This window comes from Pempheris klunzingeri, chromosome 1 (assembly GCF_042242105.1).
Source record: "Pempheris klunzingeri isolate RE-2024b chromosome 1, fPemKlu1.hap1, whole genome shotgun sequence".
NCBI classification, from domain to species: Eukaryota; Metazoa; Chordata; class Actinopteri; order Acropomatiformes; family Pempheridae; genus Pempheris; species Pempheris klunzingeri.
In genome coordinates, this window is record NC_092012.1 from 4,248,826 (window position 1) to 4,393,004 (window position 144,179).

A 144,179-nucleotide genomic window follows, 5' to 3' on the forward strand; every position below is an offset into this window, starting at 1 on the left:
GTGTGGATGTATGGATTTGATAATGAGCTGCGTATTCTCATGTGGATACACAGCTCAGGGAGAAACATGTCGGAGAAACAGGGAGTATTTTTTGTACATGCAAGTGCGTTCTGGGTGTCTCCTAGTCACTACTGTTTCTGTCTAATAACAGAGAAACTATCAGACTATTATCAGCGTAGGTGACTCCAGACACGGTGGTTCTGTCAAGATGATTTTAAACCGTTTTTCTTTTGTACAACCTGAATCGGTGGTTTGTTTTAATGAAAGCAAATCAGAACAACTAGAACGAGCAGCTGTACATTAGTCTGACTTTGAGCCCATTGTTGTCTTTCTTCCATGTTGCAGTTTTTCTGACTTAAAAAGTACATTTACATCAATCTGCCTTCATGCACACTTTGTATTTGTGCATCAGACATTTGAAAGAAAGCTGAAATCTGGCCAGAAAAAGAAGTTTGCTCTAATGAGGTAGAAACATTTGGAGTTTAATCTGGTTGTTTTTGCACGACTCATGGGGAGTTTCAACCGGCTTGAATCATTACAATGTTGGTAATATATGCAAATGAACGATGTTTACTGGCTCGGGGGCTGTTGTTCAATTGAATAACTGACTTTACAGTGAAATCACAGTAATAATTTTATTGTTAAATCAGTTATTCAGTCGAACAACAGCCCTGGAGCTGGTAAATGTCTGCCAGATGACGCGTGCCGCATCATCCGAGCGTGGGGAACTCCAGGCACCGGCAACATGGAGGACAGATGAACATCTTTCATTTGCATCATACACTTCCAACATTGTAATGATACAAAGCCAGTTGAAAATCAGCAAAGTGTGTGGTAGGAAGCAGCAATGACATTTTGATGCTTTTGAAGCTGAAACCTTCACGATGGACCAGACTGACAGATGCTCTGTGTAAACCTGTTACATGTATTCTTAGTCTTTGCTTAAAAAACCAGAACTAATGCCCAGATTTTCTTAAAGGGACAGATAACACTGACCATGTGTTCTGTACATGTGTTTAGCATAAAGCTAAATCTGAGCATGTGGGATTCTGTGTACGTCTGCGTCTAGATTTTGTTTCCAGTGTCCAGTCTGTCATCCTGTGGCACCTTCCATCTTTACTTCCAGTTTTCATGCTTGTGATATCCATTATTTTACTGACTGTTGCGTCTTATAGGGATTTTGCAGCCAGAAGAAAACACATTTATTAAACCCGGACAGATACAGACTACAAGGACTTGCCATCTTTTCTGCGTCTCCCTCTATTCTATCCTCCCCTTCTACTGTTATTTGACCCCTCCTCAAGCTGTCCTGATCTACATCTCTATTTCTGTTTCCTCTCATGCCGTCTCTTTCTCTCTGTTTCTAAGAACCATATCTGCCCTCATCTGTCTCCCTTTTCTGACCTATTTCGTCAGAAAGACAAAAAAAACAGTGAGTGTTTTTGTGTCACAGCAGTTGGGGGGTAATTGCTATTTAAGCCCCGGGGCTCAAATTACACCGGCTGGTATATTACAGCTCTGTTACGTGATGCCATTTTTAAATCTTACTCATATTGATTATTCTCCTTCTCCACGAGGAAATAGAGTCTGATGTAGTTGAATGTCACTTGCCGAGGGCGGGGGCTGATGCTTTGGATATTTAGGCCAAGCTCTGGCTTCTCAGCAGGACTAAACTAAACACTGAAAAGCATAAATGAGGTCATATTAGCTAATATTGACTCATGAACATTAAATATATCATTTGTAACATTTTCTAACATCAGCTGGGCTTTGAGGCTCTAATTTATGCTCTCAGACATCAGTTGTCCTCTGCTTCACCCTCATTCATAAAATATTCACAACTGTCTCCTTTGGCTAAAACAGTCCTTAATGTTTCAAAATGTTAACATCAAATAGAGGATTCCTCAAAGTCGTAGCTTTAATAATTACCGGGTTAAAGGAAAACATGTCCAGCTTAATATGTTCACATGTAATTCCACCATCAGCTAATGAGTATTAAATGAGCTATTAACGCCTGATTAGTCGTGGTTAATTATGCAGACTTCATTAAGAAGTGAGTGACGAGACTCTTTTCTGTGTCTCTGCTTCATTTTCTCTACCACGGACACAAACGTCCATCTTCTGTATAAGGCTGAAGTAAGGCTTTAGATCACATGGAAAGATTTCCTCCCTGTGTCCTCACACACACACACACACACACACACACACACACACACACACACCTCGGAGCTGTGGCAGTGCTGACTTCTCCCTGGTTTCCTTATCTGTCAACCCAGTTTATTGCTGGGAGACTGTTGTTTGGGTGCTGCTGTCTCCTCTGTCTCGTTTTACTCTGGGTGCCGGGGTTTCTGTCTGGCTGTGTGCGTGTGTGTGTGTGTGTGTGTGTGTGTGTGTTTAATGTGTGTAATATTGTGATTTTCCTTTAGTTTAGTGTGCAGGAGTAGAGATGTGCATGTGTGTGTCTGTGTTTGCTCTCGTACTTCTGTCTTTGTGAGGACCAATTTGAGTTGTTGCCCTCGAGAAGTGAGGACATTGTTGGAATTTGAGGACATTTCGCCGGCACTTCAGGCCATTTGAGGGATAAGTCTTGGTTTTACGGTTAAGTTTAGAATTGGGTTTAGGCCGAGGTTAGGTTAAGATTAGAGACTAGGGAATACATCATGTATCACATGGACGTGTATGTCGGTAACTAATATTGACTCTAACAAGTAATTTAGTGTATTTTTAGATCCTAATATCTTATTTAGCAGGATCCACTGTCATCTTTCTAATACTGGTCCAGGGATCTGTGTTATTCAGTCCTGATATTCAAATGTAATGATAGTTTTGGTGGACAAGGACCGGGGACCTTTGTTAAATCCTCTCAGTGCTAATATAACACTGCGCTCACCATTGGAGATCTGGAAATAAGGCAACATCGCTGAAAAGGTGTCAGATTATCTGACCGATGGGGTTTGACAGGTTGGAGTCAAACCCCTCAGGTTATCCAGACTTATTTGGATGAAGAAACGGGGGCAGACAGTAAAGAAATTACCTAAACATCCATCACAGTTAAAGTGCCAACTTCCTGCTTCAGCTCTGACCTGCTGTGCTCTCTGTGGTTGTGCACACACAGCTTTCCACCACAATGAGGGATTATCTCTGACATTTCAGATGCGCTCACTTTCTCTTGAACTCCAAATGAAGTGGTTCAGATAATCTGTCTGAACTGTTGTTTACAACCTGTCTGATTGTGTGACTGCTGGTGTTCCTTGTCACTTTTGTGATGTCCCAGATCTCAGCAGACACTCTGATGACTGCAGCGTTATCTTGATGACCAAAACTATGCAAAAATAAGATCTAAGTCATAATAAACTGTAATTTCGTTGGATAGACTAAACTTGAGACTGAAGGACTTTCAGTGTGTGTGTGTGTGTGTGTGTGTGTGTGTGTGTGTGTGTTAGATGTTCAGGTCCCTCTGAACAGACATAACTTCACTCATAGTGATGACCTGTAGGTGACATGTGACAGGAAAGGGACAGGAAGCATCCCCCCCCCCCCCACACTGCCCCAAAGACCCATTTAGATCTCACATGCACACACACACACACACGCTCGCACAGGCAATACACACGTGTCGCAGCTGGAACTGGGCAAAGGAACAAGCACACTCACCAGGATCCAAAACGACACACACACACACACACACACACACACACACACACACACACACACACTCTCTCTCCTGTCAGTTGACCCTTCTTATTTTCTCGCCCATGTATGTCAGTCTCGGTTCGCGTTTCATAAGCAAACAGGATTTGTTTCTCCTCCTCCAGCTCATTCTCCTCAGCTGATTTGTGCTGAATATGTAGTGGCTGTGTTCTTTCTGTTTATTTGTGTGTGTGTTTGTCCTGACACTGTGCTGTGTGTGTGTGTGTGTGTGTGTGTTGTGTTACCCAGTTTCACTTGAGCCATGCCAGAGCCCTGCTGGGCTTCATGGACTCTGCTCCTTTCCCCCCGCGATCCGGCCTTACAGCACTGCCACTGTTCATTATCGTAAATAACTTTGTGTGTGCGTGTGTGTGTGTGTGTGTGTGTATGTGCTTGTAAGGACATAGACCAGTGTGTGTAGGTCAAGTTGTAGATCCTGTGCTGTCACGGTGGAAATGTCAGGCCGTTGCTCCAGTTAGTGCAGCTCTCGTCAGTGAGAGCCCACTCGTTCTGCTCTGCTAACTCTGCTAATGAAAACAAGAGCAGTTTCATTTCATTTGTGATGCATAAATATTGAAGTATGGGGTAGAATTTCTTGGATGGAGGCTGTAGAAATAGATCACCGACTGTTTCAGTACATACATTTTAATTTCATACTCATACGAACAATGGGATAAGAAAAGTGTGATTTCATAAATAATAAATCGTGGCCTTTGAAACACAGTAATTATAGATTTTTTACTCTTATTAAATATATACTTTCTCAGTTCAATTAAAATTAAAAATACTATTACAAGTTTTAATCTGTTTCTGAACTTTCACTAGTTTCGTACATCACTGCCAAGGCTGCTCAATATTCTACATTTGATTTGCAAATAATATCTAATTTTAAGAGATATTTAGGTTAATGAATGGCCGATGATTTAGAGAATACCTGAATCTAAAAGGCTTTATTCGGGTAAGACTTGTGCCTCTTATGAAGTGATCCAGAATCATGATCAATGAGTTATGACCATTTTATCATGACGCTCTAGCGCCACCTGTAGGTGCAGTACCACCTACCAAACTCATTGCAGTACATATACACATCATCATCTCAGAGCTCTACAAGACAAATCTAATATCGCCCCTCAGTACAGTTTAACCTGACCCAGCTTCTGCTGCAGCACGGTGTCATGTTCTCGGCCAGGCGTGTTGCTAGTACATCACTTACTGTCGGCATATTTCTACTGTTTACGTGGCGATCACCCATTCACAAAATGAAAGGTGGAATTATCGCCACACTGACTTTCCACAGTTGTAATATCCTGCCTCACATATTGTAAGCCTCTGTGGAATGTTTTGGCCCCTGATAAACCTTCAATTTCATGGATGTTTTACTCAAACCGGACCTCCTGGATTATATTTTATCATCTCGCCGACACCTGAAGCAACACGTGCACCCCTTGGATTTTCTTTAACGCAGTGCTGCTTTCGGCCTGAACACCTGGAAAGACTAAAAGCCATGTCGGAGAGGATTTGTCCAGAGCTGGCCACAGTTCAATTTGCAGTCCAACTATGCTCCCCGATGTTGATAATTCAGTACCTCCGCATCCATGCAGTTCATATATAATCTCTGTTGACATTAATCTCTCTCCATAGCTACAGAGCCCACAGCAAACACCCACCAGCTACCCCACACGAATGTTTATTATTCTTAGGAGAAATACAGTATAAACATACAGAAGGGCAGGCAGTGGGTGTCCTAGTTATTACTGTCAATACCGCCCATTTACAGCCAAACCGGCTCTATTATTAGCCTGCACTGTGCTGTCATCAGGTATCTTCAAAGGTTGCTGCATAAATCACACATGACGTGTTATGTGTTGTGATCTGAGACGGTCTGGCACATGTTTACCATCACAGAGGACAGTAGGAAAATAATGGAAGTTTCCCTTGTTTACGCTACGCTGTGCTGTGCTCTGTATGTTTTTCTTCTTTTCCACTTTCGAAAAGACAGATTGACATCTGAGGCCAGCCGGGTGGAGCTAACGCATTTTCCTATACGTTTCAATCGGCAAGTTTGGTGTGTGTTTTGATGTCAGGATATGGGTGTATGTTCAGGCAGGGAGGCAGCCTGGCTTTTCACTCCTCACCCGTTACAACATTGTCAGTAGTTTACGACAGCGAGGGATATTTGTGTCCTGCAGTTAGTGATATACATACAGTAAACATCTACAATGAAAATTATATCTATTTTACTTCAACGTCCAACAGCTGCATCCTAATTAGTATGATCTACAGCATACCTTGAATTGACCTCGTAAAGAATAATGTCAGGCTAAAAAAGTGGTCTGAAGGAAACATATAATCTACTTTAAGTGGTGCAGACACTGTTTGACTGGTTCGCATCCAGAAGCAACGTGTGAAACGCTTCAAAGTCACCAGCAGTGCTAAAAACATCCATTCTGATCGCTGTCCTACCCGAGCAAATCTGAATTCACATGAGATGTTTGGACCTTCAGCATCTCATGCACACACACACACACACACGCACACACACACACACTAAAACTACACTATATCATAATCAGATATTAGCATTTACATAATTTAGGATTAATATAACTGGATTAAGATTAACATACTAAACACTTCCTCTTCTGGATGAAATCATTGCTCTTATAAGGTCAATGTTGAGAGAGTGTGTGTGTGTGTGTGTGAGAGAGACCATCTGCACTCTCTCAGAGTAAATGACTTGTTTAAATGGAGATTTTTAGCCATGAATCACATTGCACCGTCATTTTCCACAGATGTTCATGGTCCACTGAGGATGCATCCTAATGACTTTACCGATTCCCTGACTTTTAATCCGACGCCAGCAGCAGGTCAAAGTTTTCACCCATCTGGTGAAATATTTCAACACTTCTGGATGGTTAGGGATGAAATTTGAAATGGATAGTCATTCAGTTTCATGTTAGAGCTGCAGTGATTTATTGATTAGTGACGGGAAGTTAATCTCTTAAACTATTTGGCTAATTGATTCAATTCAATTCAAACATTCCCTCACTCTTGCTCTTCTTTGTTGTATCTGATAGTAAACCTGAATATTTTTTTTGATTTTATCCTGTCGGTCAGGCAAAGAAAGGAATTTGAAGACCTCACCTTTGAAAAGAGGAAACTGTACAGGTGTCACCATGTTGTCACATTTCAAGCACGGAATGATTAATCAAGAAAATAATAGTGAGATTAACTGTTAATAAAAATGATTGTTAGCCTTAGTATACAGCTAGATGTATTTTGCTCTTCTCGCTTGATGAGCCTGGTGAGCTACTGACTGCACTCATATCTATATGTCTGTTTGTATTTGCCATCCTAGTTTTAATGCTGTCACTTGGCCAAATGAAGCAACAATAACTTTTCCCTGTGCGTTTGTGTTCGTAGGCTTTAAATGTATCTCGGTTTGGGGAGTTTGCTGGTTACAGATCTTGATTTACATACAAATCTGTATTATATGTAAATTCTCAAATTAACTGGTGGTGGAAGGGAAGAGGAGAAAATGCAAAGCCTTTCCTCCTCCCTTTTTTTGTCTTGTCTTTTTCTTCTCTATTTGCTTTGGTTCTGCAGCAGGATTTGAGTAAACACCTCGGCAGCTTAAGCCTGCTGGGAGTCAGTCTGATCAGGCACCGGTCCACTAATTGGCCATCCTCATATTTAAAATAGGGGAAGCTTAATAGAGCCTGAAGAGGGAGAGAATGCAGAGAAGAGAGTATTAATACAACAACCTCGCTGTCAGTGGCTGTTATACGTACCTCCTGAAAACGAAGCAGCGCTGTCTTGAGGATCTATTGTGTTGCGTATCTTGTAAAACGTCAAGAGTTCTAATACAATATAATTTTTTGGGTGAAAGATGGGGTTAGCAGGCTCAATGTTTACCATGCTCTTATCGTAGCTTAGCATATTAGCATGCTAACTTTTGCTTATTAGCACTGACTACAAAGTGCAGGTGAGGCTGATGGGAATGTTTTGATGGCAGCTTGTTTTGCAGTTATTTGCTCGTAAACCAAATCCAAGTGTTGGACAAAATGAAATTTTGAGCTGGGGGTGGTTATTACAGTTCATCCTGACTGGGCCATGAATGTCTGTACATAGTTTCATAACAATCCATCTAATAGTTGTCAAGATAACACACATGTCAACCTCATGGTGGCGCTAGAGAAAAAACCATGGGATCATCAAAGTCACCAGGATACATAATCTGGGAACCATTAACTTTTTTAGACAATCCATTCAGTAAATGTTGAAATATTTCACTGGGGAAGTGAAAACCTTTGACCTAACAGATTAATCTTGAATTGGTTGATGTGATTTGTTATTTGCATACATGGTTACTAGAAAATTACATCGTTTCATGCAACTCACATAGACAGAGGAGGAGTAATTTGCCTCATTTAAAGACATTTCCACTTATTTCTCATGGGATTCAAGTCAAGTCCTTCATTAGCAAATACAATTGTCACACTGAACTGAAAAACCTGAATAACTCAAGATTAGAGTTAGAGTTAGATGGGCTTTTGTTTTTTTCTAAGTATGAATAGAAAGAAAGACAGAAGGAGAGAGGCAGGCTGGAGGAGCATACTGAGTAGATGTGTTGAGCTCTTCTCCACATATGTCAGTCCTGATCTAAGCCACACCTGCTGCTAACCACGACTTAGCAGCGAGGGAGAGGGAGAGAGGCAGTAGAGTACAGTGTGTTTCAGGCTGCGCTGTCACAGGCTGAGCAGTCGCTGAAGCGAGCGGTCGCTGTGTCGCTGCTGCCTTTTATTTTCTCTCTCCATCTCTCTGCGTCTGTTCCCTTCTCTCCTCTCCTCTCCTCCTCGGCAGAGCTCAGTCTTTCCCTCCCTGTCCTCCTGAAGCTATGACGTAATTAGCAGGGCTGCGTGAGAGAGGAATCGTTCTGCCTCCTATATGGACCTTTTGCCAATCACTGACTCTTGCTCAGTGCTGGAACTAAATGGAAAGGAACTCTCGCTCTGCCACCAGGCAACTGGGGATTCCTCTCAGTCTGAAGTGGGAATTTTGATTTTTCTTTTCCCTGGACTTTGCAGAGTGGATTTTCTCATTTCTATCTGGACAATTTTAAAAGATCACTCTGAGGAGGATTTGATCTTTTCTAAATGATATTTAGAGCTACTTTGTACCAGGAAACAGGTGGCATTGCTAGGTTTTAAACCCCTTCACTGCATGGTGGGGAGCTCAGCTCTCCCCCCTGCTGAGATCCAGCAGGAGCAGCCAAGACCTGGACACCGACAAATTGCACAGATTACTTCAACCAAGTGGCGGATCAGGTGCAAACTGCACGTGTGTATCTTCAGTCTTATAATACCTTCACGTCCACAGAAGTAGCTGGATCATACACGAGTTAATGAGGAATCTTGCTGACTGGTAGCGTTTCCATCTCAGCGTGAGAGGGAGTGCAGGGTACGGTCATAAGGCGGCGTGGGAGAAGATGCCAGCCATCCTCGTGGCCTCAAAGATGAAGTCGGGACTCCCCAAACCCAAACCAGTGCACAGCGCCCTGCCCATCCCCCAGACCCACAGCCGGCCGTCGGCCCTAGCTCTGCCTCCGGCGCCCATCAAGACCCACATCCCCTCGCTGGGCCAGCAAGTGGGCTCAGGACCCCCGAGAAGCATCACGCCAGGGTCTGAAGCAGGAGGAAACCCTCAGGTCAGGATGTAAAAGTCTCACCTCCATCCTCGCCTGCTGTGTGGTTATCCACTGTTGTTTTGGCTGTCTTTTCATTACGTCTGTCCATCAAAGTACTGTTATTAATTACTCAGTAAAGCTACTTTCTAATGAAACACAAACAAACTTTTACAGCTGTGTACAAACGTGGTTTACTTCATTTTGAACACATCTGGATATGATAATTTTCTAAATCTGTACAGAGCTCTGCAGATATCTGAGGCAAATGCTTTAATGATTCGCGCTCTTTGCAACAGTGCCAGTCGTCATCAGTCACTGACACAGTTTGTGTGTCAAACTGTGGCCGTGGTGGCTCTTTGACTGATCATTTCTCATTAATCAATACACACAATTACAATATCACTGAACTCATTTTAGAGTAATGAAGCCAAATTCAGCGAGTTCCTGGACGGAGACGGAGCAGGCTGTGTCTCTGCTGTCCAGGATGGCAGCATAGCAGGATATCAGGGTGGCTGTTTTGCTGTGTTTGTGAAATATTGGCTGTGCCTAGCAACCCCACACAAACGGCTGCAACGGCGTGAGGGATCGCTCTAACGCCATGTAAGGCAGTGAGGGGAAGGAGGTGTCTGTGTGTGTTTGTGTGTCTTAGCGAGCCAAGTGCATGCTTGGCAACCTGTCTTTACAGTAAAGCGTGACTTGGAGCCGCTGAGGCTTTTTTGTTTAGGAGAAAAATTTTGAATCTGATGTGATGACGGTCGCGTGAGGGGAAGATACAGGAGCCCAGCGCCGTCAGGCACGGCACGCGTCCGCTGCTGGTGTCGTTTGTTTTGTGGCTAATCACGTTCTCAGTGACCTACTTTCCATGACTTTCCCTCTCTCTCCTCTGTCCTCCTTTCTCTCCCTCTCTCCATCCCCGCGGTGCTGATGAAGCAGCCTTCTTCACCCTTGGCTGGGTTAACCCCTGACCTTCCGCACCAGCAGCAGTGATGTGAATATGTACTGAAATCTATCTGTGCTGACTGAGTGTGTGTGTGTGTGTGGGGGGGGCACATTAATGTGAGAGGCTTGTGAATGTTTAGGCAAGCGAATCACTTTATTGCTGCTGTTTTTATTGTCAAAATCAACTTTTAACTTGAGCTGACAGTGAAGCCGTCAGTGATCCAGCTGCTGCTGCTGCTGCTGCAAAAATGGTGTTCCGCAGGTATTTGTGCTCATCTGCTTCAGAAATCGCAGACACTCTCAAACAGATGTATAGTCCATCTACATCTTCAGACACTCGTGAACTGTTCTTATAAAGCACATTTGATTTGTGTAGCAGTAAACAAAATCCTTCACAAGAGATGAAAAACACCTATGGACCTTATTGGGCTTCAGTAACGTGTGTCTCAATGTCTATGTTCCTCAGATAACTCACAGGTTCTCTAATAGTTAATGTAAGTATTAGAGTTATATTCATAGATATCCCTGTAATACAGAGCAGCAGAGTTAGTTGGTTAATAGCTCGGTGTTATCGCCCTTATTTCTGGACTGTGTCTGCTGGGCTTCACCCCAAGGACCGGCTGAACCGGAGGAAGGCCTGAGAGGCAGAATTGCTGGTGAGGACTCTGAACCCTCCATAGCTATCAGTGCTGGTCCAACCCTCTGTGGAGTTCATGCACAGACACCATCGGTCCTCAGTGTGAACCCAATCTGCTTTGAGGGCAGAGATGAGTTGAGGCTCTCCAGAGACCCTGAGGCTGCTGTATGTTTTTGATGCTTTCACCCTTTGTTGGCTGTTCTGAGCTTCTTCATGAGGACGGCCGACTTAGGAGACACACTGTACATTGACTCTTTTAGTCTAATGCTCAGGGAAAGCACATTCCCCCGAAACAATCCAGCATTTCACAAATCTTTCAAGTCACGAGGGCTTCTTTCTGGAGCTCCCATTTTCCACCAACCAATCATACAGGGAGAAAAATCCATTATTGGAGAGGTGGAGAGACCAATTTCAGCACCCACAGTAGCAACAAATAGACCTGAATCCAGCACAGGCATAAGAGTGGGTTGAGGTTTGAGTCATATCTCAACTAGGACAACTCGCCCTCCTGCTCTTACTACCTCTGTCACTGTCGGTCTTTATTTTTATTTGACCATTACTGAACCTGGATGGTCTTTTTCAATCTAAATCTGAACCCTAATGCAGAAAGTGAGCCAACACAGGCGACACTTAAGGAACAAAACAAAGGATAAAGCATAAAAAGTACATAAACCATGTTTAAATCCAGGGATGTTTTCAGGCATTCTGTGAAATACAGGACTGAAGTGGAGAGAAAACAAGGTGTGGTTGTACCGAAACACTTCAACACGACAGGCCTTGAGCGTAACTACTAGCAGCACACATTAGCACACGTTACCTGAGGAATTAGTGCAGTCACGGCTGTGTGTGGCTCCTCCAGCTAGATGGCCCAGTTGGCACTGAACACACAAACATGCTGTGGACACCTGTAACAAAGAGTTAATCCATAATGCAACGAGTGCAGCAGGGAACAGAGAGAAACGCCCAGACCGTGTTTACAGACAGGAGAGAGGACAGTACAGTGTGTGTGTGTGTGTGTGTGTGTGTGTGTGTGTGTGTGTGTGAGTGAGAGAGAGAGAGAGAGAGAGAGAGAGAGAGAGGAGAAAGAGAAGTCTGGCACAATCTGCTCAATATGATGTGAAGGTGGTAGTCTGGAAATGTGTGAATGGTATTTGAAGATGTTTGCTCTCTCTGCCTGTGTGTGTGTGTGTGTGTGTGTGTGTGTCGTCCTTCTCGAGTGTGACACCATATGAAATGAAAAGCTGTTCTAACCTTTAACCTTTCACCATATTGTCTGTCATCACCCAGAGCAAAGCCGTGCACAGATGCTCTGCTGCCCTCTTGTGGCTGCTCTTTGCCCTACACCTGATTCCATTCATTAACACCAGCAGGAGTGTGTTTGCATGTGTGTGTGCGAGTCATTCAAGGCCACCGTCTTTGCTTCTCAGTTCATCTTTAATGCCTCAGTTTTATCCCTGACCTTCTCTCTCTCTCTCTCTCTCTGTTTTCTTTCTCCCACACTTTTTCTCGCTTTCATTTTTTTCTCTCTTTGTGATCATTGTTGCCAGCTCATTAATTCTCAGCCACAGCTTTGAAAGAGAAAAGGTTCAAACCAAGAATGTCTGAAAGCCACATTCACAGCAGGAGACCCTGAAAAATAAATTCTGATGGCACGTGGAGCGTGTATAGACCTTATAAGTCACGTGCACACATGAGCACACGGCCACATAGAGAGATTTGTTCGTGTGCTGTTGTGATAAGGAGCTGCTATCTTAATAAGTATCTCTCCACATAAAGGCTTAAGTCGGGCTGCGTGTAAAGGCTGGTTTTATTAGACTCATTATGAAAGCTCATCTCAGCCTGAGAGCTGAATCCTAATCACATAAAAACGCAGTGAAGAGGGTCACGGGCCACCTCGATTAATGTTTACTAAGATGATATTGGTGTAAATAAACCAGGATCCACAGCTTAGACAGACCCCCATCAAGGCTAGAAGAGCTCAGTGAGGATATTAGATCATCACTGTTATATTCTCACTGGTTGACAGATGCATCAGTGATAATCTCATTCATTCAACTTCCTCCTTTCTTGAACATGTGTAATTGCCCAAAATTATAATTTCCCTAATTTGAGTCATTTATTCAAATTAGGTGTATTTCTGTGAACCTACATACCGAGTGATACATGTGAACTCATTTAATTAATGTGGATTCAAAGCTAATTAAATGGCACTACTGGCGGTGGACGGTGGAGATTAGACAGACTCAGACTGATATATAGATTGGGTATATAATTTGTTATGTGGTTGTTCATCCATATATACTGTAGTTCTTAATTTAAATTCAGTGTTTCCCCTCTAATATTGAATACACATGAATAGTTAAGCCTTAGTTGCTCACTTTATAAAGATTATTATAAAGATTTATGTCTCATTATGGTCAAAATGCTATTTTGGAGGACAGATTTTTGATTTAAGAGAGAAAAACCAGGTCGGGTTAAAACAACAGAATGATGCTAATATCAGCATCTTCAGCCTGTAAATGTCAGCATCAACCTTTAAAACCCTTCTCACTTCACCCCTGGAAGAGATCTCTGTTCGAGCCGCTCCCCTCCTCCCCAGCCTCCTGTAAAAGGCAGTAATGACTTTTTTTATGGCTCTCACATCCAGCTCGAGTCTCCTGAAGACCCGGCCCAGCAGGTGAGAGTGAAAGGCAAAGTACCATCATGCTGCATTGGCTTGCTAATGCTCTCCTACCCGCCCTGAAGAGGACAGATTGGATGTGGGGGGGGGTTGAGTGACCATATTGCTGCTTTTTTATTACCACGACAAAGGGCCACATATACACATATGTGTCCTCAGGAGGTGCTGCGAGTTAAAGCCACAATTAATAGATTTTTTAAAGAGTCATTGTTGGAGAGTTCATTATTCAATGGAATAACCACGGTTTTAACAGACTGCCAGACAGAAGGCACAGGAAACATGTCCTGGTTGGTCTTGTGAGTGATCTCATGGATTCAGCTTTTACGCTGCATCATTGACGAGTGGTTGTATCATAATTTCCACTGTCAGAAAAGTCTGGTTATTGTCTACCTGGAATTAAGGCTGTTTTCCTAAGTTGGTGAAAGCTGGCACTCTGGAGATAAGAGGTGTTGTTGATAAGAGTGACAACACACCTCCATGTCCTCTCAGAGAACACTGAGACGGTCTTCCTGCAGATTCGATACGACCAGAGGCTTCACACACACACAGGCGCACTGCGGTCAGATGATGAGGTAGCAGCATGTGGCCTTTATCTGAGGAAGAGGAGGCAGGTCCTCCCCCAGCAGCTACCTGAGCAGCTTTTCAGTGTGAAATGGCTTAAAAGACACAGGCCAATGTTTCCTGTAGGATTTCTAGATCCAATTAACTCCAAGGTGTGTTCAGGGACATCTTTTAGTTTAAGCAATGATTGGATTTGGATTTTAAATTCATAATTTAATGAAATATTAATAAATGTGATCGCTGTTTGTCTTTTCTTAGTGTGGAATGAACTTTCCAGTTCAATCTGGTCTCAACTTGTGGAGCTGCTGAATGTAGCTGAGACACTTCTGCCCATTGAACAAGGCTTTTACTCACTAGAATAAATGTGCTTTATATTTATTTTCATCTAATTAAAAGAATAAAGTACTGCCTCCTTTTGAATGGCCAGATTGCGATATTACATTTTGCCCTTAAAGGTTAAATGGCCGGGAATAAAGGATCATTGTTCTCCTGCATGTTCCCAGAGAACCCGTTCCAGTGAAGTAGAGAGATCTTAATGTGGCTGCACGGCAGAAAACAGTAAAACAAATGTTGTTATCAGTAAATGATTTCAAAAAGGTCCTATACTTTTGTGCTTACCCTCTGAGTTTTTCATATTCTGTCCTATAAATTCACTAACAATGACAAAAATCTATGGTTTTTTGGAGGATATACATGATCATATGGCAGTTGGCTCCAGTTGTAATGACCTCATCTCTGCCTAATGCGTCTCGATCAGATTCCACTTCCTGTGTGGTTGTCCCTTCGCCTTCCTGTGTGAGGTCATGGCTGGGAACATAACCATATTAATTAAGCCCGGGCATCTGCTTCTCCTGAGTCAACGTCCCTCCATTGATCTCCCCCCAAGGTGCCGTCCCCTCTTCAGTTTCTCCTCATCTCTCCTCTCCTTGCGTTAGTCGTCACAGGCAGTCCGTTGGTGCAGACAAACCGGTCATTGTGAGTGGCGCCCCCTGGGGAATCAGCGCTGCAGAGGCGGTTAGACTAACACAATCAGCTCCATCTCTGTCTGGAAACAGAAGGCAGTGTGGAAAAAGGAGGAGAGGCCAGGAGGTAGAGGTCACCAGAGCTGAAGTCACCCCCCCCAGAGGCCCGTGGGGTCAGTGATGACCGAGAGGCAGGCTACTTGATGACCTCTGTGGAGCCAGCAGAGAGCCCATGATGTCTGCTGATCAGAACTACAAAGATCTAAATCCAGTACAGTAACTAAAGAGCCTGTCTCAGTGTAAACAGGCAGCATTGGTAGTGATGATACAGCAAATGACTGAAACAGTGACCAGACTTACTGTTCCCTCATCACTGTCACAGTTCACTGTAAGAAAGAAACTATAGGAGCAAGAAATCTGAGGTAACAGTTTGCACTCTGATCATTTGATTAAAGCTCACACTATGTTTTTAATCAAAGATTACTTGGATATAATAGATATAACACATTTAAAGAAGTTAGGTACATTTCTTTATACATTACACAGCTAATTACATACAAGAAGTGAGTAACTTTCTAATTCAGGACACCTGCTGACAGGTGACTGCACATGCTCCCAATAATTATTAGTAATACTTGATCAATAGGACTTTTTTAAGGAAGTTTACCAGCACGTTTAAGTATCTTCTTCAACTGAACAGTCAACCAAGGGCTCAGCTCGTCAATAGTCCTACAAGTTTTACATTATAGAACATGAGGCGACCATAAATGGACAAGATGAGATTCAGCTAGAACCTCAAAGTGCATCGAAAACATTTTAACAGACTCTCCAAGTTCATCAGTATTTGACAACCTGATGGAATAAGAGCAGTCAGGAATGAAGGCATGCAGCAGAAGGGGTGCGTCCATATGACACACCAAAGGATCCCACGGGTGGCAGATAGACTCGCTAGTGAAAGCAGAGACTAAACACAAACGGTGTTTTTTAACAGCCATTAGCTTCAACATCAACTTTTACTTTATAACGACAATTCAAAGCAAAAAAAAACAGAATTTGGCTCAGCAGCAGCACAAGGGAGCACCTTTGTATGATGCTGAGAACATTTAGTTCACTCCATGAGTTTAGTTTTGAGGCTCTGGGGTCTGTTGAGCAACTTTACTCTTTACAAAAAAAAGTTTCTGGAAAACCTCAAAAGCTTCTTGGGATACTCAAGGCTGAGGGCGTAGATCAGTCCCATCAACAACATACATGGCTCGGCTCCTTGGTTACACACTTTCCAGTACTGTGTCTTCCTGATATCACAAGTGACACTTCACCTGGATTCTGACTCTGATGTGAGTGTTTAAGGTAAACCGGCAGGAATGCAGCTGTGAAAGGTGTCATGGCTTCCTGTCAGCTCTGTCTGGCTGTGAAAAGGTGACAGCTGACTTTTCACTGAGCTGTGTTCTCATGGCGCCTCTGGGAGTTTCTCAAGCTGTTTTTATTCTTCTGATTTCAAACTGGATCTGTGTGTGTTTGTGTGTACGTTCTGCATGTCTGCACTCCCCCAGTTGACACAGACAGGCCCTGAGCTGCCTGAGAAGCGTTGAATCTTAAGACGGGGCTGTAAATCTGCCATTCAAGAAGCTTCTCAGTGACTCTGAACACACAAAGTCTCTCCATCTCCTCCACACATTCACAAACATCCATCCATCCCGTCTTTTTCTGTTTATCCAGATACGTTTAATGACATTGTCTTTGGCCTTTACATTACAGGAACATACATCTAAAATCCATAAATTGTGGTTTTCTAATCTTGATATTGTACCTTTTGATTGAAATTATGATTTATTTTAAATAATGAATTACAATTAAAACATCTAAAAGCATCTTACAGAATGTAATGGAGTAAATTAATAGGTATAGTTTAAAACTTATGGAGTTTAAGCACTCCAGGGATTTGGGGAATATCAGATGAGCAGAACTTTGACTCCAACATCCCGAGCTTCTTCTCTTTCACTAACAAGTTGCCTTTCTTTGAGGGACTCGTAAAAAAAAAACTGCTTTCCTTTCTCTGCTGCTGAAGATTGTGTCTGTCCAGATGACACTGTCAGTACTGCCTAATGTCACTTCAGTAAATAACACATTTGCATTCATTGTCATCTGGTTAGTTGATGACAGTTTTACTGCAGACCGACAGTGAATCTGTCATCTTGGCTGTAGTTTGACCAGTTTTACATGTTCGCACCAAATGTGTCTCTAATTGTTTGATTTAAACTCGGCTTTCTGTGCGTGTGCCAACGTTTGACATCGATGCCATTTCATACCACATTATGCGAATCTGTGTGACGTGAAAGAGGAGAAGTCAATAAAAAGACAAATAAAGAAGTCAGTCTAGCATTACCTCACAGTGGACTCCTGTCCGCTGGCTTTTGTTTATGTCTCTTTATCCTCAGAGAGTCCATATGTCCTTCACCCCCACCTTATCATCCAGAACGGAACAGACAGCAAGCAGGTTCATCCTCCCCCCCCCGTCACCCCAGTCGTCCTCCCCAGACTCAAGAGCTCGGTGGTGGGGGCTCCCCAAAACAAAGGGCCCTCCCTGGCGGGGCTATCCCCCCATTGTCCCTGACACACTGAGGTTTATCTGGGACTGTGAAAGGAACCATACTCAGCCCATTCACTGCGGCTGCGCTTAATGAGCTTGTTCAGGGCCTGTACTAAAACTGTTAAACACAAGCACTAAATGCTGACATCTTCTCCTCTAGTAAAGCCGGTATGTCATTAAATCAATGCTGGTTAGGAGCAAAGGGGGGACTGATTTTTCCGTGGTGTGGGAAGCTGAGTAGATGGGCTTCCTGTTGTGTTGTGCTGATGAAATACTGTACAGTGTTGGTGTTTAAACACTTTGTTTTCCAACTCTGTAATGGTACCATGCCAAACAACTTTTTAAAGTGTTATTTAATGTCCATCTTTGGTTTTTATTGCTTATTGATCAGCTTGTCCACCATTTTGGTTCAGACTGAAATATCTCAATAACTCTGGGCTACCATGACATTGTGTACAGACATTCATGGTCCTGAGAGGATGAATCGCACTGACTTTAATGATTGATGACTTTTCCTGAAGCGCCACGACAGGTTTGGTCTTTTTGTGGAACGTCTCCACAATTAGCAGGTGGTTTGGTGTGACATTTGACGTTCGTGGTGCCAAGAGGATGAATTCTACGTAATTTGGTGATTCCTTGACTTTTTATTTGACACCACCTGCAGGTCGATGTCTTCACCCATCCAGTGAAATATTATATGGCACAAAGTTTTGTACAGAAACCCATGATTCATCTGAAGCCTCTTTGAGGTTGACATTGGCAGTGAACTGTTGACAGCTATTGTGCAGACTGTCATGAAATGTGTTTCGCTCGGGATGATCATCATCTTGTCAAATTAATTTGCCCAATACTTTGGTTTATGAGAAAATACATGCAAAACTAATTACCATTGTGCTTATTGTACCAAGTGCTTATTGTTTAGTGCTAATTATTGTGCTCGTTTAGTGCTGATTAGCAAATGTTAGCATACTAACACCTTGATCACAGATGGTGACCAAAGCAAACGTTAAGTCTGCCCAACTTTAGCATATTTAACATCTTTCTGAACAGGTCAGCATGCCTACATTAGTATTTAGCTTAAACCACTGCAGCTGTACCTCAGCAGAGCCTCAGGGCTTCTAGCTGCTGTCACTCAGTTAGTGCACATTTCATTGTGATGCATTGAGTTTCTTTGAATGGCTTTTGCTCCTGAAATGAAGTACGAGAGTCAAAGCTGTTGTCTTACAAAGCTCCGCTGCTTTGACTCATGTTGTTATTTGGGGATAGAAAATTAACCGGTGCCTCTTCTGTTTTGGTCTGTGTTGTGTTGCAGTCTGTCAGTCTCAGCATGCTGTTAATGAAATTCAGGTGAAATTAGGCAGATTACATCAACTCCACGTCTGTTTTTATTTTTCACAAACTGAAAAACATAAATTGCATAATTTTGCTCCAGATAACGAGTGCAAGAGCTGTCAGGAACCAGTTATGATTTACATCACTGTTGTGTTCTAGTGTTTGGCTGTAGAGGAGCAAAACAGATATTTATTTCTCCAGAGCGATCACAGGTCAGTGATTTATACCGTCAGCATGACTTCAGTATTATTGTGTTTTTGTGAAGCTTAAAGCGTTTTTGTTCAGCCTGCTGGAAGTGATCAGGCATCCCCCTACTGTGGGAACTTTCTGTAAATCTTGGGCCTTTCCCAAAATTCAAATTCGGCTTGTAATTTGTGGTCAGTGGTGGGGTGTGTGTGTGTGCACAGGGGGTTGGAACATACTCAAACAGCCGGCATCCTGTGCTGTGGACTTTCTTACACACACACACACTCACACATGCAGAAATGCCTAGGTTATGAACCCACTGTACACATACACATAAATACACACAGGCAGCTGCTACAATGTGATGTGGGTGACGGCTGATCAGAGACCGGACTTCTCCGTCTCTGGTCGGAGAAAATAAAACGTGGCTTTTTTTAACAGGCAGCAGAGAAGCTGGTTAAAGAAATAATAAATAGAAAACAGGCGGCCAGTGTTGAGTTCTGTGCGGTTTGGCCTCTGAGGTCTGCACTTCCCACTATTTATTCTCTCCACTGCTATCAAGGGTGCACTGATCATCCTTTTATTGTCCTTTTCCCTCACGTTTTTTTTCATGGTGGGGGCTGACTATCGGGGGAGGGGTAGTAGAAGGTTAAGAGGTCTGTCCTTTTCTCTTTCTTTCTCCTCCCCATATGACCGACGGTCCATTGAAGAGCAATAGCACAATGTGTTGCCATAGGCAAGAGAGGAGGGGAAGGGGGGATCTACTCCTCCTCTTGGTGCGTTTGGTTTGGCTGCCTCTCAGAGCAGCAGCAGAGGCCACAGAGCTCCTCTTGCCTTTCGCCTCCTGCGTTTATTTTTCCCTCCTCCGTGTCCCGTAGTGGGTGGAGAGAAGCTGGAGGCGCTGAGCTCTCTTCCCTCAGGCATAGAGAGACCTGCTGGGGCTCAAGCAAGCAGCAGCTCCACTGTTTGGATCTGCATGGTGCACTCATTCAGGGCATTTTTCTCAAACTTGCAGCCTCCTCTTTGGATTCTTTTTTTCCCTGTGGAGTTTTCTTTTATTTGCTGCAGCTCTGTTGGGTCCAGTTTGGTCCAGAGCTGGTTCTGATGGCTTATATTTGGGCCTGGCCGGCCGGCAAAAAGTTTCTCCTGATGCGAGGCAGGTGTCTCTGATGAAGGAAGCTGCAAGAAGCAAGATGAGTTTGATGCTGTGCCGCTGGGAGCAGAAGAATTTCACCATGAAACTGGTAGGCTTAACACTTCCAGGTGAAACACCAGGGGGCAGTTAAAAGAATTATGGCGCCACAGTTATGTTTTTCTGCGTCTATGAAATATGAAATCACAGCCCTATAGGCTTTTTTCTATTGTTGACAGTCCTTTTATCAATATAGTGTTCGCATTTTTATCCTGCTTTTTTTTCTCTTGATGCTGCATCTTCAGGACATGTTTTTTTCCCGCTGTGTATTTATGTATCAGTGAAAATGCTTGTCTCATCAGCCGAAAGCCTTACAGTAGCTGTGGTGTTGGATTGCAGGCATGCAATGGATTAGTGGCGGTCTTTTTAATATCAGAGAAAAGTGCTGAAGGGGTGGATCCTGGTTTTCCCCTCACCTGATACTTGCTTCACTTTGATGTCTGCATGGAAAGTTAAAATAGGCTTAGCAAGGACTTCAACCACAGTTTTGCAGCAATTCGTGTGTGTGTGTGTGTGTGTGTGTGTGTCCTTTCAAGCATTTATAAGAAAATGACAGTCTTTGGTTTCGCTTTGTTGCCCACTGTGATATAAGGCCAAAGAGATGGTAAATATTCAGCAGGATCTGGGCCCCTGTGATAAAGGACAGGGCTGATCAGGTGCTGATAGGTCATGTGGTGCAAACAAATGAGAAAAAAAGATCTTTGTAATAGCTGATGTATGTGATAAAAGTAGGAAACTGCAGATTTAATAAAAGTAATTTTGTAAGACGAGCACCCTGTTGAGTTTACAGACATCACAGGTGGATGGGATACACACTCTCTCTCTCTCTCTCTCTCTCTCTCTCTCTCTGTCTTTCCTTCTCTTTCTTTCAGCCATGGTCCTTATCTGGATCTGCTGGGAGCCCACAGAGGAAGGGGAGATGCAGGCAAAGGAGGTTATTACCAGAGTCTAGAGATGAGCTGATAAGAAGGCTAGTTTAATTACACACTGCTAACCTCCACACAGCGTGACTGGCAGGAGGCCGCTGGGCCACAGGGTCAGTGTGTGTGTGTGTGTGTGTGTGTGTGTGTGTGAAAGAGAATAAGAATGACAAAGAGATCACAGGCGTGCACACTTGAGCATGTGCACACACTCCCAGAAATTAAAACAACCTTCCTTTTTAATATGAAGTGTGGTCGATGTCCATAATCCTCTCAGTTCTAATACAGGTCTATTGATTATTTTATTGTCATGGTCCTTATGTCAACATACGACCTATGCTGCATAAATCAAAACACATGATTTATTTGCTTAATCCTGGTCAGAGACATGCCACTACACACAAAGCAGAGAATGAATAAATTGTAATTTATTATAAGGTATTTGTTGTAGTTGTCATGTGGTGCATTTTTAAAAATGAATTTATTTGACAGAGACAGTGTATAGTAATGAACATTGCTGCCAGAATTACCCAAAAGACTAGTTGACATCTGTAATCCCTGGCCAGATGTTACAATAAACTCCCTAAAGATAAAACAGAATTATTGAAATAGGGTGCAAGCAGCCACTTATGATACAACATTGATAAGATTAACATGTTATATTAGAAATTGTTGCTGTTAATGATAAGGCAGCTAAAAATGACATGACAGCATGAAGCGTAAAACACAAAGCAAGAGGACGACATTAAATATTAGTTAAATCAAGCAGGCAGTACAAGGACACATCTAGTGCACATCTTTGTGTGTAGTACTGATGTGCACACAACAGCCACAACATGCGTTCAAGTTGTTGAAGTCTTTGTTGTCTGTAAAGTTTCATCTCAGCCATCCAGGTGGGACAACACCTGAAGACAGTTTGATTCAATGCCTTGTCTTCACTTGAGTTTCCAAAGTTTTAAAACCTCTAGCCCCGTGAGTTGGATTAAAATTTCTCCAGACAACAGTTGCTATGGGCAATTGAACATTGCTTTTTTAAAATGTTTAACCTATTGGCATTTTATACATGTTTTATAGGCTGTAGTAAAGGGAAAGTCAAAGTCTTAAGCTTGAGTCAAAACCAGGATAACATGAAAAAATGGCATGAACCTTTGGCTTTAGTGCAACTAAAACTTATAGTTTTAAAATAGAGGAGATGAAAAAGGATCTCTGGCGTATTTGAACTTAGTAGATTGCATGATGGATGTGCATTATCTTTAAGGTTTGGAAAGTAATCTTTGGGTGTATTAAACATTTTCTAACCTTGCTGAGTCAGCTCAATGATACTGTAGTGTGCAGACCCTTACTACCACTGCAATGATTTTTAAGGACCATGAGGCAGCTTCTTGCGAATTTCCTCTGTATGGAAATCAGTTCTATCATTGCATATGGCATGCTCACTCATATAGCACGGCTAACAAGCTAAACTCTATTTAATAACACTTGCTGGGCTGCTGTGCCCTCATGTGCATCGGGCTGCATGTGGCAGGATTTGTCCTTATCAGATGCTGCACGGCAGACCCTGCTGTGCTATTTTTTGTACTACCAATTTAGGGGATTTAGAAGTCTATTACTTATGATTCAGCAGTATCATATTCTGGATTAACTGCTGAATATTTGGGAATTGTCAGGGTAAATGGTGTACACAAGCATCCACCAGCATCATTTTCCATCCACCAGCAGTGATGCATCAGTTTATGTATCACATGTACAGATGAGCACACTCTGTCTCTTGGCTTTCTGGTAGATGGCTTTGTATCCCATACTCTAAACTGCAGATTTCTGGCCAAGTCGTTTTGTCTAGCATGTCCCTGGTATGGCCTCCATGCCTCACAAAGCCACATGTCTTTCATGTGCCAAACAGAGAGCAAGCAGAGACATGAGGGCTCTTTTAGAGTGGCCTGTTTCAGCTTTCTGCGGGCTAAAGCCACTTGAGAGGCCTGTGTGAGTACAACAGAGAACCAAGGGGGGGAGGAAGTAGCTGCCAGGGGCCCCACAGACCAAAAACCATTCGTGGTGCATCCTGCAGGGGGTAGAGAAGAAGTAGCAGCTCCAGCTGCAGTGGTGATGGAGAATGTTTGCTAGTTCCAAACGTTTACTGTGTGAAGAACATGCAACTTGTGTACACAATGAATGAATTTCACAGACCACCACTCTCTCTGCTTCTCAATTGGTTTCCGATTTTCTATGTGTCTGTTTACAGTTATCCCCGCTGTGCTGCCAGCACTCCCTTGTTAGTGCTAGTTTTGGTCTAGCAGATGTAATGTCACATTAGAACAAGCATGACATGATGATTTTAGAAAAATGAAGGATCACAGTTGAAGCAGGGGAACAAAACATAAGTGGGTTTGATGTAAACCACTATGGAAAGTCAGACATGTCTAAGTGTGTGTATTATGGCAACCATACCCCTGGCACCTATGAAAGTGAAGTTTAAAGTCAATGTCTCAAACCATTCTAACACTTTGGTGTGCAAAGGTGCTACACCAAATAGCCCAGTACAGCACAATTCTTTCTGGGCTTACCATCATCTCCATTCATCAGACAGTAGAGTTGTAGGAGAGAGGTGGGACAGCATCCATGCACTTAAGACAGTTGAGCCACCAGGTTGCCTCAGTCCAGTTTGTGGTCAAGCCTTGTGTCCTGCATACAGCAGCACAGCAGCTGGCAGAGCAGACTGCCGTCCTCTGTTGTCATATCATGCAGACCAGGGACACTGATTTCTCAGAGGCCATCTGTCTGTGTATGCTAGTGTTCACTGAGAGCTGTGCAGACAAGGATTCCCTTCGGCCAGTGTTGACTTATTTAAGCTGAGTGGGGTTTCTGCAATCACAACTAGTGTCTCGGTTGAGTCTAGATGTTAAGTGTGACAGAAGATAACACACACTTTGGTAAGTGGGAGACTAACACCTGCACCTATCCACCACCCCTTCCCCACCTCACACCCTTCTGTTAGATTATTGTGCAAGTGTATCCATCAGTCCATCCATCATTCTCCCACCAGCCATCTGCTAGCCAGCCCAGACTGGGTCAGAGGGGATGTGTTGCCACATGCCGCCCTCAGCCTGCAGCAGCATGGAGGGTTGCCGAGTTTCTACGATGAGACTCGTCATGGTCAGGCAACACGAGAGGTCGCCGACAAGAATATGTGTGTGCTGCGCTTAACACCCGTGGGCTGTTAAAGAGGTCGCCCTTCACCTTGGAAACAACACTGGTAGTAAAAAAAACATTATGGATTGGCTGAGAAAATTAGAAGATTGTTGTGTGTAATTCCTAAAGGTCAGGAAATCAGGAGTTGATTATGACACACAGTGGGAGGCAGTGCATGAATTGGTTCTGTTTATACTACGGAGCACGAAGCCAATGTCCACTTTCTACAAATGCGTTTTATTCATACAAACCCTTCCAAACTACTTCATACAGACGGTTACAATAATGCAGGCCTTGTCAGCATTAGCCCCTGCCTGTTTTTCTCTGGCTACAAGAGGTCTTTCCTTTTTAAAAGTGTATTTAAACAGGATCTGTCTGCGCTCCAATGTGACACCCTCATGGCTCTTTTTTTGGCCAGATGTCATACTCAAATGGAGGAGGTGCCCCTTTTTTAATTTTCACCCTTGATGTTTTGAAAGTCCGTACACACGACTGCTTGTCCGACTCTGGCATTAAGCAGCAGAGGAAAGTGTGGGGGAGTTGTGACGGGTTTCCACATCTGCCTTCATATTTCTATGTGTTTGTATCAAAGCACAGACATGTGTGTCCTTGAACAAAGCCACCAGTTTCTGAGCTTATTCAGTTAAGCTCATTTCGTGGCCCGCAGCTGAAGTGTGGAGTTGTTCTGGGCAGCTTCTAGGTGTGAATTTAGAGTCAGGAGCATGACGCTGCTGATGGCAGCCACGTAAAATTAAATCAGCAGGAGACATAAGACAATGCCGGGATTCAAACAGTAGTAAAACCCAGAGAGGGAGATCTGAGACCTCCCATGTGAACTCTCGTGTCATGTTTGTCAGTGTGTGTGTGTGTGTGTGTGTGTGTGTGGGCGCCCGCTGTAATGTACAGCACCAGGTGTGTCAGAGGAAGAAGACACCGAAGTGTTCTCACATCGAGGAGAGACATCCATCACATTTACACCATCTGTCCCGCACCAAGGGATCTGGTGTGAACTGTGGGGCACCATGAGCACTGGAAAACTTCTTCAAATTGTGCCCGGATCACCACATATTATGATGAACCGATGTAGCACAAGACACAGCTTGTTTGAGGGAGCAGACCATCATAGGTCATGTGTGCACCCTAGCAGGTAGGCAGTATCGCTAATCAGAGCGGTTATCCCCTGCTGTGAGGCTGTAAGGACAGTGAAGAAGGCTCGATCATTCCATTTCAGTCTGTCCTGAAAACCAAAACTCTGATTTACCTTTGAGCCCGATGGTGGTGGCTGGAAAAAAGCACGTCTGTTGTCTGTTTAGCTGCTTGATTCCAGTTAACCACATTGATATGTATGTGAGATTTAATGAAATTTGCTAAAGCACAGAGTGCCCAAAAATAAAATGTTCAATTTTGGGTTTTCTGTTGCTGGTCTGTCTCTCCACCAGCAGCAGAAGAGGGAACTGAGTCAGGGTGTCTGACTCAGACAGACTGACAGCCAGAGAGGGAGAGAGGGGTTAAAACAGCATCAGAAGGTCTGAGGCTTCACTATGAAGTAGAAGTAAGAGAGAAGTACAGATAAAGAGGAGTAAAGCATGTCCTGTTCATACAGAGGGGAAGCCAGACTCACTCACACAGCTATTACAGAGATGTGAGGGGGACAGGAGAGTCATCAGAGTGGCTATATTTACCCGCTCCAACTCGTCTTTATGAGAGAGCGCTCTCGTCTTCTGTGCTTCTGGAAGTTTATGGAGCTCTGGTTGTTTGCTTTGCCTTGTCAGTTGTCTCTATCAACGTGACAGTCCCACATGGCGCAGTATGGCGGCCTCATGGTGCCGGCCAGGAGCTACAGCCGCTTCTCCTGCGAACACTACAAAGTGGTAAGAAACCCGAGCGAGATCGAAAGGGTTAATGTATCGAAGGCTTTAGAGTTAATGGGCTGTTAGGTTGAATGGGCTATTAGGGTGTTGTGAATAGTTGATAATGAAGTGAATGGACAGAAAAACAAGGGGGAAACCAGCCAAGATTAAATGTTTGCATCTACCACAGACATTAACCGAACGGACTTGGGAGTTATGAGAGAAAGAGACTTAAGTGGAAGCTTGAAATAGAAACGTCAGGAGGAGAGCCAGATCTCCAGGAGCCGCCAGGAATTATTTTAGAAGCCCCGGGACAGAGGCAGGTAACAGACACTGTCAGTTGAACAAATGAATGAAAGCTTACCGTTGGGATTTTGTTCCACCTCATAAACCCCTGGATGTCCTGAACATGGTCAGTGAAAGAGGCCTTCGTCTAAGCTTACTCTGTGCTTGGCGTTCAAAGGTAGATTTCCTTTGAAAAGGTAGAAGAAAGCACTGTTATCGGAGCATGTGTTTTGTAGACTCAGCACTCACTTCAGTGCTATTACCTGAATTATAACGAGAGCTGTTTAAAGCCCTGGCTCCCTATGAAAGCTTCTCGTGAGAGATAGCACTTTATAGCAGCTTTGGTCCTGCTGTGTTCTCTTTATAGTTCTTGCTCATGCCGGTAGATTAGTTCATAATGGCGTGTTAAGTGCAGCTTTTTTTTTTTAGGTTGCTTACTGAACCCTGAAAGTAATAAGGCTAATAGTCCCGAAGTTATCAGCATAATTGTTTCTGGAAAGCCCTGCGTCGTCAACGTATGTGAGGACCGTGCCTTGATGGACAGACCTGAAGTGTTGTGTGTGACTGTTGTCATGTGAAAATGTGTAAAATCTAGCTGCTGGATTGTGATTTTCATGCTTCAACTTCAAAGGAAAGACTCAATGGTCCTTAACAGGGTGAGAAAACTCCCAAGCCTCTCAGTTATGAGTTTCAAAACCCATTGGATACATGCACCACCTCATCATCATCATCATCATCATCATTATCATCCAGCTAAGATCATACAGACCTCAGGCGCTGTGCCAACATATTTAATGATGATGAATAGAATCCTACATAAGAGCAGTCATTTGCAAATCAGGTGTTGTCAGGTGTCCACTTTTCCTTTTGAGTTGATTCTATATATCTAATATGTAATGCTAATGCTCTCCAGCTCTGTGCTGCCAATGACTTCCAGAAACCAAATACTTGTACTTGATAATAGCTTTTAGTATTAGATTAAAAAAAAGGTCTCTTGGAGACGACAGAAAGAGAGAGAAAGAAAAAGTCTCACTCTCTTCATAGTTGGAAGGAGATTCATTTGTGCAGATTGAGGCAGTATATTTGACTGAATGTGATTATAGTTACATGGAAAGCTGTAGGTGATTTGGTAAGATCTGGCAAGTGTTCTACTTGTTTTTTGCAGGAAAAAAATGCAGGGAATTAGAAAAAAAGACAAGATTTACTGAGTGAAAGTATTCCAAAACAGGACAACTAAAACAAATCCAGCAACAGCAACCTAAAAGCTTTAACTATTAAAAGTTTTGACATAGTAATGACACAAGAGTCTTTGTCAACATCACTGCAGTGTTTGATAGGCAGGCAGGTCGTAAGTCAGTGTCAGTCCAAACAACAAAGGAGAGGAAAGAGAGGAATAATGGGACACATAAACACAAACACACATGACCACCAGATGCACAAAAGCACATCTGCTTCGCTCCTCCTCCTCCTCTGTGATCAGTGTCTGTCGTGACATTCGCTAAACTTTCGCCTCTGCACCTGCAGCTGAGCCATCCGAGCAAAACAGAAAAGCTACTTTGCAGTCATCCCTCTGCAGAAAGTCCCACTCAACTCAAGGGCACTGTCCCCGTGTGGTGCCCTGGCTGCCCTCGCCCTCTCCCCGCCCAGGCTGACCCAGCACTGCGGGGATGGCCTGTGTGCGTCATGCCCTTCTGTAGGCATCGCACACCAGCCTGGTGACTCAGCAAGCTGAGACAGCAGGGACGCTGGACGTGAAGCAGATTTGTGTTCGTGCTAGAGAAAAAAAAGACGCAGCTGTTTGAATGAGTGACTCATCACTGCTCCTCACAGGCTTTGAAGAACTGACTCTGTCATTTTTGAAGGCTTAAATTGGGCATTATTATCCGAACATGCACTTGGATCCAGGCTTTCATGCAATGCATGCTTGTGACTTGACAAATGATGCTTGGTTGTGTACAGGTCTTGGTCTTGACTGGAGTTCAGATGAAACATCACAATGTCTCAGAGAGGTTCTGCCACCGATCAAAAAATCGATGCTTCAGCTTTGGTGTGTGAGAGCGTGTGAACGATTAGTTTCCTCCTGATGGCAGGGAAGGTAACCTCCCATCAGTGTGTGGAGATGAATGTAATGTTGCAGCGTTTTCAGTGGCTCCTTTTACCGTTGCCTTAGCCGACTAAGCTTTGATAGAGGATGAGCTTATTCAGGTCCTCATTAGTTTCCACAGAATGTTCGCTTGTCTTCCTGACGTCTGCAAAAACTTAAAAATATGAATGTAAAATAGACAAGCTATATAGAAATCACACCAGTGGATGTCTGTGGTGGACCAAGTTCCACACTGGTCCAATACTGTCGGCGTTAAAGCTAAAAAAGGATGCGACCTGGGTCCAGATTTTCTACATGACAGTGACAAATTCCCAAAGCATCTGATATTTTCCATAAGGCCCTGACTGTGAATGAGTCAGTGTCATGTTGCTTACCCTGGTGACAGGAATGTCCCTGACACTGGCACCAATTTACAGCTCCTATGAAAGACTCTCAATCCCAAGAGGAGGAGGGTCTGGATTACTGGGAGTTTCTGGGAATTATGGGATTTCCCTCTTGGAAAGAGCATCTCTTGAACATGACACATGAGACGCCTTGTGCTTCAGTGTTGACGTGGGGATGTCAGGAGAGATTAGGATTGTAAGGGGATGGTGCACTGTGTAGCAATATTGATAATGACATGATCTGTCATTTTACTGGACCAAGGCCATGTCGTGCTTATTATTTATTTTTACATCCTGTTAAGCACTGTTCAGGCTCATCCATGACTGAAACAGATCCCAGCATGCATTGAGCCAGATGCAGGGAAACACCCTTGCAAGGCTAACTGCGACAGGACAGGAGGCTGCAGTACATTTGAGTGTATCACACAGAAATATATCAGGATATTATTTTTGCTACTTCATCCATTTCTGTATTTTGAGGAATTTCAACATGTTTTTGTACATTTGGCAAAATCAGCCAAACTTAAAGTCATCACAGCAAAGATTATACAGTAAATACATAAATCTAAAAGTATAAGTGACCTGATTTAGATGAGGAAACAACTGATTACAGAATAAGTAAGAATTACTCCAATTTCTAATACTTGACATGGTTTGATACTCAAGGCTTCAGACATATTTCATTTGCTTCAATAAAAGGCAGAGTGTCCCATGAGGCAGTAATGCTAACCACTTAGCCTGCCCTGTATGTCGCACTTTTATCCGTTCAATAAATTAAATTCCTGATATAATGACAGTGTCAATTCATCAGTTGTTTATGACCCTGGAGAGTTTTAATTAAATTTTCTATTCAATATGCAGAGTGGTTCACTGTGATGTAGCAAGTAGTGACTCCTCATTCATGTCTGATAGATACTGAGTCAATATGGAGTCAGTACTCCTCTTCACTAACCATGCAGCTTATTAAAATGCCTCTCAGATCAGATGCCTGCTTCTCATCAGCCCACACATCTCCTCCTCTCTTTCTGTGACCTTTTCAAGCAATTTTCAGATCACAGACGCTACAATAAAGATGTGGTTAAACGCACATAATCCAGATTAATGTATTTGTGAAGGCTTTTTTAGGTTTGAATTACCAACATGCTCTTTGATTTGCAGGAATCTAACTGATGTTGTAACATTTGGTCTGTGATGAGATGGACCTCAGTGCTATTGATGTACTGCAGGGGATGGTTACAAGCAAGTAATTCCTTATGTTTATATTTTGCATCCACATCCGCGGCCTCAAAATGACTTGAGTGATGTTAAATATGACTGTTTGGCCCCTAGGGGGCAGAATAAATCCACAACAGACACACAAACTGGACATATTAAGCCATCTAAGGCTGCCCTGGTTAACATGTTGGCTAACAATTGCACATTAACACATCCATCAAACAGAGCTGCATTCAACAGATGTAAGTCCAATGTTTACTCTCTTTTTATCTCTGTTTTGGTCTCAACCAACTCCTGAAGAATATCTGTCTCTTTAGCTTGGTTAGTTAACCAGCAGCTATAGTCACGAACGTTAGTCGTTAACAGAATGTCTGCTGTTTCAGAGCTTTAAAAAAAAAAACCCAGCTACCTGCTGCTGCTGGAGACGAGGTTGTTGAGAGGCGAGACGTGACCATTCAGTAAGTCTGTCTTAAAGGTGCAGTGTGTTTACGCTAATGTAAACATTATTTATAACAAGTATTAAATTCCATTTGTGCCGAAAGATCCCTCTAAATTCTACACACTGCACCTTTAAAATGAAAACAATGAGCTCCAAGAAGTGAAAAGGCTCAGCAGAGTAGCTAGAAAGTGTAATTACATTTTCTCTATGCGTTAAATATTGTTTTATGTACTTTGAAGAAGTTAGACATGTTAATCTTTCATCACATGCCTCTGGCTGTTGGACAACGTCTCTCCAGATCAGAGTGCTAAGAATGCATCACATCTCCATGTTTCCTCTTCAAACGTGAACTTCTGATACCTGAGACATCACAGTTTGGACCTGGTGTATTTGCCCAGAGGAGGACGTCAGAGACAAAAGATTTGTTTTAAAAAGTTTAAGACGTGAAAGCAACCTGTTGTGGCTCGCTCACTTCCCATTTTCTTTCCTCTCACCACCTCCCTGTGCCCCCCTGCTTGCCCTCAGGTACTTTGACAACCCCCCCCCCTGTGGTTTCCAGCTCTCTAACTGACAGCTAACCATTTCACCTCCATTTTAATTACACTGCAACCCCACAATTTACCTGCCCGAAACCACTTCAAAGAAAACTAACACACACACAAAAGCTCCTGAACATTGCACTTCCTTTCCTCTGTGACCAGCTGAGAGTGTGAATTGAAAGGACAGAGTCTAATCCTGCTGCTTGACGGCTTTTTTAACTCCGTGTGTCACTCAAGAGTCTTTTTATAACCGCGTTTGTGTTTGGGCATGCGATTTAAACGTCGCTCGGAGGGTCTTTGTGTTCAGTGTGTGGTCATGGACTCTCATAAACCTTTCACATTTGAGCTTGTGCGTGAAGATGAGTTACACGTATGTGCGTGTGCGCCTTTGAAGTGCTCACACCTGTTGTAAACCATCACGTGAGCGGTGATTCATCCGATGCGAAAAGCTCCAGGTCTGTTTGCCGTTCAGACACAAAGAAATAAGGGTCACAACTGTGTCGCACACCTCGCCAATCATGTTACGTGCCCAAGCTTTGACTGAAACAATGCTGTGCACTCATTCTGTATTAATACGTGCACTTGAATTTCACTGTAGCGACAAGCTCCATTTCTTGAAAAGGTTTACAAGCACATTAGAAACCAGGTAACTGGGAGACAAAGGATACACAGGAAATGACACAACACTTTCATTCAAGCAAAGTAGAAATGTGGTAAAATGTCTTTTCAATAGGCAGCAGGTTAGTAGTCAGATTCCCCACCTACTCTTGTCCCTTTATTTTTTGCTGACAGTGCATATGTGTGCAAATATTGTTCAGTTATGGAAGCAGACATATTCAGACTATTAGATTCTACTCTCAGTTTGACTCTGGGTCTTGATCTTATCATTTCAAATTGAAGTAACTATGAGCATTGCTGTCACAGCGATACTCTCACTTCATGTCAATGCACACATGTGAAAAACCATGCTTGGGAAATCAGATTTCTCATTAACATGACAGTGAAGAAGTCACATTACTACAGAAGTTTTCACCAGACTGGCACAACAGTTTTGGGGTTTGTGTGAAACAAGAGAGAGACATAACGGGAGAGGTGTCTTTATTTAGCCGAGCTGTCGCACGTCTCAGATCCCTGTGGGAGAAAAGGTGCTCTGAAGTTACACTTGTTAAACACAGTCTCTGCACTTTACAGACAAATCAAGCCGGAGTAATGAGGTATTCGATCCTCAAAAATAACTTCTTCTTTATTAGGAATAATGTTCTATGCAGCTTCTCTTCAACCTTTGTGTGCTTTTTTTTTGTATCTCACCAGAAATAGAAACTCTCTTCTCTTGATGAGAGAGGGAGAAAAAGCGAGAGAGTTTGGCAACTAATTATGAAGGAAGCTATTCAGATTATTCAGATGCTTGCTCTGGCCCCCTCCTTTACTCCCCCCAGGCAGTGAAGGGTCTTTTCTGTCCCCAGAGAGTGATGTCAGCATGGCCCATTGAAAACAGCCGCCGTGCGCTCCGAGATGAATGCCCTGGCTGAGCACAATGGCCCCAATTTGAATACCACGCGGATATATGCCAGATCGGAGCCCCAACAAAAGAAAGAGGGCTACTCTGCTCCCATTCAACCATGTTGTTATTTTATTAGAGTCGTAAATTTGCTTCAACCATTTATACCTTTTGTAGTTTTCAAGTGTTTATGGAGTTTGAAACACGTGGACTACCTGACGGTTTTTGCCCCTGTTTCGGGCTGGATGGTGTTTTTGTTGGCTCATAACTGAACGCCGTGGTTGTGTTTGTGTCTGACCGCAGATCTACACCGACTGGGCCAACCACTACCTTGCCAAGTCAGGACACAAGCGTCTCATCAAGGACCTTCAAACAGACGTCACAGATGGAGTGCTGCTGGCTGAGATCATACAGGTCGTAGGTAAGGGAATCACACATTTGATTGTAAAGTCGACAGCCTGCTTGACTCATGTGGTGGCTAAAAAAAAAATGTGGAACATATCATGAGTTACTTCTAAAGACACAACTCACCTCTCCCAAACAAATAGTTGCAGTTTTTTAGAAAGAGAGACAAAATCATGACATAACAAGCTTTTCTGTCCCAAAATAGAGTTGATTTTACATCATCAGACTCTTTGATCTGATGTGAAAATGCCAATTTCAGTCTAAATCAGCTGCTGCACAATTGAATATATTCAGTAAACACTACTGAAGTACTAATCCATCCTAGCTCACACAGACTCATTCAGAAACAAAGACAAACTTATAGGAATCTGGTGAGTGGTAAACTTGTGAGATACTTGTGAAATACTTCTTACTGACAGTTAGTCCTTTAAACAAACTGCAGACAGGACAGAAACATGTACTATTAACCAAAATAAAGAGCCCATATAAAGTCCATAAAAACAGGACAGATGATAAACTAACACTACTACAGGTTGATAACAGTTGGACTGTAATTAGTTAATCACTGTATAAGCAGTATGGTTTCTACACTGACCCACATGTATTTTGAAAGGGATTTACTTGTGTCCCGTGGCCATAAATAGAAAATGTTAATATAGTACACTAGTACAGAGTTAGCGACAAAGTCCCCTCACATGGCGGCAGGACTATGAAGATACTCAGCCCAGTGCGGGCTCTGAAAGTGGGCTGTTCCTTTTCTGTTTTTGACCCCTCACACTCGCTTGTATCATGATCAGTCTCGTCATTTACTCTGGCTGTCCTCAGCCTGTCACTCCATGTGCCGACAGCCGTGAGGCTGAAGTGGGCCGTCGTCAGCTGACCAGTGACTCAGCATGTCACTGACTCTCTCCGCTCCCAGCTCTGACCCAGATTTGTACTTCCTTTGCTCTGCACAGCTTCATCCTGCACAGAGAAGAGTCTCATTGTTCTCAGACTGGAGCTGTTGCATGTGATCCTTTTTTAGGGTTACATCAGACTTGTGGGCGTCCAAAGGGTATTTTATACTCTGTATGTGAGATGTGCCTACATCACATGCCTGAGGACCTCCTCCTCTCATAGCATTCTTGACTTTGGCTTCAGCTCTGATGTTGATTGTTAGGTTATTCTGCAGCAACAGTCAACCCTGAATGACCCTGAATGACCCTGAATAACCCTGAATGACCCTGGATAAGGAAGGAGACGTAACAGTGTAGATGGGGAGATGAAAAATTGTGCTAATATGGAACCACACAGTCTGTTTTTCTGGCTTCTGTTTGACCAGTCGGCAACGTCCCCTTTTCTCCAGCGCTAAACGTGATTAATCCTGGACCTTCAGAAAGTTCCTCTCCTGAGGGGAGACTTTTTGGGGCACTGGAAGTAAAACTGTAATTAGTTTTTATCAGTCAAAATGCAGGTAAAGTTCTTGAAGGTTCCTGCAGTCCTTTTAGGTGTACCTGAAAAAGTTCCTGACCATCGTGGTCACCTGGTGCCCACTGTGTTCTCACAACATTAATACTGAATATGATATCAATATATATAACAGCTGACCACTGCTCACGTGAAAACGACAGACACCAGAATAACCCATTCACCTGTTCTGCTCTGCCTCTCTGCCTGCTGCCTCCTGCCCCCCCCCCTGGGAAAACCTCACACCACACAATCGCTGGTGAAACTGGAGCAGCCTGCTGGTGTCAGAGCAGCCATACTGGGACCGGATATGGCACCTATTTAGCTATTTTACCAACTCGCTCTCAAGGTCAGGATTATTGAAGAGGGAACCACCACCCCCCCCCGATCAAAGAGATCAAAGTCCCATCGTAATGATAGTTTCTCCAACAAAATTCAGCCAAACCTGCGATCTTTTAAGATATTTTACTTCCTCAGTTCGCACAGTCCTGCTCACTTTTGCTGCACTACCAGGGCAAATGTGTCTGGTTGTTGGTTTTTTTATTTTGGGAACATTTATTTAGTCTGGGGTTTTAAGTGTGCATCTAAAGAGTAGCTGTGTGGGTGTCACCACAGTGTGCAATTTTATTTTTCATACCATAGCCAACCATAACCATAGCCAACAGTAGCTGCGTTAAATCATTAATCATTTCAGTGTTAACTCATTTGTTTAGAGTGTGGAGTGATGTTTGACATCTTTCTACCAATACAGTGTACTCCTCATATTAAGAAAACATACACTCTTAAAGAAAGAACAAAATATTCTATAGAAGAGATAAAAACCAAACTTTGTTCACTTTACCATCAGCTAAATGTACAGCGAGATGTATTTGAAAGCAGTGGCTTCCAATCTTTTAACCCCTCACACCTTTATCATTATTAAATTATTATTAAATCAAAGGAAAATGAAATCAGTACAAGGGTTATTACTGCACATATGCATGTGTAACATGTGATGAGGGGCCACAAGTCGACAATCCAAACAAAAAAACCTATTAGACGGCAGTTTACATTAAATGACACTGCGTTTCTTTACCTGACAGGCTGAAGAGTGTTTTCTCGCAGGGTAGGTGGTGCAGTACTGAGGTGGAGCTGCACGGTGGGCCCCACTGTGCCTCCTGATGCAGGAGGCCATGCTGTTGGCACAGTTGTCAGCTGTGAGCTGATGGCCGTGTCTCAGCTGCTGTGGGCTGGGCTTCTAATAGACGGGAGGAATCCTCGGCACCACACACACGCCCCATTTGAAAAGAAGCACAACACACATCTCGCCGGGGCCCCAGCGGCCCCGTTCCCATTTGCTGTGACCAGCTAGTGTTTCATGTCTCGACGGGGGGGGGGGGGGGGGGGGGGGGGGGTCACAGTCACCGGCATGAACACCTCTGCTCTCCTCACTCAGCCGGCAACTGTCTGGGACACACACACAGGGATCTCCGCTGGAAATAAAAGAGAGGATTACATTAACCAAACACGCCTGAAAAGAGTGTTCAGTCTCTCTTCTTTTCTCTCTCTGTCTCTGCCTCCTCTTTCTGTCTCTCCTCAGCCAATGAGAAGATTGACGATATCAATGGCTGTCCCAAGAGCCGTTCTCAGATGGTGAGTGACCTTCTAAGTTTGTTTTGGCAGGACGCTGTGAAATTTACCTGTGTGTGTGTGTGTGTTTGTGTGAGTGAAGTAACACACCTCTTTGATGTCCCATCTCACCGACTCATGTGGCCCTCGCTGGGAGCTGTGATGGAAAAGTCACTGGTGAATAGTTGTAGATGGTAGTGGTTAGTCCATTTATTTTTACTTTTGTGGTCTTGCGGGCTGCCGTCCGTGAAACCTCTGGCTCGGGCTTCTAGCAGTTGGCGCTCAGTTGAAAGCATCACAGGCTTTGGTTTTGGGGCCAGTTTTGCCTCATCTTACTACACTTGCAGAGGAGAAAACATTCCTCCCATCTCCACTAGAGAAAGCAGGCAGGGCACATCAGCAGCGATGACAAAGAAAATGTTAACAGCCAGTTATGATGTGATTTTGTATACAGTGACATTTAGCAGATATGTAAGTGGGCTTCTCTTTGTGACGATGCTGGTGGGATTTCAGTGTTTTCACAGTTTTGTGTTCTCTGTGGGAAATGAGCCGACGGTGCCCAGGGCAGGGCTGTCCTCCGCTGAATGTGAAGGGTCGTAAATTGGGCCAATGTGCCAGCTGAGGGGGCTATTTTTGGCCACCAGCCAGACTACTGAAGCCTCTCAAAGCACCAGAGAGAGAGAGAGAGAGTCATACACACCCATAGTTAACAACTGAGGAGGAGGTGGAAGCACAGCTGATCCCATAACCCTGCTTCTTCATTGCAAACACAAACGCATGGACCCATATTTATACACTCAGTGGGGCATCTTGTTGTTCAGACTGTTTTCTATGGCTGTTTGTTTTTTATAGTGCTCTATTTTCATTACTTGACGGGGGACTGTTTCTATTTTCTGCCATGTTAGAAGTTATTTGGTGCTCCCTAAAGTATGTCTTGGTGAGAAAAATGTCCTTCTTTGTAAATGATAAAGCCCCATAGTGTATCAGTCAGGATGTATTCAAAATATATAATAACTGAAAATATAAGGCTGGAACATCCACTTCCACAAAGCGAGTCTGACTTTACTGAGCCAAACGCTGGTCATCCTGGAACACCGGTATCAAAACCAGCTTATTTAACTCTAAGTTATCATATCTAACTAGGAGTGCATCCATGTGTACGTGAACTGTTACTTCCATGTCAGAATCATGAATGAAGACGTTAATATAAAATGAGATAACCATTAGAAAATGTGGTTATAGTGACCACAAACTGACTGGAGGTGAAATGTATGTTATGTACCCACACTAATAGAATCAAATAAGAAGTTGTAGACACAGTAGAAACAATTTTCAATTTATCAAAAGATGTGAATATAGTTTAGAGCATGTTTTGCTGTTTTGAGTGATGATATGATGAACATGTAATTAACAGCATGCTGATGCACGCTGTTCTTCTACTAAAACAAAAGAGAGGGCAACGTTTATATTCTCAGTTATCACAAAGTCGCCTCACGTTATTCTGAGCTGCAGTGATGGAAGAAAGGTGCACAGGATTCTTCCCTCTGCATAGAAATCCCTCCAGGAATTACAGGAATTTAAAATCCAGCTGTACTTACCATTATAATGTTTAGTGTGATAAACTATCCGAAGCCGAAGTAATATAATATAATAATCTATTTGCATGTAAACCCAAATCATTTTTACGTTGCTATTTTCTCATCATATATCTCATCAGTTTGACTAATGATTTGCTATGGATTTTTTTTCCTGTAATAATTTTACCAACCCTGGACCACAGAATGCATTTCAAACTGGTCGTCAGCGCTGCAGTACCCTCTGCACACGCAGACACACAAACCCACACAAAACACCACCACCCAACACTTATCAGTTAAATTAAGTTAAGAGACTGAAGCATACGTAGAATTTAAAAAGAAATGTTCTTACGTGTTTCATAGGTAGGAGTGACCCTGCTGGTTCCTTGGTACCAAATCACCCCCCCCCTCCAACCAACCCCCCTGTTCCGCTCACTATCAATAAGGCCTTCCCCATTAGTGCTGATTACACCCCCCCCCAGTCGCCTGTAATTGAGCCTTTTGCGCTCTTTGGTCTCAGTGGTCCGGGTGCCTCTCTGTGGTTTTGTCATTATCAACATCCTGTGTAGCCTCTGTCACATCCAGCCTGCTGGCACCTGCAAACACAGCAGTTTTTTTGTAATGACAAGAAGATTGCAGGACTCTTCAGAGACAAATGAAGTGGTTCCAAATATATAATATGTCTATGATCATGTCCTAAATGTTCATAGATCGTGTCTGTGTGTGTGTGTGTCCGTCAAGAGGGGAACAAACGATGGTTTTTACAGTGTGCATTCAAGCAATGTGCTATTGTTTATTGGATAGTGGCTGTCAAAACCTGCTTTTATTTTGCACGGATAAGTTCAGATGTTGCAGTTTGTGTGCGTTCGTTTGTGTGCGTGTGAGTATTTTTGGATCACTGCGTATAATCTCAGGAGGTTTGTCAGCTTTAAAACACAATCCGAAGCACTGAAGCAGTGCTAAGGGCAGGTGCAACCGCAGTCATTATGCAAATGTCTGCTCTGTGTGTTGTAGTACTGTCAAAATAAACACACACACACAAACAGAGAGTTTAGTTGGCAGCTGATGGGGGGAGCCCACTTTTACTGCTCTTTATTTCATTGCTTTCAAACCCCCAAAAGCTTCCAAAGCTGCTGCCAATTACCACCACTTAACTTAACCTCCGTCTCTAAACGAATAAACATGGAAATAAGCTCCATCAGTGGGATAAACCATGGAACTCTCGCCTCACAGTCACGCTAGCTGATTAGCATGCAGGCTAGCCGGGCTGAAACGAGAGGCTGTTTTTACAATTGTCACATCCTCGTTAAACGGCCCCCCATCGTCGGGTCATTCCTTTGCTGCCCGGTCACGCTCTGTGTGTGTCTGTCTGTCTGTCTGTCTGTCTGTGTGGGTCCAGCCCAGAGCAAGGGTGTTGTGACACCAAGTTGTTAAAACCACACAGGATGCCACACACACACACACACACACACACACACAAACAAACACCCACGGGGGTGTCTTATCCAAACATCTGATGTTGCTAAAGCAGCAGCTTCTGAAGTGAACTAGATTTCACCTGCTAAGGGCTGAGAAATCAAACAAGGCCCAATAAGAAGTGTTTCCATCAGCCAAACATTTCAATATCAGTATTTTAATCAGTGCTATTAAAATCTGCTAATGGATTCCTTTACTTTTTACCTCACCTACTGTGGACAAAGGGACTTTCTCACTGGTACAAAGTCGTTCAAATGAAAAGAGTTGGCAGCATGTCCTGGATTATCCACAGCACCTGGACACTGTTTCCTCAAATGAGAGGCCTGTAATCAACACAGATAAAATGACTTTCTGCTTCTCTGTTTGAGGGCTGAAGTGACTGAAACCTCAAAACGTGTACAAATAAAACTCAGATCATGATCCACATAATGTGAGGAAGAATATATGTTGTTATGATTTTGATGCATTGACCTTTTAACTCATATATGTGCATAGCCCTTAGCAGATGAGAATCTAGACAAATTATACCTGTATTTACATTAAAAATGTGTGGATAATCCATTACATGTATTTACAAATTCACAATAAGCCATGCGGTGCTGTAGACTGCATATTAAGGAAGCAAGAGTGTGTTTGTATGTGTTCAAGTGTTCATTCCTGGACGGATTTAATTATGTGTATTCTTGATACCCTGTTTGTTTGACTGGTTTATCCTCTCCGACCTGCCAGTTTTCTATTGCTGCAAAGGTGAGAGGGAGAGGTGAGCAGATAGACTGACAGACAGCCGCACAAGCAGAAACCAGCAGGACCAGATGTTTTAATGGGCTTGATGAGAAACAGAAGCATCAACGGCAATCGAAAAATGTTCAGTGATGATCGAGCTGTTTGTTGATACTCTGTGTGTCAAACTGAGCTTTTCTTTTCTGTGTTTCACCTTCAGGTGCAGTGTCACTTAGAAGTGCCTCACAGTTTTCACCTGATGAGAACACACCCAGTAGTTAACCTGAGTGTGAGTGTGTCTCAGTGTGGTTTTAGTCAGGTGTCTGTACAGTGGAGATCACACATTCAAACTGGTTTGTAGGTGGTTGCTTCTTTGACACAGATGACGTTGAGTCTTCTTGTAGATGGTGAAGCTTTACACAGCTAAGCAGGACAAGACCCAAAAGATCTTTTATTAATGATTCAACACGCTGGTTAATGTATAATCAGAGGGAGCGGCACTTTCTGTTTGTGTGTGTGTGTGTGTGAGGGAAAGAAATTCCCAACTGCGTCAGCTGGTCAGAACGTAGGTGATCACATGATGGACTGAGAATTACTGAGCAATAACAGATACTGTTTCTAAGCAACCAGATCCAGCACACCCCAAATCTTGATTTCAGAGAGCCTTTATTTATGTCTTTCACATGAAGTTTGCCGAGCCCCGGGCAACAAAGAAACTGCAACTTAAGGGGGGTGGACAGAATAACGGAAACCCTTGACTGAATAATGCAATCCAACACAACAGTCCTGCAACAAAAGCTGCCTCTGTAAATCTGCTCGTGATCGTTTTTTTCATGAGGCCACGATGGTGAGGTGATGGTCATGGCAAGGTGTTTGTATTATTTTGTCCACCCCTTGTACATACAGTACACACACATACACACAAATTGAGCTCATTTGTTGCATAAACAAGTCATCTGTTGCAAACAGTTAGTCTATTCATAGGAGATATGACACAACAGTTTGGAAATTATATAAGAGGGAAAAGCTCCAGAGTCCGTAAAGAATGATCATAAAGATAAATCTTATATTTACATATGAAACGATAAGAGAAAATACACAATGTGAACATAACGTGTTTACGGACACAAATAAACAGCAAGTCTATGAAAATGTATTTGTAGGAGCAGTAAGACAGATTGCTGCCTGAAGTTGATGTGCATCATTTTTTATCAATAAGCTGTGAAAAACAGCACTTCTCTGTGGCCTGGAAGCCTGTAAACAGAGAGAGAGAGAGAGAGAGAGAGAGAGAGAGAGAGAGGGGTATATGTTAGAGTTCAGCAGGTGAGCTGGTAGCTATAATCTGTGAAACCCGCAGAGAGTGAAAGTATGTGTGGACTGACGCTGACGCATTCAACCACACAAACATCCAGACACACACACACACACACACGAGCGCACTGACACAACACACAAATCAAATGACGGAGCGCTCGCGGCGATGAAGCTGGTGCTGTCATACTGTCGACACACAGATAGATCAGAGATGCAACATATTGAGTCAATATTGGGTGTTTGAAGATATCAGTGAAGAGTCGAGCGTGGTGTTTAGAGTCAGTGTGAAGGAGCTTCCCCTCGTATTTTGTGTTTCTGTCAAAGATGATTACGTTGTTAATGTTGAGTGCTGAGATCTGCTGTGACTTTGCTAAAATGAACCCAGACAGACAATCAGACTTATTTGGAAGAGAAAGCAAAAGTGAACCGATTACAGACTCATTTATGATTCCACTTTGACCCTTCATGCCTGCAGGTGCTACAAGGATTGTTAGTGATATTTTACTGTGTTTGCGTCCTGTTTTATCTCCAACTGAAGTGTTGTAGATAATGTTTTTATCTGCTTGTTTACAGCCTGTCTGATTGCTCGTGTTTCCTGTTGTAACACTGTCTCAGGTTTCAGCACTTACTTTAGCGAGTACGGTGTTATCAAAACTAGTAAAGTAAGACTCAAGTTATAATACATCAGAATTATCTTTTAATTGTCACATCCTATAGCTCAAGCTGGGATTGAACTTAAAGTACTTAAAGTATTATATCAGTCAAGTTGTTTTTATAGCTCAATATCACAGACATCGACAGTTTAAGTTGATTCTTTGCGTCTGTTGATGCTCTTAATGTTGTTTCATTCTGACAAGGATGAGTTTCTGAGAAAAACACGAGTGACTTGTAATGTTTAGACTTGAAAACAGTCAAACCTAAATACAGAAAAGCATTGGTTTAAAAATATTTGCCCAGTATCAGTCTTCAAAAGCTCCTATCAGTCAAATCCTGCTTCAGACACGCAACTCTCTTGCTCACACTCCCTCCCTCCCTCCCTTCCTCTCTTAAGCTCGCTCTCTCTTTCTACCCCTCTCTCTCTCTCTCTCTCTCTCTCGCTCTCTCTCTCACACACACATAACACAATAGCATCTGTGTGATGGGAAGAAGTGTTTGTTCAGAGGGCTGTTGGCCAGCCAGCCCCATGCTGCTGCCGGGAGCCGGAGCAGAGCAGGAGGTGACGGCAGCCTGGATGGAGGTGTGAGGTTTGGCAGAGCAGCCACACTGCAAGAACAGATCACACATCCAGGCAGGTAGGGGCTACCAGCGGTGTCACTCAGTCACTGGGAGGCTTCGTTACAGATCTCTCTCTCTGGGCTTGTGTACAGGTATTTTGTTGTGGTGATCGGTGAAGTTTGAGCAGTCGGTATTCTCTTGATTTGGTCGTCTTGCTCTTTTGCGTGGTCGTGTGTCTGCACACTTGTTCTATGTTCTTGAGAATTTAGTCAACTTTGGCATTGGACTTTATTTTGGTATGTTTACAATCATCCATCATCATCATCATCAGTGTTTTGGAGAACAGAAGAGAAATGAGCATAAAAAGCAGTGAACAGCTCAGTGAGTCACATTGTACAGTTTTTCTGGGTTAATGTTGTTTGCTGGTGCAATTTTCTTCCTGCTCATAACTGGTTAAATGTGATGTCACATAGATATGACTTCAGCCTGCAGCTAACAATAGTTTCCTCTGTGTCAATAAATTGATTATTGATCTTGTATGAATTGGCTTAATGATTGATTTACTGTAGGAACCTATTGATAATTCATAAATGATTGACATAAGCCCATCGGATATTTTATTAAAGCAACAGTTCAACAATCCAAAAGTAGTCCACTTAGAAGAATATTATTTATTATTATATGTACATTTGATAAGTTGTAAATGGCAAATAATGTTATTTAACTTGATAATGACTTCGTAGAACATAAAGCCACTTTAAAACCAAAGAGAAAATGTTTTGCTGGTGTCGTTATTCTTGATAGCTCAGAGTAGAGAAGTGACATGATGACAGACAACTAAGGTCCCTCAGTTGGATTCAGACTGGGGATGTTGCATCTATTGCATGAACCTCAAGGCCATCAGGACTTGGAGCTTTTAAAAATAAAGTAACCTGTGATGTGTAACGAACATCACACACTGATCAGTGAAACGCACCCACAGAATAATCCACAAGGGAGAGTTTCTTGAGGGACCGATCACAGATAATCATGATATTCCTATTTAAATCACAGACTGGGTATGATCTCAGGCTCTGTAGCTGATGGGAAATAGTTGAGTTGAATAGCGTTCCTCTGGCTTTTCTGAGCTCTGGTCCCTACAGGTTTTAAATAGCAAGAGGTTTCAGTATTTATACCCCCTGAGAGGCAGGGCTTGGAAGCATCCCAGCAGGACGGGCCTGGCATTTGTGATGGGGTATCTTAATGAAGCATATTTTCTGCAGGCTGCTGCTATTTTAACTTCAGCTGTACCAGGGAATTTGGGGCAGCGGGGGAGTGGTTCACTCACTCAGATGAAGTTAAAGTCTGGGGTATTAAAGAAAGTCTGTGGGTATGTCAGTGGGGTTAGTGGGGTATTTCAGAGTGGTTTATTTTTAAGGAGCCTGTGGTATTCGGAGAAGGCCATAGTCTGCATTCCCACTGTTTCTAAGTTTCTTGCTGTATCACCTTGAAGGACGGCATATGTCAGGCCCTCTAACAGCTGTTCGTGGGATCAGGGGTCACAGAAATGACAGCAGGGGCAGCACTGCTGTTTCAGCTCAATCACTGACCTGAAGTCACAATACTCAGATAGTCATAGCGTAGAATAAGTAGTAGCTGTAATCAAGTCGAGGATTCACTGACAACAATGTGGTACAATAGTGAAGATTATCCCAATCCCATAGATGTATTAGTATTATGGTGCTGAGTGTAACCAATAGTGGGTGTGACTTTGCAATGTGTTTGCTGAAACTAATAGCAATATGATGAGTTTAACTGATTTAATATATTTAATATAAGATATTTATTAACCTTTATTCATCTAGGAAGTCACATTGAGATTAAAACCTCTGAGACTGTTAAAATCACAGCAGCAACAACAAAAAACACCTAACATAATAAAGTGCATAAACAAGGCAGCAATATTTAGCCGTGTGTTTGTTAGTTGAAACAGTTTACTCTCTTATTCTAACAGTAACATGATGGTGGATGTAACTTTTAGTAAAATGCATTGGGATGTAACTAACAGTCGTATGGTAGTGAATCTAGTAGTGATATAGCAGTGGCTGTATCTGGTAGTGATGAGGCAGCTGTTACTGACAGGGATCCTGCAGTTGATGTAACTAAGATGCTCGTTAATGAAAATAAAATAGAGAAGTTTGCTTTGGCTTAGATTGTTAGGATCCATATCCATTAGTAGTGCACATGTGGGTTTAGCTACAGTAGCTGCAGCCAGTAGACATGAACATTTTTAAATAGAGGTTGATGTAAATGAGCTTTTGCTTCAGCTCCTCACCCCACAGCTGGATACTTCCTAACAGGAGAACCACGGAGGGAGCTGTAGGTCAAGCTATATTTAGTCTGTGCATATTAAGTTTAATCATGTCATTAATCTTTAGTGAGCACAACCCTCGCGGTTGCAGCCCACACCCAGCATCGTTTACAAAAGACACAGCTCATATGTATTTTAGTTTAGAAACCACTTGCAGTATCACTGCTCTGCATCTGTACTCCCTTGGCTGTGAGTTTAAATATGAACCATTCTTTCAAAATGTAATGTAAAGTTTGTCGTAGTAGTACTCTGTGGCACATTTGCCTCAGCGTGTCATAAATCTGCTCTCATTTGTAATAAATGCCATGCTGAAAAAGATTTAGCACCTCTTTGACCTTTGTGTGTACTGTAAAATGCTTTAAAATGTCCATTTCACAGTCAGTTCTCTAGCTAATTGTCTTGTCAGAGTACCACCTTCTAGTCTACCCCGGTATGCAATATGATCGAGCAGCGGCTGTGCATGCTGATATCTTGTGAGTTGTACCTACCTGGTTTGTTTGCTCATCGAAAACAACAGTTGGTAAACTTTGATCACGCAATCATTCATCTGCGGTGACTCTGCTTGATGACTCGTTTTATGTGGTTTACTTTGTGATTATGTCGGGCAGCCAGCAGGCTCGGCGCATAATGGGTCACGTGGGCTCTAAACAAAGCCTGTCTGCCTATCAAATCCTCCCGCAGTCCAGTGACAGCACAGCAGTCTGCTCAGGTTGCCAAGGCTGCTGTCATAGCAACTTGGTCAGTATAGATGATTTGCTTCTCTGTTGCTCTGCTGACCAAAGTCTGCTTGGTTTGAATCCAGTTTTGACTATGTGGCCAATATTACTTTTTGAGCATCACACAGGGATATTTACACTTTGTCTGTCAATCAAAACTGTTCCTGAAGACAGGAGATTCATACATTCTCCAAAAAAGCATGGCTACCATCAGTCTATCAGCGTGATGAGTCTGTCGCGTGCATGTTGAAGATCTGGATCCAGATACAGATTAAACATTTGTTAGAATTCAATATTATTAAAGTAATACATTTAGAGAATTGTCAGGCCTTTGCAGATATATTCATTTTCTGGGTACTTTGTAAAATGTCAAACGTATGATGGCATATAGACTGAACACACTGAAGGATATCAGATCTGTAACACATTTTCATCCTTGTCAGTGTTGATGTTTAAGAATAGTTTCTAGACATGTATAGACGTTCACTTTCAGTTTTGCCTTCACACTCTCATATTGTATGCAAATTTGAATGGTAATGTGCAGGGTGCAGCATCTTTACCGCTGTGTGTGTGTGTGTGTGTCTCTCTGTCCAGATTGAGAACATCGATGCCTGCCTCAGTTTCCTGGCAGCTAAAGGAGTCAACATCCAGGGTCTGTCTTCAGAGGGTAAGCTGCGCTCCTGTCCTGCTGTTCTCACCAGAGAGGTAGACCCAAACCTGGGCCCAGCTACTAAACAAATGTCCTTCATGCTATGGAAAAAAGATAAAGCTTGGCAACTTGATACATGGAGGCATTTCTGTTGGCAAGCATTTTTTGTCAGGACACACTACATTAATACCAGACAGCACACATTAAGACATGTAGGCTTGATAGGGGCTCATTACACCATATATACAGTAGAACTAATGTACCAGAAAGCTCTGAAGAGAACAGTGTTTAAATGGAGTCTATTTCCAAAGAAGATTGATGATGGCTCACATTATAACCTAGGAACAACAGTCATGTCGCAAATAGTAAGAGTGTTGTTGACAGTAGGCAGAACAGGGAATCTGTGGACAGCAAGAAAGACATTGGGTCACTTCTCTGTTCTGTAAGGAGGACATGCTCTTCAAGGATTTTCTGGTGACCTTCCTCTTGCAGTCCAACAACATGCAAGTCAAATGGATTGGAGAGCTAAAACCAACAGTAGTCAGCAAATCTGTTTATATTTGTTATTTCTTAAGGCTGATGCTGAATACAGCTTTGCAGGAAAGTCGAGGTGTGTTCACTTGATTGCATCAGTGCCAGATGAAGATGCCAAGATCAGTTAGGTTATGGCATACATGTTCTTCTAAACAATAAGAGAGAGAGAGAGAGAGAGAGAGAGAGAAGGTGAAGTTCTTTTGTGACCGTTAATCAGATGTACAGTTTGATTTTGGCCACAAACACTTCTCTGTCTCATCTGATTTCATTGGGATTACAATGCTGGCTTTACATGTAGAGGGATAAAGGAGGACTTTTTGCCTGAGATACTAAATAGGAGTAAGCCTTGCTAAAAAGCTTTGGTTCTGAGCACAGAACAGCCCTGCAGCGGTCTTTTTTTTACGGTTTAAGTAACAGAATTTCTCTTCAACTTTCATAATCACTTTTGCCTTCATCTACATTTTGCCTCTTTCCTTCTTCACCTCATCTGCCTCTCCATTTTTAATATTCCACACCGTCTTTCTCCCTGTCCCACAGAGATTCGAAATGGTAATCTGAAAGCCATCCTCGGCCTCTTCTTTAGCTTGTCCCGCTACAAACAGCAGCAGCAGCAGGCCCAGCGGCAGAACTCCCAGCCCTCTCTCTCATCCGCCGCTCAGTCCCAGAGCACCCACCCGCCCCTGAGCCAGCAGAGCAGCGCCCCGGCACAGCTCAGCCACTCTCCGCATGGGACTCCTGCCTCTTCAGCCCAGAAAGCAGCACAGGCCGAGATGCAGTCCAGGTGAGGCTCTTTCCTGCAAACACTGCAAACTGGAAATATTAGGAACGTAACCCCGGGTGAATGGGTTTGTGCTGTATTCTTCACTTTCCTGCTGTTTCTGCGGTTCTAATCCATCATTTGTCATCTCGATCTTCCTGTTCGCACTTCCTGTCATTTATAACTATAAGCCTGACCTTTCTGCCTCTGTCCTCTTCCATATCTCTCTTCTCTTCTCCTCTAGGGATGGGTCTCAGAGTAAACTACTCAAGTTTTCCCTTGGTCAGAAAAAGACCTCTAGGTCAGCTTCTCCTGCCTTTCTGTTTTCTAGCTCCTCCCTCTCTTTCCTCCACCACACCTCCTGTCCTGTCCCATTCCTGGAAATAGGAAGGTAGAAATTGCCCCTAATCAAGGATAACATTTCTTTTGTACTTTAATGAGTTTCGTGTTGTTGCTTTGTCTGTGGTTAAGGGCAATCTCTACTACGAGCACTATCTAATATGCATGAGTGGTAGTGTTGAGCAGATAGGAGCTAAAGCTCCAGGCTCCATATTCGGATGTCCCTGTCTGTCTGGCAGCGCGCCTCATTTGGCAAGCCTGCTAAATGGACTGTGAAAGACCTTTAGATAACCCTTAAGTAAGTGTGTGTGTGCTTGTGTGCGTGGGGGTTTGCTTGACAAGCACATCCCCCATATAATGTGACATTAATAATTAACACAGAAGGAATCTGTGTCTCCAGTGTGTCTGTAATATGCCAATATGTTGTTCAAATGTATCTTCTGTTTGGGTTTGCTGTGATCCTCCAAAGTCTTTTTGCGTTCACGTTTGCCTCCTTTTTTAGCATGCAGTACCGTATTATGTGATGATGCACCTTGAAATTGGATTTAGGATGTGGTTTTGCATGCTGCCCATCCCAGATTCTGTTTGCATTGCACCTGCTCCACACCAGCTCCTCTCCACAGCAATGCAATAGCTCCACCTTCTGGTCAGCATGTGTAACTACAGGATGGTGCTCTCCACCCAAACAACACATGGCAACTCTTTTTGAAGGTCCCAGTCAGAAGCTATGAAGATTTCCTCAAACTCACCTGCACGCACGCATGTATCTGACTGTAAATTAAACTTTTAATGGATTTTAAAAAAGTGAAAGGTTTATATAACTTGCCGTTATTTGCAAATATTGCAATGAAAGGCCTGTTTTATATATTTTTTGTTAATGAGCAAAATCACATGAGAAATATCGCCATTTACACCAACAGACAGTCCTTTATTTCATTAAAAATGTTCAAAATAAATGCCCTAAATAAGTAAATTTACCTCAACTTCAGATAATATTTGCACTAGAATTGGGCAAATCCTTTGTGTATCCATATAATTCAGTCAGGTGCTGGTGAAATATTTTATATTCCTGCTATATACGCAGCCAGTCCAGTGTGGGGAAGACTGGTCCTGCCATAATAGAAAGCCAAATGATCTGAGGCCACTCTCGACTAAATGAGGTGGTATGGTTAGATAAACAATGGCCAGCAAAAGTGAATGGCATCCCGGAAATGAGAGTTTCTATAATGTATATGGGAGCTGAGAGAGAGATAGAGCTGTAATCTGCTTATCAGCATCTGCCTTGCAGTCCCAGGATGATGATGTCTGTGATGATGATGTCGCCACCGGTGAATTAGCATTTAATTAGCAGTCTGTGTGGCACTGCCTGGTTAGATTACAGCTTGGCTCGCAGGCCTCACCAAAGGCTACAGATCTGCTCACAATGTGGAGTCAAGGTGTCATAAATTTCACCAAGGCTTATCCGTGGCCAGTATATTTGTCTAATCCATGCAGAGAAATAAAGGAGCAAGACATGTAATCTGAGGCTGCCGATCTCACAGTCCCCCCCCTCCCCCCCCGGGACCTGCACTCTGTCAGCCTGTCGAACCCCATTCAGATGTGTCCACGCTGCTGTGAGCTCATCTGTCTCCATGAGATTACCGTAGGTGTATATAGGGAGGTGGGGCCAAGCAGAGCTGCAAGAAAACCAAACAATTGCTGAATTTACTTCTATTAAACGGTGTTTATCTTGTTAGCCAAGCCACAGGCTTTATGACCATAAACATGTATCTTGGGAACATTCACCAAGACCTGCCTAAAATAGTACAAAGCACGGAGATCTCAGCAGCAGGATGCCTGAGTGGTTAGTCCAGACATCGATTTGTGGTAGACTCGACCTTGCAGCCGAGCAGGAGGGCAAAAGGAGAACTCTTCCCCCAGGAAATCAATAAAAAGCAGGTCAAAAAAAGTGTACATCGTGAATTCAGTAACACTCTGGATGTTGATGATGGGAGGAACATTAACTTCCTTTGCCACAAGCTGAACATTCTCCCACATTTATGCGTGTGTGGGATGATTAAAAGCGGCCATCATCTTTTGCAGGCTCCCTATATCCAGAATATGTTCTAAACCTGTGCTAACTGAATTTGTTCCTTCAGTGTGTGAGACAAAGGCTTTGAGGTCTCACGTAAACTCTTTCCTTCAGCCGCTGTCATAAACAAACTCACTGTCTGCCCTGTTTATGCCCCCTTTCATTCCTGTCTCTTCTTTGCTTCGCTCTCGCTCACTCTCTCTCTCTATCAGACTTCCCGGCCCCTCAGCGAGGGTGTCCACTGCTGGCAGTGACATCCCTCCAAGAGGCTCGGTCAGTGCTGCTGGGAACCGACGCAGCCAGGGCTTCAGTGACAAGACCAAAGCCAACTCACACCTGAACAAAGGTAGGTCACGCACACACACACACACACAAACACACACACACACACACACACAAACTCACACTTTTTAATTCTACAGCAGTGCAGCATTTACTATTTTAAAAGTCAAGGCTATCTCAATGTTACAATAATGGTATTTACAGCCAACCAGGGCCAAAAGTGTGTGTGTGTGTGTGTTTGTGTGTGTGTGTGTGTGTGTGTGTGTTTGTTAGTTCATTCTTGCTACATACTGAGGACCTGAAGACATTTTTAACCAACGGAGTGCCAATATGTTTGTGAAGTGTGGACATTTTGATTGGTCCTCACAACTTCAAAGGACTGTTTAAGGTTATGACTTTTCAAGATTAGTCTTAGTCTTAGAATTAGGATTAGGGAAGGTGGTGGGACTTGGCATTTAGTTGTGATCAAGGTTAAGGTTAGGATGAGAAGCATAGTACTGTGTTATGTCAATCAGGGTCCTCACAAGTGCAGAAATACATGGATTTGTGTGTGTGTGTGTGTGTGTGTAAATGAGAGAGAGTTAAAAAAGAGACATTAACCTTGCAGCTTTTGATGTTAATGTTATTGTGGTGGCTGTTTAAGGTGAATTGTGCCTCCCCAGGGTGCTTTTTGTTATTGTAGTTTAAAATACTAGTGAGCTCTGTTGCTTTGAGGCCAAGAGAAAGTAGGCTGCTAAAAACTGTGCCAGAAAACAATGAGTAGCCGTCAGCGTTCACCGCTGAAACAACAAAGAATACATGAGCATAAAATCAAGTCTTTAAGTGAGTAAATGGTTTTCTTTGATGCTCAGCAAGGTCGTGGGTAATTCAGTTAATTCTCAGCATTTATACTGCACATCACAGGTGGAGAGTGTTCATTATCGATTTGTTTAGAGCCCTGCTTGTTACAGGCTATAACACACATTCAGTTGTTGGATGCTGGAGTAAATGTACTCTCTGACTGCAGCCTCAGTGAAAAGTTCTGCCTTTGAACCTGTGTCCAGTTACTGTTTTAAGGACATTCACAGTAACTGGACACGTCACAGTGTAAAAGGTGAGCTGACAAGCTGTGAGTTATTGGAGTAAGTGTTGAGATGTTATCATGACCTCCACTGGGCTGCTGTACACACACTCTGTTCGTGCCCACAGATGGGGAGGTTACTGTAGCTACAGAGGGAGTTTACCGCACTACTGTTCAGGGCATTTATGGCTCTGTTTGTGAATTTCTTTGAGATTTTGCTCAAAGGTGGCAACAAAGCTCATGTTATTTCCACCAGAAAACAACTTCCTTGTTTTCTTTGTGTTTATTAAGGAGCGAATGTTAATGTCACTATGCCGTCACTAGAAATCCTGTAAACGTAAAATGTATTCTGGAAGAACAGCACCCTCTTCCTGTATGGTGAATTAAAACAATCCACTTGAATTATCCTAAAGAATTATCGTTAAATATTCTAAATATTATTATTATTACATATTATATTATTTCACTTTATTATTTTATTCTGAGAAATTAAGTTTTTTTGGTTTGGTATTGTGAATAAATACTACAATTGTTGCTCTGGAGCCATTCAGAGGCATGAATTGGCTCTAGCACTGTTTTTAAGCACTGCACAGTAGGAATTACATTGGTCAAACAATTGACATAGAATCTGAAAAGGGAAAAATGTAAACTGCTGTGTGAGACTTGTGTTGACTGTAAGCGACATATACACGACTAGAATATCAAGCCTGGTGAATGAAAAAACTGCTCCCGTGGGGATTGTAGTTACGTTAAGTTGTTTTATGTATTTATGATGCGAGAACCTGAAGTTAAATAGCGACTCTCAGCAACTTTAACACAAGGCAGCATCATTTAAACAGAGAGAAGTACGACTAGTGTAGGAGTAAACAGTTCACCAGTTCATTTCCATTTACTGTTTAAGAATCAAGAACAGACCTGCTCGCTGGTGTATGTTTGCATTATAGTCAGAACTGTGCTCTCACACGTTTACTCCAAACTGCTCTGACCCAGTTTAACTTGTGCTACCCAGTGTTAGTGTTCTGCAGCACACAAACTGAGTGTTTGGCAGTGTATTTAGTTAGACCAGTGTTGAAATAGCTTCTGTCACAACTCAGCGGGCCAAGGCTTTATATAGACTATGTTAGTGTTCACAGTCTAAACTCATTACCCTGCATTAGACAGAGAATCCCGACCGCCCATAGAGAGAGAGGCAGAGCGAGAGAGACATCCAGAGAAAGACAGTATGCGTGAGTGTGAGAGAGAGAAAGAGAGAGAGTGTTGTCTATGTTTAAACGGTGACAAATTAACTGGGGCCAACACTGAGCTGCACTGTGGGACACTTTGTCTGATGTGTGGCTCCGATGGAGATGGAGGAGCTTCTAGTGGACAGCAGTGCAGTGGATTCAGGGGGATCTACTGGCAGAAATGGAATATAATTTTCATAATTATGTTTTCAGTAGTGTATAATCACCTGAAACTAAGAACTGTTGTGCTTTTGTTAGCTTAGAATGAGCACTTTATGTCTCCATAGGGAGCAGGTCCTATTCCACTGAGCGTCATGTTTCTACAGTAGCCCAGAATGGACAAACAGGGCCTTTTGCGTTTTTTCATTTAAGAGGCAGCTTGAATTTGGTGGTTGAAGTGATGAGAGGTATTCAGTTGGTTGCAATCTGCACCTTTAAGCTGTAATACTCAGTGAAGGTGTGGCAATTCATTTCACATTAAGTCAGCAAGGTTTCATATAGGAATCAGACCAACTTAGTCAAAAAAAAACAGTTTACACTGACAAAGTTAATAGAGACTTCCTGGCATTGTGTGTGTTTATAAGTTAGAGGGTAGCAGGCCATGTGATTAGCAGCAGGTAGGATGAGAATTGCTTGTCGACCCCCCACCCCCCTCATTTTCCCCAGTTGTTGACATGCTGCCAAACCCCTCCCCTGTGCTATAGCCCTACACCACACTCCTACTCTCTCTCCTGCACTCTCTGGATGGCTGGTCATGGTTTGGGACTCTTCCCTCCTCTCCTGTCCATCTCATCTCATCTCATCCTACCCTTTCCTTCTTTCTCTCCTGGACGTCTGCAGCACCCATGAGGTTTGTCAGCATGCACTTGTAGATCACCTTGAGCTGGGTTATGGAGGTAGATAGGCGGCAGGTTGAATTTGAATTTTGCATTAAACCTTTGAAAGTGTGGTCACATATTTGGTCAGGTTTGCTGGTTTGTTGTTGTATCTGCTAGACGTTTGTGTATTTGTGATGCTGCAGAAAGTAGAAAACAGTCTTTTTTCTGTACTTTTCAGTGAAGAATTTGAATTTAAAAAAGTAATGGGGTTGTAGGGATATTGGTCATCATATTAGCCAACGTGTTGCTATTGACATTGTTTTAGAATTTCCTTTTTTTCCAAGAAGTCATAAAAAAATCTTACAGCATCTGTCAAAAATGCAGATTGGGACTTCTATGCTGCACATTATGTTACACATGCGCGCTCTGAGATGGTGTTGCTGCAGGTTCAGATGGTCAGAGAGACACCTGCAGCTATTGTGAGGGCAGATCTGCTCTGTGTCAATGGCTGTGACACCAGAATAGACTCGTGCTACTGCACGGCTGTACAGTAAGGAAACAGACCTGAATCTTCTCTTCTGCTCTTCGTTAACACAAAGCGACAGCGTCTGGGTGTCCAGAGAGAGACACAGAGCAGAGAGACAGAGAGACATAGAGAGCAGGGGGCACCTGTGGTTGGCTGTGTGTTTGTGTATGTGCACGCATCTGTTGGCGGTGTGTTTCTGTGTGTGTGTGTGTGTGTGTGTGACTGCCCTTGCCGAATGAATAGCCCTCTGATGAGCTGTAGCGTCACTGTTTGAGTGTATTCATGTGGAGAAACTTTAAAAAGTTTCAGTCTCCACACAAAAGCCGGCTGTCCCTCTCACTTTTTGGAGTACAATGACTGAGGAGAGAGAGAGAGAAAGAGAGAGTGAGAGAATGCAGGCTTCTGAAATCAGAACATGATGAGTAAGCAAACACCTGCAGCTTCAAACTTTGTGCCAGTCTGATATAATTTGTGCGGATTTTACAAATTAAATGTCTGTGAAGGTGTGAGTAAATGAAATGGAGCAGACCAATCAGGGAGAGCTGTTGTCACAATGCTTTCTCTGTGCAGCACATGTGAGAAATCTTCTCGGCTCCGTGGGCTTTAAAGCACAAACATGTTTTCAGTCTCGCTATATGTAGGTGACTTGTGTTTAAATAGGGCATTTTCAGGTCAGCAATTTGGTCGTTGACTGACTGAAAAGGTTTAGCTTAATGTCTTGTGACCAGTGCGGCCATGAGAGGGGTTCGGGGGCTTGTGATGTCTAAACAGTGTCAGCCGACTCTGCCTGTAATGCATTTACTGCTTATTTTTCGTGTGCAAGTGGTCACACTGCTCTGCAGAGTGTGCTTGCTCTAGTCGCCGGTCCTTCAACTGCGTAGAGATCAAAGCATTTGAAGTTGCTGAGAAGAACAAACATCCCCCTCTCTCCTAAACTTGACATGCACGCACAGACATGTGCGCCCACAGACAGAGAAATGTTGACACTTGTGTGAAATTTCATGGTTTTCCTCAGCTGTGGACAGGCATTAACACACAGGGGCACATGCACAGACACATGAGTGTGATGATCCATGAACAGAGCTTTGGGTCCACTTCGGCTGATTTCCCAAAATGCCTTGATGCTATCAGAGGGCTCTGAGAGGAGTAGCAAGCTGGACCGTTCCCGAGACAGAGTCAGAGAGGGTGAGACGGGATTTTAATGCAGACAGGAAGCGTGGTGGTGGTCTGTGATCCTTTCCCCTTTGGGTGCTCCACTGTCATTTTCTGCTCTTGATTTTATTCTCTAATGACTGCTATAATTAAGTAGTTGAGCTGTAAACACTTAAATTCTTTCAACATGTTTCCTCGTGCAGATAGCTCAACCAGAGGGGCAGCGTGCAGTTTAATTCCAGGATTTGGCCCAAGGCTGCACAGGGTCATTAGGTCAGTGACCCATTCTTAGGGCATGTTAAGACTACTCTGCGTTTACTTTAAAGGGAAAGTGCTTCCTTAAGCGCGTTTTGTGCTCATAATTAAAGGCTGAAGGCAAGAGAGAATCCAGATTGATCTATAGTGACACTTTATAATCAGAATAGTAATTACCTATTAACTGTGAAACTGTAAGTGTGAACTTTGCTTTTTCTTCCAAAAATGGAATCTTGACCTTATCTTGTGGCCAGTTCGTACTTTAGAAATTAGCAGGTTCAACTTTTTTGGGTTTATGATGCAACCTTGTCCAAGTCCATCCCTCTAGTGTCACTTCTGACCCAACATGTTGAAGATTGACCACTGTCCTTCACCCTTGGCAACCTAACTGGAGCGTGTCAGCCCCGATCACTGGGTCCAGTCATGACAGCGACCAGCTGTCCCAGTGTCAGGGGCCTCTCCATGTCCTGCCTTTTTTTCCTGTTCCTTTCTGACCCGAAATCCAAGCTGACCCCATTCACGGACAGCACAAATCGTCCTGCTGGCCCGCATCAAAGCTTCACTCATCCCAAACCTGCAGTGCCAGTCCGCTTATTCTCTCTGCCTGCTCCATAATCACAGCAGGTCCCCCTCTCATTCAGCCACCTCCAATAGGAAGCCAGCTATTAGCAACCTGACCCACTTTTCTGATTGCTAACTGCTAGCACGGCTAATTGGGCTCTAACCACTTCCTAATGGCTGCATTGTTTCAGGCTGCTCTCACTAAATGCTAAACAGGGGGAGAGAGGAAAGGCGGCGAGTGTCTATTTCCAATTAGGGCGTGAAAGACGCTGTAAAAATGAAATAATGTGGAGAGCCAGATGAGAACGGAGTAAACAAGCAGGTCGAAAGTTTAATACTCCACGTAAATGCTGGCGTAATGAGACCATATGAATAAAATATCAATGTGAAATGCATGTAGGTAGCACGAATTAAACAAAACCTCACGCATAACAAAATGAGTCCTCTGAGAGATGATGATTATTTTCCTAAGTGCACCAATGGAAAGACAGAATGCTTCTATGTGCACCATCTTTAGTCATTTTCAAATACAACTGAGCACCAAAAGTCTTTATTTTCTTCCAAATACTTCAAATGAAGTGAGATTTATTGAAAATTCTTGAAACAGGTTGATATGTATTGGGAAAAAGTTTGAAAGAACCAAAAAACCGTACTCCTGTTTCACTTTAAAGAAATGCTGTAAAGTAAGAATGCTTTCAAAAATATCAAATCTAACTGTTTATTTATTAATTGTTTAAAATGCAAAGTGAGAGAACCGAAGAAACAGCACCAGAACAACAGCATCAATATAAACATATTGGAAACAGTTTGAAACGTGTTGTCACTTGTATAAGATAAGACCAGGAAAAGACTTTTAAGGATCAATAATTAACAAAACAATCGTTTTTTTTTTAGATGAAGCTGTTTTTTTGCGATGTATTGAGAACCTAACGTCTAAGGTGACTACAGCTGTATGAGAAGGCACAGCAGCAGCAGTGACTTGGAATAAATATGAGTCTTTGTGTGTGTGTGTGTGTGTGTGTGTGTGTGTGTAGGATATGTTGCTACAGACCTGTTATGATTAATTCCACCCAGGCCTCCCTGCACAGGCCCTCTCTCTCACTGGCCGTTGGTGTTTGAATATTCAAATGTTACTGGTCTGAGCTCTGTGCTGCCGGTAGCACCACACTGACAACCTCAGCAGCCCAAATCACACTCTAGTCCTCACTGTGACTTACACCAGGGAATTCAGCTCTCTCAGCTCTTGCTCCTTCATTTTGTGGTAAGTTTGCTTGTTGAGATGCTGCTGAGTCACTTGTTGCACACCGATCCAGCCAATTTCTTTTTGGGTGCTAAATCTTTAACAGTGGTTTTCTTGGAGCATGTTTACGCGGCAAAAATTGACTTTCTGTTCTGTTTGTTTCCAAGTTAAACTGTGTTTTTATCCTGTTTATGACTTTACAAGGGAGTACGTGTAACCAGATGCAACCAGACACAGTGTTTCTTTGTAAAGCAAAGGGACGCTGACCAAGAGCAGTCCATATAAGTCCAAGCCTTATAAGTGCAGCAGCAGTGCTTCTTGATTCAGCCTGCTTGGCAACACTTAAAAGCACTTGAGCCTGCTCCTCATTGTTTTTATAAACAGTTTGCGATGGGCTCCTCTCATTGTTAGTGCTAAAGGGTTTTTAACAGTTTTGGTGGCTAGCCCGAAGGAAAGTAATGGCACGTTTGGCTGTATCAACACAGGCCACCTCCCGGCCCTTATATGGCCACTTTGTGTGGGGTCAAAGAAGACTCACCCTCAGCATGTGGTTTCTCCTCCCTCCCCCCTGATCCTCCCTGTGCTTGACTTCTCCTCCTCATCTGTACCTTCCTATCTCATTGTTTAATAAAATGTCTCTTTTCTGGTGCAGATTCCTCAGAGGGCATGACCTCAACGCCTTCGGTGATGACTGAGCATGCTCCGTCATCTGCAGTAACCATCAGCTCCTCCACCAGCATCCCCAGCGCTACCTCCGCCCTGATTCCTCCCACATCTTCATCATCTTCCTCTTCCACAGCCATTCCCCAGCCCAACAGCAACAGCAAACCCTGGAGGAGCAAGTCCATGAGCTCCAAGCACATCTCTCCTTCTCCCTCCTCCACCAGCACCCCCTCGTCTGCCATGCAGTCTACCAAGCAGGAGAAGGATGCCTCCTGCAAGGCTGCCCTGGCGAGTGAAGCTCCTCCTAAGGCTGCCGCTCAGAAGTCAATGCTGGAGAAGCTTAAGCTCTTCAACAGCAAAGGAGGCTCCAAATCATCGGCCTCCTCTAATGGAGTAGGGGCCCAGCCTGACAACGTTGCCCTTTCCAGGCAGCTTGGAGCGGGACAGGTGGAGCGAGCCGAGACTGGATCCAACACTGACCCCCTGGAGGAAGACGATGGCAACGTCCGGCCAGGAATGAACGGGACCAGCAACGGGACAGCCTATGGAGCGGCTCCCTCAGCGGGCACTACCGTCTCCACAACCGCCAGCAGCCCCAAAATCGCCCTGAGGGGCATTGCCCAGCGCACTTTCAGCAGAGCTTTGACTGCCAAGAAGAGCTCTGTCAAAAGCACAGAGAAAGACAAGGACAAGGACAGGGGGAAAGAGAAAGGGAAGGAGGTGGGGAAACGCATCTCCGTCCCTGACAGGTCAGAGCTCAGGGGTGAGGAGCCTAAGGAGGAAGCAGCACCCATCGCTGTGGACACAGACAGCTCAAGTAAAAGGACCTCTAAAATCACCAGCTTCATTCCCAAGGGGGGTAAAGTGGCCAAAAAGGAGAGTTCCACCCCTGCACACAGCGGAATACCAAAGCCAGGAGGCAAAGCCCCAGGAGTTGGGGGGAAAGCCTCCTCAGTGAAGGAGACGGGGGAGAGGCCTCGAAGCATGCGGTTAGGAGGGGGTCTCGCTATGCACCGCGGCCCCCTGGACAGAGACAGAGACAGGGACAGCAGACACTCCAGCTCGACCTCCAGTCTGGCCTCCACAGAGGGAAAGACCAGCGCCGCCCCTGTGGCAGGAGGAGGCACTACACAAAGCACAGCCAGCAACACGGTCAGCGTGCAGCTACCTCAGACTCAACAGCACCACAGCCACCCCAACATGGCCACCGTCGCACCTTTCATGTACAGGTGAGATCACACAGACCGGGGTGTCCAAGCATTTGTTACATATTTAGTATTTCTCTTTCACATTAGTTAGTTGTTGAAGTGTGTTTGCATTTGTGGTAATTGAAGAATGAGGATAAAAAAAGAATCTGGTTAATTCGATATCTCTTTTTTAAAAACTAACCGTTGTGAGTCCGACAGTGTTGAAGGAAGGCAAAGCTGAATCTGTGAACTACTCGATTCAGAATCACTTGAGCTTCATTGATAATTGGTTTAACATAAATATCTGGAAGCTGGCTGCAACACAGCAGTTAAGATCAGGCTTCATAAAACACTGCTAAAACCATCTTGCTCTGACTAAAAGTCATACACAAAGCACATTTTCCAGAGTTGGTACGGTTGAGTTCTTCAGTGACTGCTATTCGAAGTTGACGGATGTTTACTGGAGTGTATTTGTTGAGTCGTGATAACAGTTCTGGGTAAGCTGCTCCTGATTATCTAAGCCTTTAAATAACTACAAATTGGTCTATAACCCTGTGTATATATAACTGCGGTAAGATTGCACAGGCCACATTTTTTAAGTCATCACAGATTTGTCATTTTATTCTCTGACAGCATCTGAAGTGCAAAATGTGAATCTAGCCATCTGTTAACTGTTAACGAGGAATGTCACATCTGTGCGTGTTCATATGTGTGTGCAGACTCTTTTGTCTTCATGTGTGTGCACATCTATCCGGGCAAATATGTGTGGATGTTGTGTCCCTCTGACCTCTGTCCTTGTCCCAGTGTGATAAGGGCGGAGGGCCCTCTCGTTCTCAATGAGGCCTTTCTAACAGCCACTCATTAGCCTCCTGACACTTCCTGTGCTGCTGCCCTTTCTCCCCCTGTACATCCTGACCTGTAGCTAACCAACCCTCCTCTCCAAAACCCCCTCCATCCTCAGCACTCATAAGCTTTCTTTTTTTTGGTGTATACCTGTCAGGTAATATTACCAGCAGGATTATACCACCTCCACCTGTCAGAAAGAGTATGTTTGACAGACAATTAAAGAAATAAATCATCTAAAATCAATGTTCAAATGGACTTTTACCTCACCTGCCGAGGACTTTTAAACTAAAAAGAAAAAAAACTAGCCAGAAATAACAGACACAACATAGTCAGAAAAATTGGCAGTGCATTAAAATAGGTTTTAACTAATATTACATCCGTTAACAAGAAGTTAAAGAGAAGTTTAGATGTTGTTATTTTTTGTGGAGCAGTGAAAGAGTCAGTGGTTTTGATAGGCTCACACTGAGCGAGAGTGTGCTGCAGTCAGCAAGGACAAAGTCTGGGATCAGACAAAGACCAAAGGCTGTATGTGACCGAGGCATTCAAACGTCACCGTCTCTAAAGCACCAGCTAGTCCAGCGGGTGAACTATATTGATTTATCCTTCAAAGACAACCTTTACTGGTATTTGGGGCTTAGCTGGCGTTCATTTTGGACCTCGGTCACAAGACTTGAAACACAGCAGATTTACTTCTTAATCAGGTTTATCCCTCTTTCGTGACAATTTGCTTAATATTAGTTTCCCACTAAATGCACAGTAATTCAGAATCGATGATACACCCTCCTTTGATCCCTCAAACAATTTGTTTTCCCAGATCTCAAACAGACGGCGAGGGAATAGCAAACACTGAGACCGGCTCGGGAGGAACAGGCGGAGACGTTCCCTTCACCAAGTCCAGCCAACTCTCCATCGAGGACCTTTCAGGTGAGCTCTCAGTACAGAGTCTGTCTCTGCTCATTATAGATTAATGTGTTGTTGTGCTGGTAGATATTCCTGAGCTTGTTTCTTTCTTGTCCCACCCAGGTGAAGACCCAGAGACGAGGCGGTTGCGTACCGTCAAAAACATAGCAGACCTTCGGCAAAACCTGGAGGAGACCATGTCCAGCTTGAGAGGAACTCAGGTTTCACACAGGTAAAAATAAAAAATATATATCAGTCTCCCACTTTTTAGCTTTATTATATTATTATTGTTTCCAGCAAACTTTGTAAAATGTCAAAAAGTGTGATCTCATCTCAGGTAAATACATACAGGTACATACTGTGGTTAACAGAAGACATGCAGTGTGATTACACTAGATATTTTAACAAGAATAATCATCAGCACACGTTGTTTTGTTCTCTGTGTGTCTCATGTTTCCTTTTTAACTGGTAAAGCAAAGCTATGTTAGCCGACACACTAAGACAGAGTACAAGGAAAATGAATGGTAGGTCAAATATGAAGCAACAAAATAGCAACTGAAAGTAATTTTTTCTAAAGCACTTTATGTTCAGCTTCTCAGTTCAGCACTGCTGCTGTAAAGACGTTTACAAGTGTGTTGCAGTGGAAAACAGAACTCTACTGTTTGGGGATCATCAAAGTGTAGCGCCTTACAATGGCTGCCACGGCTGAGTGGTAAACAGGTCAAATCAGGCTAACTGTTGGGGATTTGAGTCAGTGACTGAACTGCCTCATGGTCAGCAGACTGTGTCTGTCTAGGCTTACAGGTATTACCTTTTTTTTTTTCCTTGTTGCTGTCTCATCCTCCTTTTGAGGGATTTTTTTTTTTTGTGCTTTGATCGCAGGGCATGTCTTTCATGTCGTCTTTGATTCGGGTTTAACTCTAATCATGTTCCCTCCCACAGAATTTTGACCTCTGCTGTGGCCCTGCCTCTCAGTGCTGACCCAGCTGTCTAGATTCAGTTTAGGCTTTCTTTTCTTATATGCTGCTTTCTCTTTCTTATTTTCTACCTGACTGTCTACCGTGGAGATGATACAGTCTGCCGCCACTAGTTTGTTTGCCTCTACTATACTCTGTCTGCACTATATATATATATATATATATATATATATACCAAAAATACTGTCTGTGTGTATATGTATATATATAAACAATCTTTGACCAGATGTCTGTGAAATTTGGTGGACAGATCAGCCTTGAGCCAACAAAGAAGTGATCTAGTTTTGGAGACAATCCAAAAATGTGTGGTCTCCACTATTAGACAGTTACATACAATCTTTATCTGTGCTGTAACTATGAAACTTCAAGAAGAGAGTCCACTCCCAAGCTAATAAGCCACCCATTGCACCCACGGCTCAGCTTATTCTCTTAGCAGTGCCATGGCTATTTCTACTGCTGCAAATGACGTTTCTTGGATGTTTAATTGTTCAGAACTTACTTGTCAATTAGTTTGACTCTCTGTCTCCTTCTCTTTCTGCTCAGCACCTTGGAAACCACCTTCGATGGCTGCATCACCACAGACATCAGTGGCGGCGGCGGAGGCGGCGGTGGCAGCAGTGGCAGCAACAACAGCGCAGGCGGCCGGAGCATCCTCAGCCTCACTTCTTCCCGCCCCTCCCTGTCGTCATGGCGACTGGGCCAGTCCAGTCCTCGTCTGCAGGCGGGCGATGCCCCCTCTATGGGAAACAGTTACGGCGGACGGGTGGTCGGCGGCCAGGGAGGACGCTACCTGTACCCTGGGAACCTCCGACGGCAGCTGGCTGGCAGGGGAGGAGCCCTCTGCAGCGTGGAGCTGGGAGACAGACCCGGAGAGGACAGCGACCTGGACAGCATCTCCATGGAGGTCACTGGATACATGAGCGATGGAGACGTGCTGAGCAAGAACGCTACGCGCACTGATGACGTCCCAAGCGGGTAAGTGGATTACACTGACAGGGAAATTGCTAATGCTCAACAATCAGTCGATTAACTGATTCGGTGAGTCGATCGGAAAACTCAGTTCTGTTCTACAGCAGTTTTGTTCATTTATAAAGCAAAAATACAAAACATTTGCTGGTTCCAGCTTCTCCAATGTAAGAATTAATGGCTTTTCCATCATGGTAAATATTACGTGTTTCACTTTTGCGTTGTTGGTTGGACAGAACATGCAGTTTGAAGATGTCCCTGTGGGCTCTGGGAACCTGAGACAGGCATTTTCCACTGTTACACTCAATTAAAAAAAAAAAAAAAGGAAATAAATAAATAAGTAGACTAATCAAGTGAAAATAGTCAGCTAATCTGCTGATTGTGGCTCGTTGCTGGCGGTCAGCGAGCTAGGCTATCAAGGAGTGTGCTTCTTCCTCTCTCCCTGCAAAACGGATGATAGATGTCCCCTTGTGAACGGTGGTGTCTGTGCAGCCAAGTCAACTTTTCTTTGTAAAACATCCTATCAATATTAATTAAGCAGTCAAGCTCTACCTGATTCTGTATTCAGTCAAATTTTAGATTTGTAATTATGCCCAGTAAAAATACATTATCTGTACATAATCTACACTACTCACAAAAAGTTAGGGATATTCGGCTTTCAGGTGAAATTTCAGGATGAACCACCACCAATACATTTCCTGCTTCAGTTAGAATTGGTATTTAAACAGTCCTCCTCATCGTGCTGTTCACATTCTGACATCATGAGACCAAGACGACACCTAACTATTGATCAGCAGCACCTCAAAACTGGAGGCTTCAAACAGGTCCTCAGACAGAAGTGTCCACTGAGCTTAGAGGGTCACAGAGTGTCATCAGCATGTTGCAACAGATATACAGAGACTGGAAGAGTCACAGAAAGGAGAGGAGTGGACGTCCTTTGGCCACATCCCAATTTTACGTTTACCCTCGTTTACCCTCCACTGTTGGTAGATTTTCTTTCAATAAATTGTTTAAGATGAATAAAACTACCATTGCATGCTTCTACTTAAATGTCCTACTTTCATGATATAATATCACTGTAGCATTAACTTTTTACATTTTCCATAAATTTCACCTGAAAGTCGAATATCCCTAACTTTTTGTGAACCCTGTATTTATTTTGGTGTCCCTTGGTAGACGAGCCGAAAACTTTATTTCAGACGCAGCCAAAACATTTCTACTGCATGAAGATTTTAAATCTAAGCTTCTAAAATGTTACATATAATTTATTGCTGTCTTAAATATTGATGTACAGAATTTTTCTACCCAATAATCTCTTTAGTGCAGCGATATACTGTGAACAACTGCTGCTGTTAAAACATATTTATATTGGTAATAAAGTTATGAAATGAGTTACTCTGTGCTACTGTCATGAGACCGTGGTGTGTTTATCATCTGGCTGGTTGAAATGACGGTGTTATGGTTGATCGAAACACAGGCAGTGATCATTCAAAGCAAACTGACAGCATAAATCAGTTCTTGGCCAACAGAAAAGGATGAAAAAGAGCCCAGGACTGTATAACTTCCATATGATTCATGTGACCCTGCAGGCTGTGGCTTTTCTCGAGTGTTAGCTTGCCAGAAGAGGGCAGCAGTGCCACTGTTCCTGCCTGTGATCCAAGTGCCAGATGATAGCCCACAGCTTAGCCTCAGTCGCATAAGCAACATTTATTCTGTAACACTAACCTCCCACAAGTATCCCATCTCTCTGTCTGCAGACGCAGTCATGTTGATATGCTTATAGCCTGTTTATTTGCTCTGACAAAGCCAATGTCCATGTTGTAACAGGCTCCCTGCATACCTTGGCTCTCATACTGTGCAATTTAAATCTCTGCTGTCATTATTATCAGATGAAGTTGTAAAAGGCGCCAACTCTTCTTCAGGTGGCATTACAGAAACAGAGACAGAGAGGCCAGGGCCTGTTAATAAAGTTCAGTCCAGTTCAGTTCTGTTAATAAGTGGAGAGGGAATTACTTCCTCTGGCCCCCGTGGATTTGCACTGAATCACCAGCCCTCAGGCTGCTTTAGCATTTGAGGGAACTAAGTGCTCTTGAAGTACTTGATATGTCTGAATCTGTGGCTGAGCAGACAAAGGCCAAGCCACAGCAACACCTGGACAGGTGAGTGATGTGAACAGTCGAGCAGAGCCGTTCGCTCACTCTGAACACTTGATATCCGTGTTGGCTCGTAGCTGCGAGGAAGGCAAGCTGGAATTTTCTGATGATCTAATGTTGTTCTGATCTTCTGATATTGTGACATAAGATCATTTTCAGGATCACTCTTTAATTTTAGTGATTGGTTATTTGATCTTAGCTGTGTAAAATGAAATGAAAACTAAATAGTTAAAAATGGCCATCACAATGTATTACCCATTTAAAGAAGACACGACCTCCCCCCACTCCTCTCCACATCCTCAGGCCATCCACTAACTGGTTCTTCCACACAAGGGTGGGCTGTTTACCCAGAGAGGAGGAGCTGGCATTTAGATTACAGCAGCAGACTATCTAACTTCACCTCTTTACCTCCTCTTAAATGTCAATTAAAGGGTCGGTTCTCAAAAGTCTGAACGTATCTCTTCATCTCTTGTCATGTGTAGCAATGCAGAGTTTTATTTACCCAGGTTTGGAGATAGCTGTGTCTGAAATGCCTGAAATCAATACAATGGAGGAGAATAGAATTTAATTTGTGGTGCCCACAGAATTAAAAAAAAAATCCACCAGCAACATATTTTTCCAGAAGCAACATCTCTGTTACTCCTGTGAGCAATTTCCATCTAAACTACTTTCTAGTAATAGTTCCCATTAATCTTTCAGATGTCCCAGTAGGGATTGTTTTCAATGCTGTTGGCACCACAAATTCTCTTTGTGATTTGGACCGTCGATCGGAAAAAACAAGCAATGTCAAGACTTCACCTTCAGCTCTGGGTGCAAATTTTCCACTATTTTCTGACATTTTATAGACAAAATGATTAATTGGCTGAACAAAAAAACAACTGAACAATGAATCAATATTACCAAGTTGCAGCTTTCGACATCTATAAGCGTTTCTAACTGTGGACTGAAATAACCAGATCAGCATAATCTGTCTTCACTTAATTCATTTGATCTCCTACAACACAGACAACATGACTGATGACATCACATTTAGTATCTACATTGGTTTTCTCCAACCCCCTCCTCTATTTTTCCTTTCGGCTTCTCTGGTCCTTGGAGACAAGGATACCCCCCCTCCCTCTACTACCACCACCCCACGCCACCTCCTCGGCTTGGGGGTATGTTGCCTGATCAACCCCTCTACCCTCCCCCCTTGCCTCCCCTCCCTTCTCCACCTTTCGCAGGCAGACAGACCCAACCTCCAGCCAGGAGGGAAAAGCATGTGAGGCTGAGGATAGAAGCTGCATACCATCACTGAGCTCCCACAGAGCAGCACACACACACACACATCTGAGCTGCACACGGACACATAGTCTTTACATGGAGAGTTCACCGATAGTGTTCACCCACTTCTGATATCACCATGATCAAACACTCTCTCACCTGGTAATCTTATTCACATAGCAGCAGATCTCACACACAGGTTCAGACCTGATAGCAGACAGTAGCCAGGCGGTTGAAAACGGACACCTTTGCTTTGGAGATTTTTATCAACGGGGATCAGCCCTCATCTGGATTTGTTTATTGTGCTTTGGACTAACTGTGTTACCATGTTTGAAGCAGAAAGGTACGTCAAAGTGTTTAAAGCCCTCAACAGAAACCAGGAGCTCTAAAGGCGATTGTTTGTTTTTTTGCAGAGCGTGACATTTTGTGAATTTCCTCCTCGTCAGTGCCACAGTGCCGGCATTCATTCTGACCAAGTTCAGTATTTTCTGCAGTTTCGTTTACTCTACAACTTCTGCTTCTGTTAGCTGCACGGTTGTGTAAACTCTACCTGGCTGCTTAGTTTCAGCCCATAAACTGTCTTGTTTGGACACGTTTCTCCCGCTGCAGAAGGTTACAGGTTAACACGCATCTGAAACAGGAGGACACGGCGGTTTGGTTACTCATTAGTGTGAAGGAGTAATGTGTGTGAGAGAGAGAGAGAGAGAGAGAGAGAGAGAGAGACTGCCAGGCCATCTTCAAGGTGACTTTGCTTTGGGTGGATGATGGATGCCTCCCATGAAGGATGGCTAACCCCCCTCAGACTAGATCCAGCATTCTTCAAGTGTCTTAATTGTCTGTTGTCTCATTATTATGAAAATCAGTGAAGAAAGATTTGTTAATAATCATTCTATTTGATTGTTCGTGGATTATTTGATTTAACTTTAGCATAAGGCAGGTTAATTTATATTGCCCATCGTACCACCGAATACCTAAAAACAATGTCAAATGCTTGAAATATCACCTTAAAGCTTTTATACAGCATTCGTGTTCTGGTGAGAAAGTGCAACATCTGGCACTTTTAGGTTTGCTGCTAAAACAGTGTAGCTGTTGGGTACATCAAATCAGTCCCAGTTTGTTTTCTGTTTTCTATCACCACAATGAATTACAACCCATCACTGCAGTTCCTCTCAGCGCTACAGAGCTTTTTAACCAATTATTTCAGTTTTCCAGCCTGCACACTCAGCAATCATCAGCCTCGTTCCAGCTGTAGCAGGCAGTCGTGTTGAGTAAAAAAAAAAATCTGATGAACCCACAGACCAGATTAACAAGTAGCAGGTGAAGAAATTAAACATCTAGTCAATAAAGAGCCTGATATGTTTTTATCAGGAAGTTGGTAGAGACCAAACCAGAGCTAAAAGGTCAGTTAATATTTGGCATAGATTTATCAGGCAGATGCTAATGCTGCTCTGTGTAAAATCACAAGAGCAACTTTATAAGGGAATAACGTGTCATTGTTGTGGTCTCAGCTTGTTTTAATGCACCAAGTGGCCCGAAAGTCCCCGCAATTATTGCACCTTTGAAAATAGTTAATCCATAACCATAGCTTCAGCTGTAAACATCAGAGAAGCTGCAGTTTGTTCAGCATCTGGGCAGGTTTGCTCTTCACTGAGAGGCTTCTCCCCCCTCAGCTCAGATGCTGATTCTGTTTGACTGCAGGTTACACAAAGGAGCTCTGTCTAAAGGAAATACTGTATATACATGTAGCCATAAATGTTTGTGTGTGTGTGTGTGTGTGTGTGCGCCGGGTTCCCTCTTGCTGAGATCCACTTAGAGATAACACTAAAAGTGTTTTAGTGGTGGAACTCTTGCTGAGCTTATTTTTCTACTCACTTAACTGCAGAAACAGAATCATCACAGTCCCACACAGAAAGCATTCACTAAATGAACGGTGGAGCCTCGGCTTTAAATCAGCAAACATTTCATTGAATTACACCTGGGTTAAATGAGTCAATATTTAGTTCCATTAGGAATCTCCTCCGCTGGTAAATATTTGGGGAATTAGTTCGTGTTGTTTTAGTTTGAATGGGAATGTTTGTGTAAGTGTTCGTGGCCTCGGCATCAGCTTCAGACGCTAACTGCTGCTAACGGTCAGCCTCTGACTCCAACAACCAATACATCAACTCCTGTCAAATGTAATTTTCTGTTATGAAATGAAGTGAATGACCTACTTAGCCTACATTTTACAGTGTATTTTTAGCTTCTCTGTTTAGCTACGCAGTCAGACATAATATCCCAGCCTGGAGGGAGACGATGGACTCAGTCGATGATGAATGGAGATGTCCTTCTTGTGGGAATAAAGAACCGACTCATCCTCTATCCACTGAGCTGCCCCTTCTTTTACAGGCTACTGTTGTTTACCACTGGCCACATGAGAGAAATGTGTCTTCGGCTAGATAGTTTGGGCTCCTCAGAGTATGTGTGGGAGCTCATTGCCAACCGTTTGGCCCTGATTGATGAGAGCTTTGCCTCTGCCGGAAAAACTAGATGAATGTGGGCTCCTCCGGCTCTATATACAACAAAAGCAGCTCTGAGAAGAAGAACAGAGCATTTTAACTCTGGCCAAAGTCTTAGACAAAGTGTGCTACTGCACAGCTTCAACTCATCCTCTCTGAACCCTTTAAGTGTGAGTCTCAGACCTGCTTCATGGTGACTACATGTGACGTGCTTTATTGTGTTTTGCAGCTATATGACTGACGGAGGTTTGGGTCTGTACACGCGGCGTCTGAACCGCCTGCCCGACAGCATGGCCGCCGTCCGAGAGACTCTCCATCGGAACATGTCGTCAGGACAAGGAGATGCTGACAGGTAGGTCTGAAACATCTTAAAGGGAAATTCCACCCGCGTATGAAATGATGCATTAGTGATGTTCAATTAATTTCAGGAGGAAACAGCATGTTTTGTAACGCAGAAGAGTAACAGGCACGAATGTTTTGGTCTTCCTCAACTTTTCGACTGAAAAGTGAGAACCAGTTTACTATCAGTCGATCTTTCAGTGTATCGGACCACTTTTACTAATTACCTACATTTCCCATAATGCTTTTGTAGGGCTTGTATTGAACATGCTGAAATTGATGTGTCTTATTCAATTCATGGCTCTTTGGGCATATACAGTAATATAGTTAACCACTGAGTTAGTTTGTTTCCTGCATCAGTGCGAAGTAGCTTTATCACTCTGTAGGTTCAGTGCAGGTAAGTTGTCTTGTTTCCTAGAAGTTGAAAAGCTGTTGAGTTCTCTTTTGGTATTTCACAGAATGATATTGCACAGGTTTTGCTCAGACTTGCACCACTGCGCGGTGTTTGATGTAACCGAGCTTTGTGCAGTACACCACACTGCTGACGTACCAAGTGACCCCAAATGTTGGAGAGCAGCACCGAGACACATGTAATTCTGCTGGTGTTATCGGGATGTATCGGCCACAGCATGTGGTAAAGTGAGAAGAGTGACTGAGTCTTTGTGTAGCTGCGGGGCTTTCCAGAGCGTCGCATGTCAGCCTGAGCGATTCTGTGTGATGCTGCGGTCTTTGTCCTGTCACAGAGATGGAGAGGGACTCGGTTCCTGGCTAACTGACAGACAGAAATGGATGACGTCCAAGCAGAGCGCCTATCATGCTGCAAGAGAAGCATGGGGGGGAGAGAGAGAGGGAGAGAGAGAGAGAGAGAGAATAAAGGGGGAGGGAATAATCTTGATATGAAGATGAACTGCAGAATTGATGATGATGAGGTGGTTGGAAGAATGAATGAGGGATGAACTGGGTGAGACAAAGGCCTGGCTCACAAGAGGAATGACTGGTCTCTTTAATTCCTAAACTGAACTAAACTGGTATATCAGTATTTTAATACATACACCAGTTCAGTTTCTTCAGTTTTTAAACAAATGCTTTGTGGTTAAGGCTTAAACTGATGTGTTACAGGGACAGATGTGTTGGTTGGTGTGTCTTGCACTAATCTTAAGTGCTTCAAGCTGCCTTTTCCGTAAATCCTCAGGTGTGGCTAATTTCCTGTCTTCCAGACTTTTGACCTTTGCCCTCTCGCTGCCTCTTAGCCTGAACGCATGCACACACACACACACACACTAAACCTTCACATTAAACTCCCCCTGCCCTTAGGTGGGACTTAACACAAACTGTCCCCCTCCTCACCTTTCATCTCTCCCCCCTCGCCTCCTTTCTTTCTCTCCTACCACACAGGGCTCCCGTCTCTCCGCTCACCTTTCATTTTCCTCTTGCTTGTTTCTATTAGAGACTGCAGCGAGTAGAAGAAACCGGAGAGCAATTAAAATGATAAAAGTTTGGGGATTTCTCACTTTTTTCATTTGATTTTGTGCTTTCATGTTTCTCTGTGAGGTTTATTTGACCAAGTAGGCAGATGTTATGTTTGAAATGAAACTTCACATTTCTTTTTTCATGATCTTCTCACAGCATCAGTATCACTTTCATAAAATTAGAGAGAAGGGGAAGGAGAGAGCGGATGATGTGGACCCCCCCCTCCTCCCAACCACAACTCCTCCCCCCTTAAGGAATGTCTGATAAATGTGCTTACTGCTTTTAGTTTTGGATTAATTAGGAGAGGTGGTGAAGCAGCAGATAAAACTCATTAGCATATCAAACGGAAATCAGCAGCGGAGCTGGAGGGTAAAGGAGGGTGACTGGTTTTCTGTTGTAAAAGATGAGACTAATTTAATACACAAGAGGGGGGTAAATGGTGCAGTTTGGGCAGGTGGAGGAGGGTGAGCACCTTTCTCTGCATGTGTTTCCAACATTTTGTGGTTTGTTAGTGTCACAGTTGAAGTTCGGAGCTCAGAGGTGTGTGCGGTCTGTGTTTGCTGACTGGGTGTGTGACCCTTCTATAAACCTGCTGTAGTTTAAGTGCCGTTTTTTTTTTTTTTACGTCGTCTGGTTTGCGATGCGGCTGAGCCTGTCAGAGCTGGTGGAGAAATGTGTTGGGTGTCACCTTGGGACTGGGGCAAAAACCTTGTGACCCCTGGAAAAGGAGGTCACAAGCTTCAAAGGGTGGAGGTTCACCGTTACAAACCTTTTAAAAGAGTCGAGCCTTTACGCTAAAATCCTTCAGATCAGAAAAACCTGCACTAATGAGGAGCGTGAAGGAAACACAGCGCCGAACGGCTCATTCAGATAATATGATACCAATTAAAGGGAGATATCCTCTCATCAGCTGAGCTGGTGACTGATGTGACAGCTGACACTGACCAGAGCTGCTGATCTGCAGCCCTGGTTGGAAGTGCAAAAACTAGTTTAACCAACTGTCGAATGTATGTAAAGCAGTTTGTGGAGCACACTTAGTCATGGGACACCAGAACCTTGCAAGGCTGAGTAAATAGGCAGACACAATAGAGCCTGGAAACTGTGTGTGAGTGTGTGTGAGCATGCTTATCCCTGTCATTTATCTCCGCAGCAGGAGAAAGAGGAAGCAATCCATAACCGTCTGTCTTCTGATTTGAATTCTCTTTGTTAAAGCAGACAAAGGAGAGGTCTTTGTGGTGTGAAACCGCTGTAGCGGTGAATGTTAGAGGAACAACCCCCTCCCTTCTTGCTGAGGCGTTGAAGATATAATTTCTTCTCTCCAAACGAGAATGTGACACAATGAAGAGAGGACAGTGCCACATAAACCACTGGGTTTGAGGCAGATGACAGATGCTTTCACATGAAAAAGTGTATAAATCTGTACAATGAGGTTACAGAGTGATAAACGACCCTGCTAATGTTTTACACATTTGTCTCTCCAGTCTCCTGCCGGTGTCTGTACACGGTCAGTACTGACAGGTCCAGGACTCATTCTTCTCTTTCAGAAGATGCTAATGCTTTTCATTTATATGCTGCATGAAAAAAAGAGCAAGATAATCCATTACAGAAAACAGCAAGTCTTTACTTGGTTTGGTCAATGTGTGGCACTGAAAAACTAGTCAACCAATAATGTAAACACTTCATACAAATACTTTAAAAAAGTACAATTACTGTTCCAAAGGTGGGTCGTATAAGGTACAGGCATCATTATCAAGAGGTCTGACAATAATCACCTCATCATGAGACACCTAATGGAGCAACAATGAGTCCAAATGACCTTTACCAAAGTTGCAGGTACAACGAATTAAAGACACAAGAGCAGAATTATGTTCTAATGAGGTGTTTTTTGTTTGCACTTGCTGCTTCCTACAGTATAAACACCATCCATCAGCAGGTGCCTGTTAAAACACTAAGACAGCCGTCACTCACTTGAATACCATTAATTATCCTACTAGTCACCTTTTAATTGTCGATTTAAAGCCTTTTGTGAAGTACTTTGAATTGCCTTAGTGTTTCAAAGGTACTGTACAAATAAACTGGAATGAACATGCCAGGACTTGTCTTTTTAAAACCTTCAGACCAATGTTAGCACTGTGCGTTATTTCAATGATGCTCTGGAAAGAAAAACCACGATGGAAGTAGTTTACCACAGCACAATGCAAGATCATCCAGCAATCCACTGCACCGGCCAATTAAATAAACACTGTCTGGGTAGATTCCTCAATAATGTGGAGTCCATAATTCTACCGTGACAACTTTAAGTTGTCAAATGTCCTCATATTGTAAACTATTGTGCAATCTTTTGCCATCTGATAAACTCGATCACTGAAACCGAAACTTCCTGGTTTATATTTGATCTTTTCACAGATACCTGAAAGAAAACACTCATCACACGCAAGTGTTTTCTGTTTTAACAACCTGTAAAACAGCAGCACAGCCAAACTGAAGCCTAACCTGAGTAGTTTGTGATTTCTCCACTTCTCCACTGCATTTTATGTAAGTGGTGTGCAGGCTAACTATAGAAGATCTGAGTTAAATGTTTACATTATTATCATACATGTTTGACTTATTTAGTCTGCCCCCATTATGAGGAATCACTACAGAACAGTATAATGGATGTTGATGAAACTTCAAATGATCTCTGATGATGGTTCTTTGTCAGGTTTGTGTGTGTGTGTGTGTGTGTGTGTGTGTGTGTGTGTGTGTGTGTGTGTGTGTGTGTGTGTGTGTGTGTGTGTGTGTGTGTGTGTGTGTGTGTGTGTGTGTGTGTGTGTGTGTGTGTGTGTGTGTGTGTTAGAAGCATCTTTGTTGACTTCCTGTTTCTCTCAGGAGGGTTTTAATCCCACCTGCAACCGAACCTGATAGAGTTGTTTGGAACATGTTATGAACACACACACACACACACACACACACACACACACACACACACACACACACACACACCTCATGTACATTTACTGTTACACAAACATGCCCCGAGCCCCAATATGTTATCTCTCCTGTCTGCACCTGAGACGATTACGGTTGGCCTCAGGTAGAGGAAGAGAGAGGTTCACCCTCCTTGATCAGCTCCTCTCCTCAGCTACCAAAAACACCTGGCACTCCACCTGTCTCACCCTCTACCTGTCTGCGTCTCTGTCTGCCCTCTGTAACCCCACCTCCACCTGCTCTGTTAGTTCAGCAAAGTGAATGTTGTGGTTTGCCTGCAGGCTCTCGCTGTAATAATAATCACCCTCTGTTCCTGTCGTCTCATGAGCCAGCCATCTCGTTCCCCATAGAACCAGGACTCTATTTATATGATAATCCCAGACACACAGGAACACAGCTTCATCTGCACTTTTATCCCCCCCCCCCAAACAAGTTGTGCATGTACCCAGCCCTGACAACACCAACAGTGCTGATCACAGCGAGAGAAGAACATTTAACTTTGCAAGCATGCTTTATCTTCATTGATAAAACGTCTCTTTGAGATGTCCAAACCACTTCCTTTTGACTCTGTGTTACCTGTTTGTCAATACTTTCCTCAACTTTAGAGGGGAATACGTGTTCACTTGCACGTTCATGCCCCTTAGTTCCGCTCACTTTTACTTCGTCCTTTTGTCACAGGTATCTCAAACATTGCTATTCAGGAAGAAATGGATGTATTACAGCAAGTCAAACCCTGCAGACTGACTGCTGTATGATAGGCTCTTAGATTTATCCATATTGAGCAAAAAATGTCCAAAGTTTGCCATTGCAATCAACATAAGTTTATCACAATCCCATATTGAGATATTTAAATCCCCCAGCTCTAGACTGTGTCCATGTCTGGTGTGTATGTGTTGGGCTCCACTCAGGAACACCAGGGGTGGTTGGTTAATGACGGCAGAGGGGAGCCGGGTGAGTCGGTGTTGGGTTACCAGGATCAGTGGCACCAGAGCAAATGAGGAGCACATCTGAAACCATCTGTGGTTGTCAGTGGAGCTGACGGTGATTTTTGCCAATAATTCACTAAGCTTGTTCTTTGTAGGACTTTGTAGAACATGTTTCAATGATGTTGTTTAAAAAAACAAGCTTATGTTCAAGGTGGTGGTGAAAATAACAGACACGTGGACTTATTCAGGTTGTTTTGTGCATAACTGAAGTGGATCATAACATATCGTGTTCAAAATGAGACCACGCCTTTCTACTTTTCTAGTTTTTAGTCTGGCTGATTGGAGTCACATTGGAGATAAAGGTGTGACGTCTTTAGGTCGTAGCAGACTGATGTAATCAACCTCGAGATTTGGTCGTATTTTTGTGAATGTATTTATCAACCTCGCACTCACTGAGAGGAGAATGTGTTAAACGTTTGGTCTCAGATATGCAGCAACCACACCTATCCTTTGTCTGCTCTCCCCTTACAATAGAATATCTTTATTGTCCACCTTCACTCACTTATACACACAACACACACTTAATGCAACCAAATATCCACAGATATCCAGACTCTCATCCAGCCTTTGACTCTCCTCGTGTTCTAAACACTATAAATGCCTCCCAGCCATGTTTCTGCTAAAAGCCGCGTCCCGATGCGTCCCAATGCTGTGTGTGTGCTTGTAATGAAGCCAGTCCAGGGAGGCGTTCTGGGGCACGCTGGAGCAGTCTGACCCACAATCTGTAGCTGTTTGTTTCGAGATGTAAGGTCAAATATGTTCTCAAGTTAATGATCCTCCCACACATGCCCACATACCCCAGCTGCTGCAAAACGCTCCTCCACCCACACTGCAAAAATCTTAATAATGCTCATTTTAATCTTTCTTTTTTTAGAGAAAGTGGAAATAAATGTAACTTTAACCTGTGTTCAATCCATTTTTATTGAGCATCTCGCCTTGAGGGCAGGTCTCACCAGCATGTAAAACCGAGTCACTTGTGGGATTTACATGTGGGGGTCGAGTATATCAGCGCATTCGAACAAAAGTTCAACTTTAACACATTTGCAGCGTTGACTGATAGCAAGACGTCTTCACAGCTCTGGCCTTTGACAAAATGACAAGCCAGAAAGCCAGAGATGGATGAGGCTAGCATAGCTTCCAGCATCCATTCTTATTCAGCCCTCCTTTGTCAGAGCATGTACTGTTCTAAGGATTTAGTGTTAAAAGTCTGTCTTTTGATATATAGAGTTAGCAATTCTGTATTACATGTAGAATTGTTTTGGAATAACGATGAGTGGAGTAATCGTACACAGGCACAGTCAGATTTCTTCATATCAAAAAGCAACAGTTAATAGACAAAACTTACTTAAAGTAAGTTGTAGATAATTTTTTCTAGTGTAACCACTTATAGCAGAAATGTGCTTGCCACATGCATGTGGGTGGAGGAGAAGAAAGGAGACTCCATGGGGGGAAATGAAGAGGGTTGTTATGAGAAGAGAGAAACAGAGACGAGAGTCTAAGAGGAATGATGTCTCAGTTGCCATGGATACTGTATCAGCAGACCAGTCTCCCCCACCTCCCCCCCATGGCTTTTAACAACCACACCTGCCTCACCCTAGGGAACACACACACACACACACACACACACACTAAAGGTTAAGGTAAACAAGGCTTTTTCTCACTGTCATTTTATTTGTTTAAGCTTGTTTGTGTTTTTCTGATTCTCAGTTGAAAGCACTGAGATGTAGTAATGATCCACAGAGAGAAAAAAAGCTCGATATGCAACAAACACTCATTGCGGGCCAGATTCAAAGCCAGGACCTCTTGATTGCAAAGTATATGAGCGGCCAACTGAACTGGCCAGCTGTTTTTGAAGGGAAACACAGAGGTCAGAGGCTCGGTCTCATGTTTTTGGTCCAGTCTGGAATCTGAACCAGACCACCAGGAGGAAACGGTAGATGGAGAAAGTAAAGAAAAGGAGCAGAGCATGTTGGATTTTAATTCCTCCACAGCGAGAGGATTTACGGAGCACTAACCACAGGGTAACTTTTCATCCTCCATACCTTCCCTGACTGATATTTTCCGTGAGACTGGGTGCGGGTTGGGAATTCGGGTCTCAGCAGGTCTGTGCAGGTTGCAGCTTTAAAGTAACTGGATAAAGTTGATTATCCACGTTTCACCATGTGAGCTGCAGGAAAAGCTTGGGGACAGAAGTCTGCATGCAAGAGGTTTCATGTCATGGACTCTGAAACCTTAAATGGGATACAGACCGACATATTGGATAGATTTTGTCCCATGAGCCCCAAATAGTATCATTCACACGGAAAGGTTTCTGTTTAATTCCTGATTTTAGCCCTTTGTTCTCCCTTAAGTAGCTTAAGGTTGGAAAAATCCTCTTATTCCACACTATCTGACATTATCATATGAATATTCAGTATCAGTCCCTTCCAGCTCCTCATTGAAGCTATTTATACTGAATGAAATAGCTCAAACTAAGACCCAATTTTTCTACATTTCTGCAAAATTTAGACTGATATTGATGTCTTTAGGAGTTCCAACGGCAATTATGCAGTTTAACGTTTGCAGTTTTCTACATTTTTAAACTCTTGTTCAATCATGACCTTTTTATTTAATGGGCATTTCTGTGCGCAGTGCCTAAAAATGAAGTTCAGATGGCGAAGTAACTAACGGCCTCTGTGGAAAAAACAGAACAAAGAGCAAAGTGGAAAAAACAAAGTTAAGGAAAGGAAATTTCTGAAAACGTTTTATTTCCTTAAAAAGGATCATCAGTTCATCATCTGTCATCTGGAGACACTTTTAAAGAAGATTTCAAACCAGATGAGCATAAATTAGCATAACTGGTAATTTTTTTTAGTATTTGGCCCCCGGGGATCCCATGATCCCAGTTTCTAGACTGCAGGTGTAAAGGCAGAGTTACAGCCTTGTGTTTCATTCTAGCAATGAGGCGACAATAGGTTGGTTTGTATGCGGTGTGTGTTTAAGTAGTGTGTCCACACGCATGTGACAAATTCCACATGTTCATCCTAGTAGTCTTTTACATTTCATTTTTTGTTGCATGACCGGATGCAGCATGGTTGAAGCGTGTGTCTGCGTTCAGTGGTGCGTGTCACATGTGCAAGGAGTTTTGGTGTGTATTCACCGTGGATCCGGGTCAGTCGGTCGATTCTAAGGGAGTGTGTGTTGACACATCAAACAGAGGGAGAGAAAAGAGAAGAGTCAGAGGAAATCTCTGTGAACGAGAGGCAGCCAGAGGGATCTAAATGCTTTGATAAATTCTCTGAGTGCAGATAGCAAATGTTTTCCTAAGACAGGAGACAATGGGACCAGACACGAGAGAGAGAGAGAGAGAGAGAGAGGCATTCCTGAGTGTGTTGTCCGGTCCTGTCCTGTCATTTCTCGTCAGTGCAGGGACAGCTGTGTCATTTTCGCACCACACGGCTCCTGGGCTCCAGCCTGGAATGTGTTGGGCCCCGTCCCATCGGCCCCTTCACAATATTCCCATCGAGTCCGAACTATTTTTACTTTTGACAAAATGTTACAAAAAAAAACAAACAAACAAACACAAAAACATACATTTGTTGTATTTTGTTTAGGAAAGAAAAAACCTTGAGCTGATCAGGTGTAAGGTGTTTTTTGGCTATAATAATTAACAAGTGTTGATTAGCTGCATTTTCTGTTGTGGGAAATAAGCACTTTATGAATCAAAAATCAAAATATTTCACTCCAGTACATGTAATAAAGACACCTGTGATCATATCTTACCTCAAGCCCTAATAGCCAAGAGCTTACCTGTATTCATAAATCTTTTTTCTAAACCTTAAGGCAAAGAGCAGCTGCTAGTAGAAAGAAATGCCTGCGTGAGAAATCTCAATGTTTCTCTGTGATAAAAAGTCAAAACCAAGTTTGCAAATTTTGCACGTGACTTTTGTGTGTAGCATTTCTCTCTGTACGTATTGTTCACATGATCGCATTACATATTCAAAACTGTGAAAATGTTTGAGTGGTTATGCTGCCTGCTGGGAGTTACTGCCAAACATAGGATATGCTGCAATGAGACAGCAAAAGTTATGTAAGTTTATGAAAAACACAAGATAAATATAAAAATAAATATAAATTTGAAAGATATCTTATGACCCGTTATGATCATCACTTGAAGTGGACAACCAATGTCAGGTTTTTTACTAAAATGTGCTCCAAGCACCTCAGCATCAAAACCCGGCATCACCTGTCTTGTCTCCACATTGTTTGATTAGAAAGTTCTTGATTTATTTCAAAGCGTTGCCAGTTTTAGACCTGAAGAGTGGAGTTTAGTGTAGGAAGATCTGTTGTACAGCTGCTTGTGTTTACACATTTAGACCGAAGGAATTTGGCTTCTCTTATTAATTTAGATAAAAGTTTTATTCAAATATCTCAAAATAAGGCATCAAAAACATCATTGGATATTGGGACTGAAAATCTAGTTCTGTATCAACACTGTGCTATTTTCAGACCCTAATCTTCACGATCTGACTCCACTTGAAACTGCTGAATAATCATGTTGTGTTTTGGTATCAGAGAGTTTCTCATGTTGTTCCATTACACAAAACATATTTCCTGATGGGAATAAAGTGATTTGCATGTCGGATGCATATGTGATGAAGTCATGACATCACCTCCACTGATGCTGTGGCAAACTGGTCCATGTCTTCTGCACCTCCCACCCTGAGGGCAAGTCAGGTAGACAGTCTGTCAAAATCCTCCCCTCTTCCTTCCCGTCTGTCTGTCTGTGTGGACAGAGACAGACATTCGGGGTTATATGATCCAGCTGCAGTGTGAGGACCAGTAGTCGCCCCTCTAACACAGGAAATCCCCTTACTTCTGCTTCACAGCTCTGTTGTGGCCGCATGTCTGTGTGTATATTTCTGCGGCACAGATCCTGTGTGCATGTGCCAGTGGGTTTTCCAGGAGGGGGGTTACAGTACTGCGGGGCCAACCAACCCATCGACCGACCACAGTCCCAAGGGACACACACAAGAAAAGTTAAACAAACACAACGCGGCCTTTTTCTCAGGACACTTTTAGACACTCCTATTGGCTGACCCACAAGGCTGCCTCTTTTTTTTTTGTTTCCATCGGCCCCCTTGCCTCCCCCACTCTGCTCTTCTCTTTAAGGAAGCTTTGGAGGTTTGGCCTCTGAACTCTGACCCCTTTGGGAAAGCAGAAAGCCGTCTAAAGGGACCCGACGAAAGGCGAGGTCCCTCTCTGGAATGTCTTGATTTGGGTCACTTTTCCTTTTCCACTGCTCTCCGCTCTGACTGGTTTACAGGCTGTTTAGTGAGGGAGAGAATTAACTGTTATGTCATCCTGGTTAGTGAAAAGCTTGCTCACAAAGATTTAACTGCACACTCCAGCTGATTTAAAGGGTCAGTACACCCAAAATCCAATCATTTATTTAATCTGTGAAAGCCAATCACCTTCATTTTATCATGGTGGAGGCAGGAATCTGAATCCAGACCATCATGGTTAGATACTGTAAGAGATTAGTGAGAAAGTCTCTTTGTTTTTGTGTGATTTGGGTCAACTGACCTGTTAAGAAGCACTTCACCTCTTCCCCTCAGTGTGATGATCTATTAGTCGTCGGCCTTGTCAGCCTGCGTTTGGCACCGCTTCCTCTCGGGGGCAGCCCACAGTTAAGGTCTCCTTCTCCTGTGATTGGCTGTAAAGGGCTCGGTGGTTGTTAACTGGCGGGTTGCTTTGCCAGCAGGAGGCTGTGGGCTGGGCCACGCCGCTTGGCCTGATCTCTAATTAGCACTGGCTTGTCAGCTAGTCGGGGTGGATCTGTCTGGGAAATTGCAGCCCTGTACACACAGACACACATACACATAAACCATAGCTGGGAAACACACAAGAAAGCAGCAGTGGGGTGAAGATTGTCCCTCAGTTTTGGAGAGGTCGTCTGTGATCATGTGGCTTTGACTTGTGTTGCTGTTTGATTCTTGTTAGGCTGAAGTGGCTTTTTTAGGGCTCGGGGTGTGCTTGAGTGTGTCTGACAGTGCTCTATTAGTGGCGCGGCTTCAGCAGTGAAGTGGTTAACAGTCCCGGGGGAGGCTCATGTTACCAGCGGCGGGGCAGGTCCTCCCCTCTTCTCCCCCCCAAGTCTCTCTCTCTCTGTAAGTCCAGAGAGAGACGAGCAGTGCCCGAGGGATGAAGCATCAGTGCAACGAGCGACAAAGGAGCTCAATCTAGGAACACAGCCAGGGAGAGAGAGAGAGAGAGAGAGAGAGAGAGAGGGCGAGAGGCATTGAGAAAGATCTGAGAGAGAGAGAGAGAGAGAGAGAGAGAGAGAGAGGCAGACAGAGTGTGAGAGGGAGTGATATTTGGCTGTGTGAACTCTCTCAGCGGCATGAAGTCATGAAGCTCTCAGTCCAGCTTGGCATTTTCCCGCAGCGCTCTGGTTCCCACAGCAACCCAGGCACCCTGACCAGGTAGATGCATATGTGTGCATTTGTGTGTGTGTGTGTGTGTGTGTGTGCGTGTGTGTGTGCGCACAAGTGTGTCAGTGATCTGTTGTCCTTCTGGTAATGATGACTCTGGTTTAGTCCGTGTTCAGGAAGCTGTCTGTTTTTTGGGGGGTTTTTGTAAGTCTTTTTCTTCATGCTTTTCCACATATCTTTATTTTCATTCTGTGTGTGTGTGTGTGTGTGTGTGTGTGTGTGTGGGACTTTCCCCCTGTGGCTGTACGGACAAGTTGAGACGGCTGTGGTCACTCTAAATCTCTCAGCACCTCTGAACCCGTCTGCTCCAGGGATGCTTTCAACTGTGAGCCCCAGCGTCTGCACTCTTCCTGCCGTTTGATTTATTCTGCTGGTAACTTCAGGAGGAAGTGTGTGTGTGTGTGTGTGTGTGTGTGTGTGTGTGTGTGTGTGTGTTTGTCAGGTTGTTAGCAAGGTTGCTGAAAAAGCAGCAGATGTATGTTGCTTTAAATCTGCCAAGGTCCCACTGATTAGATTTTGTTGGTAATCTGAATCTGGGATTTCAGCCACTGGACATTTTTTTGTTTTTGTTTAGTTTTTTAAAAGCTATAATTATGATGTTGTGTTTATGTGCTGGTGGGAAACATTCAGGACTTCCAAGTTGGCTACTGAACATTGCTGCTTGTCCCAAAATCTGATGTGCACTCTGTATGGAACTTGAATACTTTTTCTAGCACAGAGTGAAGTGTTTCTGCATCATCTGGTCATTCGCTGCTTCGAGCTGCTCGAGCACGAAGGATTTCATCCGTTGTTTGTCACTGATGGTGAAACAGCGTCGCAGACTGCTGGTAACTTCATCTTCCCCGTCATCTTCAGCGATTTGAAGACGTCATCTTTGGCTCCAAGAAACCTACGATGGGTGGATTTTATAGACTGAACTCTTTATCGGTTTGTCGGCAAAAATAAGCAACAGATAGAAGAATAATGAAAATAGTGAGAAGTCAGCACGCTGACTAAAGAGACCAGAAGGTGTGAGACTGTCTAACATGTATATCCTTTAAGCCCCGTGTTTATACGCTGTGTGTTGTTAGTGATTATTGTATGTGGGTGTGTTTCACTGGATCGTTGGTCTTAACTGAAAAAATACAGATAGATAGACAGCTCTGTGTGTGTGTGTGTGTGTGTGTGTGTGTGCTGTTTGTTTGTGTGTGTGTGTGTGTGTGTGTGTGTGTGTGTGTGTGTGTGTCTTCTGGTGCAGCCAACCCTGCACTGGACATCACCATCAGCCTCCCTCTGGTCCTTTCAGAGTGATGTTTGCCAACTGGCCGGGTTTCCTGTCCCCCACAGACTCCCAGCGGATGCACACGCACACGCACACGCACACACACGCACACACATACACAAACACACACACACACACACACACACGTACATATTTACAAATATCCTGCATTAAGTCCCGCCATGTTTGCTCTGTTCAGACGGGTTTGTTTGAGCAACACACACACTCACACACACACAAACACACCATGATGTCACTTCTCTCCAACAAGCCTTTGTTCATATGATAGACAACCCCATTCAGCCTGTTTGTGTTTGTGTGTGTGTGTGTGTGTGTGTGTGTGTGTGTGTGTGTGCGTACCCAAGCTGAAGCCAGTTTTAGAGGAAGAATAAAGGAGGAGAGTCACCAGGCAGTCCAAGATGCCGGATCCATCTCTTTTCTGCAGTTTTATTTCCGTTGAGCACTGTATTTAATAGATAATGTTTCTTTCAGAGGTTTCATACAAAGGCTGACATTTATCAGAAATACAAGTATACAGAGAACTTGCTGTCCTTGCAAAATGAAGTATACAGAATATTGATTTTAGAATCTTTAACAACCACACTCAGACACCCAGAGTCGGTATATTGTAACTGTAAATGTCTACACAGCAATGCTTAATAGTGAAGAGGAACAAGGAAAACCAGGACAAACTCTGACGTATTAGACTGAATTTGCAAGAACAAAAGTCTCCCAGCAGCTGACTCACACAGCACAGTGCTGTGTTCACATGCTAAGAAGCACCACACCTCACTGCTGTGCCTTTAGGCTCCGCTGACTGTCTGCTGATTGAATTTATTGTCATCTTTTCAAAGCGGAACGGTGTCCCCAAAGAGCCGTAGTCTAACAAGAGCCAAGTGGACACCCCCATCCTGTCCACCCAGGAAGATTTAGTGTTTAAACAGGACTAAACTGTGCCTCTGTCTGTCCTCTGCTGTGTGTCTGTGTCTGTGTGTCCAGCTGGGATGACAGCAGCTCTGTGAGCAGCGGCGTTAGCGACAATATCGACACAGATGATATCAACACCAGCTCCTCCATCTCCTCCTACGCCAACACACCCGCTGCACAGCGCAAAGGCCTCAACACACAGGTAAGACCACACACATGAAACCAAATGTGCTTCATGACCGTCATGGTTTTGTACAGTTCCATTTAGGATCTGGACTCAAATTGGTAAATTATCTGGATTAATTAAGCTCCAAGTGAAACAGATCTTATCATATCTTTCTATGCCGTCTCCCTTTTTAAATAGAAACTCAAGATTTTGACTTTTGATACTTAAATAAGACGTTTTGTAATAAAGCCTGAAAAGGATTTCAGTGCAATAATCACATTCAATACTTGATTTGGATTTGATGAAATCCCATTAAACTCTAGTTGAGCCAGTGGTCCACGTTCACCTCTCCTCTGTCTGCAAGCAGTCATGATAGTTGGACATTTCAGGAGTCGGCTTTCTTATTAAGAAGAAGCAAAACATGATGATTGTAGTTTATTGTGGTATCGACACAATCTGCTCTCGGTTTTTAGACTGGAAGTTTCCTCTGGCAAACGATCCCTTAAGCATGTTGCCTTATTAGCATCAGTGTCTTTATTTAGGGAATATTTTAGTGCCTTCAAGTGGGGACTTGGTTATAGCGCTCAGGAGAGGAGATGATGCTGAGACTTTAGCAACATTTAGGAAGTTTTCTGATATTCAGAGTTCAACCGTCATAATGTACAGTGATGTTTTTAAAAACACTGAAGCCTATGGTTTCTAAACATCACACTGAAATGCAAAAATCATTAAATTATTCACCTTTTTTTTTTTGAAAGGCAACACACATCTTTTGTTGTCTGTCGCCTAGCAACGGTGTTGTCACCACACACAACAAAATCAACTTTCCGTGTCCAAAATATGACCACAGGTTCCATCTGAAGGCAGCGTGAGTTTTAGGGGAAACTATTCATTTCACATTAGGTTTGCAAATTAACTTAAGAGGAAAAGTCTACAAGTGTGAAGTCGCCTAATATCATATGTGGTTGGAAGAAATGTAAACTTGATGTGTAAAGTGGGTTGACTGATGCAACTGTATTCTCCCACTTGGCCTCATTTCCCTAAACCCGCTCTGACCCAGCATTCCTCTGCATTCAGAGAAGAATGTGAGACTCCGTCTGAGTGGCACAGCTGTGAACTCGCAGAGCTACAAGCTGATGTTGACACTGGCCTCAAACCATTACACGCTGATTAGGAGCCACTCCGGGTCAGGAAAGTGATCAGTGTTAGGGTAGTACGGTCAGCTGACTCACGAGTACGTCGCACACGCCGTTACTGGTGCTGATGTGGAGCCAGTCACCATGTGACGTGTGTCCATTATTACTGCAGAGTTCGAGGTGATGAAGAAAAAACAAAGGAGAGCACAAAGGAGCCTTTCTCTCAGTACGGCAGGCGACAGAGTGCAGGTTGATGAAATCTGCCTCAGCTGTCCTCTGATTTGTTATTCATCCCTCATTCCTCAAACAGCTGGGATTTACCGTAAAAGCTTTGATGAACCAGCTAAGTTATACTTTTGTTTAATGTCATAAATATTCTGCAAAAACCTTAAAACAAATTTAAAGTTTAAGTTGCCTTCAGTATGTTTCAGATTTTGAACAAATAAATGTGTTGCGCTGAGCCTAATCAGCAACAGCAACAGTCTCCACACTTTTTAATAATAATCTTCACAGTCTCCATAGGAGACTTAACACGTGAGACATGCACATGGATTCAAGTGGACTTGTCTGCTGTGTGGGCCGATGTACAGGAGGTGTGACTCTCAAAGCTCCAAAGGTGCAATGCAGGTTTATTTGTGGAGTACATTTTATCACCAAGGCTTCACATAAAACACTCAAAAGCTTTGTGACAAAAGAGCATTTAAATCCAATAAAGAGCTGAGATAATAGAGAATAAATGCAAACTAAAATAGAACAAGCTTTAAAATGACAAGACGCTACAGTGCAGTGCAAGGAATGAATATATTTGATTTAATGAAAGGCAATGGCAAAAGGTCTTTGAATTAAAAGAGCAGAGGCGCAGCAGACCTGCAGGTGTCCATGTTTAGTTGTGTATGGAAAGAAAGCAGACGTGGCCCAGATGATCTGAGAGGTCTGGAAAATCTAAAGTGTTAAAGTTTTAAATCTGAACCTGGTAGAGAAAACAGATAAGACAGCACCATGTAAGCTGCTTAAATATTTATTAGGAACTTGCATCATCTTAACTTGCGATTCACTCATGAAGACTTTTGCCAACAGACTTGAGACTTGACTTTCAAGTTCAAGTCTCTCTCAAAAATGTCAAAACTGCTTCTCTCACATTTAAAATAAGGATAACTCCCCCCCCCGCTCCCCGACAAGCTGCTCAGGTGATGGTGGGCTGGATGCCTGCAGGACTGCACAGTATGTTTGTGGTCATAAAGAGTGTGCTTTTAAAAGGCACTTGACAACGTCTCATGAAAGACGCTTTCTTCAGCAGTCATAAATCTAATTTGGGTGTGTGTGTGTGTGTGTGTGTGTGTTCACAGCCTGTGACGGATGCAGAGAAGCACTCGGCCTCCACAGCAGTGCACCAGGCCTGGTCAGGAGACGAGGTGAAGAGGCCAGACGGCGGGTCAGATAGCGGGGTCAGGATGGAGACGGGCTCCAAGTGGAGCCGCCGGAACCCCTCCGACGTCTCTGACGAGTCCGACAAGGGCAGCTCGGGGAGGAAGACCCCCTCCGTGTCCCACACGGGCTCTTGGAGGAGAGGCATGAGCGCTCAGGTGGGGGTGACGTCCCCTCGGACTAAAAGCAGCAGCAGCACAGGCTCCTCGGGCTCCGTTGGCCTCAAGACCCACAGCTCAGGTAACCCAGGTTTTGTGAGAGTAAAATGAAGCATTTTCTCTTAATTTGTTAACATTTTGTAGCAGCAGCTCCCTCAGCGTTCAGAGCAGCAGCTCAAACGTGTTTGCACTCAGATCTGCTGTGTCCTTAATGCAGCATTTGTTTCCAAAAAGGCAACTTTACCAAATAAATTATTGATAAATAAACTGAAAGAATGAAAAATGAAATAATGAAGGAGGTAGTCAGTACTCAGTTAGCTGATTATGTGTGATGGTAAAGAGATCAATCTCAACAGTCAGTAGTTCACAACATTTAGTGGGCATCCTGCCACAACTTCACCAGTTTTCCACAGTTTTGAAAGGGTCATTGTTTTCACTTCAGTAACAGACAGTCAGACAGTTTTTTTAGGTTGAGATGTCGCCATTTTTGTGCCTCTGAATTGGCAGATGGCCAAATAACAATCAAGGCTGTTTCCACCAGCTGCTAAAACACTGACAGCTTGAAACTTCTTCACCTGCAGCTGTCAGTAATCTGAGCGGTAAGTCATGTAGCAGCAGCACCCTCGCTCCCTGCTGATGTCTTGTTTGTGTGTCCTGCAGGTAAGACTGACGACGTCAAGGTGTCAGAAAAGGGTCGTCTCTCTCCTCGTGCTAACGGCCTTCACCGTTCGCCTTCAGACGCAGGACGCAGCAGCGGCGACGAGGCAAAGAAACACTCGGCCCCCACCAGCCGCACGGCCACGACAAACGCCCTCACACACACTGTTTCGGACCCCCACTCCCAGACACACGCGCTCACCTCGCGCACCCCTACCAGCACCTTTGGCTTCAAGAAACAGGGCCATGGGATGGTAACCATGGTTACTGCCAGTGGTGCTACCATCACCAGTGGCTCAGCCACGCTGGGGAAAATGCCCAAATCTGGTGCTCGCTCACTGGCAGGAGGGTTGAAGGCTAGTGGGCAGGATGGCGGCTCGGCGCTGGGTCACCACGATGATGGCTTCCTGCCCATGAGCGCCCGCTCTACGCTGCAGTACCGCAGTCTGCCGAGACCCAGCCGCTCAGGAGCAGCCGCACGCAACGGAAACCGCTCCTCCACCAGCAGCATCGAAGCAGCCGTGCTCTCTGTCACGTCTCACGGGAAAAACTCAATAAGCGTGACCAAGGCCAACGGCTCTGGTGGCCTGCAGGCCAATCAGACTGATCGGGAGAAGGGCGTCTCTGAGATCGACACCCTCAGGAGTGGAGTAGTGATGCAGAGTGGAGGAGCAGCGACTGTCCCTCTGACAGGAAGACAGCAGGTTTCTTCACCCACTCTACGCAGGTGAGCACACACACATACCTGCTGAACATCATTTGTATTGTCAGTAGTCCTGCAGACACTGATGAGCCAAACCTAGTGGGGCCCTCTTGTATGGCCTTGAAGCTAACAGCACACACACACACACACACACACACACCAGACTATTTTAAAAGGCAGTAATCATGTAGTCACAGTAAATAATAAACAGTGGTGAGTAAGAATCACACGTGTGGGCTTGTTTCACACACACACACACCTTCACATACGTACAGACACACACACACAGGCTGAGTGAGGTTAAATCAGGCCATTGTGAAAGGCAGGCCTTGAGCTGGGCTGATCAGCTGCCAAGCCTCAGCCTTGGTGGTGCGGGGGGGGGGAGGGTGGAGGTGGAGGGTGTGGTGCGGGGTAATGGGAGCTGAGTCTTACCTCAGCGCTCTGCTCTCATTAATGTGAGGGAGTGATAACTCTTCAAAGAGCTGTGTGCTGCCATTATCGCCCACCGCGGCTCCAGTCATCACAGCCTGCCATTTAACTCTAACCCAGGATTAGAACCAGGAGAGAGTTCTCTGTGTGTGTGTCTGTGTGTGTGTGTGTGTGTGTGTGTGTGTGTGTTGGCCTTGACTCAGATCTGAGCACTGACTCTACCTTTCCTGGCTGCAGGCCTGCCTTCTGCTGTTATTCTTGTTTCACGAAGAGTTCAGTGAATATTACTGTTGTTTTTGTCCTGTTAGCAACAGGACCGTAAGGATGGAAAACTCTGTCGGCCTGCTTCTCCATTCGACACTTCAGCATCCGGAGCAGCCATGAATATTTAAAAGAAATTTGTTGTTACATTTTCTGTTAATATTCATAGTTCCTGGAGGATGAATGCTAATGATTTTGCCAACCCCTTAATAATTGTTTTTGAACCAGCATCAGGTTCAAATCTACAGTTATGCACAAATAAAGATGCTTTCAAGTAATTTCAACATCTGCAAAAATTATTAAAATATGTAATTATGTACAACACCTTTAAGGTCACATATTAACAGGATATGCATCTTTCTAATAATAATAATAATCATTATATTCTGTTTCTTCTCCTGGCACAGTGCTGCCTTTATTAATTGATTATGTGATGGCAGAAGTTTTCATAAAAAGGATATTAGGAAATGATTCCTGCTCTTTTACAGTTCCTGCAGCCCCAGCTCTTACCCCTCCTCTCCTCCCTGATTTTCCACAGGTTGTTTGGTGGGAAGCCCAGTAAACAAGCACCCGTCACCACAGCCGAAAACATGAAGAACTCCACTGTTATCTCCAACCCCCACGCCACCATGAACCATGTGGCCACGGTGCTCGAGTCCCCAGACGGAGGGCTGGCAGGCGGGGAAAGCGAGACCAGCAGCCCGCTGTTTGGAGGCAGACTGCAGGGATCAGGAATGGGGACGCTGGGCAGCGAGCCGGTGAGCACGAACATCTAAACGTAACAGAACAATAGATTGATCTGTCTGAACTTACTCTGTAAACGATGAGAGCTTATTGGCTGTGATGCTCAATGACAACCGTATACTCAAGTGAATGACAGCAACTGTACGATAAAGCTTTGGCAAACACGATGTGCAAAAGGCAAAGAAAGGTGTTTTTGTTCATTCTTGGGCTTTTAGATTCTTAAGTCTTGAAAATTAATTATCTTCCCTTTAAAATGACTTAAATACTGTGGCTTACTGTGGAGCTGTGTCACAGGAACAGCCACTTATTGATCGGTTACGCTGCTATTTTTAGCTGCACAAACTCCCCAACTGCCCACCACCCATTACTGACCATGGAAAGAGAGAAAGCTCTTTTTCTTAAGTTACATTTGAGTTATTTTTATCTATTCTAATCACGGCAATGTCAACCAGTCGGTCAGTCCAGATATCTCAACAACTTGAAGGGATTGCCATGGAATTTTGTCCAAGCATTGATTCCCTCCTCGGTGGAGCTCATTGGTTCACTCTCATTCTCTGCCACAGCAGGCAGCTGATTCCAGCCAAAAGGGTCTAACAACCCATTGCACACTATCTGCTCAGCACCATCTGATGAACACAGTGGAATATTTAGCTGCTAAAGACTTGGATATTTCCAGGAGTTGATGGAGTTGATATCACACACACGATGTGGCTACAACGTGACTCCAAATGAATAATAGTGTTGCTCCATAGCGACCGGATGTGTAAAGAAGAAACTGTTGGCCAACAGGTTCAACATATCAACATAAAAAGTGATGATAAGTCAGCAGTGTTGTCACAACCTGTTCCTGCTTTACAGTCCTACACAGAACTGTGTGACTAACCACATATACAATAAAATGTCATTCTGCCGTTGTTTCCTCTCCTGCGTGGGGTTAACTGTCAAACCAGGTTAACTGAAGATGATCGTGTACCTTTGAGCTCAGAGGTGATTAAGAGGGAGGTGTTTGTGAGTTAATGACTTTGGTGGAGAACAAAAGATTTTGTTCTCACCTGACTAATAACACAACCCAGGTGTCTTCAGTGGAAGCACAGTCGAGCAGTGTAGGCACTTTCCTGACTTACTGTAGGTTACATGTTGTGGCTGAGCACAACACAGTGAGCACGCTCAGACACGACCTGTGCCATGATTCATAAGGTTTGATCGGACTAACTCTTAATCATAAAGTGACGCATACAGTAAGGCATTGTTTTTAAGCTGCACGGGTTCAATAGTTTAGTCAGTTATCTCAGAGCACATCAGGACTGCAACAAATGATTGTTGATGATTCATTAATTAAACTAACAATAATATAAAACAGAGAAAACTGCAAATTCTTTCATTTAAGAGAATCTCTGCCTCATTGTTTCAGCACCATGATAGACAGACTGGCACTGATTTTGAAAACATTATCTTCTCCACACCTCCACAGGCCTCCAGTCCCGGCTCAGTCTACTCCTCCACCGGCCCCTCCAACAGTCTGACGTGGGGCACCACCTTCAGCAGCTCCTCCGCCCAGAGCAGAGAGAGCACGCTGGGCGGGCACGGCGGGACAGGCAGCATGGGATACCCGTCCGTCAGCAGCATGCACACCAGCAGCGAGTCCATCGACATGAGCCTGGGCAGCGCCGGAGGAGGCACCCATGGGACCCACAGGGAGGACACCCTGTCTGCTCTGGGCCGCACCGGCAGCGTCAAGACCGGCATGTCTGAGAGGTGAGGACATACAAAAGCATCTTCCATTACCAAGAAAAAAACCCATCAAGATTAAAATTTGTCAGTTTTTCCACAGTATAGCATTTGCAACATTGCATATTGCTTCTAAGTTCAACTTTTTATATAGAAATGACTGATTGCTATGCTTCTGCTTGCCATAGATAGGTTATAAAATATAATTCCTTTATAAAAGTAGTTAAAATTAAAACAGGAAAAACATTAAAATGCTGCTTAGCTGTTCATGCATCAGTCATTCATTGTTGTGGAACATGTGGGTATTATAATGCTTTCAAAGAGGTCATCCTGCAAAATAACTATACACATAACTACACTGTGCTGATAAAACTTATGTGCTTTTAGTTCTTTGATACTTTCTCTGAGGTAAAGGATCTAAATACCAAATACTAAAATCCTGCCCAGTCCTGACATTAACTCCTTTTAAAGAATTCGGAGTGGAGATGATGCACAAAGCATCCACAGTGATGAGGTGTCGCTTCTTGTTTGCCGTTCTGTCGGCGTTCGAGCACAGAAACAAAATCCCATGGCGTCCTCAGTCGATTATACAGTAATTGTGGTCATTGTAGCGGATTCCATCCTGACAGGTTGACTGTGTAATGTGGCAGGAATGTCTCAGAGGAAACTTAATAGCATCTGGAGTCGAAGCTTTTAGGCTGCTGTGACGTCACCCTCCTCACCGAGTTTTCTTATTAACTTCACTGGTGAAGAATCTGGCTGTTGACCTCTGTTCTGAAGGTTTTCCTCATCTACTTCATTCTCTAAAACTTTCTCTCTCTGTGTCTGTTGTGCGTTTCCCTTCCCGTCCTCCATCAGCCCCCTCTCCTCCCCCTCCGCTAGCCCTATATTCAGCCGAAACACGCTACCTCGGAAGCAGGACAGGTAAATGTACCTGTGTGCAGTGTTAGGCTTCTGGTGAGACAGCTGTGGAGGTTCCTACTAAACCACCACCTGCTGCCACACAGAGAGCATCACAAAGCAGCACAGAGAGAAGTTCTGTGTGGTAGCGCGCTGTGTTTTATAGTTTCTGTGTGGAAGTGTGTCGCTCTGTGTGGTAGTTTGTGGTTATTTTTAGGACCTCTAGCTCCAGTATGAATGGGCATTTATGAGAGAGTGTAAATGTGAGGTTGTCTGTGTGGATGTTGGCAGCTTCAGTGTTTTTGTTTAGTGGTCAGCTGTAGTCTGTTATGACTGTTCACATACTGCCACCTTGTGGTAGACTTTGTATGTGCAGGTTTAACCAGTAGCTCACGCACAGGCTGTTGATTTTACACTGAAAAAAATCTCAATCCCAAGAAGTGTTTTACTGTTTCTGAGCTCTATAAGTAATGAGACAACGAATAATCAGCCAGTTAATGAAACAAATAAGTTGTCAAATAAGAATTTCCTTTAAATAATGTCTTTATTCCAGAGTAGCGATCTGCCTTCGTCTGCTTTCTTTCAAGAAAATTCATCTAATAAGATGAGAGAGGCAGAGTTTTTTCTGATGCTTATGATCAGAGTAAAAGTCTAAAATTTACTTGGCAAGATAGAGATTTTTTTTTTGACAGTGTTTAAGATGTAGTCGTGTCAATAAGAAATATTTTGCTAGGTAGTCCATTAGAGATGCAGCCACATGTTTCCTTGCCTCCTTGCTTTCTTTGCTTTCCACCTCTGAAGTGTTTCTCTCCCACAGCGGGCCACACTGTGGTAGAAACACTCTGCCTAAGAAGGGACTCAGGTACTGACCTCACTTCCTGCTGGACATTCTGCGCTTTTTTTTTTTTGTACACTGGTTCACCAAATTGTCGTCTGTCTTTCTTTTTTTTATTTCTTCTGCGTCTACATTCACTCTTCGAGGCTTGCGCTCACGCTTTTGAAAATGCTTATGAAGTTTTTATTGTTGGCACCTGGCGAATGCGTTGTTGTGTTGTGCTCCTGTGAGGAGGCATGTCACCTTGTCGTCCAGCTGTCACTGTATTATGCTGTTGCAGGCTTAATTTTTTTTTTTTTTTTTGGGTCAAATTTTCTTTGGCTTCTGTTCTTCTTTTTTCACCAGTTCCGTTGCTCATGACTGAGAATCAGTCTATGTTCACGCTGTTGTAATTTCTTGTTTCAGTGTCTGATTCATCCAGTGTTACAGCCCGGCTACTAATCTGGCTGCTTAAGAGAAAAATCCACCTCATTGATTGTAAAAAGAAAAAAGAAAAAAAAAAAAACAGAACTCAGATCAACTCATCCTGAAAAAAACCCACAGAATTCACACTGACCCTCGTCTTTGACTTCCTGTAGGTATGGGCCGTCCCCACAGCTACGGAGCCATGAGGAGTCACGTGATTGGCTGCGCTCCCACTCCACCAGCGGGCTACAGGAGTCAGCCAGTAACTCCCCGTTCTCCCCCGGCTCCAGCCTCACCTCCCCCTCTGGCACCCGCTTCAACTTTGGACAGCTCGGTACGCCGCACACGCCACCCAAGGCTGAGCAATTCATCTGCTCTCTGGCGGTTAAGACAAATCTAAGCCAATGAAGCAAGTTCAGAGCTGAGTGCATAAACTCAAAACAGATAACCATCTAGCTAAAGGTTCCTGTGTATAGTGAGAGACATGAGAGAAACTCCCATTGCTCTTAGTCTACATTAAACTTGATTTAGCCAGTACATACAACTAGAGTCATGTTATACTGTCCTGTATATTATCAGTGGGTGGGCAGAAAATTGGTTGATTTATCACTGAAGACATTTATCAACCAAACATCCTCCAGTTTCTGCCTTTTAAATGTGAGGAGTTGCTTTATAGCATAGCGGATTTGATTTAATAGACCAAAACAATAAACCAAAAACAATCCTTACTGTTTTTTTTAATCATTTTCACAGCTTCCAGTCCGACCTCTGCTGCTCAGATCAACCTCGCCAGTCTGCGCACCAACAGCCTGACCAATCAGGACGTCTCTTATGACCCCTGCAGCGACAACCGACTGAGAAACTCGTGCATGTCGCTTGACGAGAAGACTCGCACCATGAGCAGGTCGGGCTCCTTTAGGGACGGCTTTGAGGAAGGTAAGAGGACAGATATGAGACAGGTGCAGTGAATATTCAGGGACTGTTAGTGTGAGTCATGGCCATGCTTCCCTCAGATGTTTGCTGAAATCTGTAATTAGGTGTAATCCTTTTCCAAGACCTGCATGCCTCCATCTCTCTATGACTCTGAAGCCTTCCCTTCCTTGTTCCACATCCCTGTGCCAAAAGAATTATTATTCCATTTGTTTTTAGAACATTAAGACGGATTACAACCGCTCCTCTAAGAAAAGCCCTCTATCCCCTTAGAAATCCATAATCAGCTTTGGTGTGGCTTTGTTTTTTCATAAGCTTGTTTATTGGGAAAAGTATCCTGCTGTGCTTTTCCCACCAGCGGGCAGACTCCACGCTCAGGCAAATTTGCTCCACTGGAGTCGGCCCAATCCTCCAGGCCATAGAAACACAGCGCTTTGATTTAGAGGAACAAACTAAGACTGGCAGTGAGGAAGGAGAGGTGTTGTGTTTAAAATGGCTCTCTTGAAAGAAATATCCAGCCTTAAACACTTAAATTATGTCAAAAAGCAGCAGTTGGAAGTAAACTTTCATTTTAGCAAACAGCAATATAGACAGTAAACTACTTATGTAACCAGTTAACCACCATGTAGAGCAGCCACAAAACACTGTTTGCAAAGAAAGTGAACAAGACACACTTTCTCACGACATCAGCTTTTTCTATCTCAGCTTGTAGAATCAACAAGTTCTTTTAAAAAGTTTACACACCTGCTTTCAAGGTTGTCTAAAGGTATTCTGGGAAATGCAGTTGATTGGTGTCATGTACTTATATACATCTGCCAGATTAAAGAGATCCAAAGGCAGGTTTTGTCCTGCAGAGTGAAGGGTAGATGAATGAGAGAGCAAATCCAGTGACACTAAAACACTGAGCAGCTAGTTTGACTGATCTTCTATATGAGGAGACAGCTGTCAATCATCTTATTGTCCAGCCTCCTTTTAAAAGAAATGTGTGTCAAGCAAATGCCTGTTCAGGTTTTCCTGGTATTGTGAAGCTATCATACAAATGTAGATGTAGCTCACACTTAATGTGCACATGCTCAGTAACACAGAAGCAAACGTATTATTAGTGCACCCCCCAGTCTTTTTCCCACCTCTGTGAGTCTGTTTTCCCTTTCAGAAGAAGGGATAATTACAGGGATCACAGTGAGAGGCGTAACAGAGACGTGATGACATACAACAAAACCTTCAACATAACTTTCTCTGTGTGTGTGTGTGTGTGTGTGTGTGTGTGTGTGTGTGTGTGTGTGTGTGTGTTAGATCGCCCTGAGCAGGTCATGCGGTTTATGTGTACATATGTTGCTGAGGTGTAGCGTTACCTGTCGCTGTTGTTAGCTCGACGGGACAAAAGTCACATTATCCCCCCAACACTTTGTCCTGCGTGAGAGCAACACCACCACACACCGTCACTTCATCCCCTCCCTCCAAACCCTCTCGCTCACCTTTGCTCACCTTCTTCTTATGTCTGTGGACACATTATTTTCCAGTAAAGACATATTGACCGTTTATATTCCTATCCTTTAGAGACTGATGGTCAAAAAGTATAAACAAGTTTAATTTCCGTGACTTTTCTGCATAACTGAAGTCATTTCAAGTGGAAATGTCCTGCATTAGATTCTGTGCACACTACAGTGAAACTATCTACAAATAATGTATTATAGTAAACAGATAGAAGCTTTCTGTTTGAGTCTCATTGCTAAAGGGTTGGACATTGACACAGTTTTGTGCACCACCACAATGGATTTGAAATGAAACAATCAAGATGTGCTTTAAGTGCACACTTTCAGCTTTAACTTGAGGGTATTTACATCCAAATCAGGTGAACGGTGTAGGAATTACAACACATTTTATATGTGCCCTCCACCAAAAGTAACTGGACAATTGGCTGCTCAGCTGTTCCATGGTCAGGTGTGTGTTATTCCCTCATCGTGTCATTCGCAAGAAGCAGATAAAAGGTCTAGAGTTCATTTCAAGTGTGGTATTTAATTCGTTTGGTGTATGAAATGCAGAAAAATGCCTGATGTAACAAAGACTACATCTTGTTTTATTCGTGCCAATAGTTCAAAACCGTACTGTGCTGTAATTTATGAAAAACAGCAATCATCTTATTTGAGAAGCTGGAACCGGAGAGTGCGAGGCCTTTTCGCTTGAAAGATGAAAAAACAACAAGCAGACAATCAATTGATGGATTATTTTCTGTGTAAGTAATTGTTGTAGCTCCAGTCAATCCAGGTCTTAAAACAATGAACTTTAAAAGATCTAATCAGTCACAACCTGATGATTGATGATCCAAACCAGACAGCAGTTAATCTAAATTTATATTCCTTTCCATGTGGCTCCCAGCGTCTTCTCCTGTCTAGACCAAATTTAGATAAAAAGTGAGTTCTCCTCAGTAAGCAGTCATGTCTGTTCCCTGTGAGGTGGATGAATGAATCTGCTGGGACCAGCCCGGCCTTTCTGTGTGGCTCATGACATCATGACTGCTGATCCTTTCTGATCTGCTCTCAGCCAGGAAACAGTGCCGGCACTGTGTCCCGGCCTCTGATGTGTGATTAGTGGCTGAGTCATTAGCAGAGTAATGCTCAGGCTGTCATTAATTGCGCCACAGTCCGTGTGGGAGTTTTATCTTTATGACTGCAGAGCTGCGGTCATTAATGTTCAGGAGGAGGTGGATCGTGGAGCCGGGGTGGGCTGGAGGGTCTGGGTGGAACAGCGTAGGGTGGGGAGGTTTGTGTTGGGGGGGTCTGTTGATAACCAGGACACTGATGTACTTTCTAATCCCCACTTTTGCTTGTGTGCTTTAGTTCATGGATCATCCCTGTCTCTGGTCTCCAGCACGTCCTCCATTTACTCCACAGTAAGTCAACAAAACATCAAGAGTTAATCATTTCTGGATATTATGTGAACTCTTTTCAAATCCTTGTGCGCATGATACCTTCAGTTCTGACTCATTAGAGGCAATGTTTACTTTTTTTCCACTACATAGTTCGTCCACTAGAGAGCACTGACAATTTTGTTTTTTTCCAACTTTCGGTCACAACCCTTTATCAAACTAGTTTAAGGGATCACAAATATTTGTTCCCCAGGGCCTGGTGGATCAATGATTAGGGCACATACCATGTAACCGCAGTGCCCCCCAGTTCAATTCAAACCAGGATGTTTTGCATATCATACCCTGATTGTCCTCATGATTCCTATCTCTGTCTCCACGGGAAAAAAACAGAAGTACAAAATTAGATTAAACACTATGCAGGTCTTTCATTTCACAGCTCCACAATTCATATAGAAACCAGAGAACCAGTTTCTGCTTTTGCCTATTAAATTACAAAATACTGAGTATTTACCCTCTAGTCCATCCAGAGGTCTGACTCAAACACCCTGTGAGAAAAAAGGTCTGGCTGTAGTCACAAAGGAAAATCTGGTACAGCCCACATGTATAGACAGTAGCCAATCTGAGCCGAGTGTCACTGCATAGCTCCTCCTCCTCCCCCCCGTGGGCTGGTTCACTCACCTGGGCAGGTGTAGCAGAGAAACTCTCAGACACTGGATCCCCGCTCACTGGCACCGGCTGGTGCTCTGAGAGTCACAGGTTTGAAATCAGAGGGAGGAAGAGAGAGGAGGCAAAATGATGGCGACTTTGTCCCTGACGGGCACCGTGCCGTCCTGGCAGCAAACGGTAGGGACGAGGAGGAGGACTGTAGAGTACTTCATTCTGCTTTTTACTCTCTGTTGGAGTCAAATAGAAAATTACACAGAACATATAATAGGAGATATTATTGTAACGTAAAAGCTGTCTGACTGATATGAAAAACTAATCTAATGTTTAGAAATTCCACACCAACACCATGAAAGACTCTGCTGCTGCCAATTTTGCCTTTTTGTCCAATTTAGTTTTTTGTCAGATTTCTTTTTACTGTTTATTTTTATTTATTGCTCGTCTTTAATATGTGAACACTTTGCTCCGTGATGTTGATGGTTCGTGGTATTGTTTTTGTCTGGCCAGTGCTGGTCCAGGAGTGAGATCTCTGTGTTTTGTCTGCGTTTCCAGGACAGATAGGCTGCTCTGTTTGTGTATCCAGGATCCACTGGTCATGTGTGCGTGACTGACAGCTCTGTTTGGGTGTGAAGAGCATGTGTGGACAGATGCCATTTTGTAAACCATCTCCTCGTGCCACATAGCACATGTGCTGACACACTGTTATACATGCACACTTTAGACTCATTAGGCTGCTGAAACCTGTTTTAGCGCTCAGTGGTTGGAGCGTGGAACCACATGCCAAATCATTAATTATGAGCTGGTCTGCTTCTTTGCTTCTGTCACAACACAACTGCTGTGTTTCAGTCTCCAACAGACCTTAATATTACTGAAAGAAACACTGAAGAATGTTTCATTGAAGAAAAGCACCCAATCCGCTACATAGTCTGTTTTAATAAAATGTCAAGAAAACTTGATTCTGACTTAGAATGCATTAGATGTCATGGGATAAATTATCCAGGCTTGTTAATTCAGAAGCTGGTGTCAAAGTTCATAGTAAAAATCAAATTTAAATCTAAACAATAACATTTTTCAAGATATCCTGCAAATAAAACAAACAAGCAGAACAGCATCTCCTTGGTGAGTGAAGTGCAGCTGAAATGAATCCACAGCTTTGAAAGCATGCTGCTAAAAATAAGACATTTTATCTCACAGTTTATGTCCAAAAGATGTAAATTAGCCGACCGCTCACTAGAGACAGGCTGTAAAAACAGTTTCAGTCAGGGTGAGAGAAACATTTCCAGATGCAGCCTGTTTACATGTAAATCTGCAGCAGCAGCAGGGTGTGTTGTGTTCGTGCGAGCGTTTATTTTGCCTGCTCTCACTCTGTATGTATTTACCTTCCCTGTCTTCTCTTACTATTGTCCTGTGTGCAGCCTATGGACACAATGGGATGCTCTTTCACACACACACTGTCAGTGAAATGCCTTCAGGAGGGATGGCTCTGCTTTCCAGACACGTTACACCAGACAGACAATCTCCTCCACAGTTTATAAAGCTCGTCTCCATCAAGCTAATAAATCAAACAGGAGTCAGGACATGTGCAGTGCTCTTTTTCATTTAAGCATGTCAAAATTCACTCAGCACTTCCTCTAATGATTTTCTCCTCTGATGTTTGTTTTTACAGAATGAGGAGAAGTCTCAGTCGGAGGTAAGCGTCGGCCCGCCCCCTCCACTTCTATCCTGTGTTTTCTCTGCTCTTTAATTTTCTATGTGCAGTTGTCAGACTTGTTGGAACATGGGGGCGTTTTCACAGTTGTGTCTAGTTACATGTGTAACTGTATTGTGACTGACTGTGTAACAGGTTCCTGTCCCCCCCCCCCCCCCCCGAACACCTGCATACACCTGTATGAGCTCTTTTATGAATCCTCTGCGTTTCATCTTAACCAGAACATATCAGAGCGCCAATCTGGGAGCCTCCCTCGTTTGTTGCTCTTTTTTTTTTTTCTGGATGCGTCTGTGTGTGTTTGGCTTTACATGCTTTCATGGAGCAGGTATTTGTGCTTTTGTCATGCTGCTTTTTGATGTTGGGCTTTTCTACGTCTTTAGATCCGCAAGCTGCGCCGGGAGCTGGACGCCTCCCAGGAAAAGGTTTCCGCCCTGACGACACAGCTGAGCGCCAATGTAAGTGTACAAACACACACACACACTCCTCACAAACTTCTTTGGACATGTTTACTGTTTATCGGGTCACAAATTCAATCAGTTATATGCTCACTTAAAAACAAATTTTGCATTAATTAATCAAGGAAGGCTTTGCAACTTAAGCCAAAAAGTTGGATTTAAAATAATCTTATATCGAAGCATATATACCAAATACATAAAATGTAACAGGTGTGTTTTTTGGCCATGGGCATTACAGAGATGGTGTTTATTAAACTCTAATATGTTTACTATGATATGTACACCAGGATAAACAACTTTTAGTTTTGCATGTTAGCATGCTAACATTTGCTAACTTGCACATAATGCAAAGCACAGCTGAGGCTGAGTTCTGCAGGTATTTGATCATAAACCAAAGTATTGGATAAGTTAAAAATGTATCCTGACGACAGTGCCAGATAAAAACTTAGAAATAAAGATATTACACTTTATCATGTGATGTATTTGAATGTATACAACTTACTAAAAACCAAAAATGTCAACCTGCTGGTAGCACATCAGCAGGATTCATCCTTTGCAGACTGAAAGTCAGTGACAAATTTCAAGGTAATCTGTTAAATACAATACAAGACAAAGCAAACAAGTGAGACCAAGACTGTCTGACTGCTGCTAGTGCGGTGAAATATTGCAAGGTAGAAAAGTAAAATCCCTAAAATAGTGGTGTATACTGTATTATAATGAAAATACATGAAGCAGACTAAAATGGATCTCGTTTGGCCAATAGACAGAGTCAACTTTTAAAACTTTGAAATGTGTCCCCCTGTCTCTCAAGCACTCAAACAGTCCCCGAACACACGCGAGCACACTTCATGATATTCATCAAATACTGAGCAGGCAGCTCCTACAAAGCACTTTACTCCAACAAGGTGCAATTTTACATCTGGCAGAACCATCAGAGGATCTCTTTAAGCGTCTCCAGACACGATCCTTTCTGCCACGCTACCTTCTGCATTGCTCAAGTCTCACCATGCTCTGCTTGTAATCTGCTTGCCTGAGTCAGAGCACGCCGGCGATTTAACTGTGGATTAGAGATTTGGAAGGAAGGCAAAGGTGTTCGATTACAGCAGAGAGTCAAGTCTCAGCACAGTGCTGATAGACTGTCCCAGATGTGGACTCAAGATTTACAGCTAGCGACGCCTGGATACAAGAGGGCGTGGTGCGAGTGTTGAAAGCCACAGACAGAAAACTGAGGGCAGAGGAGTCGGTAGTGGGGGGTCATGAGGTGTGAGGGAGGGGCTCTGTTTAAATATTTGATTACAAGCCGCAGACAGATGATGGATTATCTGAACACACCTTGAAGGCCTCGAGGCCGAGAATCTAAGAAGATCTTCTGCTTAGAAAGTCACGACTTGAACCACAAATCAGTCAACACATTACTCAACTCTCTCACTCCGTCCTGCAGGCATCTGCACACCATCTATATCTGTAAAGTCTAAAGCTGAATATACTGATGGATGACCGCACTCACCCTTGTTTAGTGTCTTTAAACCAGCAAAATCAGCAACACTGAACCAAAAGTGTTTATTTGTTGTATATTCACAATTTAAATTCTGCCTAAATCCCATAAACTGCAGTCAAAAGAGAACTAGAGAGATGACTTCATGTTTTCATCTGTGCTATGTTGGGCCTTAGCATGAATAAATGAAACCACCTCCAAGGACTGTTTTTGGTAAAGATGAGGTAATAGTTGTGTCTGTAGTGTGCAGCCGGTCCAAAAGTGACCTCCAGGGAATCACTATTTATCAGGGGGTTTTATTTTACATGATTATTTGGATTTGGTTCTGTTCTCACTTGACTGAGGTCATGTTTGGGTTTTAGCCCCAAGGTTGAAGCAGTTTTGTCGACAGGCCTTATATTTTCTCAGACTGAGCTCTTCAGATGCAGTAGGCTGCTCAAGGTCTGGCTGTCAGAGCTCAGTGGAGATGGATTCATTCCCTCATATTCTTAAATCAACTCTCTCCACAGTTAGCAGCCTTAACCTTTGCAGCCGTCAACCAGCTGCCTACAGCACAGCTTTAGGTTTATGAGAAACCCTTTGCTCTTCGCACAATGAGACTGTTGAACTTGTGTTTTCATTGTTTTTGATCTCGTCTTCAAAAGTTGCAGGTGATATTATTATCAGCTGTGTAAGAAACATCCATCCACCACACTTGTGTGGTGGATGGATGTTTCTTACACAGCTGATAATAATAATAATAATACGGATAAAAAGGATGATAATTTGATGAGTCTGTGGCTTTGAAAGTTACAGAATTTAGTTTAATTGAAGGAGGTTTGAGCTGCACAGAGCTCTCGGTCTATATTTTGCTTTTCCAAATGATCCATGTAACAAGACTTGTGTCTCCCGCAGGCTCACCTGGTGGCAGCGTTTGAACAGAGTCTGGGCAACATGACCATCAGACTGAAGAGTCTCACCTTGACAGCAGAGCAGAAGGTGGAAACGGCTTCTCTTGTTGTACCGACAGTGTCTCATCAAAGTGCACATTCAAAGCCGCTGCAGAGGATTCGTTGATTTGATCTTCTTGCCATGTTCTCTGTGTAGGACTCTGAACTGAATGAGTTGAGGAAGACCATCGAGCTGCTGAAGAAGCAGAACGCTGTTGCTCAGGCCGCCATCAACGGAGTCATCAACACACCTGAACTGGCACCTAGAGGGGACAAGACAGGTACAGACACACTGTGCAAACATTTCAGAAGTTGAATATAGTAATGCAAAGTAATTAAATTAAATTTAGTGTTTTTAACAAAATATTCTTGTTGGAAAGTACACAGATGTCCCTGATAGGACACATCATATAAAAAGTCTGAACCACAAAGAAACTACAACATTTTATTAACAAACAGATATTTCGATGGATTTTCAATAAATTGTTTAGTTGTGAGACCCAGATGGTGCGTAGGACACTTCTTGTTGTGTGTGCTTCGTGTTATGAGGGAGACAATAGCAATCTTTTGGGGTTATCAGCAAATTAAAGTAGGATAATATATTCCACCTGTTCAATACCAAATAAACCCAAAATTTGGAGTCTGTTTTTCTGTAGTCAAAAGCAGCCTTCACCGGCTGGTTGGTATTTAATCAAAGACTTATTTTCTGGCCCCGCCTGTCTCTTCTCAGCCGGCTCTAATGGCAGTCCACAGCAGCAGAATCAGCCGCCAGACCTGCGAATCAGGAGGCAGCACTCGTCTGACAGCGTCAGCAGCATCACCAGCGCAACCAGCCACTCCAGTGTGGGCTCCAACTTGGACGCTGACGCAAAAAACAAGAAGAAGAACAAGAAGAACTGGGTAAGATGCTGGGAACTGAAAAAAAAAAAAATCTCAAGATGGGTGATTTCAGTGTGTGATGAGTTGCAGACAAGCAGCCAGGACTCATTGTGGGTTGTTGTCTTTGTCTTTGTCCATTTTCCATTTTCATGTGTGTTGGTGTCACATGTTTGGGTTTCTCCTCTTTAGGCATCTTTCACTGGGGAAAAGGTGAATACAGTTAGGATTTTTATAGACTCAGTCCTATTGAGCAACAAGTAGTAATTGGTTTGTTAATTTGCAGATAAAAAATATAGTTTAAAACTGGGCTGAATGTGGTTGTAGTAGTCATCTGTTAACCTGCAATTTACCAAATCAATGCTTACTTTTTAGTGTCTAGTCGTAATGTTAGCTCATTAGTTGTTGTTTTTTACCAGTAATCATACAACAAAACATCTGACATTCTTTCTCTTATAACTTAAAAGACATGAACTTTTCCTTCTTGTTGTTGAAAGGCTTTTTTGTGCACCGGAGGACAAGTTAGAGATGATGAAGTATGCATCTTTTTTTCCCTCTCTGTCGTCCTGTAGACTGATATGATGTTGTGTTAACCGCCTGTGGTTGTCGGAGCCTGATCCAGATGTTGAATTGTAGGAAGAGCAGTGTGGTGCTTTTGTGGTGGCTGTTAAAAGACATGAGCATGTGTAGAGTTTCCTGCTTTAGGTCACAGTGATAACAACCGACCCCCCCTGTGTGTGTGTGGATGTGCTTTCAGCTGTTTGTGTGGATGAGACCCCACAGGAAGCTCCTCCATGCAGGTGCTCATACAGTGTGTGTGTGATGTGGAGCGTATAGGGGCTGTGTGTGTGATGGAGAGTATATAATGGATCATGAAAGGACCCCCTGTTTCATGGTGGTTGTGATGTAGCATTAGCTTGCAGCTTTAGTCCTGTATGGGTCTCAAGTTTATCCATCTCCACAACACATTAACACACCCAAACCCATATGAACATGTGCTGTTTTGTCTCTCTGTCTTCCTTTGCTTCGCTTCATATGGCAGGTCTATGAGGTAAGAATGGTACGGTGTGTGGAATGAAAGAAAGGAAGCTGCCTAACCCCTGCACTTCTTCTAGGTTACTAACCTTTTCCTCCCCACCTCCTCTCCTCTGCTGCCACCGTAGTGCCTGTCCTCTTCTCTCCAACACTGCTTCTCCCTGAAAACTGCTCTTATGACACTTGAGCCAGCTCTTAGAAGGAAAAATCCACCCAAAAATACTTTAAACATACTTAAACACTGTCAGGAAAAGGGGATTAGTGATATAGTTTGTGTCCCAGGTGCCATTTTATGGTGGGGTTTCCTATAACTGGCCAAACATAATTTTTGGTGCAGCTATAAGGATATTGGAAGACAAAATAAAAAAACAAGACTTTGTTGGATGTAATCAAATATGCTTCTTTTTAAAGTTGCCATTTACAGTAACACTTGTTTTGAAATATCCTACAGGTTCATAGCAGTTCTTTTTAAAACAACACTTGAGCAAACTGAATATCACAAACTCATGAAACAAGAATGATAAAAGTGTAAAGTATACATGGTGGATTTCTCCTTAAAACACAAAATATTACTCAAATAATACGTGGAAATCAAACAGGTTTTGCCTAAATGTGCTTTTAATATGGCTCATTATTTTTACTTTTTACAGATTTATTTTTAAAGTGGCAAAGACGAGTACAGATTAGAAAACACTGCAGTATTAGATAGAGAAAAAAAAAAGTTAATTAAAATAATGTTCCCCTAAGTAGGTTTAGAAAAACACTACACTGCAAATTCAGTTTTTTATTTTTTATCATCTCATTTACAGTGTGAAAACACACACACACAGCTCTTATTCAGGTGTCCAAACACCCCAAAGGACTCTTAACACCATCACTTGTTCCCTGTGAAATGTCCTAATCAGTGATGTTACATTGAGAAAGGTCCTTATATAAGATGTTCATACTTTTTAAAAATTTCAATTCCATATTTTTAAATATATAAAAAACTAAAACAATGAGCCATGGGTATTAATCAGTAATGATAAGATAGACGAACACCTTACAGTCACTCACAGTCAGAGCTGTAGCTCAGGTCATAAGTCAGTCTGCCCACAATTTCCTTTCTCCGTCTGACTCACTTGCACTTTTCACAGCTTTTTTCCTCCACTTTTCCCGACACACTCCTCCTCCTCCCTCTCAGCCGTGTGTTTTTGGGCGTGTGCTCCTCGCCTGCTCACCATCTCTCTCTCTCTCTCTCTCTCTCTCTGTTTTCTACCTGCAGCTAAGAAGCTCCTTCAAACAAGCATTCAGCAAGAAGAAGTCTCCGAAGTCTGCCTCTTCTCACTCCGACATCGAGGAGATGACGGACTCGTCGTTGCCGTCGTCCCCCAAACTGCCCCACAACGGCACCGCAGCCTCTAGCCACATGCTCAGGAACACACACTCCAACTCGCTGTACGTAGGCATCCTGTGTGTGTGTGTGTGACTGAAGGACTGTTGAGCTTATTCTATACAAACACATCCAAGTTTTCTCTTAAAGTTAAACTGCCATACTCTGCTTAAAACACAATATTTCACATCCCTAAACTGTGTTGTCCTGCTTGTGTGTGTGTGTGCACGTGCAGATTATCTGAGTGTCTGGACAGCGAGGCGGAGACGGTGATGCAGTTGCGCAGTGAGCTCAGGGAGAAGGAGATGAAACTGACCGATATCCGCCTGGAGGCGCTCAGCTCCGCCCATCAACTGGACCAGCTGCGGGAGGCCATGAACCGCATGCAGGTCTGCAGACGCACACAAACAAACACACACTTACATTTATTAGACAGCGTCACATTAAAGCACAGAAAGCAGCTGTCTTTGAGATGAAACTGTCGGTTACGTTGCACTTCTGGCCTCAGCCTGAGAGTGATGCCACAGAAAAGGTTTTGGCTTTGACAGCTAGTGATAACCACCAGCTGTGACATCACTGATGAGGGTCTATAACTCCCAGAAGTGCAGCAATACTGTCTCACTTCTCATTCCACCTTTAAAGTATGCGTGCCCTTGCTGCTTTAAGGTCAAAGTTCATATGTTTTTCTAATGTAAAAATCAGTGAAAGACAAACAATTAATTAATGGGTTCATTTTGTGTTCAAGGTTCAATTACTTACTTAGCTGTGAGTTAGCACATCTTATGACACCTTGTCCACATGCAATGTCAGTTAATATAATGGAATAGATACTAAATATGAAATTAATTGAAATAAATAAAACTTGATTGATGAACAGTGTTATTACTTGCAAAACTCTATTCTTACTAAAAAGAACTCTTTGTAGTTTTGAGAGCTGCTTTTTGTAGCCGTGCTCTTGTAATATTGTTACTGTTATATCTTATACTAGTTTTCAAAATGTTGCACTAATTAATTGTCAACAATCTCAACCTCTACAACATCTGACACATTTTCCAGAAATTTGAAAGGAACCATTTTTACACTCAGCAGGCATCAGTTGGCCTGAAGGGGGAGCTATAATTTTTTTTCACCTGCGTGTGTGTGTGTGTGTGTACAGGTGGAGATCGAGAAGCTCAAGGCTGAGAACGACCGTCTGAAGGTTGACACTCATGGCAGCAGGACGGGCTCCCAGGTCTCCATCTCGTCCTCTCCCCCCCCACACACACACAGCCAGGCCCAGACCGGGACGGGCCTCTCCCAGCACAGCCTCAACCTCACCACCAGCGAGTCCACCAGCCTGGGTAAGACAGAGCTGACGTCATGGGACCTTCAGAGCTGGTAGATTTGAGAGACACCAAATGGTCTTTGACCCTGTGTTACAGATGACAGCTGGGACATCCAGTTATTTCTGATTTTACCTTAACGCTCCTCATAAATTGGTTAGTTGTGAAGTGCAGGGATTATAATTTGCTGTCTCAGATCCTAATAGACATAAAGGGAATAATTTGCTTATAATAAACAGATGATATTATATGTATCAGACTTCAGCCAGTAACCTTGCATCACAGGAAATGTAGAAACCTTGTCTGACTTTGTTTGCCTTCCTGTCAGACATGCTGCTGGACGACACGGCCGGAGAGGGAGGGATGAGGAAGGAGGGGCGGCACGTGAAGATCGTCGTTAGCCTGGATGAGGACAGCAAGTGGGGAGAGGTGAAGCCTTTTTCAAAAATACAACACAAACTAAACCTTCTTGTTTTTTAAAATTGTTCATGTACCTGCAGGCTTTTTGGCATCTAAATCCAGGCATGTTTTTCTCTGACAGGAGGGCCGGCGGCGTCATTTTCTGATTGGTTGCATCGGTGTGAGTGGTAAAACCAAGTGGGACGTCCTGGATGGAGTGGTCCGACGCCTCTTCAAGGTAAACACAAACAGGAACAGAAGATTAAGATTTTGAAAATTACCATAAGAATATTTAGGACTGGGAAAATCTTGGAGATCAGGTTTTCTACTATAATGAAAAAGCACACAGTTGTTTAAAAAACACCTGTTTTCAAGAAAAAAGCCAAATATCTGCTTTTTTCTTTAGAAACTTCACAAAAACATCCTTTAAATTCTGAGACTTTGTGTCTGACAGGAGTACATCACCCACGTGGACCCTGTGAGCCAGCTGGGCTTGAGCTCAGACAGCGTGGAGGGATACAACATCGGCGAAATCCACCGGCCCAGCAACCTCAGCACCGCCCACACGCCGGAGCTGCTGCCCTGCGGCTACCTGGTGGGAGACAGCAACACCATCAACATCCAGCTCAAAGGTGCCCACGCCTCAAACCAGCACAGCAAATTACTTTTCTGTTCTGCAAGTCTGTAGGAAGTTATCAGATCTATAACGATATCTTCCTTTACAGAGAAAGTCTACTTGTCTCGAGTTTAAAACCAGCGAGTTCTTATCTAAAATGTTCACCTGACGTTAATATCCTAATGTGTGTGTTCAGGTGTGAGCAGTGAGAGCGTGGACTCGCTCGTGTTCGACACTCTGATCCCAAAGCCGATGCTGCAGCGCTACATCTCCCTGCTGAAAGAGCACAGACGCGTCATCCTGTCAGGCCCCAGCGGTACAGGAAAGACTTACCTGGCCAATCAGCTGTCTCGACACCTGCTGCTGCTGGAGGGCCGACCTCTGACCCCCAACGCTGTTGTCACTTTCAATGTGGATCACAAGTCCAGCAAGGTAAACAACACGCATGTAAATTCTGTATCCCCTGTGCTCCTGTCCACCAAAGTTTTACTGGTTGTTCTGCAGAATTTAACAGACACAAAGTGCTAAAAGTTGGTAGAATCTCTCTGTAGTGGCTCACAAAACAAAACTTAACATCCAAGTGGACTCTTATACAAGTTGAATTTAAGTATGTTGAACTTTCTGATGAATCACAAATCCAGAAGGACCAACTAACCAACTGTTTATTACACTAAAGGCTGTGAAATACAGATGTTTGGATGACTTTGAGTCATCTAAGTACTTTAGCTTAGCGAGTCAGTCAGAAAGTCAATAAAACAAATACTAATGATTACATGGTTTCAAATGCTCTCTCTCTCTCTTTTTCTGTGTAGGAGTTGCGTCAGTATCTGTCAGGTTTGGCCGAGCAGTGCAGTGGTGTCGCAGGGGCGGACAGCCCTCTGGTGGTCATTCTCGACAACCTGCACCACGTCAGCTCCCTTGGAGAGATCTTCAATGGTGTTTTTAACTGCAACTACCAGCACTGGTCAGTTCACTCACACATTCATCTGCATAATCAATGCGAAATCTCAGCAGCTTTACTTCAACACAAAATGTCCAGTGACTCCTTAAGTCCAGTATAATGCAATGGACTTATGTTACCTGATGAGAAAGAATAATAATCAGTGTTTCTCTACTTCCAGCCCCTACATTATCGGCACCATGAGCCAAGCCACGTCATCTGCCCCCAACCTGCAGCTTCACCACAACTTCAGGTAATCTACCGCTGACATGCTGAAAGATTTACAGGGTGTTAGATTCCTCCAGGAACAGGTGTATGTAATACCTGTGTGTTCTTTGATCAGGTGGGTGCTGTGTGCCAACCACATGGAGCCGGTGAAAGGCTTCCTTGGTCGCTACCTGAGGAGGAAGCTGATCGAGATGGAAATTGGCAGCCGAATGCGCAACATGGAGCTGGTGAAGATCATCGACTGGATCCCTCGAGTTTGGCACCACCTCAACCGCTTTCTGGAGACACACAGCTCCTCTGATGTCACCATTGGTAAGAGAATGACAGAAGACTGAAGGAAGACACTTTGATAAATGTCAATGTGCTGAAACAATCAGTATCTTACCTCTTCACCCTGTGACATGCAGGACCTCGTCTCTTCTTGTCCTGTCCCATGGATGTGGAGGGATCCAGGGTTTGGTTCACTGACCTCTGGAATTACTCCATCATCCCCTACATGCTGGAGGCCGTACGAGAGGGACTACAGGTAACACACACTGTTATATCATATCTGTATTTATTTTGCATTTGCACTAAGTAGAAACTGGGCTGATAGGGATCTGACCGAAGACTAACAGATTAGATTTTTAGTGGTGGTCCTGGTCGGGGATTTTGATTATATTTTTTATCAGTAACAATAAAGTTGATTAATAAAGAGACTTGACATCCTGCAGGGATGTTTAAAGGGTGCGGATGAATGCAGGAGAAGTGTAATGAGCTTGAGAGAACGATGGAATGGATTCAATTTGTTCTCCTAATCTACATGTAATTAGTATCTGATTTAATTAGGCAGCAGCTAATTGCAAGAATGCGACCTCTGAGTGGGAGAAGGGGAGCTTGAAAGTTCAGCAGAGGAACTTCTCACTGCAGTGATGCTGAAAATGAAAGTTCTTATTAAGGCTACTGAAAAACTTGACGTCGGTTACTTTAAAAATTAGAATAAAGATCTTTAGTTATTCAAATGTTTCTTAAACCAAATTTTTTTATTAATTCGGAGCATCTGTCACTGAAATTCATGTTTCCTTTTTAGAGACAAATAAATTTACACTAAAACCACACTAAAACCGGCTTTTAATGATTCCTCAAACTGAAAAATTGCTCATCCAAGTGGCAGTACCACTCGTGTGCCCCCTAAATGTGCCTCAGAGCCTCTTGTAGTATGTTTCAGTCTTACATTTTGTGCATCTCTGTAGCTGTACGGCCGCAGGGCTGCGTGGGAGGACCCTGCCTCCTGGGTGATTGACACTTACCCATGGTCGGCCACGCCCACTCCAGCTGAGTGGCCCCCGCTGCTGCAGCTCCGCCCGGAGGACGTGGGGTTCGATGGCTACTCTGCCCCGAGAGAGGGAATCAGGAAAGAGCCACCACAGAGCGACAGCGACGCAGACCCACTGGTGAGCAAAAATACACACGAAGAAGTCCAGGCTGGCCTGAGACACCATTGACATTAAAGTCAAAACACCTGTAATTTAAATGAGAGGAAACAGTAGTTTAGCTAATAACTTTTGAGTCTAGGTTAACTGGACAGTCTCCCACCTCTGATGTCTTAGCTTGATCCCACTGACTCTTTCCTCTGCTTGCAGATGAACATGCTGATGCGTCTGAAGGAGGCGGCGACGTCGTCGAGCCCGCAGAGCTACGACAGCGACTCCAACAGCAACAGCCACCAGGACGATATCCTGGACTCGTCTCTGGAGTCGACCTTGTGATGCCGTCAAATTGCAAAGCTGGGATCAGTTTTCAGGAACATTTTATTAAAACTGTTCCCACTGTGAGAACTTCTTGTTAAAAGTATAATTTCATGCCACAAAATCCAGCCACCTTAATTTGGGTGCAGGTAACCCAGATATTTAAATAAATAAAAAAAAAAGTTCAAATTGCATTTCAGAAAACGGGCAACAAAAGTTTCTACTGCACTGCGCTGTTTTTTTGTTTTTGTTGGTTTTTTTTCACCGCTGTGGCCCGAGGCTCCTCTGTCAGGAGCCTGACATTTACTTCAGACAGACAGACAGACAGACAGAATACAAGCACACAGCCTGTCACTGTTGGTGCGGCATCATCATTACCATCATCACCAGCCATCATCATACTTACATGCCAGCCAGGAGTCCTCCATCCTTCACAGAGCAGCACCTGCAGCTCCAGCTCATCCGGCTCAGATGCTCCTGGTGCCCAGCTGCAGTGCACTCGGAGTGCCTGCAGATGGCGATACAGGCCCTTGTCTGTGGAGCGTCAGCGAGCCGCCAGGAGCTGAGAACGCAGATGAGGCTTCTGCTGGTTGGATTGGAGGATGAAGAACCAGCCGCTTTCTGCTCTCCCCATGGCTGAGGTTGCCTGTGTGATTGCTGGAGGATAAATCAAGCCAGAGTGAATCTTAAGGCCTACAGCATGTCCGCTCACACTTCCACAAACTCCTCAGAGATCATTCATCTTACATCCCAAACTTTAGGCACTGTTTGAATTTACTCAGCTCCAAAGTGTATCCAAGCCAAATTTCTGAGTTGAAAAAATTAAAAAAAATAAAATTAAAATTAAATTTTAAATAAAAAATAGTTCCTACCAGATACATCTGAATGTTTTTGACTTAGATGTCTGCATTCAACACACTTAGTGGACAAATGGAATTTTTAAAAATGGAAATACATGATATAAACATATGCAAACACTGTAGTAACACAGCTTCACCGCCTGAACAATGTCAGTGTCTGGAAAGAAATCTCACCAAGGAAATCCTCAAAAAATACATGAAAATAAAAACAGAATAATAAATGTAAGGACTAAATGCTCATACCAGTACCAGACAGAATGACAAAAAAGTAAAATACATTTAGTAAATCAGGTAAACTAAAATAGAAAAGATAAATTGTCCGAGGTTTCAGCCACCCCTCCTGTAGAAACTAGTGATACCCAATCCTCAGTGACACTTTTCTCTGTGGTTACAACCTGCCTCATCTTGTTTTACACCAGAAAGTAGTTCCTTTGAAATGGAGCAAGACAACACACTTAGTGGACACTACTATAAACACAGACCTACTGAAAATGAAAAGCTTTTCTCATCCAATCCAACATCTGTAGTTAATTTCTACAAAATCTGATACACAAAATCCCTTTAGAGTCGCTGCGCTCAACAGAACAAACACTTTTAGGAAGAAAAGGGCACAAAGTGGGAGATTAACATTCACCATGGCTCGACTTATCCTTGTACCGTGTCTCAGATAATGTCCTTTTCTGTCTGTGTTGTAGCTTTCCATGTAACTCCACAAATAACGCCTCCACCACTTCTACGTTTTTTTTTGCTTTCACCACTTAATATTCATTTTAGATCTCCATGCACATTGGCCCAATCAGGCTGTTGTAGCACAATCTCTCGGTGCTGGACTGAATTTTAACAAACAATGCCTTACTCTTTTCTAACAGACTATGTGCGTTAGCTGGTTCTTTATTTGTCTAAATAGCTGTAAACTGAACAGGGCTCCGAGTCGACTCTCTCCAGTTGTCGGGGAGCACCGTTGACCTCTCATCATATCAAACACCAATGCCATGGGATTGAGATGTGAATGAGAAGCAGCACTTTGGGTTTCAAATTAAAGTGTATGCATGCATGACCCAGTGCTGTAAAGCGGGTGTAAATATTTGGACCGCTAGCAAGAAAGATAAAATATACAGGTGTGTTTTGGTGCTCGAAATCAGAACCTGTTGCAGGTTGATTGGATGAGGGAAGTTTAAGATGTGTTGATTTTATACCTCATCCCCATCCTTTAACTGTGCGTTTGCCCTGCTCATAGTCTGTTTTATGTGATTTGTGAAGAACAAACGTGTCATAACAAACATGTTGATCTAATTAAGTGAAAATTAGTGTAAATGCTGCTTTGTTTATATTGATATGATTAATCTGAGCTTAAAAGGTATAAAGGTACTTGTGGTTAAATGATGTAACATGGTTTGACATCATTTTTTTTTTTTGTGGCTTAAAAAAAGAAAACAATATTGTACTTTTTCTTTGTTTTAAACCTCCCAGCCTGCCTTCTGGGAAGGGCAGATGGACGTTTAAAGCCGGGGTCATGCGTCGCTTTCAGTGTGTTTGTCACCGATCCTATGCAACATTCATTCTGATCTCCAAATTAAAGCCAAAAGCTGAATGTGCGTTCGTCCCCCCACCACCACCCACCCCACCCACCCCGAGCGGTTAGCAGCACTGCCGAGACGTACAGCATGGAACCAGATTTGTGAAGACTTTTCGGATTTGTTGCCCATGGTCTTTGTCCATATGTGTGTCTGTGTATTTTATAGAGGCTCTCCTGCTACGGTCCTTGTAAGCACAAAGAGGCTGATTCTCTGTTCGTCTTGTGTAAAGCCTGCTATGAGAAGTGTGGATGTCGTTGAAGCATTTGACCAGTCTGTCAGTTTATTACTCACAAACTCAATGAATGTTTAGCCTTCTTTGCTATGTACATTTTTTATTATGTAACATAACTTTGTAAATAGTTGATTATCTTGCAACATTTTGATGACTTTTTCTAGATGATTTGTAACAGTACTTGAAAAGGAGTATTTTGTGTACAGTCTCTTTACATCAAAGCAGATTGGTGCTGTTTGTCATCACTGGTCTGTCCAGGGCTCGGAGAATCAAATCTATCACTGTACTAGTCTTAAGTTATTGTGATTCAATAAAATTAATGATTATTTATAATTGAAAATGCCAGACTTTTGTTTTTTTTTTGTTCTGTTTTTGTTTTTTAAACAACACACACACACTCACTTGACTTGGAATTGTTTACAATTTTATTTGGTATTTATACAAAAAGTGTGAAATAAACATATATACAAGCACATAATACAACATACTTATTAAACAAATTCATATAAATTATTAACGAAATAGCTACATTTTTCAATAAACAACTCTATTCAAGGTCAAGGTAAAAGTAACTCAATATTCTTGGCATAAAATTTCCATACAAAATTGTACAAAATACTGTACAATTGAACAAAGCTGTGCAAAACAGCAAATTGTGTCTCAGAAGCAGATCCTGCACAGTGCGCATGCGTTGATGAAGCAACAAACTTGAGCGAAACTTATTTTTTTGAACACTGACATTTATGGGGTCTTGTTTCGGGGCGGCAGCTTCTTACAAATCTGTTCACAGTCTCATATGAAAACAAAACGGGTTATAGCTCTATATTTGCTTTTTGCTTTTTATTTAAATAAATTAAGATACTGTTATTTCTTCTTCGTCTGACTCTGAGAAGTCCGAGTGCTTACTGGAAAGAGATGGAGAGGAGATGCTGGACTCTGCCGCCCTCATTCTCGCTCTCCGGAACTCTTCGTCCTCATCCTCCTCGTCATCCTCGGCTGAGGACTTCTTGCCCACGTCGCTGAGGTCCGGGTGCGGGTTGGCTTTGGTGGGCAGCGTCTGCTCGCGGCAGCCACCGGACGACAGCAGCTCTCGTTCCTTGGAGTTCCTCCACTTCATCCGCCGGTTCTGGAACCAGATTTTCACCTGTAGAGAGGAAGAAAGCGGTGAGTGGACAAAGCTCAGCGTCAGGTGCAGTGGAATGCGCAACAGCGTTTTTACGCGCAAATTACGCACGACATATTGACCATTTATATTATTATATTGACCACCTGTGAGCATTTCTAAAGATTTACCTGAGAGTCTTTTAGGCCAAGTTTGGAGGCCAGTTTCTTCCTGTCGGGCTTGCTGATGTATTTCTGTTTCTGGAACATTTTCTCCAAGGCCTTGCGCTGCACATCGGAGAAAACCGCCCTCCTCAACATTCCTCTCCGGGGTTTCCCTCTGGCGGCCAGGGGCCACGAAAAAGTCCCAGGGATGGGAACAACTGATGAGGAAGCTGGAAGAGAGATTTCAACCTGTTAGCTTTGTTTTCTTTGCCACATCTCAGAAAAAAAAAAAAAATCTGTTTGCAGAGAACAAATGATCCTTAAAAACGACCCTGCAGGAGATACAACTCATCTTACTGCTTTAGAAATCTAAACTTGGACATTAGAGAGGCTGCATATTGATATAATGATTTCTGTTGTAGGCCATACTTTTCTACTGGTTAGTATTGGAAATGTCCCCCTTGGAACTGTGCAATACGTCTCGGTTTTGAGTGAAATGGCACGAGGTGACTAATTAGCACATTGGCCGGTCCCCAAACGCATTGGTATGGTAAAGAGGTAGCATATCCTTTAAGGAACCCTGTGAGGGCGGATAGAGGAGTTAATAAACCGTGAACGGTAATTGTGTAGTAATGAACTAACGCAGAAAAGACTCTGGACAGGCGGCGAAGGCCATATATTATCGCAACAAAAGGAGATTTACACTTTCAAACTAAACACAACTGCATACCAGAATACTGATGCCCGGAGGGGTGGGTGGGGAGGAGGGGGGGAGTGAAGAGTGGAGGGGAATTTTTTTTTTTTCTTCGTGCCTTCAAATCATTTTCATTAAATGAACACGAAAAGCTATTCAGGACGCTGGAGTTGTTTTGTTGAGGCATTCAGCTGAGCCCATGAAAAGACTGCATCCCCATTATGATTTGCCTGAATGAAAGCACGGACTAGCGACTTTATAGACTTTTCTAAGAGATTATTCTTTATCTCAACTCGTTGATTGGCCCGCTTGGAGAATAGAGGAACGTTTAAGGGCACAGAGAGAGTGAGGACTGGAGGTCAGTGGTAACTTATCCTATGGGCCGTGCAGCGTGCAGGGGGAAACTCTGCCCGGCTGGGACATTCTGGATGTGATTGGACTCTGTAAAAATCTTTTCACTTCAGAGTCCCACCGGGCAGGACACTTCTCCTGTCTGCGCACTGCTGACTGGACTTCCCCCTGACTGTAGCTGCCCTGTGGCCGCAGCAGAATCAGGAACAACAACGCGCTATGTGGTCTTGTGAGAATATTGAAAACTCTCAATAGCGCCTAATAGGGAAATTAGTGCATGACTGGTTCACGCCTTTGCCCCCCCCCTGGTAAAAGTCACTCTCCGGGGTGTGTGGGTGGTTCGCCCGGTGGGAGCTGACCAAATTGGTCATGGTGCTGAAGGCTTTGTTGCCGGCCACAGCGGCCCGGTGGCCCCCCGGGCTCTGTGGGAAAACGCGGGGCCGGGGAAATGCCAAAACGCCCCCCAATGGGAAGCAAGGGGGACTATAACTCGCCACCCCGCCTCAAATTTAGAGCGTGACGATTTGGGATAATTGGTTAATTAGGGGGTGGGTGGGTGGGTCCGGGCAGGGGCCAGAGCCAACAGCCCCCCATTAATAAGACAGTGATTTCTTCTTTTCTGGTAAAATCTATGACGGGGGGTGCAAGTGTTTTACATTTAAATGCAATTAGTTTAGACAGAATTCTAAAGGCGAAAGAGAGGTGAGTCTATAAAGGGGAAGTGCGTAAAAGTCGCGCCTACCTGGTAAATAAGGCGTCCTGAATATTGGATGAAAGTTTCCGTCAAAGCAGGGGATGGGGAAGGTCTTGGAGTGCAGGCTGTGGATTGCAGGGGGCGAGGAGGCTGTGGAGGAGCAGCACACATGTCAAACACACACATCCTGAATGAGACAAATGTATCTGAAGAAGCACATGATCTCGAGCTGAAGGCAGAGACGCACAGGAGTCTGTCTACTCACCGATCTTTGGTGAAGGTGCGAGGATGGCGCTCACTCCAAACTTGAGAAAAGTTGGGTCCTTGCTGCTCGGCAAGGACGTTTTCGGCGAGCACGATTCGCGCGTCACCGCGGTCATAGCCACCGTGCGCTCCGCGGGCACGCCGCTAAAGGACAAGGTAGTGGTGGCTGTGTGCTGGGAGGCGCTCGCTGACGGGACAGTCCGGTTTATGAAGGCGGCGGGGCGGCTTATCCGCAGCAGGTCCTCCACTAGAAAGCTGGAGTGGTTCGGGAAGACGGACGGCAGCGTCTGGTGCAGCGGCAGAGCAGCGGCGGGCCGGTACAGCCCCGGGTAGAGGGCAGGAGGCGCGAGGACGCTTGGGATCATCATGGTCCCGGCTTGGAAAAAAATCAGTGTGAAATCTGAGATACTCCTTGTGGTAGCTGGGAGACAATCAGTTGTGTGAATCGCTACAAACTCCTCTGGTTTCCTCACTGTGGGGAGAGGAGCTTTATAGCAGCCTGCCCCCCCGGCCCTCCGCTCAGGGCTGACAGCCTCAACAATGGGGCTCAACAAAGTTCTCCACATGGGCCGCTTTCATGCCGCATCCCCCGGCCCGCTGATTGGCTGGAGGACGCAATTTATGATTGCATTAGACTTCATAAGCAAGCAACACACAATGTCCCCACCACAAAAGAGGCTCAGTCATCAATTTTGCATGTTGACCACTTTCCTTTCACTTTGTTTTGTTTGGCAGAGGCAAGCGGCCTAATTAAAGAGCAATCTTTACAGATTCAGCCATTATATGGGGACTTTTAATGAGTACTTAAAAAAAAAAAAAAAAAAAGACACTTTATTCTTTTCCATTCAGGGTCCCTTTCTGTTATGCAGAATATAAAAAATATACTCGTTAAAATGCAAAGTTATTCTTTTATTCTTCCAGTGCTGCCAAATAAAAACATACAGATGGATAAAACCAGGCATCAAATTATATAATGTCATCCACAGATAATATTGTTATTTATTTATTTATGGTTCGCCTCACTTTCCTCAGTATAGTTGCAGACGCTGTGCAGCATCTCAAATGTAAATCAGTTTTAGGGTTTCATAGGATTCTCAACACTCAATCTGGCCCTCGTCATGGAATAATGTCTTAAACGGATTTCTGCTATCAAAACGCTTTAACAGATGTGTTAAATATCACTCTTTCTGCACAGGCTTCATTCAGTGCGCAGAGCCGCAGCTCAGAGCGCACAGGAGAAGTGTGCGGCCTGAGCCGTGCGCCCATGATCCTGTTAACCATGAACTAACTGTCACCCTCAGCTGCGGAGGAGGCGCCCCTCGGCCTTTCTCCCCTTCCCTCTCTCAGCTTAAAAAAAGCCCAGTGGAATAAAAAAAAGCTTTATTTCTAAAGACGGTTTTGTTCTGCTATTTTAACCGGTTGAATAAAAGTGCATCTGTGATTTGATTTAAAACGCATTCATATGAGCGGACACTGAGACCCCATATAAAACTCTTATTAAAGCGACTTGGAGCCTGATAGTCGTGTTCTGTCAGCTTTGCCCCTAAAAACCCGTTAAAGCAGAGCAATCAGGCGAAAGTGCACGGCAGACCCAAAGAGGGAGAAAACGCCTAATTGTTGCCAGATTGAAACCCAATTAAAAAGGAATACAATTAAATAAAAAGGCTGATTTAGATTCAAAATCATTCAAGAAATGTATATCAATTATTAGCCTCTTTATTATTCTGTATTGTGCTTTGTCCAAGCCTGATTTATTTCCACATTTTATTGTCATATAGCCCTTTAATTTAATTTAAATCCAAATTGTCGTCCACAAGCTGCTTCTTTTAAATCAAAATATATTTTTAATTTCCATGCCCCTTTTTCCACTTAACGAAAAAACACCGTAATGTTCCTTTATTAACGGCCTATGGTTGAGCCTGTGTGCAAATGTTTTGTCTCCCCGTGATATTAATTAATTGTAGTATTATTTTGATCATATTTTCATGTTTTGACAGCGAATATAAATGTATATTATATATATTACGGTTTCCATATCGACCAATAAGAAAGTGTTGGGCTCAGTGTTAATTACAAGTGTGCGTAAACTAACTTTTAATTAATTTAAGGCTCCCCAGCTTTACTCACACTCACTGTCACATTTTGTGGCTCAAGTAAATCAGCCAATCAGTTTGGATAATTTGGGATCAGCTCGAATAATCAGTGGTTTAACATCAATCTAATATAAACTGGCCACAATCCGATAATTAAAAGGGAACGCCTCCGTGAAATGACCCTTTGGAGAGAGTCAACGCTCATCAGAGGTGCGTCTGCTTTATGAGCGCGGGACGCACAAGCAGGCGTTAACACGGCGCTCCGTCACCGCTGCTACACCTCCAATGAGTAACAAGACCTTCAAAGCCTTTTTATGAGCCCATATTCCTTTACTCGGCTGCCCGAAATCCTCCTTTTGTGAGCGATAAGCAGATGGTTAGCAGGAAGCATAGGCTGCTCTGGCTGACCGAGACTAATTTCTACGAGCTTTGCAAGCTTGCCACGTCCCCGCTCCTTTACCAGGCCGAGTAAAAACAGCTGGCTGCGGCTGAATTAAGGCCATTAAAAGCACATCTCTGAAATATTACCACCACCAACAACCCCGCACCCCTCCCCAGCTAGAGCCCACTGAAGTCCCGTCACTGTGGTATCGTTATCCCATGGGATGCTGTAGCCATGTTAAAGTTCCTTTGGCATTATGGAGTAATTTATAGTATTTTCTTCACCACATCCAGCGCCATATAAACGAGTCTTATTCCTATTGGGCGCAGTTTTGGTGCCTCACAGTTCACTTTCTCTACTCTTATTCATATTCATATTTTCACATAGTCAAAGTTTAACAGTTTCTATACATTTAACATTCATAACGGACCTCATTATTATGTGTATGTTCACTTATGGCAGGCTAATTCTCCCACTGGGATTTGATGTTTATCACTTCTGCCATCCTTATAGGCCCTCTACAGGGAGGATTACTCAGAGAAATCACTTATGGCGCACTATTCCTGCAGGGATTACCAGTAGACGACTGACACTTCAACTCATATTCTGTCCAAATGGTTTTACAGATATGTCCTGCTATGTTTTGTCCAGCAGGCCCACGTGTGTTACAGAATAATATCGGAACCTTATACTTTCTCCGACAGAGCCATGCCAGTTTACTAAATAGATGAACTTAACCATTGTCTTGGGTCTCATTCTGCTTCGTTAAGTGAAAGGGGCTGAGTAAATATGTTACCCATGCATGAGAGGCTCTGTATGGGCCGCGCCATTGTGCGGCGGGTCCGACAGGTGGTTAACTGTTTATTATTCCCTCGTTATTTATCGGTGACGTGGCCGCACCGAGGAAAGGGAACTCCCCATCTTTTCACTGAACCCCGGATGAACAGATTGTGCTGACTGGTTGCAGCCTCGTATATGACACCGGTCACCAGTCCATCCATCTCAGCCCTGCAGCCATTCAAGCCTGCATCCAGCTCCACCAGGGTTTGGCCAGCGAGGCGCAGCGTCTCAGTTAACACATCCATCCTGACGACTTAACCATCTTCTGCTGCGGTGCCAAATACAAGCTGGCTACACTTTCAGATACCATGAAAGCAGAAGTTTGTGGACATTTCATGTTATTTAGCTGTGATAATACTGAACAGATTCACTTTATAGTCACAACTGAGTGACTGCAAGACTATTGTAATGTGAATTCTGTTAGTAAAAAGGGCTTAAAGAGATGATTATAAGTAAATAAAGGTGAATGTCAATGCCATAGACATCTAATGGTGAATATTATAGGACCTTTATAGGAATTTCTCTGTGGTGACTAAACACTTGTGCTAAGTAATTTACTCAGGTACTGAACTGAAAATTGCTATTTTATAATATTCTATATCTTATACTTGCCCCAGTAATCAGGTCTAGTTCAACCAACTAAATGAAAATATATATATTTATATATTATTTTAAAAATAGGCCCTTCTGCATGATGAGTAAATGTACTTTGGATACTTCTTGTAGTTCACTTTTGATCATAATTTGACTTGGATGTATTTTTCCATTGTAGTTTTGCTTTGATGTAAGTGTATAAATACTGAGGGTGAAAAGGGGGGAGGGGGTGCATTTGTCTTCATGTGCTGAAAAAAAAAAACAAATGCCAATAAATATATTTGTATAAGAAGAAGTTTATGAATACTTCTGCACAGTATTTGACTATTTCAGACTTGAACCCCATCCCGCCTTAAAATGTCCCAGTTATTTTCCGATGAAGCTGAAGTGAATCCTCACTCCTGCCATGTGAAGTTAACCAAACATCTATTTCAGGGGGATTCAGTTGGTGACCGGGCTTCACCTCACCAGCGGCTCCCACTTGGGGTGTTTTGGCCGCAGCTTCACCTCAGTTCGCCGGTGGCACTGAAGGTCCCTGCGGCATCTGGCGCAGGCGCCGCAAAAGCCCCTCTCAACACTGAGCGAATTAGCAATGCCACAAGATTCAGAAGAGCAGTGACAAGCATTAAATCGATATTAACTTTGTATTAAACATGGGCCCCTCCCTCTTCCCCAAATGGACTGGAGCCATATCAGTGCACAAAGCGCTCTGTATGAACTCTGGCTGCACCTGTTCCCTCTCACTTGGCCATGGGAGTTCAACTTCTTAGTTTCACCCCAGGCTCTTTTTTTCATCCGCTTCACCCCACACTGAATTCTTTCAGTTGGGCTTTTGTCATCATTTCTGATCCCGTCTTCACCCCCCACGTTTACAACTCATCAAATCGCATCATTAAGAACATGCGCATTTATATTTTCATTAACTGTCCAAACACACGAGTTCCACGTTCAGCCACACAAAGTTTCAGGGCTGAATTGCTCTTTCTGGTCCAGACTGGGACACTTGGCTCCCTTTTTTGCTGTTCATTTATTAGCAGTTGTCAGTATGGATGTCGAGTGGTGTCCTAATCCTCTTAAAGCGCATGTTGGTACAGTTTGCATATCATTTTCTCATCTTGGAGAAAGGCCACAACCCTCGCTATTCACAGGGATTCCCTGTCCTCTTTCAGTGCAGCCACAGCCAACAGCATTAGCATAATCTGACAACCAATACCATTGTCCATGACCTTGTATGCAAAGTTAATTGCTCATTAATACCAGACAAAACAGAGGGGTGCAGAGGAAACACAGTAGTCCTCTAAATCCTTGTTTTAGAAGGGGACTGGCAGGCAGGTGGAACATCCTCCAATGGCTCATTAAACTTTACCTGAATGATTACAATTCTTTCAAATCTAAATATTTTAATTCTGGTTTCTGACGAAAGCATCTGGTAGTCAAAAACACCCAGAATCAGGTGTGTAAGTACTTGTTGTTTAAACAACCTCCCTATTTGTAACAATAATCTGGCAGTGATATTGTATTAAGTCCACACACACACACACACACACACACACAAAGACTAACACACACTCCCTCAAAAGTATATACAATTTGTCACACTGGCTCAGCGTTAATCAATTGCAAATGTATCTCTCAGCAAGTTTAATCTCATCTCTACATTAGTTTCACGGATGCGGGGCGATTTGCAAGAGGAGCCTCCACTCCAAGCCCCCCCACCCCCCCACCCCAAGCACCTGGCAGTCTTAGTGGGTAGCGTCATGTAAACACCCACTGCTTCAACGGGTGCCCCGTCTGAGGACCCAAGCGTCACCGCGCAGCACGAAAAAGAAGGCCAGCCTGTGTGGTTGTCAACACTGGTTTAGTTTTGGAGTCCCGTCGTGACATTAGCGGTGACTCTCCTAGTCAGGCCGACCTGCAGCACTTGTTTGATATAGATATAGCCGCTAATATCTGACTATTATGGAACGAACAGGCACTAGACAGGGTTCAGAAGGCCACCACATGCAGCTGCTTAATACCGTCTTTGTGCTCTGCAGAGCTGCACAGCCGGCAGAGACAAGCCATGAGATAGATGAAAAATGCAATAAAATGCTTGTTTGCTGGATTCAGTCAGTTATGTGCACCAGAAGTGATTATAAAATGAAGAAAACGCTGCTGGTTTTGATCATGTGCAGAGAAAGGCAAGTCTGTAGAAAGGAACAATTTAAAGTTTTACTTTTCAGCATTTGTTTGTCATTCCGGGAAAGTTTTGCTTTGGCTAAAACTTGCCATTTGAGGAGTCTGGCCCGGAGGTTTGTTGTTTACCGGGGCCTGGGGCTTGAAGAAGTGTGTGAGTGTGTGTGGGAGGGGTAGCTGTGCGAGGCAGTTGAAGAAGAAGAAGGTATGAATGGGGAAAGAAGGGGCTTGGGTGGAGGAGGGGATGCTTGACGGACTTCACTGCCTGTTGGCCCTGCAGCATTGATGCCGTGTTGGCCATATAATCGGATTGCCAGTGGGTGAAAGTGAGCCCGGGTGCTTATGTCAGTTTGCGTCTCGTCAAGCTGAATAATACGCATGGCCAGGGAGTGAAGCGGTCGCTTGCCATTGAGAGCTCTCAGTACTTGTGGCTAAGCATTTCTAAAAGAGAGAAAAAGCCTCATTGGATTCATATATAATTCTCACTCAAGCGTTTTGATGCATTTGCATAACAGGAGGAAACCAGTGATCTTTTCAGGACTGCTGCTGCTCCTGCTGCACAAGTGTGTGGTTGCATGTGCCACTGTGTGTGTGTGTGTGTGTGCGTGTGTGTGTGTGTTTGAAAGGGCCCTCGCTGAGCCCTGCATAAACAAGGCTGGACACGGTTCTTGCACTTGGCCTCTCATGATTAATCGAAGATCAACACCAAAACGACAGAACATTTAGCTTTTTCTACTTATCTTCTTTCACGTTGAGGGAAAAAAAAAAAACGGAGCCGGGAGCAAGAGTTCAGTGTTAATGTTGTCATGAATGAACATGACCAAAGAAAACTCTGCCGACCATCAGTAGATTGCGTAAATTTCATTCGAAAAGTTCAAGGAGAGTCGATAATGGGAGTCTTTTCTTGTATCATGTTTCAAATCAGTGTGTTTCTGCCACCTCAGTCAAGGCTCGTGTTGAATTTGGCCTTCAAATGACTGAAATGGACCTGAAACATCATCAAGTAGCTGCATTTTAAGATTCTCCAAAACTCTAATTATTAGATGAATCACTCCTGTGATCCACAAGCTGCATTGGTCTCTCAAGAGTCACTCCAGTGTTTCAGTGCAATCAGAAACTATTCAAAAAACAACATTATTTAATTAAACTGGTGACGTTTAAGTGCTGATTTTGAGGCAGTTAATATCAAAAGCATCAGGACTATTAACCCCTTTTTATACATAGGGCCCAAATCTTAGAACAATGAGGCAGGACAATGGATTGTTCTGGACTGTCCAAATCAATCACCTGATCCCAATCCGACTAATCCAGTCATTCATCTTAAAACCAGATCGACACCAAAAAGTTCCCAAAACAACGAGGAAGTGAAATGGCTGCAGTACAGATCCAGCAGAGCAGCATCAGGGAGGATGCAGCATCTGGTGTCTGTTGATGTCTGTGGTTCTTCACAGTCACCGACTACAAAGTCACCAAACTACAAATGATATCAAACCAAATATGAAATGGCGTCATCTTATTTAAGGTTATACTGGGGGACTGTAAACACACTCTGTAAACTACACTGTTCATCTAATGGATGTAAACTAAATACATGGCTGAAATAATTACCACCATGATTACCAATAATGATTGACAGTTTATCTACTCTAATTTCATGAATTGTGTGAGTTATTATCGAGCAAAAACTAAATTCTCTAGTTCCACCCTCTGAAATGTAAGGATCTGTTGGTTCTCTCTGTTATTTAATTGTAAATTAAACATTGATTTGGGTTTTAGACTGCTGAAAATTCATATTAGACTATTACATTGCCAAAACAAAGAAATGTATAACTATCCTAATACTTTGACTAAATATGGGAGCTGGATATTTTAATCTTTATAATATTTGTCATCTTTGTCGTTTATATGCAAGCTTTAATATTTGTTAATAAAGCCATGACAGCAGCCATATGGTTAGAAGCATCTGTGGACCTCAGTGTGAGGTAGCGGTTTGCCGGTGGCCAGCAGCAGAAGCTGACAGGGCCACTGCAGTTCTCTTCAACCCGGATATGGACCATCAGCCGGTCCATTTACCCCGTTGAAACTCTGTGAGGCACGATGACCGTCGGGATGTTCAGGGTCTTTGGTCATACAGACAGCAGTAATGTGGTTTGACTGACTTTCCACACAGCAGACCCCCCAGGTCTGATTCCTGGAGCAGTCAAAGTCCTGCATCTCAAAGTCACATACAGCTATTTAGAGCCATTGGCCTGTGCTGGTTCTCAGTCCCAGTGTGGCCTGTAATTGATCCCATCATTGCATTATGCTGGATCCAACAGGCCCTAGGTGAGGTGACCTCTGCTCCACCACCTCTTAAACTCCCCCTTCTGCTTGTCAGTTCTCCAAACCATCACTCTTCTATCCCTTTCACCAACTCCTGCAGTGCATTTCCCCCTTTCTTCTTCCTCAAGCCTCTTCTCTCCTCAGGTTTAGCAGCCATGTTGAGCGCAGAGCTGTTTCAGCTTAATGTGCTAGAAATGACACAGTTTATCCAGATCAGAGACAGTGAGATGCAGGAGAACATTCAAGCTTTTTTCTGCCCATCAGCTGAGTGAACAAAAGACATCCCAGGATTGCAATTGGCCTTTCATGATGAACCCATGACCAGGATGTGGGGTTAAACCAGTCCACTAGAAACAATGTGGCTGTGGAGGCAGATCTCTTACAGAAACTTTATAGAATCTGCTCTGAATCAACAGAATCTACTTTTCTATACGTCTCCCATTCCCAGTCATCCAAAGCTGCATTGGGGTTTACCTCAGAGTACTGTGTATATTATCTTTAGCTGGAGAGTCTTCCTAGAGACCTCTTGTACTTGTACAAAAGCCGAATGGAGCGGATGGGGGAAGGGTCACCTATTGCAGGGTGACCTCTGCTCTGCTGGGCCAAATGATAAGACACTTAAGGTCAAGGAGAGCACAATGGCCTGAGAGAGAGTCCACTCCAAAGACGACAAGCCGCAGACCAGGAATTTGAAACTTTCACTTGCCTTCATAAGATCACTCGAGGTAAAGCTTCGAGAAGAGACGTCATCCTTTCATTTGGTAAAATATAAGCCGGGGGAAGGAGGGAGTGAGCTCAACCTGCTCTTATACCTTGCCTTCTGTTTAGGGGATATGAACTTATTGAAAACTTAGTGTGGCCTATTGTTTGCCGTGCCACAAATGTAGGCAGTTTTACTTTCTAGTTTTCATGGAACAGAGTGATTCCAGCTATTATCCATGGCCATGGTTCTCCATGATTTTCCCATCGTTTTGCCTTTGTTTCTACGGTTTGATGGATCTTTACAGTCTTTCCTCTGAAGCAGATACAGTGGGACAAGCGGAGACTAATTGATCAAGGGAGAAACAAATCTCAGTGTCACAGTCTGGGAGTCTGACTCCATTAGCTTTACGACGTGTGTCCAACCAGCGCAGCCTGGCCAGATCTCTGACAATCTCCAAGATCCCAGTAGATGGATGGGAAATTATAGCCACCATTTGTTGTTAGGGGCAGACACATAGTTTTACGCATGCATTTCCTTGAAGTGAATCTGCATGAATCATTCATGCAATCTGAGAGACTGAAGTTTCTGCACGTTTGCTGAAATAATGACATTATATGCGATTACTGTTATATATAGGATCCTTGCAGCCTGTGAGAAATGGTCCATGAAAGGAGGCTAGGAGCAGACAACAAACAGGCAATTGTGGTATAATGAAAAATTTACAAAATAATGACACATATGTTCTGATTTTACACCATTCATTGAACTGGGACAATATTTCAAGGATTAGAGATAACAGGCCATGATAGGTCGTCTCCTGAGCCCAGGGATCATGGCTGTATTCACATGCAAAGAGACTACATGCATAAACTCATACTTTGAAGAAGAAAATGAATTTTCATATCAAAGAGGAGAAAAAACATTAATGACCAGCAAACACAAAAATGTTGCTCAATCAGACGTTTCCCTCCAAAAATTCACACGTTAGTGGCGATAATGGCATTGACGGCACGCAAAAAAAAAAAAAAAAACAGAATTAATAAAAGCACTATCAATTCATTCGCTATTGCAACATCTGACAAAGAGCAGAATGAGGAGTGCATAAGAGCAAGAGACAGTTGGCAAGGGTTGCCAGTTGAGAAAGGTCTATTCAGTCCCCCTGAGGTCCTTCATACTCACAGAGGAGATGACAAAGAGCACCAGTTAATTAGCAAGAAGTAGCATCTCAAGGAGGACTGTGAAGAAAACCTCCATTCACTCTCTGTGCTCACCTCTCGCTTATGAGAAAGACTGTAGGGTTGGGAGGAGGAGGGGGTGAGCAGAGAGCAGGCTAAGCTCAGACTGAGAGCCCGGCTGCCTGCATGGGGCTGCCTTGCTTGATTTAATTTGGACAGTCAGTCCTTTAATTTGCAAGGTCATTGTATCTAACGGAGAGTTTCTATTGAGGCCGGCAAACAAGCGAAGGCCTTGGAGTGCAAGTCAACGATGTCCCCCTTCTGTCTGCTGGATGAGACGCGGCAGCAGAGGAGGAAAGAGGATGAGAAGAGAAGGATAAAGCGGAGAGGGGGATTTGGAGAGAGGATGAAGTTTTAATTAAGGCACTTCTCCTTTTCTAAGCAGACTAATTTAGCCATAGTTCCTCACAAGTGTATGAGATGAGTGAAACAGAGGTGAGGGAGAGGGCTGGAGGGTAGCCTATATTAAGTCTATTGTGGAAGAAGATTTTGAAGTGCCTGAATGTGTCGTTAAAAAGAAAATAACAGTTGGAGGAGAAAGAAAACTAATCAGATGGTCTACTTTCCCTTAATGAAACCGTACAGAACAAAATCTGTACCATCCATTCAGAAAATTCACTATTACGCCAAGCAGACTTTGATTTCAAAATTTACAAAAGCAGGTAAACCAGATTATCTTTCGAGGTGAAAGTGCAGATTAGGAAATAATGTAAAGAACTGAGTAATTAGCATTTACCATCCGACTAGGAACAGAAGGGCAACAGCTTGCAAATAAATCTCTGATGGAGGGAACCTGGTTGGTTTAAATGCTGTTTTTGTTTCACTTGTTTAAATGGAGGCGTGATCAGAGCAAGGAACTCCCCGAGGTCCACAGGCTGAGGTGCAGACAAAGGTAGGCCTGCCTGTACTGAGGTCCCGCAGGACTGAGGAATATGCAAAGCCCTGCACCTCCACACTGAAGCTGAATTTGAATGGCTTAAACCAGGCTGCACCATAAGGAGGCAACATTCAGCTCCTCTGGCCACTTGGCTTTACATATAAAGGTTAGAAAATGGAAATGCATGACAGTGACTGGGAAGTCAGGGGTTTAAGAATGGAAATGCGTGTTTGTATAGTGACACTCTAGGGAGAGGGGAAAGCTAATTAACAGTCAAACAAATGAAAGATGTAACTGTAAAATTTTGCTAGATTCCCCTCCCACTGCAACCCGGGCCGAAGACAGAGCAGTAAAAAAAAAAGAATGAGAGAGTCGAGTTCATTGCCTGTGACAGGCCGTGTCAATCAAACCGCCATGTGGAAAGCTTCACCTCCCAGGTCTTTGACGGCGCTCTGACTCTGTTCATCTCTACTGCACAGTTATACACTGTGGAGGGAGGACTATATGGGAGCTGCAGCTGCATTCAGGACTGTTTGACTTTTTCCTGTTGGCAGAATAATAACTTTCTTTTGCCCTTTGTTTCATTTTCTCCATGATCCCTGGAAGAAGTAACACCGCTGCATTAAAAATGTTCATAAAGTCAGTTTCAAAAAGTAAAAGTAAACAAGTATCAGAATTAAATCGTATGCAAGCATTCGAAAAAGAAACTGTCAATGTGAGATGCTTCTAACTCCCCAACCTAAATTAAAACACTTGGGATTTTTTTTTTTCTAGGCTTAATGTCCTTCTCTAGTTTAGTAAATCCAAGTGTGTCCTCCCACAAAAAACAACAGCTTCAACGAGTCCCCCAAAATAGTATACATTTACTTTCAAGTCATACATCCCTCTGACGACTGTAGGAATTATGACGCTTATGTCAGGAACAAAGCAGGAAGAAGTGTGATGTCGTATGTGGGATCGGTCGGCAAAAACCTGAAACTCTGGTACCCGATGGTCTCCCAAAATGGAAAGTAAAAACACCATTATATCGAGTCGGTGTTCCAACAGTACTTGGTAACTTAGTAAATACGGTAACTTCCCCTGATCAGCTAGAATGAATTAGTCAGCTCATCCTGTTGTGCCATTGAGTGTCAGATGGATTCTTCCTGCAGCCAGGAAACTGCTGACAGGGGCCACAACAGTGCTAACTAGGCCCTTTAGAGATGCAGGCTAATGGTTAGCTTGCCAGGATAACGTTGCCATTTCGGCATCTGTCCCTTTCATGTGTCAACAGGAAGGAAGACGACTGACAGAGGGCAACACTTCTGTTTCCTGCCACTGCTTCAGCGGATTAGCTGTCAAACTTTAAAAAGGGTTCAAAGAGAGCTCTACCTGTCAGATGGGATTATTTCATATCACGTATGAGCAGCCAGTAACAAATACAAGAGCAATATGAACATAGGAGGCATAAAGAACACCACTATCCACACATATCTAATGTCTCATTAAAGATCATTGATACTTCCTGTACATTTCAAAGAAGAATTCAGATGAATGAATCCTGATGGTGTTGTGATATGTCATGAATATCCAAATAGCAGCGTTGGTCAATATGGAAATGTTGGCTGTCCATTTTGTGAGTCATGAAAAAAGGTTGAGAGAGAAAGGCCAATACTTTTTTTTTGGAGAAGTGTGGAGACTTTTGGGAGGGACCAGAGTTTGTGCTCAAATCCCCAGAAAATTCAAAGTGAGAGAGTGGAGGGGGTGGATCTGCCAGAGGAGGAGGGTGGAGGGTGATGTATGGAAGCGTAAGAGTAAGAGTTTATTCACTGGTGTCTGAGGGAGCCTTTCAGAGCCACTGAGTGAGTGTCTATAGCGGGGCAATCAACCATAGGACTAGGAGGCTTTATCTCTAAAATACAACCCCACCTCCACCACCCCGCTCCACCCTTCAAACACACACACACACACACACTCTCTCTCTCCCTCGCTCACTCACACACACACACTCTCTGGTACCTGTGAGAGTCTCTCATGTGCGGCTAAGGGTGCCATTGAGGGAGACAGGAGGGAGAATGGGCCGTGAGGGACAAACAATCCTGAGGAGTCTATCATTCTGTGTGGTGTTGTCTTAGGCCATGAATAGAGCCAGTGTGACCTGCCCACCACCACCACCACCACCTCCTCCTCCTCCTCCTCCTCCTCTTCTTCCTCCCCCTCCTCTCCATCAACCCCTCCTATCTGCTGCCAACCACTAAACCACCACCCAGCTTCCACAACTGTCCTGCCAATAAGTGCCTTATCGTCAACTTCACTTTCACAAATAAGCGACTATCTCCTCCAGCCAGAGTCCGCACTTTTATTTGACCAAACTAAACAAAAAAAAATGTTTTCAACTTGATATTAGGTATCTGCCAAACCAACCAAATGTTTAAATGATGACTGAATATGTATCTGACACACATTGAAATAACGTGTCGCCTTCTAGATTCAACACACCTCATTTTTCACGAGCTACTTAATGCAAATACTGGAAGTCCTGATTCAAAACTATAGATTTAACCAGTTTTAATAATTAATATGATCTGGATGAAAGTTTGACTTGAACTCCTAAAACTGACAGGATGCGATCCACTAGAGAATAAATATCTCACATTTTTGGAGTTATTGGAACTACAGAAAAGAAGTTCTCTTTTTCCCCATTAACAACCGTCGGCTGTGTGTAGACACCAGCTTTCAGAGAACACACAAACCCAACGACAGCAGTTTCCATCAATAAGCTTTAAGTCTGTGAGTAACTTGATGGCATACTAAAGCAAAACTTGGTTAAGATCACTGCAGGCAATGTTTATCAGTTCAATTGATCGACTAAAAGATCAGCTAGCTAAAATCGAGAAACTGCTACTTCGGTGCTTTGTGCATTGAAGATAGCAGATAGTCATCTATTGTGTTCAATTACTGATGCTACCAAATAATTTGGAAATTCACACACTCATATAGAGATAAATGCTGCACTGTAGACTCCTGCTCTCAGTTATATCTTAAATTTTTAAATTTTAAATAAAGAACAGTAACAATAAATCTAGATCGGCCCTGATACTAATCATTACAATTGGCTTGGGACACTCCGATTTTCAACACAGCCATTCATCTTCCAAGGTGCGTCTTGTTATGATTTTCTAATCATAGGATGGGTTTTAATAATGGGATAAAGTTTAATAAGAGTAAAATAACTACGATGGAAGTCTGACTTTGGAACATTACGACCAATTTCAAATTTAAAACCATCAAATACCAAGTGATATACTCCAGAATTTATTAATTTATTTTACTTACTTTACTTCATTTTGCAAGATATCTATATTTGAGCTGTTGGCTCACTGTCCAGAATTTGCTTTCTCTGTCTTTTTTACAGGGTCATCCATACTGAAATAATGAAATATCTATAGAAATATCTATGGGTCTATGCTCCCACACTATTTTACATAAACAAAAAAATTCATCACGGCCTCCTTGGAGCATACAAATTTGACTGTCGAGTCATAGATAGATAGATAGAAATACTTTATTGATCCCCGGGAGGAAATTCTGAAATGTTGTTGTAATGCTGTGTTGTCTGCACATGGCAACTCTAGCGTGGTTAAGGTTAAGGTTATGGCAAATAAAGTAAAGTTAGATTTAGCCAACACATTTGATTTTAGTTAGGGAAATATTGCTTGAATTTAAAACCTGCCATGTACTATTATAAGTTACTGTGCTTTTAAACTGGACTTTTTGTGTTTGTATAGCAACACATCAACACCATCACAGCCATCACAGTCATCTAATATCCTAAGAATCATCATTACATCCACATAAGACAATTCTGCAGGACACAATTTACATCCAGTGGCAACATTCAGGGCCTCTTTGGGAAGTAGAGTGTACTTTATGTGGTAGGTGGTAAGTCATGATATGGAGGTCATACGAGTATCCTGTCACAGATCTGCAGTTAACGTAGATTTCTTTTTTTTTTTTTTTTTTAAACCATAACCAGGATATATTTCTGATTTTATCCATGTAGCTTTAGCTGCCTAAAACTAACCAGATCTTAGCGGTAGAGGTGGCAGATGAAAAAAGTCATACAAGTCATTTTGGAAGCCACTGACAGAACAACTTATTTTGTCCTTCAGGTATGGCGACTTGTTGGTGTCGAGCGCTATTGTTTGTCTGAACACAGCCTTATTACCCTAAAAATTCTTTGGCCCTACTCGGGTTGAATGCACCCATTTAGTTCACAGACTCAATGCACCGAAAGTCCTAATTTCTGCTGGAGAGAGACTCCCCCATCAAGCTCTGCTGTGTGGGAAAAGCAGGAGGACCATGTCTCATCCAAACATATGGTCTTCTGATTTCCTCTGCCTGAGCTGTCTGCAGCATCTGTTGCCAAGTGCACCACACAGACAGACACTGTGACCAAGAGCATTGTGTAGATGTTAGTGTAGATGATACTAGAAGAGAAGGCCAGGGGGGCACCTAGGGTTGGCTGCAGGGGCACAGGGAGGGAACGGGGCTGGTGGCCGCTGGGGTAAGGTGGGGGGTACGAGGGCACCAGAAGGGCGTAAAGAAAAAGCCAGAGAATACAGTCATTACCCACCCAGGGCTATTCCTCTCTGGCCCATTAGCTGCTGGCGGCCGTGACCAATTGGGTTTTGTCGCTCCTAGCAGGGTCATCCAGTGGTGGTCTGGGCCTTTTCTATAATGGACGCTCACTCAGCCGTCCTCACACAAAACCTTTAAGAGGGAAAGAAACTCTCTCCCTGACTCTCTCTCCTCTCCCTCTCAGTTTAAAAAGACCCAGTCAGGCAAGAAAGAGAAAGAGTGAAAAGTGATCATGAAAAGAGATTTGTTGCGATGTGAGGCGCGCTGGGAAGTGATCGTTTAGCCACACGTGGGGTGAAGGGACTCCATGGCAGTGGGTCTTGTTAACCCTCTTGACTCGTATGCCAGAAACCAAATCAAATTGTTCCGTGCCTCAAAGTCTGAGGACGTGGTTCCTTGTGGGAAAAGCTCACAACTTCACAACTGGCGGCGTGTGTAATTTTCAAAGTGGAAAGGAGGAATTTGAATAGGCCATGGCAGATTATCCAGTGTGTATGAACACTGATCCTTGAACTCAGATGGTTAAAATGGTGCCGCTGAAACACCAAAGATGTTTCTCTGAATTTCCAGTTTGATTCTGTGCAGTGGCTCAATGGAAACAGGTGTGAGAGAGGTGACAAAGGCAGAAGGGTAATCCTTAAAGAAGCTGAGAGGTATTCACTTCATTTATCAGATTCCTTGAATGAAATGATGCTCTCTCTTCCATGAAGATTTCTGTTAGTGAATTATTACCTTGAACTATCTAAATCATGTTCACTATTGCCCCCTCAGAGCATCAAACGTCTAGTACATCGAGCGATATAATGTGCCTCTAGCAAGAAAGATTCTCATCCTATGGGCATAAAACCACCACATAAACTCACAACAAACCGTCGTCAAAAGCTTTTTCTTTGTTGATTAGTTCCAAATTTTGTAGATTTGAGGTTTCTATGCAGGGCTTTGTACTGTTACAGCACAGATAATTGTGTGCACATAAATGCATATTCCATCCAGTATGAGTTGTGTATGTCTGTGGCTGTGTGTGGGTGTGTTTTTTTTGTCCAGTCCAAAGCTGAATAAAAGGCCAGTTAGCCACCTAGCGGACTACTAATTCTCCATGTCAAATACAATGGCTGCAATTATATGGTAATCAGTGTTGGTGGCTCATACCTTTCTGCTGCTTTCTGTGAGTGTGTGTCTGGCCAAGCTGCTCCTCAGGGAGACGGTTAGTCACGGCTTATTATTGACCCATTAGACACCCGTCCCACTGCCAGAAAGAAACCAGTCAGCTCGCAGGCTGCGCTGCATTCACTGAACAACAATAACAAGAGGGAGACTGAAAATGAAGTTAATCATTTTGTTGTCTATGGATGAAATGAAGGAACTCATCGGAGCAAAATCGTTATTTTTACAAAGAAGGACCACACCAATGGTTCTGCACATTCTACATCACTACTTTATAAACCAAGTTGCTGCGTTTGAGCCAGTTGGAGTTATATTTTAACCATTTGATAAGAGATGATGGTGCAGACTTTGCAAATCAACATGCACTTAAACTCCATTATCACTCTGTGTTGATGCAACAAAATCTGACTTCAGACTGACTTCAGTGTGCAACTCCATCAAGTTTTTGGAGTTTGCCAATTCATTTCCATACAGAATTGAATGGAAACCTTCTGTCTGGAACTGTCAAAAAAAGTACAACTAAAAATATTAAAAACTGTAAAGCATGCATTAAAAAAAAAATAGTTGAACAAAATGTCAACTACATGACTAGTACTTAAGGAGCTGAAAGACACTGGCCTGTCCACTCACCCTGTTGCTGCAAATGCAGTTCAATTTATTTTTGATTTTTATTTAATGCTTAAAAGTCCTTTTTTGGTTTTTTGGTTACCGTTTACACTTGAGGATTAACTGTTTACCACAACTTAAAAAGATTATCATGCAAAGCATGTTCATAACACGACGCAATCCTGTGAAGATACTCTTTCAAAAACTTGTTCTCTCTTTGTCGCTTCTTCTCTTCTTCATATAATCGACAAATGTGTTGTTTTGATATAATCCCCCAGATCTGTCAACTCTGAAGCTTGCCCTCTGCTCTCCCGTCCCTCCGTCCCCCCACCCCACATCACACCCACACAGACCCCTCTGCCACCTCCTCTCCAGTCCCCACCCCGGCAAAGCAAAGCTCTCTTTGTTAACCTAATGTGCTTTTACCAGTTGCTTTCTGCCAGCGAGACATCTGCTGTGTGCAACCAGTCAATATTGTGAGGACAGTTCAAAGCGGCCAGTTCATTATCTGTGTCAGCTTAACAACCCAAAGGTAGCGGTCTAAGGGACACAAGGAGGAGGAGGAGGAGGAGGAGAGGGGAGGAGGAGGAGAGGAGGGGGACACAATGTGAGGGGACACAATGGACTCCTCATTAACCAGTGATTTATCATGATAGGATGCCCAGTTCAACCTTTGCCCCCCCCCGCGCACACACACACACCTCTAGAAAGGGATCCTATTGTTGGAAAAAGAAGAGAGGACTGTGAAAGTGGAGTTGAAAGTGAAATGATATAGTTAAAAAGTCAAATGAAAAGTAAAAGTGAAAGAAAATATTCCATAGCTGAAGTGTGTCCTCTTTGAGTGTGTGTGAGAATAAAGGCCAGTAAGGACCAACACACTCAAACTTCTGGGCTTTTCAGTTTTTTTAATTGTGAAACTAATAAAAACAGAAGCTGGAAGCTTTTCTTACATGTTTGTAGTAACTTTTGCCACTTTGATTTCATTGTACTTCTGTCTTTTAAACATTTTACTGTCAAAGACTTGAGTGCAGTTTTTAAACTTCACAGATCACCGATTTCTCCCTCTTGTACCAATTTGCGAGAAAAGCCAGCGACCTGAAAAGTCAACTTTATTAAACATTACACACAATCTGATTCGCACCGTAAAAATTAGACTTGCAATAGACACACCCTCCCTTTCCTGAGTCTGGCTTTATGAAAGTCAAATCTCTCGGTCATGATGATATCATACATGTCAGAAAGCCTCTAAAGATGCTCCATGCATGCATATGCAGGGAGATCATAGTCCATCCTCAGCCGCTCGGCCCTCACAGAGGCACAGCCTCCTCTTGCACATAAAGGCTGTATAATGAGCGTTTAATGTATGGCTTCTCAAAATGCGAGAGAAAGGGGAATATTCAACGTGGCCCATGTGGTGGTTTTGTAAAGCTGCTGCACCGAGGAACACACCCCTTTTCACTTTCTCCTTTTCCATCCTTTCCATGCAATACCCCCCCCTCCCTTTCTGAATCCATTTGCTTAAATCAATCTCACAGGAGGCGGTCGTGGATAATGTACCAGCCAGGGTTTGTAAACCGTTTTGTTAACAATGCATTTTGAAAAGAAAAGAAAAGAGGAGGAGAGGAGAGAGATAAAGCGAGACAGAGAGAGTGAGAGAAGGAGAGAGGGAGAAACGGGCAGAAGGGTGCTAAAAGAGGAACAGTTGGGTGGGTGTGGTGCGCAGCACTGTTTCGGACAGGCCCTGTCGACTGGTGACACCCCTGTCCCATCTCCTCCTCCCTCAGCTAAAGCCTGCATCCGCCCAATTCGGTCCAGTCCTCGCTTTAGTCACACCACCTGCCTTCACCATTCTTCACCATACACCCACCCGTCCGCTGACAGGACGAACAGACGGCATAAATCCCCGTAACTCAGCCTAAACACCCCTCACACACATACACACACACACACACACACACAAACTACACAAGTATGCACACTGACTGGGGGTGGTGTTCCCTTTAAAGGATTATAGTGATCAATAAGAAGCAATGAGAGATGATCATGGTCAATTTCTCAATCATGTCAGCATTCTGCTTTGTGGTAAGAGGGGACACATGTGACCCCTCTGAACAGGTTCATGTAGGAACTGTACAAAGAGAGCATTTGCACAATTACTTTTCATTTATAAGACATTACTACTGTATCTAAACTGCCAAGAGATCTGACATCCACGGTCGAAATCAAAGCCAATAACCACGACAATAGATCAGGATAGGGAAGCTTTTAAGGTTCCTTACACCCTCTGAACTTGTCTGGAAGATCAATCTTACGCATGAAAGTAACTGCAAAACCAGCTGACGTTAGAGAAAGCCATTCCACTGACGGACTTCTCATGTGGAAGCATTTGCTCGATGGCTTTTATTTTTGTGATTGTTTTAATTTGTGCGTCTGTGTGTCTCTTACAAAAAGGGGATTTCTTCAGTGAATTGATGATTTTAAAAGTTCATCAAAGAATAAAGACTTGGGATGAAAAAAAAACAGGGTTAATAACCCTGCAAAGCTGCAGCCGTTTGTTTTGCCTTTGCAAGAAAATACATTGTGAGTGCAATGCTGTTTAGGAGTAAACTTGGCAGTCCACTACACTAAATTACCACAGAAGACGCTAAATCTTTCTAATCAGCTGAATTTCAAATCCATACCAAAATCACATCAGCTAATAAAACCAAATCCAAACACACAAACATCTTGCAGACCAAAGACAAAACATGAAACACACAAAGTCCAAAGTGGTGCCGATAATGCACCGTGTTACAGGCTTCAGTGGATGGACAACAGGAATGTGGATGATGCTGCGAAGACTGTTGAATACACTTAACTCACTTCTCACACAAATTCATTTAATAGTTAAAGAAATGATAATAAAATGCATCTAAACACACAACTAGGCTAGATCAGTGTTAATTCACTTCAGTGACCAACAACGTAAAAACATTTCAAAGAAAAGAAACAAAAAACAGCCACGGTCACTGAAAAGAAGTTTGTCTGTTCAAGCTGTATCAACAAGGGGTCAGCTGCTTGTGTACAAGTTAGTAGTGACACATCCTATCTGCAGGGACCTGTTCCTCCATGTTCTCCATTCCCAGCTACTTTGCCTATCAAAGCGGCTTTTTTGCCTGAGGAAGCCTGGGCCAGTTTGACACCATATTCCCACAGGGCCCTCTCAGATCTCCACCAAAGCACCCATTACTGGATCATAAGCTCCAAAATCAGGCTGCACTGGACAGGAATCCCCAGTAGAGCGCCGTGGATCGGGGCTGATTTGCAACATAATCCCCCCTGTGATTGCCCATTAGCCTCTGTCCCCACTGACAGCAGCTAGCAGGACAGCATGTGTAGCTCTAACTAGCAACTGTGCATTGCCATTGAAGGTTTGCTACCATTACGTCCCCTAATTGGCTGTGAGTGGTATTAGAAGAGGTCGTGGCTTTGGGGAATTGACAGTGACATCTGATCTGATGTCCACTTAAAATGAAGACTATGTTGAGTCATAGTGTGCCGACAGTAGAATATCCCCCTGGGACGCATCTCAGCACCTGATGATTGATGGGTTATTATAATACAAGCCCCTTGTGTCAAGACTGATTAGAATTTGTGGGTCAATTTCTTTGGTTCACACAAAATTTCCACCGTTTCATATTTATGTTTGGTTCATTTATGTTTGTTCTGCCCAATTAAAAGTGAGCCGGGGTGTGTAAACACATTTTGACTGAATTAATCCACTTGTTTCAGAAAAGAAAAAAAAAAAACAATATGAAGTACATTGTCATTTCTTTTGAATTAGATAATATACACCTTATTCAAACCAGTTTGATTGGAAGGGAGCAGAAACTCACACTTTCAAGCAATTTGTGCAGTTTGGGAGTTTTTGGAGTTCACATATCACCGTTGTTCTTTCCTGGCCAAATAAATCAAATGGGGTAAATTCACACACCGAAAACCCTCCAACAATTATACAATATGGTCATTAAAGGAGAAGCATGGAGCCAGTTTTATGTGCTTCAAAAACACAAACACAAGAGAATAATAATTGACTCAAAAAGCTTCAGCGGAGGATGCATTCTGCATCATGTTGCAGTGAGACGGACCAGGAAAACTCATCTGACCAGCGGACCAGAGTAGTAAACACGTGCCCTCATCACACACTTATGTAAACAAACTGCTGTCAGCTTTCATCAACATTCTTCTCAGCAACATCATCGACTTCTTGCTGATGTATACAGAAAGCTTTTTACATGAATAAAAATGCATGATATTGACTTTAGGGAGAGAAACTGCGTGCAGATTCATCCCATTTCCTGCATATCCTCATTTCTTGAGTAACCCTGAGACAAGTTGGCCAGCACAGACCTTTCACCACACAATTAGTGGTCAGATATTCGTCACTAAAAATGTCATCAACTTTGAAGTTTTCTAGGGCTTCTGTAGAATATATGAGAAAAGATGCATAGATAAGGCACTGCACAAAAGAGAAAAGTCCAAATTAATTTTCTTGCAGTATTTTCTTCCAAATCATGCAGTCTGGCAAACCATAATAACGTAAATCATAACCGTTATCTTATGACTGGCACTACTGGAGCAGCAGCAAACAGCTAATTTATATGTTCAAAACTTTGCAGATCCACCAGAGACCACAACAGATTCACTCTGATCCTCTTTAAACACCCACAATCAGTCAGAACAGAGCGACACATGAGCCAAGCTGCATGTGGTCTGCAGATCAGAGCGCGCTGACACTGAGTGTGGTCCATCAACAGCTCTTCCTAATCAACCCCGGAGACCCCGGCCTTTTAGCCGCCAGCCCTCAACATGTCTTGCTGTGTTTACACACGCTGATTAGTTTGGTAAGTGTACAGAATGTCCCAAGGACGGTGATCTCTGAATCAATGTGCCCCTCAGTCCCATCCTTTATCTTCCCATCCCTCTGTCACAAAAGCCAGAGATCCTCTTGGAATCAGTGAGAGAAATTAGGGGATCAGAGTCGGCCAACTCCTGAGCAAACAGACTGAGCTAATGGACCAGCCGCTTTCTCCTCCCCTCAAATTATTAGCGGAGTGAGGGAATGTAGCCAGTCCAGTCATGATGTTAATGCTAAAGCTTGCTAATCCCTTACACACACACGGGCCTCGCACTTGTCTTCATACACACATGGCTACTGGGTAATCACTCCACCACCCAAGCAGTGGGAGAGGATGGGAGAGCGCAAGTGCAAAGGAATGAGACTGAAAGTGAACACATATACATGGCGGGGTTCCCAGGGGCCTCGAAAATGTTGCAGGTTTGTGAGGTGTGAGAAAAATGATAAAGGAGAGGATCCAGGGAATGGTCCAGAGCTTAAAACGTGAACATGTTTTCATGGATGTTTCAAGTTGACGTAACGGTGAAACAAGCTTCGAACTTTTTATGGTTGAGTTTCTATCGCACCTGATTCTTCTGGAAGAGTGCCGTCATATTCTAATTTCACAGTATCAGAGCATGGAAGTAAAGGGAAAAGTCTTAATGCTCTAAAGGGGGAACCTGACACTCATGGGAACACACAGGTAACCCAATACAAACTTGTTAAAATCTTCCTCCTCGTCTTCATTAACCCATCACTGTGGAAGCCTGTCTCTCTGGTTGTAGGTTGGCAACAGCTGGCTAAAACAGAATATGCTAATGCCAGTTCTTGGGTGGAGTACTTTGGGCTTATGAGGGATTAGCGCTTGTTGGCCAGCCCTGACTCCCTGCTGAGCGAGCACGCTAATACAGGTGTTAGTAAACTGGCATTAGACTGCAGCTAATTAGCTTCCATTCATCGAGTGATTGTCCAGCCAGCTCTGCCATTTGTATCTGTGTTTGCTCATCGGCAGGGAGGTCTCTGTGCTGTGGTGGGTCCGTTATGATCCGACATGATCTCCCCTCTTTCACTTTCCCTGTAGGCCACCGGACAGCAGGGCCCATCCAAGAGACAAACTCAACTGGCCTTATAAGAGCAAGAAGCCCAGACAGAGTAAGAGGAGGAGACACAGCAGCACCACACTGAGAAAGCATCATTAAGTATATAAATATGAGAATTCGTCGTTGGGGAGATGGAACGCAGAAGTGAGAAAACCAAACTCCCTTTGTGATGTTCAATGAAATGTTTCAAATGTTTCAATGAAAGGATATTTCTGGGTCAATTACAATTTGGATCTTATTTTCAAGGTTTGGGCCACTATTCCCATGATAACACTGTATTTGCCACATAGGAAGCCGAAGGAAGCTAGAAGGAAGCACAATAGGACGAGAAACCACAATCAGACAATCACACAGGTTGTAAATAAGCCAAACATTTAGTCAAATCTCAGCAATCGACTTGAGTTGTATGGTGTTATTACTGATAATATTGAGGACTAAAGTGAAAATAAGATCTGAAAGGCAATAAACATAATTATCCTTTTTGACTGCACTTAAAACAATAATATGCCTGAAGGTCTCAAATGTAGCAGCGCAGGAATGACCATTAGCCTTGTTTAGCTGCTAGCATCTGTCATTAAATCTCATTCAGTCATCTGAAGACAAAAACATATGGAAACATGTCAATAGCAATGTTAGGTACTCTTCCCATCTGCCTCATCAACAAGGCCCAGGACCCCAGCTGACATACCTCCATATCTGTTCATCTGGGGAGACCTCCAGTATGTCTGCTCAATCAAGATCAAGAAAAGAAAAGAAGCTCCAATGCATCAATATCTGACTCTGTGTATTCTCTGCTCATCCATGCAATATTTGACTCCTCTGTGCATTAGCAGAAAATGTATCGTATAGGCACGTTTACTGCTTCATCTAAACTCTCTGCACCACTTTATTGCAGTTTTCCTGCGCAAACTGTACAGTTTTCATTTTAAAAATGGATCTGTACATATTTTATATTTCTCATATTCTGTAATTGTATTGATGTTACTTGATCTAGATGTGTCAAAATATGACAAATAAATGCACAGTTCCATAAAAATAACTCAAAGCACCAACCTCTAATTACAAATTACTACATTAAAAACTGAAATACTTAAAGTGCAACTGCTTTCAATGCTTGTGTTTGGACAAAACTCCAAACATTTCAAATAAAAACCTGAATTACCAATTATCACTGTAAGATAGAGACAGAATATCATCATTGTGGCCCTCATCCTTCAACCAAGATCCTCACCAGATGACACTTGAGCTGAACTCTTACGGTGTTGGGACAAAAAAAGAGATTTTAGATTTTCTAGGCATGTAATTGAAGACAGCAAATTTGTAGAAAATGTTAAAGAAAGCTTGAATGAATAGAAATGAACATGTAATCATTATTTTCTTTTAGATGACTATCAAATATTGTAGTTTGGGACGACTGGCTGCTTAAATCTGCACCTGTTCAGTCTGATGTGTCTCCAAATGTCACTTTGGGAAATAAGAAAAGCGAACAAGCATTTCAAACATCACCACCGAGCATTTTAAGTCTTTTTTAAAATGCTCAAAGGCCTCATGCTCTTAACCAATACACATGACTTATGCTGTGTTTTGCATTTTGTCTTGTTTGTCACAATGACTGCTCCTCGTCTGCATGTGCGATGGGCAAAACGATTCAGCGTATGAATGTAGGTGGTGGACAGGAATTGAAAAATGGGTATTACATGCCCTTCACTGTTGCTGGATGTGGGAAAGAGACTAAAGGTTAGTTGGTTGACATTCCCGAAGCCATTCCGCCGGGGATGTCGGCGGTTCAAAGGAGTCATTAAGCTTCACTCGTTCTGCCACAATAGGGAGATTTAAGACAGCAAATAGATCTGATAGTGAAAACTCAAAGCCAAACACAAATATCCACTAAGAGGCTTTGGTGTATTATGCCATTATTATACCCCCATACAACACCGTACAGATTTAACTGTTTCAAGTTTCATTTTCTCCTGGGAAAGTCTCATCATAACGGATCATCAATCCCTTTCATGTTACCCAATGAGAAGAATGAGGAGTGAGAATGAAATGCTGATAACAACCAATCATAAATATTGACATTTCATTAGGCCTTTGGGTGTCCTAAACTGTGCGCAAAAGTCATATTTGACTCAAATCGACAAACATACCTGGTAACTATATTATATAATATATATATAATATTGAAAATGGCTAGTAAAACTTGATTAATGTTAGCAGGACAGAGAAAAAAAAAAAAAAGACTCTCCTGTCAACTAGTTGGCTGACTTTAACAAAGCCACGATGAAAAGGACTCACAGGCCAATACACATCCATTCAGACGAGGGTTTGCAGCTCAGCAGTAGAACAAAGGCTACGGTACACTTGGTGAGGAAACAACTTCCAGTAGACACAAACACGCACGTGAGGAAAAATGTCATTTAGGTTTCAGAGTCGCTGATCAAATGCAATGTGGTCACAGACAGCAGGACATATTTGTAAGGAAACAAAGCATGAGCTAGACTGCAGCATTGCTGGTCAAAGCACCTAAATATGTGATGGTCTACAACTTTCATAGGACTTACCAGGATCCCTCAATATCAATCAAACTGGTTATACAGCCTCAGATCTCTTTGGCCGGCAATGTCACTCTTTCTATAGCCAAGGTTTTGTTGCAGTGTTTACACCTGTTTAATCTTTATACATCAGAGTTGTAGGTAACCAAAAATTATAAAGTTAAAGTCAGGTAACATGGCAACAGTTTTGTTTCTAATTCAGGTGAGTTGCATTTTGATGGTAGTCTGACTCAACAGATATGTGATATCGCAATAAACTCCCCTTTGGCAAACTCTGCACACGGCTGATTAATGATTTGTCATGATAACATTTCAGTAAAGGTCATTTAAACAAAGTAACGCTATAAAGTACACCAGATCTTAGTGCAGGTTGAGCACCATTAAAACAGATACAAGCAAGGCAGATTTGGGAGTGGCTGTGTTTATGCTACACCGGGCACAGGCCCTCACACAGGTACATAGATGCAGAGTGTCATGTGAGCTTGAGAGATTCTAACTGGTTTAAGAAATGTAAAACCCCAGAGCCTTTTTTCACTTACCTCAGAGTGATGATGACTTCTGTCAGACTTTACTCCAGCGCTGGCATGTTGTCATGACTCCTTATGGTAAGTACACGCTGCTCTCTCTCCTTTCCGCTCTTCACAACTATTAAAAAAAAAAAAATAAATCTTGTAATTCGTTGTTGTACTTCATAAACAGCAACTCAATCTCGGTAAACATACAGCTTTCATTTAACACCACACAAACACATCCATGGCTTTGTATTTAGGAAAGCAGTTATTTCAAGCTGGGCTTCATACTGTAAAGTTTGTGTTTTCTGAATTAGGTTAAATGTGAAGTCTTATTTGAATGCACAAATGAGGGGAAAATGAAATAAATGAATGCAAATGTAAGACCCTGAAACAGGCATGGACTGACAGACGTGGTAGTTAGCAGCAGGTTGGCCAGATGTGCAAGTGTAGTCTTATCTCTACCTGCTGGGAGCTGCCAGGTCCCCCAGACTCTTTTTAGGACCCTTTATTGAAAAACAGTGATAATCTGTTTGCTCCTTTAATGAGCTCATTGTTCCTCAGAGGAGGAAAAGCAGGTCTCATTGCTGCTTAGCTGCGGCTCTTTGAGCAGGAAAGCTCCTCAGAGCACCGCTGATACTCTGCTTCGCATCGAACATATTGTGAAGGTCTGAGCCTCCAGTCTGAGCCTGTAACAAAGCCAAGCCTGAGGAAGACTCTGAGCCCCTGTCCTACTGTGAAGGTACTTTATTGTGCCGCTTTTTTCACTGCTGATCAGAGGATCTGGCAGCTGGTATGGCCTTTTTAACCCCTAAAACTTTTGATTTCCCCTTTAAATTTTCTTTGAGGTTCCATTATTATCATTATTATTATGATTTTAATTGAAACTGAACTGCTTCTGTACTGTATGACAACTTAACATACTGTATACACTACTTCTATATATCAACTGTTTTAAAAGTCAACAAAAAGTAACAAATACTTGTTTATGTATATGAAATTGTATTTAAAAAAAAAGTACATTTTAATGTATACACAACAATGTAGAAAACCTGATAAAAACCACTAGTCTACCTTAAATAACAGCAAACTTTCCTAACTCTATTCTTCAAAGGGTGAAGGTAAAATCAGTGAATGGCTTTTATAATGCTAAAAATCATCTTTTTAATGACAAATTATGCACCACACTTGGCAAAATAAATCAAGTGCTTCTTTACTGATAAAGCAGGCAGCCAACTGGACTTTAACCACACTGAAATATTCATGGAACGGTTATCATTTGGACGATAAAAACACATTGGAGATTAATTACCATTGAAATGTATTACAATAAATGGATATCTGAGCAGAAGGTCACAAAAAAGCAAAAGGCATCATCTAGCCTATTGTTCACACCAGCTGCATCAGCAGACACAGCAACAAATAACGGCAACAGTCGGCTCTAATG

At 43.3% G+C, this 144,179-nt stretch overlaps 2 protein-coding genes across 2 annotated transcripts; one reads left to right on the forward strand and one right to left on the reverse strand.

Annotated features, from left to right (window-relative positions):
• The first annotated feature begins 20,423 nt into the window (after window positions 1-20,423).
• nav2a (neuron navigator 2a) lies at window positions 20,424-110,616 on the forward strand. Its single transcript, XM_070837684.1, has 39 exons — window positions 20,424-20,504; window positions 33,175-33,292; window positions 36,302-36,354; window positions 46,293-46,365; window positions 47,419-47,662; window positions 50,261-50,394; window positions 57,818-59,057; window positions 60,676-60,785; window positions 60,885-60,993; window positions 62,282-62,713; window positions 68,845-68,967; window positions 83,111-83,240; window positions 85,687-86,005; window positions 86,584-87,307; window positions 88,512-88,731; window positions 90,189-90,472; window positions 91,304-91,369; window positions 92,163-92,207; window positions 92,759-92,919; window positions 93,339-93,521; window positions 96,353-96,405; window positions 98,711-98,734; window positions 99,133-99,207; window positions 101,597-101,680; window positions 101,789-101,912; window positions 102,362-102,531; window positions 104,807-104,979; window positions 105,150-105,303; window positions 106,071-106,254; window positions 106,565-106,665; window positions 106,778-106,873; window positions 107,090-107,267; window positions 107,448-107,683; window positions 108,064-108,215; window positions 108,373-108,444; window positions 108,535-108,731; window positions 108,827-108,945; window positions 109,652-109,852; window positions 110,042-110,616. Exons 1-39 carry the CDS (start codon window positions 20,430-20,432, stop codon window positions 110,165-110,167), a joined length of 7,362 nt encoding a protein of 2,453 aa, XP_070693785.1. The 5' UTR covers window positions 20,424-20,429; the 3' UTR covers window positions 110,168-110,616.
• A 3,052-nt stretch (window positions 110,617-113,668) lies between these two features.
• Window positions 113,669-116,452, reverse strand: dbx1a (developing brain homeobox 1a). The gene is made up of 4 exons (XM_070835366.1): window positions 116,086-116,452; window positions 115,869-115,970; window positions 114,109-114,311; window positions 113,669-113,959 (listed from the first exon to the last, which is right to left on the reverse strand). The coding sequence occupies exons 1-4, from the start codon at window positions 116,450-116,452 to the stop codon at window positions 113,669-113,671; spliced, it is 963 nt and encodes a 320-aa protein (XP_070691467.1).
• Window positions 116,453-144,179: the final 27,727 nt, after the last annotated feature.

Bases quoted from the DNA above. Each gene is read 5' to 3' on its own strand.
- nav2a (XM_070837684.1), top strand. From the start codon at position 20,430: ATGAAGGAAGCTGCAAGAAGCAAGATGAGTTTGATGCTGTGCCGCTGG. The intron at 98,735-99,132 runs GTAAGCGTCGGC...CTACGTCTTTAG, and splicing joins AGGAGAAGTCTCAGTCGGAG to ATCCGCAAGCTGCGCCGGGA. The intron at 108,445-108,534 runs GTAATCTACCGC...TTCTTTGATCAG, and splicing joins CAGCTTCACCACAACTTCAG to GTGGGTGCTGTGTGCCAACC.
- dbx1a (XM_070835366.1), bottom strand. From the start codon at position 116,452: ATGATGATCCCAAGCGTCCTCGCGCCTCCTGCCCTCTACCCGGGGCTG. The intron at 115,971-116,085 runs GTGAGTAGACAG...GCTCCTCCACAG, and splicing joins CGCACCTTCACCAAAGATCG to CCTCCTCGCCCCCTGCAATC. The intron at 113,960-114,108 runs GTAAATCTTTAG...TCCTCTCTACAG, and splicing joins TTGGCCTAAAAGACTCTCAG to GTGAAAATCTGGTTCCAGAA.